Here is a 144,179-nt window from a genome sequence, read left to right on the forward strand (position 1 = left end):
GCTGAGTTATGTGGTCAGTTGAAATTAGGCACCCTCCCCCCCCCCCCCGAGATCCTCTATGTAATCTGGTTGCATTTATTTTGCAATTAACTTTACTGTTATGAAATATTGAGGGACATGTAGAATAGCTGTCAGGTCGTATCCCTTGTTTTGCATGGACCTCAGAAGTCCTGTGAGAAATAACTTGAGCCTTGCTTATAATTACAGTTAAAAGATGTACACATCTGATAACCTGCAGGTTCCCAAAGTAATCTGGAGTAGAGGGAGAACAGTAAAGGCTGAATGAAAAATATCGGTTTGAGTGAGAAGGAGTGGAGTGGAGCGGGCTTAGCTGTGCAGCAAGGTGTGGGTATTGAAGAGGACACTTGTTCCAGGGAGAGTGAGAAACTGGGCTCAACTATCCTCCGAACCAGTCACCAAGGGCTGGAAGAACAGTATCCCAGGAGAACAAATTACTGTGCTGTGACAGACTCTTTTTAAGAGCAAGACATCAGAAATAGGAGATTTCCTATAGTTAGTGTGAAAAGAACACCAGGGAACTGGCCCAGGATTAGCAGAAGAAAGGCGGAAACTCATGGGAAGAGAGGGTCAGCTATCCCAAAGCAACTGACTTTGGTTCCAGCAGAAGAGCCACAGCTGTCAACTGAGCAGGAAGGGGAGAGGAGCTAAGGGAGCCAGAGAACACCACTCTGGTGACCTGAGAGACAAGCCCACCACCACTTCAGCCCAGCTCCTATGCCCACAACCAGTCTTCCAGAGATTCCAACATTGAAAATGACCTATGCAGGATCATACTCCTAGGAATTCATGAAGCAAACCACCACAGCTTGCTAACCAACGTGAGGGAGCTCTGAGCATTGGGATGTATGGGGTACAAATATGAAAGATTTATTCATCAATTGGTCAAGCCTTTTTTATTGTTATGAAACTTATGGACATGGTCTCATCTGGCTGGAACCTATTCATCTATTACTTATAAAGTGTGTTCATCTATTATTTATAAAGAAAACCTTTTTATTTATCAAGTTAAAAACTTATTGGTTATTATAAATTCCATCTTTATATATGCCAATGTGTGATTGTTAAAAATGGGGTACAGATCCTTCCAGTTTTCTTTGCTTAGAGAAAATATACGTATAGAGACTAACAATTATATATATGTATATGTTATATACATATATATGTATGTATTATATATGTATATATTATATGTATATATGTATATAATATATATTATATTACATACACACACATAATACATACATGTGCATTTCACATGTTGATTAATAGTTTTAACTGCCTAGGGTTAGAAACATAAACCGGTTTTATTTTCCCATCATTACTGTGTATGTTGAATTGCCTTTTCCGAGTGGGGAGCAGATCCCTAATGATATCCTGGGCAGATACCACAGCGTTTCAAACACTTTGCTATTAAAAGACAAATTCAGTGCTTTCTAGTTTAAAACTCAAATCTCATATCTGATGTAAATTTTATCTCTGCTAGCCATGGCCCATGGTTCCAGGGACCTGCTGTGTGTTCGTTCTTTGGCTCAGGCACCAAGTCACTGACTTGGGTTGAAGCGAAGGCAAAGAAGTCTGGCTCATTTCTTCCTCTATCTTATTCAAGAACTTATTTCTCTGGTAGTGGGTGATGAAAGAGAGTATGAGAGAGGATGCTTCTTTATTGACTGCCCCCTGTGGTGGTCCTTTATGAGTTGCTTCTTGCTTGCCCTGGCTGCCCTCTATGAAGCAAGGGTTCAAACACGCCTTTTCACCTGGGCCTAAGAGTTAAGTTCTCTTCAGTCTCTTTTCTGGAGGGGAGTGCACTGGGAGGAGAGAGTGCCATGAGGCCACACTTCTGCATTGTTCCCTGACATGGAGTTTGTCCCTACATCTTTCTGTCTAGCTTTCTCAATGCTTTCAGCTCATGCCTTCTTGCCACTGGTGTCCCCTTCCCCTGTGATCAGCTCTCATCTGTCTGCCATCTGTCTCCAGTTCTGCTTTCCCCTGTTCACATAATTACACAGACAGATTGATGACTCAGCTGCTTAAGCTAAAAATCCCAAAAACTCCTTTGGGGAACAAAATGTCAGTCTCATAGTTTTCAAGGTATTCGTAAACAATTTATGCTTAAACAATTACCTTGACTCTCCCTCCTTTACCTGATTTCTGGAAGGGGTTAAGCCGTCCCCTTCCTTTTTCCATGGGAAACCAATGGAAAATAAGCAGAGGTCCCACCTAAGCCAACAGAATCTGACTCCAAAGACTTTTCCCTACTCTATCACTATCCCCAAGTCTTTTGTTTATAGGACTGTAAGAAGCACTGGGGTGATAAATGAGGTTGAAGGAAGGGGGTGGGTGATGTGCTGGGATAATGATTGGAGGCAAGAGGGCTAATCCACCCAACTGTGAGCTCTAATAAAGATGTTATCCCGCAAATGTTTGAGTTTCCTTGGAGAGTGTCCCTATAGAATAGGATACTTGATGTCCCTTTATCCATAGCTTATAGCCTTGGTTGCCAATTCTAAGCAACAGGAAAAGGCCACTCGACAATTTTTTGTATGAGAAATGAGAACATGCTATACATGTTTTTTACAGCTTAATTTATAAAAAGTCGTGGCTGCATATAATTTCAATTTTTTGCATACCACAATAATTTCAACGATTTCTCTATTTGTTGATTAATTGTTTCAAATTATTTTCACTTTTACAAACAATGCTAAGATAAGCATCTTTATTATTTATATACTCATGTTAGTAGTTGTGCAGAATAGATTCTCACAAGTAGGACTGTTGATCTTGTTAAAATTTTTTGGATAGCTACTATCAAATTACTCACCAAAATTTTAAGAAGTTCATAATCCCAGTACCAATTGCCTCATATCCTTGACAGTATTCAATGTTATCAAATTTTTTAAACTTTTGCTGAGGACTTCTGCTTCCAGGAAGCTGAAGCAGATATACTTTTCTCTATTCTGACTGCTAAGTACAGTTAAAAACTCTGGACATTTTATATAAAGAACATAAGATGAAGGAAAAACATGGAACAACCCCTACCCCCTACAGTGTCAGTGAAGACCATGTGAGGAAACTGGACTGCCATCCCCATGTGTTAGTAAGGGGGGCCCTTCTCCTCCCTGCTGGGGTGGTATTAGAGAAGGTCGAGTGGAAAGTCAAGACTTTTTTGGAAAAGGCAGAATTATGGAGACAGTGAAAGATCAGTGGTTGCCAGGAGTAGGTGTGGGAGGTGGAGTAATGCATAGACAGAGCACAGAAGATTTTTAGGGCCATGAAAATACTGTGCATGAGACTATAATAGTCAACACAGGTCATTATGCATTTGTCCTAACCCATATAATGTGCAACATCAAGAGTGAGCCCTATTGTAAACTATGGATGTTGAATAATAATGACGTGTTGGTATGGGTTCATCAATTATAACAAATGTACCACTTTGGTGTGGGGTGTTGATAATGGGGGAGGTTACACATGTGTGGGGAAAGAGGGTATGGGGAAATCTCTGTACTTTAGTCTCAATTTTGCTATGGACTTAAAATTGCTCTTAAAAAAATAAAAAATCTTTTTAAAAAAATGACAATAGATGCCAACACTGGGGTGACAAAGATGTCAGAATTATCCAACAAATATTTTAAAGCAGCTATGACTAAAAATGCTTCAATGAGCAGTTACAAACATGCTGAAACAAATGACAAAATACAAACATGAACAAAGAAATGGAAAGTCTTAGCCAAGAAGGAGGAGGAGGGGGAGGAGAAAAGGCAGAGGAGAAGGGGGAGAAAGAAGATATGAAGAACTAAATGAAAATTTTAGAACTGAAAAGCATAACAACCAAAAGAAAAAGCTCAATGGGTGAGCCCAATGGCAGAATGGAGCGCACAGACGAAAGAATCCGTGAGCTGAAAGATAGGACAATAGAAATTACTCAATCTGAACAAAAGAGAAAAAAATATGCTGAAAAAGTTTATTAGGTCTGCAGGGCCCTATTGGATTATTACAAAAAGAAAACCAAACCTGACGTTTGTATCATCAGAGTCCTGGAAAGAGAGGCGAAGAGGGCAGGGATGAAAAGGCACTCAAAGATGTAATGAAAACTTCCTAAATTAGGCAAAGACACAAACCTACAGGTTCAAGGTGAGTGAACCCCAAACAGAACAAACCCAAAGAAATCCAGGTTAAGACATAGCATAATTAAAATTCTGAAATCTTTAGACAGAAAAAAAAAAAAAGATATCTTGAAAGCAATCACAGAAAAATGATACCTCAGCTATGTGGGTAAAGCAATTAAAATGACAGTGATTTTCTCATCCAGAAACAAGGGGGATTGATAAGAAGTGAAATAATGTTTTTTAGGTGCTGAAAGTAAGAATTGTCAAGGCAGAATCTTATACCCATAAAAATTTTTTTTTAGGAATGGAAAATCAAGACAATCTCAGATGAAAGAAAGCTATGGCAGTTTGTCGTTAACAGACTAGCCTTTAAAAAAAATGGCTAAGGAAGTTCCTAAGTAGAAAGAAAATTATATAAAAAGAAACTCTGGAACATAAAGGAGGAAGAAAGAACAAGGTAAGGAAAAATATGGGAAAAACACAATAGACTTTCAGTCTCTTCCTGAGTTTTCTAAGTTGTGATTGACAAAGCAAAAATTACTATAACACTGTCAGATGTGGTTCTAAATGTATGTAGAGGAAATATTTATGACAGACTATTATATTACAAAGGGGAGAGGGTGAATGACATAAAGAGAGGTAAGATTTCTACACATCTTTTGAACCAATTAATGACACCAGTAGACTGTAATACATTATACACACACACACACACACACACACACACACACACACACAAGGCAATGCCTAGAGAAACCACTGATAAAAATATACAAAGAAATGCACTGAAAAACACTATAGATCACAAAATGGAATTCTAAAAACATTCAAATAACCCACAGTAATACAGGAGGAATAAAAAACGAAACAAAAACAGAGATGAATGAAAACAAAGTGGCAGACGTAAGCCCAACATATCAATAATTACATTGAATATTACTGATCTGAATATATAAATTAAAGACAGAGACTGCGAGAGTGGATTTAGAAACATGGCCAAACTATATGCTGTCTACATGAATTCTTTTCAAGTATAACAACATAAGGTAAACTGAAAGTAAAAGGATGGAAAAAGACGTATCACTCAAGCAATCCAAAAAAGGATGAATGACTATATCAATATCATAAAAAATAGATTTCAGAGCAAAGGAAATTAAAAAGACAGAGAGGGACATTAATATAATTATAAAATGGTCAGTCCACCAGGAAAATACAATAATGTTAAATGTGTGTGCACTAATCAACATAGGTGAAAAATATGTGAAGCAGAAACTAATGAACTGAAAGGAGAAAGAAACAAATCCACAATAATAGTTAAAGAATTCAGCACCCTTCATTCCACATTTGGTAGAACAACCAGACAGAAATTAAGTAAGGATATAGATCTTCAACAGGTTCTAGAGAAAGTGTTCCTTCTATTAAAATTTTCTAAAATCTTGGTTAACCTTGGAATTTATTTCTGCTTATTATAAATAAGCGATTTAACTTATTTTTTCCAAATGAATAGTGATTTGTCTCAAAATAATTTATTAACTAATTCACTCTTTGCCAATTAATTTGAAATGTCAACTTTATCATATACTCAATTCCCACATATACTTGGACCTGTTTTTGAACTGTCTACTCTCTTACTGGTGTGACCAAGGGAGGTGGTTTCTTTTTAGTAACATATCTCTATCCAACTTCTTATGTATAACAATGTATTCTTTTTGCTCCAGCTCAGCTGACTGTTAAATTTTTTTAACTTAAAGAACAACACAAAGTTGTAAATTTTGGTTATGATAATTAACAAATATAGAGAAGAACCAGAAGCATGTACGATCCCATCCCAACTGTCAAATACCCTAAAACTTGCCCGTGGTCACCCAGTGAAGCAGCAGAGAGCTGGTTGTGGGCCACTTCAGATTATCTGTGGTTAAGCTCCATTTACTCAACTGTGCTGGTTACATACTAACTATTATATAAAATAGAGTTCTATCATCTACTACTACTTTCATTTTAAGGGTGTTGTTGAGAACCTTAAAAAAGTATGCTTACCAATTTCACTAATATTCCAGAATACCAGGTATGGTTGTACCTGTCCTGTCATCTGGTTTGTTTCTCTTCTTAATACTATGACTGAGATAATATGTCTCCTCTACACAGATGCTTGAAAGATCATAGATAAATCATCAGTAGAAAAGTCACAGCAAATATTCAGGACCATGTAGCCAATTTGATACGCTGTCTCCACCAAAGGATTCATCTTAGTTTTTTTCACTCTCATTACCCCTTTGTCATAGTCTCTTCTTTCACTTATTTTTCATTTTTATCCTGCCTTGTATTATCCATATTTAGTAAGCGGAATAATGACCTCCCAAAAATGATCACCTTCTAGTCCCTAGAACCTGTGAATATGTCATGTTACAGGGTGCAACGATCTTTTTGACATGCCAATTTGGTTAGTTTCAAGTCCCTAGTGACTCAGTCATTAATCTAGATGTTGGTACGAAGGTCTTTTGTAGATGTGATGGAAGTCCATGATCAGGTAATTTGAAGTAAGAGAGATTGTCTGGATAATCTGGGTGGGCCTGAGTCAATCAGTTGCAAGCCCTTAAAATCAGAGTTGAGATTTTCCTGATGAATAAATTCCACCGGTGGACACCAAATTCAGTCTGTGCCCACGAGCACACTTATAGACCACAGCCTTTATCCACTGTTGGGATTCCACACAGCATTATGTCCAATCCAGGAGCTCACTTCACAGCAAATAAATGCTTCAATGGGCCCATATTCATGGAAATCACTGGTCTTACCATGTACCCCACTATCCTGAACCAGCTAGCTTCACAGAACGGTAGAACGGCCTTCCGAAGACAATTATAGTCCTAGCTAAGTGGCACTATCTTGCCAAGCTGGGACAATGTCCTCCAAGAGTTTCATATGCTCTAAGTCAGCATGAAACACATGCTGTGCCTCCCTTAGCCAGGGTTCTCGGGTCCAAGAATCAAAGCGTGAGATAGGAATGCTCCACTCCCTATTATCCCTAGTGGTTCACTATCAAAATTTTTGCTACTTGTCTATATGACCTTCCACTCTGCCGGTCTAGAACTCTTAGTCCCAAAGGGAGGAATGGTTCTACCAGGATATACAAAAATTATTCCACCGAACTGGAAGCTGAGACTGCCATCCCACCACTTTAAGGTCCCTGTGACTCTGAAAAAACAGGCAAAAAAAAAAAAAAAAAAAAGTGGTTACTGTATTTGCTGGAGTGATTTGACCTAATTAACAAAGAATTTGGGTTACCACTACACAATAGAAGTAAAGAAGAATACCCAGCAGATATTTTAGGGCATCTGTTAGTACAGTCAATTCTCCTTATTTCTGGTAGTTACATTCTACAAAGCCTGTAAATAGAGTTAGCAAATATCAAACCATTGCTCTTAGGGGGAAAATGTATATATTTTGTATATATACATGCATTTCTCACATAGATCTCAATTTTAAATCCTAAAACAACTCATCTTTGTAGATTCTATTTTCCTGGATGTTTAATTTTTTTGAAAGTGAAAATGAGGTTCAGAAGTGTGAAGTCACTTGCCTGAGTCTGCTCCACTAGCAGATGCCAGGTTTGGGATTCAAAGCCTGTCCCACTGGCCCTGGAGTTGGAGTTTCTTGCACGACACTGTACTATCCCCTACTCGCTCCATTCACTGGTCATCTCTGTACAGGACCTGAACCTGGAAGGCAGAGCATCATCTTGTTTGTAAGTTTACCTAGAAATAAGCCCAGAGACAATTCAAATTTTTCTTTGTGCATTTTGAGAATGACCATAAAAGCCTGAAAGTATTACTTTCAGATGAATTTGCAAATATTGACTCCTGGAAAAGTGAAGGTTGACCTATCTTGTATTAGTCAGGGTTCTTAAAAGAAATAGAATCAATAAGATAGATAGATAGATAGATAGATAGATAGATAGATAGATAGATAGATATTGTAAGGAATTGGCTTATATAATTACGGAGGTTAAGCTATCTCACAGTCTGTCATCTGCAAGCCACAGACCCAGGAAAGCCAGTGAGGTTCCAGTCTGAGTCCAAAGTCCTGAAAACCAGGACAGCCAATGATATAAGTTCCAGTCCAAGTCCAAAGGTCTGAGAACCAGGGGACCTAATGGTGTAAGTCTAAATTTGAGGCTAGGAGAAAATCTACATCTCAGTTCAAGCAGTCAGGCAGAGAGTAAAGTCTCTTTTCTTCTGCCCTTTTCCTCTAACCCACTGCCCTCAATGGATCAGATCATGCCCACCCACATCTGGGAGGATAATCTGTTTCACTCAGTCTACCAATTCAAATGCTAATCTCCGTCCTCACAAACACATCCAGAATAATGACTAACTAACAATCTGAGCACCCCATCATCCAGTCAAATTCAAAATTAAGCATCACACCCTGTAATACAGTAAATGGAAAGCTGCAACAATTGAATTCAGCCAGGATTACTAATGACCCAGACCCTTTAGGAATGAAAGTTTGGGTCACCCTGCCAGGTAAAGAACCAAAATCAATGAGCTGTGTGCTGAGGGTAGAGGGAATAGGGAGTGTGTAGTGGAAGAAGATAGCTACCAGTACCAACTAAGACATGTAACCAGCTGCAGAAATTAAGGCTGTAATAGTTCTGAGTATTTCTTCCTTGTTTTGTCATGAATATGTTTATATGCATTTTAACCAATTATTTTTGTTTTCTTCCCTCTCTTATCCCCTTATCATATAACGTAAGATGTAATAATGAAGTTAATTTTGTATCACATCATTTAAGTTACAGTATGTCTCAAAGAGAAGAGTGGATATCACCCAAGCACTTTGCATCCTCTTCTGGAGAAGGGTTAGTGTGCTTTGGTTGTATGCAGGATGTGTGATGTCAGGTTGAAGTGTGACTTTGTCGTTGCCTTTATTTGGAGTGTAAGTATCGTACACAGAGGTGTGTATGGATGCCAAATGGACAGAGTGAACAGTAATGGTCTAGTTGACATGTCAACTTGCCTAGGCTGTAGTCCCATTTATTAAACCAAAAGTCCGTAATCGATTACAGTTGACTTTAAATAAGAGTGATTGTCTTGCATAATTTCTATGGCCTCATTCAGTCATTTGAAAGGCCTTAAAAGCAGAGTTGAGGTTTCCTTGAAGAAAAGGAAATTCCACCAGTGGACAGCAATATCAGCCCATGCCCAAGATGTCCAGCTGCCCTCCCTGCTTTGTCTAGTCGGCCCCCACAACTGCATAAACCAATTCCTTGCAATAAATCTCCTGATATGTATTTCCTACTGGTTCTGCTTCTCTGGCTGGTATACAGGCCAAAAGAGAATTAAGTCCGCAGATAGAATTAAGCTTGCTGATCGGCTGTAGCTGACTTTAAGATAGGGGGATTATCCTGTATTATTTGGGTGAGCCCAGTGAAATCACGAGGGAGTTAAATGTAGAAAAGGGAGGCAAAAGGGTCAGGGGCAGAGTGGTCCAGCACGAGAAAGAACCAACTGCTGTTGCTGGTTTTGAAGATAGAGAGGGGCCCCAAGCCAAAATGCTGGCAGCTTTAGAAGCTGGCAAAAACAAGAATGGATTCTTCCCTAGAGCTGCCAGAAAAGATGCAGCCCTGCTGACATATTGATTTTAGCTCAGTGAAGCCAATTCCAAACTTCTGACCTCCTAGACTATAAGATGATAAGTTAGTGTTGTTTTAAGCCATCGAATATATGGTAATCTGTTACAGCAGCAATTGGAAACTAAAATACCAAATCTATAACTAAATATATATATAAATGTGTTTATATAAATGTTGATATAAAAATTATAGCATTGACTTAACTTATTCTTTTTTTAAGATTTTTTCATTTATTTTAGAGAGAGAGAGTAGGGAGAGGGGCAGAGGGAGAGGGAGAGAATCTCAAGCAGACTCCCTGCTGAGCATGGAGCCCAATGTGGGGCTTGATCTCATGACTTTGAGATCATGACCTGAGCTGGGATCAAGAGTTGGATGCTTAACCAACTGAGCCACCCAGGCGCCCTTTAATTTATCCTTCATGAAAGTCAGAAAAAAAAATTACCATTGGTATTAGTATTATGTGAGAGATTGTTTAAATCAAAGTTTCTACTGAGACAGTCCAATAAAATCAAAACAAGATTCATGATAGGGTCCTCTTATGAAGAATTTATAAAGAAAATTGTCTGGAAAATTGACTTCATAACCCTCGAAACTCTCAATCAAATCAAGAATTATAAAGGACAGGAGAGTGTGAAGAGAGTTAGCAAAAGATATAGTATGAGGTATGCAACTAAGTTGTGAGCCCAATCCCACCCCAAACCCACGAGGGAAAGGACGAGCCAACTATCTAATGGGGTGGGGAAGTTTCCCCAGGGCTACCCAGAAAGCTCAGTGTTTTCTTTCTGCTTGAGGGGGGTGCAGGAGGGCTGGCTTCTTCTTCGGCAAAGCCGGGAGTGGGATACTGTGCTAGGATCTATATACCCAGAGCTTGTCCCCCACCGGAGAGAGAGAACAGGCATGAGGGCACAATGGACCGAGTCTAAGCAGACCACCTGAAGGGGCAAAGGGACGCAAGCAGTAAGTTAAAATCCACACATAGAGCCTCAAGTGGCCTCCAAATGTGGAGATGCATCTCTCTGGAACAAGGGACAGTGCCCATAAGAGAAATGTTGGCTCTAAATGTCTGCCAGGTCCAGAACCCACGGAGTCAGATTATAATGATGCCTGTTCTTGTGAGATGTTTCCTTGCCCCTTATGAGTCTCTGGAACAACTCCTTCCTGTTTCAACTTTTCAGGGTGGGAAACTGGGAGGGTTGAGGGTAGAGGAAGAAAGAAAAAGGGAGGAGAAACTGAGGTGAGGCCAACTCTCTTCCCCTTTGCCACTTGCAGCCTCAGGTTGGCCTGCGCTGGGGATTTGAGGCTTAACACATAATATAGTCCAGAATTTCTCTTAACGTCTTGGGTTGGATATTCTAATTACTGGATTGAGCCTCCATGACACTTAGCACTGTCTCCTATGTAAGAATGAGCACAAAAGTGAGAAGACTTGCCAAATTTTCATTCAGGGGAATAAGAAGAAATTCCCCCACTGAGCACTGTTTAAAGAGGCAGTAGAAGAATGGATGAATAAGTAAATAAAGTGTTTGAGTTACATCAGCACACCAGTTATATTTATTATAGGGACTTTCCATTCCTCACAGCATATTCCAGCTAGGCTGGAAAATCAACACGAGCTCTGTCTTCCCATCATACCCTGCTCTGTGCCACATACAAACTGGACACCTAGAATCATCAAAATTTCCTCTCTTATATCCACCCATTCGGTCTCTAATGCAGTCATCCGTTACATAGTTTTTATACCTCAGTTCCTTCCTTTCCGGTTTCCCTGCTCTCCCTTGTTCCATCATTATGGGTCCAGATGGCCTCATATCTTGGTTACTATAAAAGTTTTCTCATAGGTGTCCTTGATTAGGCTTTAGGATCCTTTCCAATTCAACTTCCTCTACACTGAAGCCAAACCTATGTGAAAATATAGTATCTCTCCATGCTTCTTTGCCTGGCGTTCAAGGCCCTCCACAATCTGACACTACCTTCTTCTCAACTCTATTCCTACTTCTTCCCTATCCAATATGTTTGCTCCAGGTAAACAGGTATGCCTCTGCATCTTTTTCCTTATGCTTGAAATACTGCCATGACGGTGACTATATTTCAGTTTTGTGAAATCCTTTCCTCCCTTCAACATCCAACTCAAATGCCACCAACTCCACGAAGCCTTTCCCGATTGCCTCAGTTTGAAGGTTTAGCTGCAGTGTGAGTAACGTGGTTTCTAGAACAGTACACATCTGCCTAATTAAGTCAGCTAATAGCTGGAAGAGGCCTAACATTTGCAGGTTCCCATCAATATTGATTTGACCTTTTAATGAAATTTATACATCTTGAGCCACGGATGAATTGACAAAAGGGACATGATTGACATAAAGAAGCAAAAATCTCCGTTCTATATTCAGAACTTCACAGGAAGATGTGAGAGGCAGGGGAAGTTTTGTCACAAGATAGTTACTACTATGGTGGAATAGAGTTAATTGAGTTTTCACGGAGGTCGGATGAAGGACTCGCTTTTATAGTCTGTGTCCAATCAGAAACCATATAGTAATCTGAACAATGAAGGTTTAATTTAAAAAGTTAACTACAAAAAGTAAAAATAAGAAAAATAAAAAATTAACTACAGCAGAGGATTAACTAGAAAGAAGAACTGGGGCTCAGAAAGTATACCCTTGAAGGGAGTAAACTTGGAAAAGAGGTCCTCTTTCCAAGGCTAGGACTCAGGCCTTATTGGAGGAGTCCCCAGGACAGAGAAGATCCCTGGATTGCTCTGGGCCAGAGTTGGTCCATAGTTGACTGGAGCACAGAGTGGCAAGCAAAGAATTCCAGCTGGACGAGAGTGCAGGGAACACTCTTCTGGGGTGGAGGCAAACAGAGGCTGGCAAACTGGGAACCATGGCTGGGAGTCACTGGGAATGTGCCCTCTGGGTATTCCGCAAGGGAAAGCCATTCACAAGAGGTGCCACACCTCGGAAGTCATTGTAAAGCCACCAGAGGAGATACTGGGTACAGGTTCCCACAGGAACTGTTTATGTTGGCCACCAGACACTGCCAGCTGTCACAGTGCCATAGGAGCCTGGCCTACAAAAGGTGGCCCATCAAAGGACCCTGCTTGGAAGGAGCACTAGTAAGTGAATTTGAAAAAGGAGCCCCTTCCTCCTGCAATGTCCCTCTGGCGCCCTCTACTGACAAAGTGTAGCATTGCGCCAGCTGCAAAAGAGAAATGTGTATAAAATCCAGCTGCAAAACAGTGGGGTTGGGGCTGAGAGGCAATACATTGATAACTGGAACACTGCCCAAACCGTTCTTTTCCAGTTTTTATTTTCCTATTCATCAAACAAGATGGATTTGTAAATCAACTTCCCAAGTACTTAAGTCCCAGGATTTCTCTATTACCATCACCATCATCAAAGAATCCCAAGGGAACAACAGCAACAAATTATTGAGACTTGTTCTAGAATAGATGGTTACACACATTATCTCCTGATGTAGGATGCTATAATAGTCACTTTATTAAACAATAAACAGTATGTAGGTACATGGTATTATTCTTTCTATTTTAACATATGGGATACTGAAGTCCAAGAACGCATAGCTAGTAAGTGATGGATCTAAAAATATGAACCTGGGACATCTGATTAGAAAATCAGCACTATTTTCACAAACTCAGCATGAATTTCTCACCAAGAGACTAATTTTTTCTTTTTTGATGTGCCAAGAAATTCCAGGCGCCAGGCTGAAAACGCAGTGCCCTTTGAGAAACCCTGCTGGCCAGTTTCTTTTTGTCTGACACATCATTTCTTTAAATGCTTAAAAAATGCAATAGAAGTTATGGTTTTCTCCATGAAATTTGATAGTTTTGTTGTGAGCACACATAGAGTCTGGTTGTACCCACATCTCCACTCCTGGGCTATGCGAACAGCTCATGTTTACGGAGCACTAAGTGCTAGGCTTGGTGCTAAGTGTTGTGCATGCCTTTTCCTACCTAACCCTTGCTACAGTCCAGTGGGTAGGTATTACCCACCCCATTTTCCAGATGAGAACCTAAAGGCTGGAGAAGTTAAATATAACTTGACCAAAGAAAGTTATCACCTAAGTAGGGGAAGTAGGATTGGAACTCAAGTAGGATTTATTTCAAACATTCCTGATTTTTAAGTTTTAAAAATATAAAATGGAATTAATATATTTTTAGCTACATTCAATTAATAAAAAAAATTGCTGCCTTGAGATTATTAGGCTCCTTTAAGAATGTTAGGCTGTCTTACGGTGAACAGCCCATTCCTGGGACTTACTGATACGGCACTCCTTGTCCATTTTCATTGATTCCAGGTGAGACAGGGCAGACCCATGTGTCCTTGACCCAAGCAATTTGCAATCGTCTAGGATAAGGATAGTTGCTGATATGGTAAATATTTTTGGCAAACTGATGTTTCATGGCCTCGTTTCTTACCCTGTGTCTGCTTGTTGAAAGCATCACATCCACCGAGGGGACCTCTGTGCAGCTCAACTAATGAGTCTCCTTAGGCTTCCACTTCTATGTTTAGCCCAAAATAGATCTCGACGCACATTTCTGTGACACTCAAACTAGAGCAACGCTTATATAACTACTGAAAGCAAATTCATATAAATATTTCATATTTAAGTATTTGCTCTGCTTAGACTTCATTAAATTATCTTATTTATGTCACATGGCTATCATGCCAGAAGTATTTGTGAAAAAATTAGGGACAACAAGAATTTCAAGAATTTAATAACCTATAACACATGGTTTTATTTAATTCAGTTTTATAAAATAAACTTTTGCCTATCTAGACCTACTTTTAAGATACAAATGTATGTATTTCTTCCATAGATCTCTCAGTCTGTGACTATCGATCAGTCAATTATTTTATCTTCCCAGGACTTCAGGCAGCTCCTGGTCTAATGGCTGAGCCAGGACCTCTGGATGTTGCCTAAAGAGAATTTCACATTCTTGTAAATCTCATTCAGTGAATCACAATGACAAGTACAAAAGCTAGTATTACTGTTCTAGTTAATGAAAATTTACTACGCATAAATTTCCTCTGTTCTCACAATTCTCTGTATAAATCCCTTCTCTCTGTTCACACCACAGGGTGGCAGCCTTGTTTCTCATTTTCAGTTCTGTATTTTCACACTAGGGATCCTGACTGTTACTGAATGGGTATTGGGTTTCAAAAGAAATCAACTGATGAAAACCATGTTCTGGAGGAAATGAGTAGGACAAATAGTGTGGGCTTTCATCTCCTCATTTATAAAACCAAACTGATCTCCAAAGTCCCTTCTAGCTCTAATTAATGATTCCAAAGCTGACTTGAAACTACACTTGAATCTAAGATTGTGAGAAGGGGACAGTGGGACAGAGCCTTCAGGGGCAAGCTGAACAGATGGGGCAAGCACCAGATGGGGGAAGAGGTGAGGGAGGGCATGAGGTGAAGGTGTTCCCAGCATTTTCAAATGCAGAAGGTATGAAAGCAACCAGCTCAGCAAACCTCTCTGACAGTTTGAGCATCTACAGGACGAAAGGAATTAATGAAAATTCTGATGGAAGTTATAAATGAGCTAGAAAACACTAGTTATAAGTTATTTAATTTCCACACCCTAGAAAATATCCTAAAATCAATCTTTATGTATAAAACTACCATCTCAGAGGAAAGTTAGAAAAAAAAAATCATTGGTGATGGAAGTAACTCTAACTGTTGCCTCGAAGAGAAATACAAAATCACCCCAAGCCAATCAAGACATAGTTTCAGAGAGGATAATCATTACCTGATCAGTAATACTATTGTAACTCTTCTGAAGAAAAAACAAGTTAACAGAAAGATAGCAATCGGCATGCTGTCTATAAGGGGAAGACAGAAGAAGAATTTAAGACCTCCTCTGCAGCATTGTTCAGCAGAGAAAGTCTTGACCATATTGCACTATATATTCGGTCCATCTGAAGTATGTGCACTTTGAGGTAAGACATTTACTATCCTAGTCTGATAATGCTTGCCATTAAATGTATCCAAGTATTCTTCCTGGAACAAATGTCCTGATCACTGGCTATTTCTGTTACTTTCAGTATTCATTTGGAGACAATATAGCAAAATGCTTCAGAGCACAAGCTGTGGAATCAGACCATGAAACGTCCAATTGTCCGGCCACTTGATTAAGTCACTCAACCTGACCCTTTCCCTCATCTTCAAAGAGATACTAGCATACCTCAGAGGGTTGCGTGGGAGGGTCACTGAGACAATGAACGTACAGTGTCAAGCAGAGTTTCTGGCACATAGTAGATACCAACAAACGGCAGATATTGCAGGAACTGATCCTTTGCTAAGGGTTTTATTAGTTTGGGTGGGTTTTTTAATTGATTTTATTGGGGTTTCTAGACAACACCATCATGTCAACTAAAAGTCATTTTGCTCCGCCTTTATTACAATTATTTCTTTTTCTTATCTCATTTTATTGGCTAGAACTTCTAGAACAAAGAGGAGAAAATAATGGTGATAAGAGGCACCCTGGTCTTGTTCTACTTAGTTCTACTTTAATGAACATACTGCGAGTTCAGGCTTGACAAATAACGTAAACACGAAAGACGTTAAAATGTTCAAAGTTCAACTTTTCAGCCATCCTGTCTTCCTCCCAATAAGGTAAACACTATCCTGGATTTTTTGTTTATGGTACCCTTACTTATTTTTTTTTAATGTGTTTTTATTAGTTTTTTTTGAAAGCCTTGCTTCAAAAGAGCTTTTTAAGTTTTTTAATTTTGCTCATCTTTGAGCTGGTATCATACTCTATGTCGTTTTTGTTTGTAACACTCGATATTGAATTGATTAATCCCTGTGATCGCTTCTAGCTTTAGTTTATTCATCTGACTGCTATATAATATTCCCTTGTATAAACACACCATAATTTATCCAGTCTATTTTCAGGAGACTTTGGGGATTTTTTTTTTTTTTTACCACGTCAGCTATTAGCAATGTGACTTTGAATATTTTTGTGCACGTATCTCAGTGCAAGAGTTATCCTGATAACTACTCACAAGATGAGATTGAGCATCTTTCCCTATGTTTGACTCATAGTTTTATTCATATTATCATGTTTCTTCTGTGAAGTGCTCTTCATGTCTTTAGCCCTATTTTTTCAACTGGGTTATCTGACTTTTTCTTTTTCTTTTTTTTAAAGATTTTATTTATTTATTCGACAGAGATAGAGACAGCCAGCGAGAGAGGGAACACAAGCAGGGGGAGTGGGAGAGGAAGAAGCAGGCTCATAGCGGAGGAGCCTGATGTGGGGCTCGATCCCATAACGTCGGGATCACGCCCTGAGCCGAAGGCAGACGCTTAACTGCTGTGCCACCCAGGCGCCCCTATCTGACTTTTTCTTACTGATACACAGAAGTTCTCCTCTTCTTGTCCATGTTTTTACAAGGAGTGAGGACATTCATTTTAATGTTCTCAACTCAAGCTGCTTTATGATTGTTGTTTTTTGTATCTTGTTCAAGAAACATTCCCCAATCCCGAGGTCATAGGTTTGTCCTTCCATGTCTTCTTTTTAGAGTTTTGAAGCTTTGCCCTTCACGTTTGAGTCCTTAATCATGCTTGACTTGATCTGCCTGTATGGTGTGGAGGAGGGGTCCTAGTTTATAACCCACTTTCTTGACACTGATAATTGATGAGTCCGTTCTTCCCCACTGGAATTACGTGACCTCGGATATATATATCATGTTTCCCTACAGGAGTCTGACTTTGGCTCCTTATTCTGTTTCACAAGTCAATTGATCTAATCCTGCACCAATAGTTCATCATTTAATCATATAGCTTTATAATAAATTATGCTACGTGATAGGGCAAGTCTCACACTTTTCTCCCAAACTCATTCTTCAGGATTGTTTGTGAAGTTCCTCTAAAAATCTTCTGGGTATCTAGACTGGAATGCTCTTGAATCTATAGGCCAGTTTAGGGAGAAATGACTTCTTTTAGATGTTGGGTTTTCCTACTTGTAAAAAATGGTGTATCTCTGCATTTGTGCAAGTGCTCTTCAGTGTAATTGAAGAGCATAATTTTTACATAAATGTCTTGCATATCCTACTATAAGAATTCATAAAGCTTTGTTTTGTGGATTCTATAATTATTATGTGTTTTTATTACATTCTTGCAACTCTTCGTTGCTAGTTGAAGTGCCTATGGTTGACCCTCAGCTTTTGTTCCTACTCTTTTCTAGTGTCACTGCTGTGTTGTCACTGGCACTTCCAGAGGAGTCTGGAAAGCTGAAATCTAGATCTTGCAGAATCTCCTTGAAGCTAGTTTTATCTTTGTGAAGTAGTTCCCACCAATCATACGCATTTACAGGCAATTTGGGAGACAAAAGTAAGGCAGAAGTCATCCTTCTGTCACTTCATCAGGTTTTGGCTAGGAGGCAAGGTCACCGAGGTATGGAGTCTATCTGTAGCCGTGTTCTAGAACGCAGTCGCATTTTGCAGGCATTGAGTTGAGAGGCAGTTGGGAAGTGGCTTTCTGGTTTCAGACTCCTGAACTGCAGCAGTGGTGGTATGTTACTGAAGGCGGTCACCTGATTCTCTCAGCTCCTGTGGTCTTCTTTGGAGGGTCACTCTGTGCTGTTCTGAGATTCATATCTGGAAACTCAACTCTTCCAATGATTTCATATTCTTCTAATTTCGTCTATTCAATTCCTTTCTGTTTAAGTACTTAGAGTAGCTTCTAGTTCCTGGTTGTTAGCTGATTTATAGAAATGCAACTGATTTTTATATTTTTATTTTGTATTTGACAACTTTGCTAAACTCCATTCTTATTCTAAATTTCCTTTTTATATAACCATTTCATCTGCTAGAAATAACCATTCTGTTTTTTAAAATCCTTGTATCTTTGATTTGTTTTTCTTGCCGTACTCACCTGGCTAGTACTCCACTAGAGAGCTGGTTGAAATAAAAGAAAAGTTTAACAGCAATTGTCCTTGTCTGAGTCCCATTCTTAAAGAGAAAGTGTTTGGTGTTTCACCCTTAGGTAAGATATTTACAGTAAAGTTATTGTTATTATTTGTAGATACTTCTTATCAGTGTAAGGAAATTTCTTTTTATTCCTGACCTTATAAAAGTTATATTTTAAATCACAAATGCATATTGAAATTCATCAGATTTTTTTATCTATTGAAATAGTCATCTGATTTTCTAAATTAATCTATTCATTTAGTGGATTATATTTACTTACTTACATTTTTTTTTTTAAGTAGGCTCTATACCCAGGGTGGAGCCCAACATGGGACTTGAATTCACAACCTTGAGATCAGGACTTGACCTGAGATCAAGGTGCAGATGCTTGACCAACTAAGCCACCCAGGTGCCTCTATTTATTTATTTTCATATATGAAAGCAACCTTGCCTTCCTGGGATAAACTTACTTGGTCATGGTATGTTTCCCTTTTTACATTTTGGCTAGTAGGTTAAGCACTTTATTGAAGTTAAATTGACATATAATAAACTGCATATATCTTAAGTGTGCAATTTTATAAGTTTTGAGATATATATACACTCAAAAAACCATCACCACCATCAAGATAATGAACATTTTTGTCACCTCGAAGTTTCCTCATGCCCCTTTTTATCCTATCTTCCTCTCACCCCTCTTCTGAAACCTCAGGGAACCACTGATATGCTTTCTGTCACTATACAGTAGTTTGCATTTCTGGAATGTTCTGCGAATGGGATAATACAGTATGTACTCATTTTGCTGACATTTTTTTTTGTTTTTTACTCAGCATAATTATTTTGAGATTCATCAATGTTGTTATTGCTCTTAGCAATAGTTTGTTCCTTTTTACTTCTGAGCAGAAATTCTGGTATTCCTTGTGTCCCCATTCTATGAAGATACCACCATTTGTTTACCTGTTCACCTGTTACTGGATATTTGCACTGCCTCTTTTTTGGGCTCTTAAAAACAAAGGTGCCATGAACATTTGTGTGCAAGTCTTTGCATGAATTACCACTTTACATTTCCATCAGTAGCATATAAGAGATATATTTTCTTCGCTCCTCAACACTTGGTATGATCAGTTTTTTTTTTTAATTTAGTTATTTTAATAGCTGCGTAGTGATAGCTCATTGTGGTTTATTTGCATTGTTCTAATGACTAATGATGTTGAACATCTTTACATATGCTTATTTGCCACCTGTGTATTTTCTTTGATGAAGTGTCGAAGTCTTTTGCTCTGTGTTTTATTGACTTGTTTTGTTGTAATTGTCTTTTTATAATTTTTTAGAGTTTTTATTAAATATATGATTCGCAAGTATTTTCTCCAAGTCTGTGGCTTAGCTTTTCATTCTCTTCACATGTCTTTTGAAGAGTAGAAGTTTGTGGGACACCTGGGGGACTCACTTGGTTAAGACTCTGAGTTTTGATTTCAGCTCAGGTCGTGATCTCAGGGTCATGATCTCAGGGTTGTGAAATTCAGCCCCTTGTCCTGCTCCACTCTCAGTGGGTAGTCTGCTTGAGATTCTCTCTCCCCCTCCCTCTGCTCCTCCCTCACTCTCTAAAATAAATAAATAAATCTTAAAAAAAAAAAAACAGTAGAAATGTCTGTGTAATTTGACCTATGTATGTGTTGGGAATTGTACTTGAAATGTATTTATAGGGGGTCGCCTGGGTGGCTCGGTTGATTAAGCATCTGCCTTTGGTTCAGGTCATGATTTCGGAGTCCTGGGATCGAGCCCCACATCAGGCTCCCTACTCAGCAGATAGCCTGCTTCTCCCTCTTCCTCTGCTGCTCCCTGTGCTTGTGCGCTCTCTCTCTCTCTCTGTGTCAAATAAATAAATAAATAAATAAATAAATAAATAAATAAATAAATAAATAAAATCTTAAAGAAAGAAAGAAAACCTGTTTATAAGAATAATTTGAAACCTAATAGAAATCTACCTTCTTACAGAGAGGTCTGTGTTTCTGCTAGGCATCTAGGGAAATCAATCAGTCTGAAATCATCTTAATATAAGTTCAAAGTTTGAAGTTTCCTGGCCCACTGAGGTGATGGAAACAACCACAAGAGGACTTGTCTACTTCAGGCACATTCTTACCCTCAGGATATAAGTCTTTTGTGTCTCACTTTGGTTTTAGGAAGACCTCCTATTCAACTTCCCACTCATGCGATCACTGGGCTATTGCTGTGCCCTTCACTCAGCGAGGGCACCAAAATACAAGTCCCAGTTCTTAGGACCGTCCAATGCTCGCAGAGCAAGAGCATCTTCTAATGCTTGTTCACCTTTCTCAGTTCTTCCTTGTTCTTAATTTTGGCCTTCCTAATTCTCTTTTCAGTAGTTGCTTTTAAGAAAAACTTCTGGATTTTTCTCCCAGAATTTTTAGTAGTTTTCTGTAAGAGAACTGGTCGATTACCAGAATCCAGAAGCCCAATCCTTTCTTCCTGCGTCATTTTTGCTAGTATTATTTTTAGGAAATTGCTCATTTCTTCCAAATGTCCAAACTTATTGGCGTAAGGTTGTTTGTAGTGTCCTCTTTTTATCTTTTTGGTCTTTATCTGAGGTTAAGACTCTGTTTTTCATGTCTAATTGCTTTTATTTAAGCTTTATCTCTTGTTTTTCTTGGTCAGCCTCATACAATGGTTGTCTTCTTTATTATCCTTTAAAAAAAAATCAGTAGAATCCTCCGTATTTTGTGTTTTCTATTTCATTAATGTCTGTCTTTATCATGTGTTTTTTCTATTTTCTTGGACTTTCTTCTGCTTTTCTTTCTCTAACTTAAGTTGGATACTTAGCTCATGAATGTTCAGGCTTTCTTCTTTAAAGCAAATAAAAATCTTATTAATTATATTATTCTCTACTAATTTTTATCTGCTTTACCTATTAATAATTCAGAGATTTATCGGCATATCTACTTTGATATAAATTTGTCAGATTTTAAATTTATATCCACTAATTTTTATTTTTATTTTGCTGATATTAATATAGCTACTAGTTTTCTATGATTAGTATTTTTCTGGGATCTTCTTTTTAATTTAAATTCAATTAGCCAACACATAGCACATCATTAGTTTCAGATGTAGAGTTCAGTAATTCATCAGTTGTGTATAACACCCACTGCTCATCACATCACGTACCCTCCTTAATGCCCATCACCCAATTTCCCCATTCCTCTACCCTCTGGAATCTTTTTCATTTTTAATTTTCATAATTTTTACTCTTTAAATGTAAAAAATATTTGGAGATCTTATATTTTCTTTTTGTTTATTTTTTAAGCTACCGGAACAATCTGTTTTTGAACTCAACATATTTATACACAGACTATAGTTGAATTATTTTTAGTCTACTATTATATTTTTTGGCATTTTTTACATGTGAGTTTAATCTATTTACATGTGTTATGGTTAGTAGAAATTTATAACTTATTTCCACTATCTTTATGCTTTCTTTTTGTTCCACTTTTTCTTTTTTTCAAGATTTTATTTATTCATTTGAGAGAGAGAGAGTATGTGAGAGAGAGAGAGCACAAGCAGGGGGAGCTGCAGAGGGAGCCCAATGTCGGTCTCCATCCCGGACCCTGAGATCATGACTTGAGCCAAAGGCAGACCCTTAACATAGAGCCACCCAGGTGCCCCTGTTCCACTTTTTCTGTGTTTTTTTTTTTTTGTCTCTTAACGTTCTTTATACTTGTTTAATTGTCTATTTTTTTATTATTTAATTTTTGTTTTCTACGAGATGGGAATTTATACATTCTATTTTTTATTCTCTTTATAATAGTAGTAGTTTTTTAGTAATCTTATTTAACAACACAACAAGATCTAAAACTGATCATACTGTAACTTCTTTCAAACAATACAAATCTAAGGATACTTTTCCTGCATCACCCTGCTCCCCCAAGTTAATGAGAAGTGCATAGGATGAAATTTCCAGAGTAAAAATTAAGTAGATTACTTTCCCACCACTAGAGGGCGAGATATATTTTCGAAATAATTTTATATATTTCAAAATAATGCTGTTTATCTTAGTTGTGAATTGAATTATTGACTAAATGACCAAACCAACTTTTGTTTCAAGTAGGTGGCCTAAAAATAATACATCTCTAGCTTTTCAAGATTCAATTCCATTAACAGAAGAAATATAAACATAAAATTTAATTCATAGCAGCACAAAAAATGACTCAGAATATCAGAACAGCAGAGAGTTTCTGAATCATATTAAGTAGGTGTCACACAATAGTATTAAATCTGAGGTGGGGAGTGGGGTGGCAGGAGGGGGGGACAAAAGAAACTCCATTTTTTGTGTGTATGTTTGTGTTGTCTGAATTTCTACAAAGACAATGAATTCATGTGTCCTTCGTGTAGAAAAAAAGGTTGCATAGTCATTTATAAATAAAGTATATGGATAGAGATTTGATGATAAAACCTAACAGAGCTGAGGATCTTTGAAACTCATACATTTGACAAGTGTCATAAAAACTCCTCCAAAAGAGAACTAAAATTGGAGACAATGGAGCTTTTTAATCCATGTGGAATGTATTTTTGTTATGAAATAAAGATCTGACTGTATATATACTTTATCAGTGGATAGCCAACTGTCTCAATTCCATTATTGATTGATTACCTTTTCCCAAAAGAATTGAAATGCACTTTTATCATTTAATAATTTCCTTTAAATACATGGATCTCTGTTTTCTGTTCTTTTCCATTCATTTTCTGTCCATTCCTGCCCCAATTCTATCCTATATTAATTATTGTGGCTTTTTAATGTGTTTTTAGATCTGGCAGATTAATACATGTATATATACATACATTTTATGTATACATATATATTTTGCAAAGCTATCTATGTCACTCTCTTGCATGTTCTTTTTTAGATGAAATTTAGAATTTGATTAATTTTATTAAAAGTTATCATTAGCGGGGCACCTGGGTGGCTCAGATGTTTAAGTGTCTGCCTTCAGTTCGGATCATGATCTGGGATGGACCCCCAGGAGTCTGCTTCCCCCTCTCCCTCCGCCTCTCCCATTGCTCATGCTCTCTCTCTGTATCTCTCTGTCTCAAATGAATAAATAAAATCTTCAAAAAAATTATCCTTAGCTATTGATAGGGATAATATTACATTTACAGATACATTTGAGGAAGATCGACTTCTTTGAACCATTGAGCCTTTCCATCTTTTTTCTCCATCTACTGTCTCTGCTTCTCTTCCTATGTCAGCTTCGTTAACTGCTAGTGAACATTGCTCTCCTTACAGAAGAGGCTATGTCCTTCCGTTGCCCTCAGTTCACACCTTCCCAGTTTTACTACTAGAAAAGGAAATTGTTCTTTTTCTCAGCTGCACCTCCATAAATCCTGGAGTAGGACGCTCTTTGGCCTGGCTTGGTCACATACCCTTTTCCTCACCAATCACAGGAGCCAGGAAAGCGGGATAGTGAGTCCACTCAGGAGAGATAAGCTGCACAGTCTTTTGAGCAGAGACAGTATAATATAAAGAATTTTTAACTCTAACAGGAAATTGGAGTATTAAGGGGTTAGCTAGCATGAAACAAGGAAAACCGGAAAGAATATAGAAAGGGCACATTCAAGGAGCAGGCACTACTCCTGGGGCTGAGATGGAGTGCCAAGGAACAGCCTTGCGCCCTCCCCGCTGCACCCGCCCCAGCAGAGCTGAGCTCCAGACCTTGTTGGAGAAGGCATGGCCAGGACTCACTGAAATTTACTCTGATACTTCCCAGACAGAATTCACAGGGAATCCCCCCTCTAACTGCTGGGGATAGCAGGTCACAGGGAGATGTGTCACCGGAGGGGCTCTCCTACAAAACCTCACGGTAGGGAGCATGTTTGGGGGGTGAGCTGCACGGGTGGAAGCTACGTGTGTTGTAGGAGGCAGGCTCTGGAGAAGCTGCTTCCACCGTAGGAGCCACGTGCGCTGTGGGAGACGGCCTGACGGCTGAGCTTCCAGAAGCACCTGGAACAGAACAGTGCTGTATTTCTACCTAATAAGACACGGCTATCCTTTTTGGAAGTGAAATTCTCACCTTTTCCCCAAATAAGGGGAGACAGAGTCTTCAGACTCATTGTATCCATTGCTGGCTATATTAATCCTCAAATTCAGTCACCGTTCCACTGAATATTCTGTTACTTAAAGACCAATTGTAGGGCCGTCTGGGTGGCTCAGTTGATTAAGCGATTAAGCGGCTGCCTTTGGCTCAGGTCAGGATCCCAGGGTCCTGGGATGGAGCCCTGCATCCTGGGATTGGAGCCCCATGTTGGGCTCCCTTGCTTAGTGAGGAAACTGCTTCTCCCTCTGCCCCTCCCCCTGCTTATGCACACTCTCTCTTTCTCTCTCTGTATCAAATAAATAAATAAAAATCTTAAAAAAATAAATTAAAAAAAACCAATTGTAACGTTAACTTCTGTAGTCAGTTGCATTGTGGTCTCAGAAGATTATGTCTAAGTTCTAGTGTCCAGTACCTGTGAATGTGCCCTTGTTTGGAAATAAGGTCTTTGCAGAGTAATTAAATTAAGGGTCTTGAGATGAGGTCATCCTGGATTTATAGTGGGCCCTAAATCCAATGCCTGGTGTCCTTATAAGAGAGAGAAGAGGGAAATTTGAGACACAGACACGCACAGAGAAGACAATATGAAGATGGAAGCCAAGATTGGAGTGATGCATTCACAGGCCAAGGAATGCCAAGGGTTACCAGGATGCCACCAGAAACTAGGAGAAAGACATGGAACACATTCTCCCTTAGAGCCTCAAAAGAAACTAATACTGCCAACACCTTGATTTTGGAATTCTGGCTTCCAGAACGGTAAGAGAACAAATTTGTGTTGTTTTAAGCCATCAGATTTATGGTATTTTGTTACAGTAGACCTAGGAAACTAATACAACTTCCAACAACATGAATATAAAGTAAAAATAGGAAGGAGATAAAGAAAGAAAACGATTAGTAAATACAAATAAACATATAGGTATAATAAGCCAATAGAAAACATGCAAAGATACTGCAGTCCTCATTTCTGGAATTGTTCACAAGGTCATGATTAGTATCTACAGCTTTTATTTTCCTCTACCCATCTTGTATTTCCCCTGCCATCAGTTGGAGCCTCAGCTGGTTGGGATTATTTGCTTGGTGGAGTGGCCCAAACCTTCAATTCCAAAAGATCTGAGTCCTCAAACACCCTACCATTTATTTTTGGTTGCTATAAGTTTTCATTAACTTTAATATTAGACATAATATTAAGTACTAAGAGGATCCCGAGAGAATTTTCTGGGTTCTAGACTGTCTTTCTAGACATTTCCCAAACAGTGTCACTATTTAAATATATCATTTCAGGGGCGCCTGGGTGGCTCAGTTGGTGAGCATTCAACTCTTAATCTTGGCTCAGGTCTTGATCTCAGGGTCATGAGTTTGGGCTCTACGTTGGGCATGGAGCCTACACCAACAAAAAAAAAAAAAAAAAAGAAAAAAAAAGAAAAGCATATCATTTCACTAAATGTTTACAGCTTTGGGTAGGGATTTTACTTGTTGCTAAATTAGTTAAGTATAAGAGAGAGTTCAAAATTGCTCTAATTTGAGTGTGACTTTTCTGTATACTTTATTTATATAAATAAATGTCTTAATGGTTTCTTTATACACTTATATTATATTTCGCAGTAAATGTTTGGTAGAAGTAAAAAAAAAAATCACTCCAGTCAGTAAATTACCTCCTGTTTTTGTTTTTTTGTTGCAGGGGCATAAGGAACCCAAAATAGACAGGTGGTAGTCTCCTCCGATTTAGCGGAACCACTGACACATCTCATGAAAGAAGCATTCTCCCCTTGGGGACTCAATTCTCTACACCAGCAGCAGTCAAAGTTTCCAGAAAAGGGAGGAAATTTCTGAGTGGTTTAGTAGATGAAGTTGTGAGCAGAGCCACTCCTACTGCCACACCTTGATTCAGGTTTATTCTGGCTATGGAAGAGAGGGTACCATGTAATGGTCTCTAATTCAAAATACATCCTGTAAGACAGAATTTCATTTTTCCAGGGTGTTGCCTCCCAAGAAGGCTATAGCTGAGTCTTCAGTAAGTCATTTCACTGTTCAGTTAAGCCAGCTGCTTCCAAGTGATGGTGTACGTGGTAAGATCTGTGATTTCATAGACGTGGACCCATTGCTGCACTTCCTTTGCTGTGAAATGAGTTCCCTGATTGGATGCAATGTTGTGTGGGATGGATGTACTGCTGGCAGATAAACCATTTTGTGAGTTCACAGATAGTGGTGCTGGCAGAAACATTATAAGGAGGAAAGGCTAATCCATTTTCAGAATATGTGATTATTCCAATAAGGATGAATCTTTGCTGGCTCAGTGATGGAAGAGGTCCAGTATAATCAATTTGCCATCAGACAGCTGGTTCATACCCTAGGAAAGGGGCCATAGCAAGAACTCAATGTTGTTTTCTGCTCTTGGCAAATTAGGCACTTAACGGTAGTGTCAAGATGAGCCTTGGTTAAGGAGATGTCCAGATTGTTGAGCACATGCATAGCCTGCATCCTTACCACCATGGCCATTTTGTTCAAGGGCCCCGGGAGCAAGCCCTGAGTAGCTGGGTAAGAGGCTGGCTGACATCCACAGATAGCGCCATTTTGCCCACCTGATTTTTAGCAGTCTCCTCTGCGATGGATACCGTTAGTATGCATCGAAAAGAGACACAGCTATCTTCACAGTTTGTGCCCATTTAGAGAAATTCATCTAGATATCTCTTCCCCACACTTCCTTGTCACCAATCTTCCAATCTTATTCCTTCCAAGTCCCTGCACATCGAGAAAAACCATTAGCAATTGCACATTCTAGTCACCCCTCACTCTAGACATGGAGCGCAAGCAAAGACACAGTTCTGATTATGCTCCCTCGGAAGAGTTTCCTTTACCACTGACTGTCCTTCAGACCCCTGAGTGGGCAGAGGAGGTAGATTCTAGAGAAGACTTCCATGCTTCAGGAGCCTGTCATGGGGGTACACCGGAACCAGGAAGCAAAACCCTTTCCTACTTCGATGTCTCTCCAGTCTTTTCTACTGATAAAACTTAACATTCTGATCGCTAGCAAACAAGAATATTTAAAGGACCAAGATCCATCTTCACACAGCAGACATAAAGTGAAGTTGGAACTGGGAGCGATAACTCAATTTCCAGACAGCTGCCCCAGCTTAGCTCAGAAACCTGCCAATCATAATCACTATTGCAGCTCCCGTTTGGACGCACGTTGGACTGGAGGAAGGTAAAGAGTAAACACGGTTCCCCAAATAAGAGGTAAGAGGACTCTTCCCAAAGGAAGAGAGCTGTTCTGGGCTGACAAAATGATAAGTGTTCCCTACGTGTTATCCTTTGAGTGTAGCCAATCTTGATAAGGTCCCGATCTCGTTAAACGATAAATAATGCATTTTTAGCCAATGCACAAATATATAATAGAGGGGGTGGGGAACAGGATAACAAAAACTAATGAGAAAGGGCAAAAAGGAGACTCACTGTGCAATGGTTGAGCATATACCGTATCCTGTTGGACAAGAGTAAGGGTAAGAAGGGCTTCTCTTTTCCAGCAGAGAACTGAGATCTTTGGTCAGCCAATCAAAGTGTCAAGATTTCCTTTATTTATTATCCTCAAAGACCCGGCCTTAGTGGAGTAACCAGAAGGAACTTCCTGGTACTGCTCTGGCAACTGAATTCATCTTTCTGCTGATACGGAGACTGGGATGTTGTCTCTGACACATCACACCAGTAGAGGCCTTCTGCAAGGACAAAGGCTTTCTGGCAATCCCTTAAAATTTACTTGGCTGTCAGTCAGTGTCATTTGGGGGAAATCCATTAGGTTGTTATCAGAAATCTCATTGAGACAGTAAGCTTTGAATAGGGACTTTGCCCTTCTTGTTTCTATCTCTTGGAAACTGGCCTAACAACTCTGTCAATCACCCTGGATCTTAGTTCACTGTCTTTGCCACAGACTCTATTCGATGATAGGGAGAGAAACAGGCTGGGATTGTAAAGCCAGGTTACAGCTTGGGACTCTATCCCCTAAGTTGTGTACCATTCGACTGGCATAATGGGAAAATTACCTTTTTCAATTGGTAAGGGGGCACAGCGGAAGATATTTGGGAAGAGTCATGAGGAATGAGACATCCCTGACTCCATTGCCCTGCTGGGTCTCTGCATTGCTGGTTGGTGTATAAACCTTATGGGGGACAGAAAAATTAGTTGTTTCAATTGGCAGAGTAGATATTATCTGATCATAATCAGTATAGGATAGCTAAACCCCTGGAAGAAAGGACTCCTCCTAAGAGCTATGTAAGTACCACACCACCATTGCCTATCTCTTTCAGAATGGCCCTACTGAACCAGTTTGTCTCTCTCATGGCACTAAGGGAGCAGGAAGTAGCCAATATATTCAAATGATTTTTTTTAACCAAGTTCATAAACCTAGAAGCCTTAGTGGGCATAGCTATCTGTTGTGAAGGATCATAAAGCTTTTTGTTTGATTTTAGGTAGCAGCCCCACGCAGGCAAATGCTTTCATAAATGTAAAACTACATACTCAGGTTCCATATGAATGTCAAATTACTAGAAGTTTTGAAATGCTCCTCTCAGTTTCTATACCTATTCCATTGCTGATTTCACTGCAGCTTGCAGACTGGCTTCGGTCCATACACACATTTTCAGTAGCACTGATCTAACAGATAAATCTCACTATTTTCCCAGCCTAGGTGTCAGTTTCTTTGTTAATGGAGAGTCTTGGTTTGGGACATATACTGTATATTCTAACCTTACCTAGCACCTGGATAATGGGTAATATTATAATCTTACCTGGCACCTAAATAATGGAGCATATTCTAAGACCAATGAAGCCCACAGACTTTATCTTACTGTCTTACTTCTTTCATCATGAAGTGACTTCCTTGGTCAGAGGAACGGTGTATGGGCTAATGTGATAGTGTATAGACATTCAATAGGTCTATGGAGAATGGTGCTTGCAGCAAAACCAAATCCATTTCCAGAATGAGAAACTGTTGTAGTGAGACAAATCGTTGACTAATGTATGACAAAAGGGATTCCAAAGCAATTGACATGGTTTATACCAGGTATCTTGCTAGTCCCCTGAAAGAAATTTGCCTCATATAGACCTTAAAATTGGTCACTGTTGCAGGAAAAATTGACTTTTCAGCGGTGGCACTAGTCACTGGATTATGGCCTTTCCCTTGTCATTCCCTTGGTAAATCAGACCATGTTATGCTACAGCTTAAAACCCTTCACTTCCCCTAGCGCTTGGTAGAAAATCCAATCTCCCTTGTATGTCTACAAGGCACTGAAGGTTTCAGGCCTTAGTTTCTCTCCAATTTCATCTCATGTCACTCTTTCCCTTGATTTGATCAGGATACCCCATCCACCCTAATGCTCCAGCATAGCAAACTCTCAGCATCTTGTTCCCACTGCCCGTTAGCAGTTTATGAACATCCCTTCCACTCCCATCCCTTCCAGTTAAGAGCTGATGTTACCCGCTAAAAGTCGACTCCCCACTAACACACAGACATAACTTTCCAATAAAGCTTCTTGTTTATTTTCTTCACTTATGCCTAACACAAGCTATAATTATTTAATATTATTTGAATATGTTAGTACAGAAATTGAAACAAAATGGAAATTCCATAAATCTACAGGGCTTTTAAATGCCCAGATATTTTTTCAACAGAGTGGGAAGCAAAAGATCAAGAGGCATTCTTGGAGACCCTATAAATAATAAAATACCCTGATGGTTGCATACTCCCAAATCTCCTGAAGTCAGCCCTCCTCTTTTCTCCCAAAAGGACAGTGGCTTTATCATTTTTCATCCAGGAGTCACACCAATCAGAGGCCAGGTACCCATGATCCCGCCTTGTGGCCTTTTATTAAATCAGAGCTGCCCATTGGCCTCATCCAGGGTCAGAGACTTCTGACTGCAGCAGCTGAGCTCCGGAACGGAGGCCCGTGCTTGCCTGAGAGTAGGACTCTGGGGGCGTCTCAGGGTTCTGCACTGCCTGGCGCTGCCCAAGCCGTTACTCGAGTCTCGCTCCCGCCGGCAGCTTCTCTTAGGCCATCCCCGAGGGCTCATCGGGCCCCAGCGCGGCCGTTCAAACTGGCGAGTGTGCGCCTTCCGGGGTCCCCGGATCATTCCAGGGCTACCTGGGCGCAGAGCCGTGGAAGGGCCTCAGTCCCCAGGTGCCCGGCTTGCGAGTGAACGCCCTCCTACGCCCGTTGGCCTGACCCGCCACTCTGTACCGGCGCCCCAACCCTAGCCTGCAGCAGCCCTCTTCCCCCGTCCATCCTTCCCGGATCTGGCTACACCGCGTAAAAGCCTCTGAAGTGCTCGGGCTCTAAGGCGGAACCCGGACCACAAACCCAAGTTGAGTAAGGAACAGCGAAGGCAGAGGCGACAGAAGTGTGACCTAAGCTCCCTTGCCCTATTTTTCTATCTGTCCATCTATCTGTCTATCCATCCATCCATCCATCCATCCATCCATCCATCCGCTAATCATCTCCTGTCGCTGTATTTTAGGACTAGAATTAGAATTCCTTAATGAACGCTTTATCGCGATGTCGTAAATCAACGCGTTTAACTGAAAAAGCGAAATAGGACTTTTTCAGACAGAAAATGTCTTAGTTGTTGAGAACTAGTTTTGCTAATTATGTTAAATGGTGGACCTTTAAGTTGAATGAGCTAACGAGAAAGTTCTCCGGTTTTGCCAAAAAATTAAAGTCCTTTTATATTATACTGTATGCCAGGAACTACGTACTTATGTTTAAATATCCGCAACAATGTATAAAGGTCACGCAGTTTTTTCGAAATCTTTTTAGGCGGTCCTCAAGCAAAAAAAAAAGTCTAGCCCAATAGCAGTCCCTGCCCCCAATACCCGGACGTCGCCAAGCCCAGGAGCGGGAGGGGCCTGCCTTGGGGGACCAGGAAGGAGGAAGGGAAAGTGGGGAAAGGGGCGGGGGGGAAAGTGACGGGAGCAGTGAGAGCCGGAAATGACTGGCTAGCGAGGAACCCAGGGGCACCCTGTCCGGCGGCGCTCTAGCCCCCGCGCGCTGTCTCTATGCTCCCCCTGCGTCTGGTCTATTTATTGTCGCGGGGAAGAAGCGGCCGCCCAGTACCCGGAACAACAAAGCACGAAAGACAGAGCCCGAGCCTCGGGGGCTCCTAGCAACGGGCCGGGGCGGGAGTTCCATGGAGACTGGGGAGCGCGCTCGCCTCATCATCATCCTTGTCCTCCAGCTTATCCTTCGCGTCCGACGTAACCGGCAGCAGCGCTGCCGCCGCGTTCTCTGCCGCCGCCCCCTCTTCCCACGGTAACCCCGTAGGCGACCCTGGGCGGGGGCAGCGCGGGCGACTGGGCGGCCTGAGTGCCGGGGCTCGTGTGTGCGGGCCGGGCCGTGCTGCGGGTGGGAGGTGCGGGGGCGGACGACCCGAGGAGATGAACTAAGGTGGGGGAAATGGGTCCGGGGGCCGAGGGAGGGTCTACTTCTTAGGAGGACAGGGTGATATTTGGGGAGCTCATCGGGGATAACGGCGTGGGGGCGGGGCGTCCCTGCCTGCGAGCGTTATCGAGCAGGGTGTAGCATAAGAAAAGAGGTATTTTATTCTTCGTGTTAGACACCCCTGGGAAAGACAGGAGAAGGGTGATTCCCCATCTGTCTCTGTGAAGCTCTCACCCAGAGGGAGAAAGATCGTGCAAAGATGCTAGGGGTCCATTGCTTCCCAGAAAACTTCAGCGGCCTCTGCTGCGGCGGGAAGGCTCCCAAATAGCACCTTCGCCGGTTCCTGGTGCTGGCAATGCCAACAGCCCCGCTTTATTACTATTATTGTTATTAACCAAATTAGGTTTGATGAAGGGTCTGGAACTAAGGAAGATAGAATGAATTGTGGGTAGGGCTGAGCAAGGATGAGACTTGGGATAAGTGCTTAATGATAGCCAGTTAAGAGCCCTAAAAGTAAATTTAATTGCGAATGACGGTTTTTAAGGCTCCTTCTGCAGAGATGTGCATCTGCGGACTCTGTCAATGTGCTCATTGCAATAAGACTCACACTGCAGCCAGTCCACATCTGTGAGCTCTCTGGCTGCATCTGTCACCTGCAGTTCCAAAGCGACACTGGCAGTTAACCAGCGTGGGCTTGGGTATTTAGGGTTAAGAACAGTGCCTTAAAATTGGCTCAAGGAAAAAAAAAAGAAAGAAAAAGAAAAAAAGAAACAAGCTTGGTGTGATTTTTGTGTGAAGAACCAATTACTGAATCACTCAGAAAACTGAAAAAGAGAAATACAAGGAAAAGAGTGAGCTATTCGAGCATAATCTGCTGTCTCTTAAAGTTTGAGAAAATGGCAGTTCATTCAAATGGAGAAGGGACTGTTATCTCTGTTTTGAAAAATTATTCACAGTCTGATACATCCAGTTACATATTTATCAGCTTATATTACCTCCTTATGCTTTACATCACTATTTAATGGTTTTATGCCTTCCCAAATCATTCCAGGTCAGTAAATGAGGTTTCCCTGTGGCATACTGAAAAGGCTACATATACCTACTAGAGAATTTCATTTTTGTGTGCAGTGAGAATAAAGCTCTTCATATAAAATCGAGGGTTGAAGATGAAAATAAAACCGATAAGTCACAGAAGCAATTATGTCAACCACAGCCTCTGTTTGTCTCCCACTTTTTTCTGCTAAGCCTGGCTTGTCTTAAACAAAATGTGTCATCCTTATCCCCAGCCCCCTCTTTTCATACTCTCTGCCTTCAAAATCAGAAACTGTAATGATCTGCTATTAAGTGTTCTTGATTGGTTGACTGGTGCCAGAAGAGAGTTTTTAACTCAGGCATTTTCATGGAATTGAGATGAATTGAGGTGCAGTGTCTCTTGTTAAAGGAAGTTCACGGATGTGCAAATAGGTGGACAGTTTCCTTTAATGGGAAGTATAAACATTGGGAAACTTACAATTGCATTTTAGGACTCCTTAGAAGAAAAACACAGTATTGTATTGTCACCTTTAGGTTAACGAATCAAGGACTGTTGTTTAATCTTTTCATAAAGCTGTTCTTCTGTGAAGGATATCGTGGGGGATGACCACACTTGAGGCTGTTGGATGTTGAGTCCCAAGGTTTTCATAGTGCCTGTGAGACTTAGTGAATGTCCTCAGTCCGGGGTTGCCGTTGTGCTCACTTATCTAGATCTATTTCTGTTTACCTCTATCCCTTCCGTGTTGGAGTGGGGGTCAAGCCTAGCTTCCACTTTAGTAACAGTCCCAATTTCTGTGTTCCTTGCTCTCTACTACAACATTCCCAGTGTTTGGTGGTATTTTAGTTCCTTCCCTTATTTAATCATGCCTCAATCAAAATGATTTTTGTGCTGTTTGTATTATTTGTTTCTTACGGAGTTTTCAACCTATGTGGCTGGCCTATATATCTTTTTCATTAATGTTACTTTGTTGTATTTTCCTTCTGTATCCCTCCCCTTTAATTGGAGAATTGGAGTGGTCATGTCACATGTCTATGTTCATTGTATTTGTGCAATACAACAGGTTAAGAGCCTGAGGCTGAGACTCAGAAGACTGTATTGAAATAAGACATGTACAAAATATTGTAACTTTTCAGAATTAAAGGTGTTTTTGAAGTTCAAGTGGCAGTATTATAACTGTAGACATAGTCACCTTTTTAAAGGTAAGAGAGTATTGTGGATTTTACTGCGTGCTTTTAATTGAAGCTCAGATTTTCATGATGCTTATTCAGAAAAACTTTTCTTAACATCAGTCTTTTCTGATTATTCCGCATCTGAATATTTGACCGAAATTATATTTTGCCAAATTTGAGGGAACGATTTAAGCGATTTCCACAAACTTTTCTTTATGTGGAAAATTTTTGTCTCAAAATTTTTGTGGATATACGGTAGTTCCCTGTTTACCTGTGGTTTTGCTTCCCATGGTTTGAGTTACCCTCGGTCAACCATGGTCTGGAAGCAGATGATCCTCAGAATGTTAATAGTAGCTTAACACTAGGTCATAGTGCCTACATCATTCATCTCACTTCATCTCAACACACAGACATTTTATCATCTCACATTATCACAAAAAGAAGGGTGAGTGCCGTACATGAAGATATTTTGAGAGAGAGAGAGACCGCATTCATGTAACTTCTATTGCACTATATTGTTATAATTGTTCTATTTTATTATTGTTGTTAATCTCTTACTGTGCCTAATTTATAAAGTAAACTTTATCATAAGGACATATGTTTAGGGGGAAATGTAGTATATATAGGGTTTGGTATTATATAGTTTCAGGCATCCACTAGGGGTCTTGGAACATACCCCCACAGATGAAGGGGAACTACTATAGACATATATAGAATGTGCAGAATTTGCTCTGAAGTAGAACAAATACATGTGAAATATGCAACTGAATATTTTTAGATTGTTATTTCTTATGGATGTCACACATTTAAAATAAATATTGTATAATCTAGTTGAGTGGGTGTCAGTGTTGTTTTTAGGTGAAGGAGGGCTGTATAATCTGGTGATTGATTTCCTTCTGTTGCATCATCGACCACGTGATGAAATTATTATTGCTTTGAAAAATAAAATTTACATTTATTTTAGAAGAATTTATAGAATATTTCCACAGTGTCTCTAACTGAAAACCTGTAGTGCTTTGAAAATTTAACTGTGTTGTGACACTTGAATTAAAAAACAAGGATTTCCTGAAATTTATATTCATATTTGTTGCACCTTTTATATGCCTGATGCCACATCAGGTACGTACAGCTGAGTGAAGGGTGTTTCTCTTCAGGTGCTTTTTGTGCACTTGTAGATAGCAGAGACGTGATGTGCATGAATACCAAAACAGGACACACAAATGTGAATTTCAGACCCTATGTTACATACTGCCTGGTTCAGTTGGTGTACAGATTTCATCATGCCCGCTAAATTAGAAGTTTCTTGAGGATCAGGACCCTGAGTTGCCATCCTACTGTATAGTAATGTCATGCACGTGTGGGTGCATGTTTGAAGATTAACATGTTAATAAAAGGATAGGGAGTTATCTGGTAGATGAGGGAAATCTTTCAGGTATCTAATCTAATTAGTAACCTAATTCTTGATGCCTACAATTTCAACTTTTTTATGCTGGCTACGAGTTCTAAGCAGCAAAAATTTCTCTAACATGATTGGGGCCTTTTTTTTTTTTTGGACCAATTCAGATGATAAAAATATGGTTTACTGCCTTGAGTAGATGCAGTCTCTTCTCTTGTCCCTTGAATACCGCCTCGGGCAGTTTCAAAAAGGAGAAAGAGTATGTGCGTGTTTGAGGTCTTTCCAGGCCACGTATGCGAATTTGACTTTTGTATTGTGATATAGCTTTTTATTAAGTAGAGAGATAGAGTGTGTGTATTTGTGTAGTTGTGGAAAAACCAAGATTCCAGAAGTATGTCATTAATGAAAAAGGATCAGGTTGTATCAGAAATTATATTCATCTGGTTTTATCTTGCGACTGGTGATAAAATTCAAAGTTTGGTTTAAATGGCTTGTTTTGTATGGGAGACATGCTGCTAGGGATCCCATTAAATGTTAAAAAAATACACGTGAATTTTGGGACAGTTCAGATCGGCCTTCATGCAGGAATCAATAATGAAACTGTTTAAAATTTCACCAAAAAAATGCAGCACAAAAGTTTGGGTGGCACCTTTGACCACAGAGAATTCATTCATCAAGCAAGAGTACTGCAAAGCAGAGAGTATGTTGAGTTTTCTCAGGACATGTGTGGATGACTCTTAGTATTTTAAGTCAAAATTTTTTTATTAATTAAATAGTTCAAAGAATCAGGTGCTTACCGTCTTTTGCTGATAAATTACAGGTATTTTCATTGTGAGGCAGGACATTTTTGATCAAAATCAGTTATGCTTTCTTGGGATTAGGGTTGATACAGCGCCTGAGAGCATGGACTCTGGGTACAAGTTATCTGTGTTCAGCATAGTGGCTTTGCTGCTTCTTGATGATGTGGCCCTGAGCAAGTTATTTCACTGCCTTGATTCCCCCATTTCCTCAACCGCAGTATGGGGTTAATATTAGCACGAGGCTGTGGGGGTTTCTGTGAGAGCTGAGTGTAAAGCACCAGAACAATGCTCAGCACAGCGAGCTGAGAACCCTGAGCTGGTGCTCCCAGCCGCCGTACTAGGCAGCACATGAAAGGTGAACCAGCTGTATGCTTTGTTTCTTCCCTCTGGGGGCTTTCTATTAAAGCATCGAAATTCTTGATTTGTGGTCACTGACTGTGGGACTCATCTCTGCTGTTGGGTTTTGGGGGGAAGGAAGCACTTTTGTTTTAATTTTGAATGATCACACAGGCATCTGGTTATCACTTATGGCAGATGGACTGGGTAAAAAGAGACATCTCTGTTTCTTGGAAAAGGAAGGCCAACAAAGCCTGGTCTGGCAGCACGTAGCAGCTATTGAAATGCTATTACCCTGTGGACTTGACCGCTTGTTTTGCTGTACGGTGCTTCTGAATAAAAGGAGTAGACCCCGATGGTTTCATTTAGCAGAATTCGTCTTTAAAGTTAGAGGACACTATTTGTGCTTGTATAACCTGAAATGGTGGTAAACTTGAAACTCCTTGGTGTCTTTGTCAAGCCAGTTAACTTGAGTTTTCTGTGTCACTATAAATGTTCTACATAGTAGCTTTCTTGTAATTTTAGAAGTAGCTGAAACTGCTGCTCTGCTCCAGTAATTCAGGCGGCTCGAGAGTGACTGCCTAAGATTGGACAATTGTTTGTTTATGGTACGGCCAACACCATACTGAGGCTTACCTCATCAGGGGAATAACTTGATCATCGTGGCTTTGGTTAGGCTGTTATTGAAATGGTTAACTTTTTAAAGTTAAGTCCAAATGTTTTAGTTTAGTTATATGGACATTGGAAACTGCTGACAGAAAATAAATGTTTCTGCTTTTTCATGTAGACAATGAATTGCAAACTGTTCTTTCCCATTTTGGCTAATATCCAGCTCTTGGTTTTTAGTTGGCATCATATTTTTATAAAATGTATGTTACAGAAGTTTATATAAAACATGCTATTAAAATATGTAACGCTTTACATGTACAGAAGTGGAGTTGTATAACTCTTTCTACCATGTTGTGCCGTTTTTGTTTTTTTTAGTTGGTTTTTATACCATTTCCCCGTAAGAACACTGGTCAGTATGCTTGTATTTGGACATGTGGCTTTTGTTTTCCTGTTTAAAGAGAATGAAGTCTAGTTGATAGTGCTGATTTAGTCGAGTAATCACTACGTTGACCAGATGGATTGAGTATTGATAGAGTATCGTTAACATTATCCCCATAGCCATCGTAGATTCTGATCTGAAAAATACTGAGATAAGCAAAGAAATGGTCATGGCTATTTCACTGATATCTATATAGATATAGATATATTGATATATACATACACGCTTACATATATCCTTTAATTTTAGATATTCTAAGGACTGAAGTGGGAAATTTTTACAAAAACAGGTCTCTAAGGTGTCAGTATTGTCCAGAATAAAAGCCTGTTTTGAAATAAATGTTTGACTAACACATTGTTAATGTTTCCTTAGTGTTCTTTCCACCACACTTTCTCAGGAATAGGTGTTGCTGTCCTTGAGATATAAAGACAATAAAGCTAATGTGTAATCCAAAAGTACAAATACGAAGATGAATTTGGTTTTTGACTATGGTCAACATTTATGGAACCCATCATTGTTTGAACCTCAGCTAAGATTCATAGTAAACCTGAAGCTTTTGTGGAACAAGAACCACCCCATTCTTTTTAATTTTCCAAATACTTTTGTTGAGCAACAAAGCCTTTTTTTTTTTCTTACCAGCTTATGGCTACAGTGAGCTTCTTGGCTATCTCCAGTTATGGTATGCATGTGTAACCTACTGACGTTGTAATGAGCATCCTTTAATTGCTCGTGGGCTGACCGTATCCCAGGATCTCTGCTGGTGCCAGGTTAGGGTAGATGTGGAAGGCACAACCATGCTGAAGGTATAGTCACCAGTACATTAGACCTTCCTCAGCATGAACTTGGTATGCTGATGTCAAAGGTACACTAGATTTCTTAACCCAGTTCTCTACTCCTTTTTTGGTGGTGATGGGGGACCTAGAGGAAGGTATGTGACACAGGTCAACAGTTTAAAAGTCAACTGATGAAAAGCCACGCGAATAATACTTTTATCATCTTCTTTGCAGCATATTGCTAATGGAAATCTTTATGTCAGTGTAGCAGAGAAAAACCTTTGGGTGGCCAGTGATCTTGAAAATTCTGCTTTAGTGCATAGTACAGTACTATTTGGATAATTGTTTAATTTGTGTGTCCATTAAGAATGTGTGTCTTTTAATTTACTCTTTCTAGGCTTTTTGTTTGGGGCCTATTAAATTGGAAGAGTTTCAAAGGTCTAAAGCTACATTCTTAATTTGTCTTGTGTTATATCCTCACTATCACTTGTTAAAGAGACGAATGATGGCTTTATCATCATACCCATTCAATTGGATGATTGACGTGCTGAAAGTAACTGACATGTTAGCTAGTCTATAACCAGCTCTCAGGGAATGAACTTAGATTATGGATGAGTTAGGACCCTTGGGTTAAAATGGAGACTATAACTCTTAGGAGAAGGGGAAGGGAATATTTATACATCAAAAGTGCTTAGGATCTGTATGTATGTGTTTTAATTAAAACAATTCTTTCCTTACATCAGAAACATGTTTCTGTATTTGTAAAAGCTCCTGAAACACAATTACCTTTCAGGATCTGGGGGTCTAAACTAAAATCAATAATAACTTGTTAGGTGTATGAACACGAAGCAGAACATACCAGCAAGTTAAATAAGGAAATAATAGGAGGCTGCTAGAGAACTTGAGTGGTTTGGGGCTACTGAGATTATTTGTTATCGTGAAAAATGTCTGCCCTTCCTACTTATTCCCCAGCCCCACAATTCTCTCTTTTAATTGGTCTTATTCATTTCATTTATTATTCATTTAATTTAGCAACTATTTACTGAGTCGATGACCACCTGCCGGCTAGGCCAAATTCTAAGGACACACATTTGTATTAGACAGTTCTCTTCAAACAGTGTGGTAGACAGCCTAGCACACAGTGATGACAGAGACGGGACCTTTGCAGCGCCCTCTGCTTGGAGTCCCTCTCTCAGTGTTTCATGACTGGCCCCTTATCCTGCAAGATCTCATTTTAAGTATTTGTCATCTCTGAGGAAGTTAAGAGACCTGCCTGCATTATTCCCCCTAGCGTTTCTCTTGTGTCATCTTACTTCCTTTCTAACCTAGATCACATTCTCTCGTCGTTTTAATTGTGTGTCTGTTTGTTGTCAGATTCTACAGATGCTGTGGGGGGTGGCTTCCCTGACCATTTTGTTCTGAGCTGTATTCCCAGCGTCCAGCCACGGTCCCTGGTTCACATCAGCTGTATATTCGGTGAATCCACTTACAAGTACGAGTCTGTTGAAGCAGTGAGGAAAGGGCATCCTAGGCAAATACAAAATTAGGAAAAGTGCTGCTATTGCAGGAGAAATGGTAAAAAGTTGAGATTGTTAAGGTGTGTTGGAAGTGGAAGATTAGGTTACAAAAGGTAAATTGGAGACTTGGAGCTCACTGCATTCCAAGCCAAGCAAGCTAGATTCTATTTTGTCCTTGGAAGAGAGCCAAGAGACTTTTCTTTAAGCAGGGGTGTGGCACAATTAGGAAGATAATTCTGGTAGCTTATTTGGTAGATGGACTAGATTGTGGGGACTGCAGGCAGAGTTCCATTAGAAGGCTGTAGCCATAAGGACATGAGAAAGCCTCAAATAAAATGCTGATGCTTTGGAGGCAGAAAAAAGTTAGATGAAAAGTTACCTGGGTATAAGAGAAAAAAGAAGAGCTGAAGGATGATTCTGAAAAGTCTGACTCAGGTGTGTGAGTGTTGGAGGGTGGCTTCATCGACTGAAAGTAAGAATTAAGAGACCACAAGTATTTCCGAGGGGACTGATTAATTTTGGAAATGTTGGTTTAATTTAATGAGTATGCCAAACAGCCAGTTAGGAATATGGATTCGGATCTCTGATAGGTTTAGGATTGATGTAGGGACCATAAACTCTGTAGATAGCAACTGAAGCCTGGAAAGCTTAAAGAGAGAAAGGATTTATGGCAGTGGTTTATAAACTTCAGGGATCTTAAACTCGGGTTGAGAATATGGAAAAAAAAATGGCCTCCTCAGGTAAGCATCCATATTTGTGTGTATACAATTTCAAGGGGTTCCTCCCCTCTGGAACCTCTTGTTGAGCTCTTTCAGGGACTGTCATGGATTTCAATGAAGAACTTCCAATATAAGAAGCAGAAAGAAGTATTTGAGATGGCAGGAGAACATAGGAAAGGTGCCTCAGAAGCCACAAAATAGGGGGTGGTGAGGGAGAATTTTGAGAATCAGGAATGCCCAGTGTTTTATCTTCTGGAGAGGTCCAGTAGGAGGGAGTTTCAACTGTGACATCAGATTCAGCAGTGAGCAACTCATTCGTCAACATCTCATACCATTCAGGACAAGGCAGACTGTGAAGGTTTCATGCGTGAATCAAGTTAAGGAAACAATGCATGGTAAACAGAGTGCAGAAGTCTTGATGTTCTCTAATGATAAACAGTCCTGATATGAGAATAGAGCCCATTTTAAGGACCTGCTGAAAGGGAAATACCATTACTTTGATGACCTATTGGCGTTTCAGCCCAGTGGCTCTCAACTGGCTGCCCATTAGAAACAGCTTAGGAATGTTCTTAAAAATTAGGGCCCTACGAAGGTTAGTTAATCAACATCTCTGGGAGTTGAGGCTTTTCGTAGTTTTTATTTTGTTTGTTGTTATCTTTTTTCTTAATGGTTAAGAACTAGTGTTCCAGTCAGAAAACTTCGTTATCACTCTTGTTTTATGTTCTGTGTAAGAACCCTTTCTTTTACTTGTATGTTATCTAATTACTCAGCTTACTGTTGTGCTATTTTAAAATAGTTTTAGACTTTCTCATAGACCTCAGTTTCCAGTTTAAAAAATGTTATGGCTTTCTTCTACTCTTTAGCCCTGTTTTCCTTACCAAATGTTTTTGAGTGACACAGCCCCCAATCAATGAAAAACCTGACAGGTCTGAGAAAAATTAGGAATTCTTAATGGTGCTTACATGTGGAAAGAGTATTCATTCTCTGACCCTACTTGCTCTTATTTAAGTATGTTACTTTTTTACTAAATAGTAAAAACTATTTTTTACCTAGAAAAGTTTGAACTTTGTGTACTGTTTTCCCACTAGCCAACTTACTTCATCATTCTACCTTCCTTTTCTTAAAATGGCAGTCATGCGTGACATAGACCTTAAACAGGTTGTCTATACAAGAGCACACAGGTTATATGAAAGGTAAACCTGTAAAAACAGTTGAAAGGTAACTGTCAAAATATAAAGTTTCACATGTTGTGTTTTCACCTTGCCGTGTTTTCTCTTGATTAAATCTTGGCGAGCTGTCAGCATTCGAGTTTGAACCCTGTATTCGCACCCCTGAGTAAAAATCAGAATACAGAGGAGCTTGAACTTTATGCATGCCAACCCTGACACCAGCCAGAAGCTGAGAGAGGGGTTATTTGGTCTCTTAGCCACCTAGTGACTTAACATGTATACTTAAAAAGAAAATAATAATCTTCTTAAAAGTATGTGCTTTTATTAGCTTATTATCAAGTAACGGCTTAATTAGTCTAAGAAATTGTAGCTACTTAGGGGTAAGTTAGGACAAATATCAAGATTCTTTATAAAGTGATAAACTTACTAATTTTTGAAATGATAGCCCACAATATGGGAAAATATAGACATATAGACCTGTTGGAGAAAATTGATGCGTTACAAGTGAAATGAAATGTACGTAATAAATTTGCACTTAGAAATGAACATGATAAACAGTTGCGTTACCATTTAATTTGTAAATGTCACTCTTCTGTCTACCTGTGTTTGCCGGTACCTAGCTAAGTAGAAGTTAGCAAAATACACATTTTGTAATATGTAGAGTTGGTCAGATTGTTTTTTCCTCTCTCTTCCTATTCTCTTTCTCCCCTAAGCCCTCTCCCCCTGCCCCAAACCCCACACAATCAACACTTGGTTTAAAATGGTTTTGTTACTATTGGGGATTTTTTTTAATCACTGCTAAATTTATTTTTTAAAGTACTAATTTCATTTACTAGATACATCAAAATTATATTCCTTATTTTTTACCCCCTTGCTTTTAGACTTGAAGGAACACGACCTGTTTTTGTGTTCCAGAGCTTAAGGACCACAACAAATAATTGGAAATCCTTTCCATTTTTGAACATTTCTCTATTCATGGAAGATGAAGCAAGGAGATTATAATTGTAGCAATAAGAGTAGCTAAATATGAATGCTTACTGTGTTTTGCATGAAATATCAATTTTTGCAGCACTCTGTGATTGGTACTATTACCTGCCTTTTTTTATAGATCAGGACATTGAGGCACAGAGGCGTTAAATAACTTACCCAACGTCACACTGCTGCTAAATGGTAGAGTCTGAATTTAACCCAAGTGATCTACTGCAGAGTCTAAGCTCTTACAATTTAGTGTGTGTGTGTGTGTGTGTGTGTGTGTGTGTGTGCGTTTATACTGCTTTTTGATCTCAAGCTAACAGTTAAGCTCTTGCAGACATTTTATTGAATGCGTTTAGTATCTTGGGAACTATGCTAAGGCTTGGGTACAGAAATAAGTAAGATTTGATCGAGTTTCTGAGGAGTCTATTGTCTACCAGGGCAACATAAATAAATAGGAAATTTCACTATGGTGTGGGAAAATACTGTGATACTGGTTTGCATAGTAACGTGGTAATGGGACTCAAGAGTAGGGATACCCTGGCTCAGTCTTAGGGATCAGATATCTTAGTTCCTTTGATTTCTTATTTTACCCGTCATGGTTTTAATTACCTTCTATACTAGGGTTTTCAAATTTTCACCTCTAATCTAGACTGACTTGTCCTGAGTGATGGACTCTTATCTGATTGTCTGCTTTGGACCTCCCTTTGGGTGTCTCACAGGTTCCTTCAGTTCAGCATTTCTCCAGCAGAATCCTTACCCCTCCTTCTTGTCCCATCGCCTCTGCAACCTACTCTCCCTCCAGTGCTTCTGTCTCAGTAAATAGTGTCTTAGGCCACAAACCTGGAGTCATCCTCCATCTCTCCTTTCCTCTTCCCCATATCAGCCACAAAGCTCTGTTCCCTCATCTCCCAAAAATGTTGCTCTTCTGTCTACTACTTTCCATCTTCATCCACCCTGGTCTCCACTGCTGTCCTCTCTCACCAGGACTGCTCCACTAGACCCTGACTGAGTTTCCTGCCCATTCTTATCATCCAGTCCATTCTTCCATTACAGAAGTGCCAGTGATATATTTTTAAAAAGCAAATACTTCATGTCATTTCTTGCTTCTCTTTTAGTTCCCCATTACTCGTGGGATGAATGTGAAAATCCTTAATATAGCCTAGAAGGCATGATTTGGCCCCTCACTGCATTTGCAGCCTGGTCTTTGCCACTCTTTCCACTCTAGCCATGCCTACCCTTCTTTGAGTGTGAATGGTTCATACTCTCAACTCACTTCGCAGCTGAGAGCTGCTGAATTCCCTCTACCAGGTCTTGTTCTTGCTGGAGCCCTGTCCCCTAGCAGGAAGCCTAATGCTTAGATTTCCAATTTATTGTTATGGAATTGATTGAATGAAGGTGATGCTGAGCTATAGAACAAATAGGAGTGAGCCAGGTGAAGAATTTTAGCAGAAGGAATAATATAAGCAGGCAAAAGATTAATTTTCTTTAACATATAAGAGCTTGCATGAATCAGTAAGGAATCTCAGAAGGAAAATGAACAAAGGACCTGAGACCGTTAAATAGAGTAAATATGAGGAGTAATATTTTACAAGCTCACCCTCATTAGTATTTAAGTTCACCCTCAGCAGTTATTTCAATTTTGCTTTCTTTCATATCTCAGATTGCCAAAGATTTTGACAAAATACTTGGTTGAGTAAACACGACCGCATATACGTGTGATCTCAATCTTGTTTAATATGCAGATAAGTAGAAGGATTCAAAAGCCTAGAAACACGTGCCTATATGAGCATAGAGGAAAAACGCTTAGCAATTATCACTGTGGTAGGACTATGAATGACTTGTTTTTCTTTGAGTATTTTTTATGTAATCAGAAAATGACATGCTATCTTACTTAAAAATCATGTATTAAGACCATTTATTTGAAATAATAAGAAGTATATCAGGTGGATGCCTAGGTGGCTCAGTTGGTTAAATGTCCGACTCTTGATTATGGCTCAGGTCGTGATCTCATGGATCCTGAGATCGAGCCCTGCGTAAGGCTCGCTCAGTGGGGAGTCTGCTTGGATCCTCTCCCCCTGCCCCTCCCCCTGCTCGTGTGTGTACTCTCTCTCTCTCAAATAAATAAATCTTAAAAAAGAGAGAGAAATGTATCCAAAATAAATTTTGCTCTTAATAAGGAATTGATACAACTGATTTCTCATCTTTTTGAATTTGATTTTCCAAATTTCAAGTTGTATTCAGTAAAATGTGCTATTTCTGTTCTTATCCACAATAATACATTAATTAATGTTAATATTGACTAATATGGCATTACTTTAATTGAACATATTATTATGATTTGCGAGGTGCTCATTAGTTCCTCAAAACAAGCATGGTGTTGTGTGTATTTTACAAACAAGTGTAGGAACAGTTCAGAGCTAGCCCACTGTCACATAGCTTCCACAGGATCCAGGTTTTCTTACTTTATAGATAGGTTTTAGTGCATGATGAAATAGTGAAATTCTTAAGTAGGCTACTGTTTAAACATTAATATGAGATGGATATTGGATTATGCATTTTTTTAAAGATACATTTATATATTTTAGAGACTGAGAGCGAGCATGGGTGGGAGGGGGAGAGGGAGAGAGAATCTCAAGCAGACTTTGCACTAAGTGCAGAGCCCAACTTGGGGCTTGATCTCACAACCCGAGCTGAAACCAAGAGTTGGACGCTTCACCGACTGCACCACCCAGGGGCCCCAGATTATGTATTCATAAATCACAAAATATCTTCTTAACTGGAACTTTTTCACAAGAATGTAAACCATTGACTTATCTTTTACTAAGCACTCATTCAGAAAATCAGCATCATTTAAATTTTCCTCCACTACCTTTTAGGCACCATTACAAATATTTTTATTGATTGAAGCATAAAATTTTTTCCTTACTATTTTTTTAAATAGCAAGTATGCTGACAAGTCGCCAGTTGTTGTTAATTAATTTCCATAAAAAACAGTTTTTTTTAAGTTTTCTTAATATGGATTTAAAAAATTTTTAACAGTTAATTTCGATGCAAGTTATTTATATGAATGTTACCTGCTTACTACTCTTCAGAACTGGTATATTAGACAGAGTCATAGGTAGTAGGTGGAGGCAAAAGTAATGAAGATACTTTAACTTTCTGTTTAGCTTAATGTGGTAATGGTTTTGTATATCAAATACTGTTGCTTTATACTCAAGTATTTGTTAAATGTTTTATATAATATGGGTGACATAATATATAATCCTTTCCTTTGGAAAGTACAAGAGTTTTTGAGGCCAGGCCTACTATTAGTAAAATTTTCTTCCTGTCGCTAGAACACAAAAATGCCAACCCTAAGGATGAGCCCCTAAAGTCTAAGCTCTTGTGCCATGCACGAAAATGTCCCCATGATGGAATGGCACGCTGCCACACAAGTGAAAGGGTTGCAGTTGGGGTCGTGTGCCTATACCCTTGCCCCTGAGTGCTGCTAACAACTGTCTTCCTTTACTGCCCCTTTGAACACAAATGCATGTTGAAGGGAAAATGGTAAGTTGAGAATTGGGATGTTAATTTAACTAAACTAACATTATAGCTCTAGAATTAAAATCAAAATTTAGTATATAATTCCTAAGTGTGTCTATAGCATGTCTGCCTCTAAGATGTTAGAATCTGGGATTTTAGAATTAGGTGGGATCTTAGAAACCATCTAGTCTCCTCTTCCACTGAATGGAAGACTCATTCTGTATCATTCCTAACTGTTGGTTAATTCTCTAGCCCCGCCGCCTCTTTTTTTGACACTTTTCTTCTCTGGAGCCTACTGCTTTGCAGGTCCTTGTTTATTGGTATGGCTTCATGAGGTCTGCTTCCATGTGACTTTAACTGGTTCTGTCAGTTTCCTTTTTATTCAGATATTTGAGAACAACTGCTATCTTTTCTTTCCCGTGCTAAATATCCCAAGACTTTCCTCACACACTATTTTTATATTTCATACCATCCTACTTTCCTCTGGACATCTGGTTATCATTGCCCTCTTTAAATGATAAGTTAGGACATTCTAGATGTTTCAGTCACAAAAAAGGCCTTTGCTCCTGGGCACTTCTGTCTAACCTAGCTTTTGTTTGTTTTTTAAGTAATTACAATTTCATGTTGTCTTAGTATAGGACCTAGTGTGAAGTAAAGTCTTTTTCTTAAATACCCTTTAAAATTATTATGGAAATTTTCAAACAGAGTTGTAGAGAGAATAGTATAATGAGTACCCATATATCTGTCCCCTAGTTTTAACCATTGTTAAGAGATGAAATAGTAACATGACATTTTTTGGTCCTAAAATACAATTATATCTACTATCCATATCTGTATCTCAGAGTAGATTGTCCCAATTTGTTTGATTCCTGTGGCAAGATGCCAACATCGAGGGGGTCATCTGAAACCTTATCCAAATCTAATTGTTACTCAGTTCAGACAATGAAAAATGCTGGTATTTTCATGTAACTTATACACATGTCATGCCTCCCTGAATATTTTAGTGTGCATCTCTAAAAAACAAGCATACTTGTCTCCATCACCACTCTTATCATTCCACATAACAAAATGAACAGTAATTCCCCAATATCATCTATCACTCAGATCCATACTGATCGCCCTCAGATACTTCTTACAGCTCGTTCAAACCAGGGTTCAGTCAAGGACCATGACAAACAGATGTTTTGTTTATCTTAATAAAAATGTGGGCTTTAAAATTTGTCAACGTTACATTTTATTTTATTGATACTGCCTCATTGGGTTAGCCCAGGAATTGAGAAACTTTTTTTTTAAAGGACCCGACAGTAACTATTTTAGACTCGTGGGTCATTTGGTCTTTGTAATAACTGCTCAGCTGTGTCACAGAGCCATTAGCTAAATACTTGAGCATGGCATGTTCCAATAAAATTTTTTTTTTTTTTTTACACAAAATAGCCACTGGCCCATTGTCCATAGTTTGCTGACCCCTGCCTAACCTGTTGTGATCTCCATTTTTTCCATCTGTTAGTGTGACTGTTCTCAGGTTTTGCATCAGTTCATTAAATAATACTATTTGATAATAAAATTCAACTACCTGTGAATCCATCAAACAGTAATAGCTACCATTTAATGAACGCATGTTGTATGCTATGTACTGGACATAGATAACCGTATTTAATCCTTAAAAGCACCTGGTGAGGTGCAGTGATCCCACCAATTTCCAGAAGAGAAAGTTAAGAAGTAAGGTATCTCCTGTACTCTTAAACAGATGTGAAAGAACACCGTCTTTTTAGAAGGCGAAATGTTAGCTTGGTCACAGGCATGTGTTGAGAGACTATCAAGTAATCTGTTGGAATCTGGGCACAAAATGTCTATTTCCTAATGTGCTATTTTGAGAGCTTCTTAAAGAATAGGAGATTGCTTGGATGGCATGCCTCACTGGTAGAAAAGAGCAATTTCCAGGAGACCATGAGGGTTCATGTTGTTTGCAAATTGTTCTGTATTCAGTCTTCCCCTACTTCTGCTGTTTCTCAAATCATGGGTGGTAATTTTGTGGTTAAGGTGTGGAGGCCCCTCCCTCAGTATCCTCAGATGCAACTTGAATACTCTTTAAAGTAGCTAGATTCTACTTTTCTGTATTCTCGGGTTTATTTGGTTTTGTTCTTTTGGCTTTTTACTGGATTTTAGGGGTATTTTTGCCTTGTTTTGATGACAGTGTTTATTGTAGCCTTTCAGTTTAAATATCTTTCCTGCAATGGGAAATATGAAATGTAGTGCAGACATAACTGGTTTTGTTGCACTTCACAGATACCGTGTTTTGGCAAATGGAAGGTTTGTGACAATCCTGCACCAAACAAATCTATTGGCACCATCTTTCCAACACTTTGATAAGTCTCTCAGTATTTCACACTTATTCATTATTACTGTATTTGTTATGGTGATCAGTGATCTTGGATGTTACTCTGTAATTGTACCCACGAAATGTACCCATGTTAGATGGCAAGCTTAACCAAGAAAATTGTGTGTGTCTGACCGCTCCACCAACTGGTTGTTCCCCTCTCTCCTCATGCCCCCCTATTCCCCGAGACACAACAATATTGAAATTAGGCCAGTTCATAACCCTACAGTGACCTTTAAGTGTTAAGTGAAGGGAAGAATTACACAGCTCTTGCTTTAAATCAAAAGCCAGATATGATTACGCTTAGTGAGAAAGGCATGTCAAAAGCTGAGATAGGCCAAAAGTTAGGTCTCTTTTTCCAGGAAGCCAAATTGTGGATGCAAAGGGAAAAGTTCTTGAAGGAAATTAAGAGTACTACTCCAGTAAACACACGAATGTGTGCTTTCTTGCTGATATGGAGAAAATTTGAGTGGTCTGGATAGAAGATCAAAGCAGCCACCAGATTCCCTTCGGCCAAAGCCTAATTCAGAGCAAGGCCGTCACTCTCTTCAGTTCTGTGAAGGCTGGAGAGGTGAGGAAGCTGCAGAAGAAAGTTTGAAGCCAGCAGAGGTTGGTTCATGAGGTGTAAGGGAGGAAGGCGTCTGCGTAACAGAAAAGTGCAGGGTGAAGCAGCGAGTGCTGACGTGGAAGCTGCAGCAAGTTCTCCAGAAGGTCCGGCTCAGAGCATTCGTGAAGCTGGCTACACTACACAGCAGATTTTCAGTGTAGATGAAACCGCTTTAGATTGAAGAAGTTGCCATCTAAGGCGTTCACGGCTAGAGAGGAGAAGTCCCTGCCTGGCTTCAAAGAATAGGCTCTTTTGTTAGGGGCTAATGCAGCTGATGACTTTTGAGTTGAAGCCAGTGCTCATTTACCGTTCCGATTATCCTAGAGCCCTTAAGAATTATGCTAAAGTTACTCTGCCTGTGCTCTGTAAATGTAACAACAAAATTTGGATAACAGCACATCTGTTTATAACATGGTTTACTGAATATTTTAAGCCCATTGTTGAGGAATCAGAAAGATTCCTTTGAAGATATTACTGCTCACTGACAATGCACCTGGTCAGCCAAGAGCTCTGATGGAGATGGACAACGAAATTAATGTTATTTTCGTGCCTGCTAACACAGCAGCCATTCTGCAGTCCATGGATCAAGGAGTCATTTCAACTTTCAAGTCTTACTATTGAAGAAACACATTCCCATAAGATTATAACTGCCACAGATAGTGATTCCTCTGGTAGACCTGGGCAAAGTAAATTGAAGACCTTCTGGAAAGGATTCACCATTCTAGGTGCTGTTAAGAACATTTGTGATTCATGGGAAGAGATCAAAATATCCACATTAATGGGAGTTTGGAAGATGTTGATTGCAACCCTCATGGATTTCAACCCTCATGGATGACTTTAAGGGGCTCAAGACTTCAGTGGAGGAAGTGACTGCAGATGTGGTAGAAAAAGCAAGAGAACGAGAAGTGGAAGTGGAGCCTGAAGATGGGACTGAATTGCTGCAATCTCATGTTGAAACTTGAATGGATGAGGAACTGCTGCTTACAGATGAGCAAAAATGTTTTCTTGAGTTGCAGTCTATTCCTGGTGAAGATGCTGTGAAGGTTGTTGAAGTGACAACAAGGGATTTAGAATATGACATACACTTAGTTGATAAAGTAGGTGTAGTAGATTGAGAGGATTGACTTGGTTTTGAAAAAAGTTCCAACAGTGGCCCAATGCTATCAAACAGTATCACATGCTATAGAGAAACCGTTCTTAAAAGGAAGATCAATCCACCTGGCAAATTTTATTATTGTCTTATTTTAAGAAATTGCCACAGCCTCCAACCTTCCGCAGCCACCCCCCGATCAGTCAGCAGCCATCAACATCAAGGCAAGACCCTCCACCAGGAAGAAGATTGACTTGCTAAAAGCTCAAATGATGGTTAGCATTTTTTAGCAATAAAGTACCTTTTAAATAGGGTATATACATTGATTTTTTTTAGACATAATGCTATTGCACACTTAACAGACTACAGTGTGGTGCAAACACAACTTTTATATGCACTAAGAAACCAGAAGATTCATTTGACTTGCTTTATTGAGGTATTCACTTTATTATGGTGGTCTGGAACCAAACCCACAATTATCTGCAAGGTATATACCTGCAGTCTTTGATGCACTTTGTCTTAAGAGCCAGGAGGTGGCGGTGTTTTCCAAGTAATGCTTTAAGGTTGCAGGTTATGATGGTTACTGAAGTAATGTTTTTGAATACCGCGAGAAAGTCAGAGAACCTTAAACACAACTTGTTCTCATCCCTAAAATCATTGAGTGAGGAAGAAGCTGCTTCAGCTAATATGATGCGTTTTTTTCGAAGGCTATTTAAAAATTTTTATTGAGATGCAGTTGACATATAACATCATGTTTCAGGTATACAACTTAATGATTCAATATATGTATGAGATGCAAAATAATCACCACACCGTGTCATTAACGTGCATCACCACACATAGTTACAAATTTTTTTTCTCGTGTTGAGAACTTTTAAAATCTCTCTTACCAGCTTTCAAATATAGGCTACAGTAGTATTAACTCTAGTCACCAGGCTGTACATTATATCCCCAGGACTTACTTTATACCTGGAAGTTTGTACTTTTGACCACAATTATAATGCATTTAATAAAAAGCTAGAAATATGACATTTCCTGAAGTTAAGACAGGTGCAGTTTTGAACTTTGCTTTTTATTAGAAGAAAATGTTTGACAACTCATAGTAGGCATTTACTTGAGACACAGGACAAAACACCTGATTAAACCATGGGTGGTGAAAAAGTTGTTAATTATATTGAAATCAAAGTAGAATTAACTTATTTTTCTTATAGTAACTAATATATATGTTGTTTTACTACACTGTACAAAAAAATTGAAAATTATTTGTTAATACTCCTATATGAAAAAACTATTGGAATCTTAAAATTTGGGTTGAATTTTTATTTCTACCATGTTTGCTTTTTTACTTTTATTATTTGTGCTTTTATCTTATTATTTTCTTCCTTATATATTTGTGGGTGTTATTTACTTGATTTCTTGGATTAAATGCTTAAGTCATTTATGTTTCCATGCTTCTTATTTTCCAATAGGTATTTCTTTCTTGTTTTTAACCTTTCTTTAATTGAAGTATAGTTGACATATACAATATTATATTAGTTTGAGGTATATAACAGTGATTCCCCATTTATATGCATTACAAAGTGCTTATGATGATAAGTGTAGTTGCCATCTGTCACCATACAGAGTTACTGCAATATTATTGACTAATATTCCCTGCGCTGTACTTCTGACCCCCCTGAATTACTTATTTTATAACTGGAAGTTTGTACCTTTTAACCCCCTTGTATATCTCCCATCCCCACACCCACCTTCCCCTCTGACAACTACCAGTTTCTTCTCTGTATTTTTTAGTCTCTGCTTTTGTTGTTGCTGTTTATTTGTTTTGTTTTTTAGATTCCACATACAAGTGAAATTTCTGTTTAATTTCACATAGCATAATGCCTTCACGATCCATCCATGTTGTAGCAAATGGCAAGATTTCATTGTTTTTTATGGCTGAGAAGTATTCCATTGTATATATACATATTCCACATCTTTTTTATCCATTCACTCATTGATGGACACTAGGTTGTTTCCATATCTTGGCTGTTGTAAATAATACTGTGATGAACATAGGGGTGCTGTCTCTCTCTCCCTAAATAAATAAATAATAAATAAATAAATAATCATTAAAAAAAAATAAAGTTAGATCCAAAAATTCAATGCAAAGATTTGTACAAAGGAGCTTACCACCGGTTTTCTTCTAGTTTTATAGTTCCAGGTTTTCAATTTAAGTCTCTAATCCATTTTGAGTTAATTTTTGTGTATGGTATAAGACAGTGTAGTTTTATTCTTTTGAGTGTGGCTGTCCAGTTTTCCTAACACCACTTACTGAAGAGACTGTCTTTTCCCCATTGTATATATTCGCCTCCTTTTTCATAAATCAGTGGACTGTATATGCATGGGTTTTATTTCTGAGCTCTATTCTGTTTTATTGATCTCTGTGCTTGTTTTTATGCCAATACCATACTGTTTAGATTACTGTAGCTTTGTAATATAGTTTGAAATCAGAGTCCAGCTTTGTTCTTTCTCAAGATTGCTTTTATGGTTCTATACAAGTTTTAGAATTATTTGTTCTATTTCTGTGAAAAATACCATTGGAATTTTGATAGAGATTGCATCGAATCTGTAGATTGTTTTGTGGTGGTATGGATGTTTTAATGATATTCTTTTAATCCACGAGTATGGTGTATTCATTTATTTGTTTATTTTTCAGGTTCTTTCATTAGTGTCTTACAGTTTTCAGTGTATAGGTCTTTCACCTCCTTGTTTAAATTCATTCCTGGGTATTTTATTCTTTTTGATGCAGTTGTGAAGTGAGTTTTTAAAATTTATCTTTCTGATAGTTTGTTGCAAATGTATGGAAATAGAACAGATTTTATATATTGATTTTGTATCTTGCAACTTTACTGAATCCATTTATCAGTTACAGCTGTTTTGGTGGAATCTTTAGGGTTTTCTCTATTTAAAATCATGTCCACAAAAAGTGACAGTTTTTATTTTTCCTTTCCAATTTGGATGCATTTGCTTTTTCTTGCCTAATTGTTCTAGCTGGGATTTCCAATACTATGTTGAATACAAGTGGCGAAAGTAGGCATCCTTGATTCGCTCCTGATCTCAGAGGAAAAGCTTTGATCTTTTCACCATTCAGTATGATGTTAGCCGTGGGGTGAATCTTTGTTAATATCCAGCACTATTCCCTTATTTTACAAGATAGATAAATTCATTGCAAGTGGGGATTTTTTTTGATTATTTGTTTATAATACTTCAAAAATGTGGAGTCTTTCCTATAGGATGCCTCTTTCTTTTTTAAGTATTGACTTCATAATGTATCCTTGATTTAAAACCAGCAATAGTATTTTCTGAGCAATAGTATTTTCTGAGGCTGCTTGCCAGATTATATTCATGTAAAATATGAACATTGAGTAACTTAAGATGAACTATGCCTGTGACCTTATTTTTAGAATTTAAGTTGCTAAAGTACTGACACAATCACCTATTTTGTATTAATTTCAAGGCTTCTTTGGGTTCACCAAGATTTGCTTTACACATACTCTGTTGACTTATTTTTACCCTGTATGTTGCCCTTGGTTTCTTCCCTTAACTTGTTTTAACCTGTTTGATATAAAAAAATCTGTGTGAAACAGTAAATTTGGCATAGTTTCTCTTTTAAGTAGTGCTTTCTGTAGCCTGTCTCATGGGATGTGTATCCATTAGGATCAGGTTTGGCGGCATATACTAAAAATCTGACATATGTGGGCCTTGATAGGGAAATTTATTTTTCTCTCTCATTCGTCAAGTCTGGCATTAGGAAGTGCAGGGATAATAAGGAGTTTCACTGTATGGGGGATTCAGGCGTCTTCTGTCTTCCTGTTCCACTGTCCTTATCACATAGTCTCATGATCTCAAATGGCTGTTTGAGCTCCAACTCTTACATCCAAACTCCAGGCAATAAAAGTGAAGAAGGGTGGAAAGGGGTCTTTGCTGGCTTAGTTTGGTCACTCTAAGCAGTCTTTTCTTCCCAAAAGACACAAAACCATTTCATTTTACATTTCATTAACCATGACGGGGCCATGTGGCCTCTTGGCTATACCTGTTACCAGGGAGCCTTGAAGGTATGTAGAGTATTTTATTTCTCCCACGGTGTACCCAGCTAGATTCTGTTGGGTTCTGTTCATTGTGAAGGAAGGATGGAATGGGTGTTGAGGTAAACACTAAGAGCTTCTTTACCTCATAGTTATTGCACAGTTTTTATAGGAACGTAGGAAACCTGGAGAGGTCTAGATTGCTCAATATCCGGGTTGTAATATAATCATGGGAAATGATACTAAGGTATCTGTGCTCTGCCTGTTGATTTAAATGTATTTGATTTATATTAACTGTCATTTTTGTGTTACTGTTACCAGATATATTCACTAAGCACGTTTTATACCTTCTCTATAATCCCTACAACACTTTCTGGTAGGGCACTGTATTTCATGCCACAGATGAGAAGACTGAGGCCCGGATAGATTGCATAACTTGTCAGGTTCTCCTAACTGGTTAAGTGGTGAGTCAGATATTGATCTCTGTTTGAGATCAGTATTGATAACTGCCTCTGCCCTCTTTATTAATCTGTCTACTCATATATCTATCCACTGCTACCCCTCCTCCACTCCTTGTACATAAAAATTATTTGAGGTTGCTCAGACATACACAAAAACAACAGAACAAGAAGATAAGCAGATTGAAGGGAGTATAAATGTGAGAAAACCTGATGAAGGTAAGATACAAGTGGTACACAGAGCTGAATGCTCCCTCATCCCAGAGAGGTGCTGCAAGGCTTGGCCTGACTTACGTTCTATCAAATACTAAAAGGGAAAACAAGCTTGAATTTTCCTTACTGGGATTCTTGGCATCTTCATTGTTTTAATCATATAATATTTTGAATCCTTATAAAAATGCTAGTTTTTCATATTGCAACTTCAAAGAATCTTTAAAGGTCATTATAATGGTAATATTAGTGTTTTCTGGTTTTCTCTTCGTGGGTTAGGTGACCTGAATTACTGTTATTTGTTTTTTAAGAATTGGAAACCTAAGGACACCTGCGTGGCTCAGTCAGTTGAGCTTTGGACTCTTGGTTTTGGCTTGGGTCATGATCTCAGGGCTGTGAGATCGAGCCCCACATGGGCTCCGCAATGGGCACAGAGTCCGCTTGAGACTCTTTCCCTCTCTCTCTGCCCCTCTCATGTGCATGTGCGTGCTCTCTCTCTCTCTCTCTCTCTCAAATAAATAAAAGTAGAAGCCTAGTCAAAAAGAATTTTTTAGCTGGATACGGGTCATGTGCTTAGTAAAAACTAGGGCTCATTTTCGTTTGTTTATAGAAATGCTTGTATCATAGTTTTGAAAGGTATATTTTGGAAGACTGTGATCTTGGCAAAAATGGTGGTGTGCTTTTTGCCAGAGCTCCGTGAAGACAAAAGATTTTGTCTTACTTATTTTTTCTCTGGTGTCCTCAGTGTGTGGAATATATTTGATTAGTGAATAATGAATGAGCAACTAGTAAATGAGAAAAATCTGTTAACAAATATAATTAATATTTCTCCTTTAAACAAGTAAGCCAGTTACCTAAAATAGAGGAAAAATAGGTCTTTTTTTTTTTTTTTATAGCCCTGGCAAGTTGTATGAGGTAGGTTATAGTACCATTAATGATTGGACATTGGGACCACAAAGTCCAGCCCTTAAACTTGATGTATTTGGAGAACTGCCATAACTGTGATAGACCTGAAACAAAGTGGTTGTAAAGGCAAGGAGCAGGAGATGAGTCTGGTAGGCTTCTGGCATGTGAAAGTTCCTTATTAATTGTAAGGGATACAAGTTAGGCCCCGATTTTGAAAGATTTTATATGACATGTTTGTTATCTTTTTGAAAATGGTTAATGGGAAACAGAAGGGACATGATTTGGTTTGAGTAACATTTAAAAAATAAATAGTGTAACTCATTTCTTCTATTTTAATTTGCAGGACTATTTGTGAAAAATTAATTAACAGAATATTTAATTACTTTATTTTGTTTTATTTCTCAGGATGTGATCTTCGTGGTGGGAAGCTAAGTTTTTAAACTACCCCAATGGATGCAGACAGTGATGTTGCATTGGACATTCTAATTACAAATGTAGTCTGTGTTTTTAGAACAAGATGCCATTTGAACTTAAGGAAGATTGCTTTGGAGGGAGCAAATGTAATTTATAAGCGTGATGTTGGAGTAAGTATCTAAATTTTGGTATGTGTGCTGCATAGACTAATTGTATAGTGCTCTGAATCATATTCTAAAACATATTCTGTATACAGACAGTTTCTGAGCACCTTACCATGTGCCAGGTGTACTGAATACGATATTGAGCCTCATAGAAGTGGCCCCACCTCCCCGGAAGTGTCAGCTTTTGGATGTTCCCTGTCTCCAGGTCTTAGCAAAGAATTCACAGGCTACTAGAATTTTATTGTTCTCTCAGTTTCTTTTAAATGAAGACGGGGACATGTGTATGTGGTATATACTTATTCAGATATCATTTTTTCGGGGCTCCTGGGTGGCACAGTCAGTGAAGCGTCAGACTCTTGGTTTCGGCTCAGGTCCTGGGCTCAGGTTCTGATCTCAGGGTCGTGAGATGGAGCCCCGCGTAGGCTCTGCTCTCAACGCAGAGTCTGCTTAAGTTCCTCTCTTCTCTAGTCCTCCCCCCACTCTCTCGCTTTCACTCTCTCAAATAAATAAATCTTTAAAAATATCTATATATATAGTCTTTTTAGTTACATGAATGTTGTATGATATGAATGATGCCCTAATATGTGTTGTAATTTTTGTAGCATATTGTAATACCCCTCTTTATTTAGCCAAAGTAGTTGGTATTCTTTAGTAACGAATTGCTGAAAATAATGTGATTCCTATCCTGACCTGGACACTATAAATTTTAGTTTTTGTTAGACCTGTAACATTTAAAATAAAAGCATTAATAACTTGCTTTTAACCTTACTGAGATTAACATTACAAGTGACAGTGTGTGTTCACTGGCTTTTATAAACCGAATGATGTTGAAATGTATATCTTACGCATTTATTATGAAAATTATGAATGCGTATGAAGGCTCTAAGCTCTAAAAATTAGGTGCCAGTGTACCTCAGTAAATTATCATTAGCTGTTAGTACTAGAAACTAAGTTATGATGAATTAAATTCAAATAAAAATTGCAGTGACCCACAATTAAAGATCAGTAACGCCATTGTCACCTAAATAAAGGAGTAAATATGTCTGCTAAGGAGGTTAGAGAGTAAAATGCCTAATACTGCTTTGGAACTTGAGCATGCCGTGTGACAGGGAAGTCCTCTTTCATAGAAGGTTAATTGAAAAAGCTGAATTGATGGCTAAGGTGGTGGTGGAAGACAATTAAATGCAGAATAAACTCAGTTTAGTGTTTCGCAGCCACTTGCGTATGAAGTTTTGTAGTATCTTTTAGTTCAAGTTTTATTTGGCTCTTTGGTAAATTTTATCCTTCCAGACTTACTAGCTTTCTAGTTTGATAATATAACATATGACAGAGAAAGGGCGAAACTCAAAAAATAATAAAAGTTTTGAGGAGAAATGTCTGATTCATTTATATGTTACAGTATTCAGTAAACATTTATCTCTTATGCATAATGGGCATATAATATTTCCATAAATGAAAATTGCAATGAAAATTTAAATTCACATTGTTCTCTTGGACCTTAGTCCTTGACTGATTTATGCTTACTCTGTAGATAATTTCATTCAAACCCACAACCTTAAATGCCTTTCATATCTAAGGAATCTGAAATTACATCTCCAGCTCCAACGTTTGTCCTGCACTCAAGATTTGTATATTGAACTTGAATATGTAGTAGGCATCTCCAGCTGTAAGATACAATGTAATGATGAGTACGGTGAAGCAGTGTAAAGCAGGGTGGGAGGTGGGGAGCCGGGAGGGGATGGGCGCTTTGGTGGAGTGGTCAGGGAAGGCCTGTCTATCTGACATCTGGTGAGAGACTTGAATGAAAGTGAGACTATTGAGGGAAGAATATTCCAGATGAGAATAGTAACAATTACTGTAAAACTCCTGAGTTGTGAGTAAGTTTGGCATCTTTAGGGATCCTTGCAAATAGCAAATTCCAGTTATGTGACCCGGGTGGAATGAAAGCTGAAAAGTTTGCATGCTTGTAGGACATTGATTTCGAGTATGTAGTAAAAGGTTTATATAGACCTTGTATTTTTAATTAATTAAATTTCCTTTTGAATTAATATGTTCTTTGTGTTCAGTATGGTACTTGATTTCAGGTCGGATGATTTGGAGAACAGTTATTTATCTCAGTCTTGGGTAAGCGTCGAGTAGTAGTTACACTTTTACTAAAATGGCCACATGGAGCAGAACCATAAGGAAAATTAACAATATGTAACCACGGTTTTGTTTTATTTTGTTCTTTTGCAGAAAGTATTAATGAAGCTTAGAAAACCTAGAATTACAGCTACAATTTGGTCCTCAGGAAAAATTATTTGCACTGGAGCAACAAGGTAAATTTTACTTGGATTTTTTACTTTAATTTTTTGATTTTTCTGTCATAGAAAGGACATTTTTCTAGACTTACAATCATGTGTATGGTTTATCATTTTTGTCAGTATAAAATTTATTTCCTAACTGATAATCTTTTTCTTTCCTTAAAACCGTAGTGAAGAAGAAGCTAAATTTGGTGCCAGACGTTTAGCGCGCAGTCTGCAGAAACTAGGTTTTCAGGTAACATTTTCAAAAAATATCCAAAACATCCAAAAAACTGCAAATATTAAAGGATTTAATTTATAAAGTTAGACTTTTTAATTTAACAGACTAAAGAAATCACACAGAGAGGTGCCTGGGTGGCTCAGTCAATTAAACATCTGCCTTCGGCTCAAGTCATGATCTCAGGGTCCTGAGATCGAGGCCCTTATCAGGGCTCCCTGCTCTCCGGGAGTCCTACTTCTCCCTCTCCCTCTGCCACTCCCCCTCCTTGTGCATGCTCTCTCTCTCTGTCAAATAAACAAAATCTTTAAGGAAAAAAAAAAATCACACAGATAACTCTTCTCATGATTGGCCTTTTTCTTACTGTCCTTCAGTACAAAAATTTAGTAGCGAACTCTCATCCATGTGAGTACTTGTAAAGAATCCTGGCTTTTTCGCTAACCCCTTGTTCATTGAGAGACTTGTTGCCTTACAAGCGAACTGCCTTTTCAACTCTTTTAGGGTGTTCACTTCTCACCAAAAAAATCTCGTTTTTGATCATCTCAAGAGTGTATGTCTGGATGATGAGTAGGGAGTGTATTTGTTTTTATTTATAGATAGCTATCACATACATTATAAAGAAGAAAAAAGATACTAGAGTGGAACTTGCATACATCTGTGCATTTAACGGCTAAGAGTAAACAGCGTTCCTACATATTATGATTAGTGAGAACATACCATTATAACAGGGAATTGTGATTATTTAAAATATGCAGAATTTATGTAATCTGTGCTTTGGAAATAACTGTACATGCTCTTGTAAGTTGAAAAGAATTCACCTGAATAAATAATACCAACTATACACCTTGTATAAGAACTCAGAAAAGGGGCGCCTGGGTGGCACAGCGGTTAAGCGTCTGCCTTCGGCTCAGGGCGTGATCCCGGCGTTCTGGGATCGAGCCCCACATCAGGCTCCTCCGCTATGAGCCTGCTTCTTCCTCTCCCACTCCCCCTGCTTGTGTTCCCTCTCTCGCTGGCTGTCTCTATCTCTGTCAAATAAATAAATAAATAAATAAAATCTTTAAAAAAAAAAAAAAAAGAACTCAGAAAAGACTGCATTCTGTAAAATCAGATGTATTAAAAATGACATAAATCCAAAACAAAATGCACATTGTATAGAAAGGGACATTTGTAAGATTGGCTTGCTGTGTCAAATCCATGATGTAGTCCACAAAAAGTACACACTGGTTGGCGGGTTCTCACACGTAAAGTGACCGTTGCTGGCAGGTTAACTTTATCAGATACAATTTTATGGAGGCATAAATTTGAGTAAAACTAGTACATATTAAGGACTTGTTACGTCACTTGGAAATAATGAGTAAATGAAAGAAAAAGGTGAGCTGTGGTCCTCAAAGAGGTGGGTCCAGGTTGGATGGAATTTGAATGAGCAGTGGTGGAAAGTTGAGTTTTTTTCTGACTCTTCAGTCTTCCCTGAGGTGGGAGGTGCTAGAAAGGCATGGAAGTGCTGGTGGGTAGGGGAAGGGTTGGTGCTCGAGGAAAGTGGCAATATTGAGAGTCTTGACTCATGGTGATGTCACTTTGGACAGTTTTGTGACTTTCATCAACTGCCTTGTGTAAGTACTCAGCTGCAGAACAGTTAATCCAGAATTGTGATTTTACTGGGAACATATCAAAACATAATAATAAGATAGAACCATTCAGATTATTGGTAGGAGTGGCTGAAGTTACTTTTCAGTCTTGGAGCTTCTTGTCTTAGCATAACATTGGAAGTGTTGAGAAAAATCCCAGTTAAAAATAATTTTCTCACCCTACCCCCCAAAAGAAAACAAACATCTAACTACACTCATAGAAATATCATTTGATTCTACTGCATATAAGAAAATGTCTGACCTTTGGAGCTCAGTGTATACTCAGTGATTATTGACTTTTGAATGGCAACTTTTCCATTTTGACTCTGGAGAAGGAGAACTCTGCTTTTATTTTTTTATCACTCTTCTTTATCCTATCCTAGTAGATCAAATATCCCATTTAAAGTATTAAAAAAAATTAAACATATTCAAAAGACCAGGTGTTTTGATCATGCAAATATCTCAGGTTTCATTTAATTTTTAAGTTTTTGACCTTTTATTTCCCTTTAATTACAGTTGACCCTTGAACAACACAGGTTTGAACTGTGCAGATCCACATATATGCAGATTTTTTTCAGTAAATACAGAATAGTATTATAATTGTATTTTCTCTTTCTTATGATTTTCTTAATAACATTTTCTCTAGCTTTATTGTTAAGAATACAGTATATAATATAAGATACAAAATATGTATTAATTGACTCTTTTATGGGTAAGGCTTCCAGTCAACTGTAGGCTATGAGTAGTTGAGTTTTTGGGGAGTCAGAAGTAGTGCATGGACTCCTGACTGGCCAGGAGCACTAATCCCTGTATTGTTCGAGGGTCAACTGCATGGCATTAAGAAATCACTGATAACCTAAAATACTGTCTCAGTGTTTAAGATGTGCCTGTTCTTTCTTGGTTGCTCTAATTCTTAAGGATTGAAACAATTAGTTACAGTTGCCCGGATGAGCAGGTTTTGTTTTCTGAGGAGTAAATTTTTGTTTCAAAACAGTTCATTGAGTTCTTCTCTCCTACAGGTAATATTTACAGATTTTAAGGTCGTTAACGTTTTGGCAGTGTGTAACATGCCATTTGAAATCCGTTTGCCAGAATTCACAAAGAACAATAGACCTCATGCCAGGTAAGTCTTTGAAGAATCAAGACAGCTTACCAAATTTATAATTATTGTCAGCCTGTAAATATTTATATTAATTGTGATTTTTGGGGGGTTTTTTTTTGGTATAGTTATGAACCTGAACTTCATCCTGCTGTGTGCTATCGGATAAAATCTCTAAGAGCTACATTACAGATTTTTTCAACAGGAAGTATCACAGTAACAGGTATTTTATGATATTGAAACCAAGCTTACGGTCCGTTATGGTTCAAGCGAGGTGCCCATATCAAAATGGAAATAATGTCTCATTTGTCCCCTTCAGGCATTTCTATTCCTCAAGGGGAGCCAGTCTCCTCACTTTTAACACTGTAGTTTAGTTTTCCCTACTTTTATGTACTATTTTAAAATCTTACGTATGCTATTTTGGGTCTGTCTTCTTTCACTCATTATTATCTTAGTGTGCGATTCATCTGTATTAGTCCATGTAGTTATAGATCATTCATTCTTACTGCTGTGTAGTATCTATGATGTGAACATACTGTCCGTAAGCATTTAGATGGTTTCCAGTTTGGAGCTATTAAGAATATTCTAGTATATATTTTCATAGTATATTTTTTTTAATTTATGATGTCTTGCATTTAAAATATTCAAGAGAAACTCATTTTATAAACTTCACAGAGAAGAGGTTTGATATAAGCAAAATATTCAACTATCATTGGTACCTATATGTCATGTCTTACGTGTATTTCGTTCTATATCTTTTGTAAGTATTTGCAAGGGGTGGTTTCAAGCGACTAGGTGTGGAGAGCGTTAGTTAGCACACAGGATGGCTTAAAGGTACCGTCTTTATAATGGTATAGAAGCATCACTTGGAAGTCAGGCCCAACCTTCAGCTAAATTGAGTTCAGGAAATTTCTTTGGTGTTCTTGAATTTTTCTTTGTATTCCTTCAATTCTTAGAGGAAAATACACATTATTGACACCTCTAGACTCTGAACAAGGAAGCTTAGTTTTGACTCATCTTATGGGTTTTCACATCTTCCTTGGAGACTTTTAAAGCCTACTGCCAGCGTCATGCTTGTATCTGAAAATGGAGTGATGGGGAACAAATCCGTTTGTTCCCTTCTTTCAACTGTCTCTCTCTACATTTTGGAGCCCAGACTTCTGAGAGGCCCCAAAGTCTATTGATCAATAAGTCCCTGCTAAGTATAGAGTTTACGATGCATAGGTAAAATCTATATTTACTGAGTTATTAATTAAACTGTGTAATAACGAGCTGAAGATAATTGGGTTAATTAGTATACATTATATATTTACATCAGGAACATCCTATGAAATGTTAACGATTCAGTGAACAGATACTGAGTGGTTCCCATAGGCAAAGGGCGGGGGGAGGGGAATCAGGAAGGAGCAGACCCGGATAACACGTGGTCAGTACCTTCAGAGAGTTCACGGTGGGTACAGTATGTACGTTTTCAGCATCTTTCAAGAGACTTAAGTGTACTTTAGTGAACCCGTTTTTATTCAAAATAAGTTTTATGAAAATCTTTTCATTGTTTCTTTTTAGCTATTTAAATGGAAGAGTACATTTAAAAAAAGTTATTCCTAGCATTATATGGATTAATTGACGTATACTGGCACCCCCTTCCTACATGTGTGTTCCCCTGTTTACTGATTAAGCTGTGAGGATGAATGGCCAGCTTAATAATAAACATGTGGTGGGTAGCAAGCACTAGCAAATCTGGGGGGGTGGGGGGTTTAGACCACTTAATAACAACTCTGCAGTTTTCCAATACCTTGGAAGCAGCTTTGTTTTACGTTGCTGGGTTCCTCAGTACTCCTGTGAGCATCAGAAGTAGCCTAACTGAAAGCCAGGCTATAGTGACCAAACGGATAGTGACCAAAGTGTCTGGTCCCGTTTATCATTTCTTCCTTTAATCAGCACCTAACAGCGCCATTAGATGTGATTTTTATAGATACTGTCTTCACACTGCCCGAAAACAAGATGAATAATAGCATTTTGTGTTTCAGATTTCCTTGAATTGTTCAGAAACAAATTTTATTCTCTTGGTTTGTATTTTGACTGTATAGTTATGTAAAGTGTAGATCTTTTTTTTAAACAATTAATCCGCTAGTCTAAACTATGTGAATGTTTCCGGTTCCGGGAAGTGCACGTTCCTAGCGCCCTTCTCACGTCTTCCGCCGTTGTGTTTGTTACAGGGCCCAACGTAAAGGCCGTTGCGACTGCTGTGGAACAGATTTACCCATTTGTGTTTGAAAGCAGGAAAGAAATTTTATAATTCATCACGTAATTGGTTAGAATCCCTAACGGAGCACCTTTTAAAACCTGCTGCACATTGGACTCAAAACAAAAGGAAAACTGGACCAACGGTAATTGAGGAAATAGACTCTTTTATTCATTCACGGCTACAGTGTAAGCTCCAGGCCCTTTGGATTTTATTTCAAACCTTGCTGTAATATAAAAAGGAAGTTTACAAGACATGACATTGCTGCTTTTACAAAAGGACATTCTATTTATTTTCGCAGTAATTCTCATGTCCCCGTAAGCAGAGCTGTCACAGTGTGCACTACCTTAAATTGTTTCGTTATGTCATTATTTCTTCCCGGTTTGAGCTAACGTGTTTTATTTGTGAATAGTCTTTTACATTTTTGTATGCTGAATATGGGCACCAAAGAACCTGTAAAAGTTATCTTTTTCAATTGAATGTGCACAAATAAAAGTTTGGAAAAGATCTCTCTTCATATCCATTCTGTAACTTTTATTCCCCATTTTCTATTTTAACAAAAATTGTATTCATAATTCTTTTTTCTTTTTAATCTATGCAAGCTTAGACTTTTGCTAAAGTGTGTTGGCTTCTTTTTGAAGTGTATTTTGTAAATATATATATGCCACATGTGTATAGTATCTTTTACTGCTCTGTTACCAAATATCAAATAGGAATTTTTTTTCTTGCAGATTAGAAATAAAAGGATGTATATAAACTCTAGGGAGCAAACCGGAGTAGAACTTTATAGATTAAGCATAATGTTTTCTGTTGCTAATTTAATATGATAGAAAATGTTAAATATCTTTTAAAAGTTATAAAAGTGTAGTTTTAAAAAGCAAAGCCTCTTACCTACAAGATGGATATGAGAAAGAAGCTGTGATGGGTTGTACCTCAAATGTCCTTTTGTTATTCTGGTAAGACTCACCTCTAGTTGTAGGAAAGTAGTAATCTTAGGTTGGTGCTGAAGGCTATACTAAGAGTCTTGTCAGAAGTTGATACATTGTGCTGTTTTAACAAGAAGTGCCCACAAGCTGCCTCTGTGCCACAGTATAATTATAATATAGTTCAACTTGAACTTGAAAGCCATTTTGCAAGATACGTCTTTCCCCTTGCTGTGTCCTATTTAATGGAGCTGAAGTGCGACTAATCAGTATTTGGGATTGCTCCTCTTAAAGTTACAGTAAATACGCATTTGTGAAACAGTGGCCCCTGGCTTACCCAAGAGCCCTGGGGGTAGTATGCGATCAGGGTGCACCTGTGCTTGGGATCAGGAGTTTAGCAGAACCAACAGTAATTTCACTTAGAAATAAAGCTGAGTGGACAGTCCAATGAGCTTCTTAGTAGGGACTTAATAGAGACAATATTCCAACACAATCTTCCACTAAAACCTGAATTTTCAAAATGTTTTGAAAGTTTCATGAAAAATTTGCCACATCTTGTCCTCCATGTTCTAGTTTATTTTCCTTACCGTATTATAAGGTCTTCCAAACCTACCTTACAAACTGCACTGAACAACATACGTTATTTTTTATTTATTTTTATCTTCTTTTCTCTCGATGCCTTCCCCTACTGTGCCTCTCACTCTTAAGTCGGGGGGCAAAGGCTAGCTTTTATATTTTCTTTCTTGTGAAAGACTTAATTGTGATTTTCAAACTTCTCTTATTCTCTCTCTCTCTTTTTTATACATTAGGTTTATTTGCTTCATTGTAAGATCCAGTAGAATAGGGTAAACCTTATAAAGTATAGAGGATGATACAATTCAGTGAAGAAGTCACAGGTTCTGGGCGACTATTTTTAAAAATTGAGATTTTCCACTTAGCTTTAACTAACAGTAATAAGTGACCTGTTTTGTGATGTTCACAAAAAAGGAAATAAAGGGGGAAACGTGATTATATGGTCAAGGTGCAGATCCAGATGTTGTAATATTTTCAGTATTCAAGTGACTTGAAAAGTAGGTAGCTCAGTAGCTCATCAGAATGCTTTCTCAGAAAAGAGGAAGACAGACAATCTAGCCAGTTCAGGCTTCAGGGCTGCCGTGTGAGCATCACCTGGCGAAGTGTCGTGGCTAACCCACTAAACTTAACAAAGCTGGTAAGAATGAGCGTGTCTGATGTCTTCTGCTGGCTCTTCACAAGTGCTGTAAATTTTTTTATAAATAAAAACTGTGAATATATACATACAAATAAGTATTCCCCCTTTTTTATTTTTGAAAATCAAAAAGCTGTGGTTAGGGGTGTATTGGGTAAAAATTTGAAGACAGAATTATTTAGTTACAGACTCAGGATAATAAAAGAAAAATACAAGAGTGTTTAAGATGCTGAAGTTGAAATCACTAGTGATAAACCCCCTAAGTTTATGAACAGTTTCCTACCCATTTGTGATGAATGGCTGAAACAAGAAATTGCTAATGTATATATACAGTGTTTGAACTTCCAAGGAAACATGTAACAGTTTTGTTAAATATCTTATAATCTGTGATGCTTGACAAAGAAAAAAAATTCATATCGATTACCTGTCTTGATTTTTTAAAAGTCATCTCAGCATAGAATTCCACTGAGGAGTCGTAATAAATTTCTTAAATTGATCCACTACAGAACACACTTTTCCTTCTCCTTCCAAAATGGAAAACGAAACACATGCTCTAACTTGCATAGTTAATGTGCCGTGGTAGAAGTAAGAGCTCGAGTCTCCCTTCCTCGTAACGTTCCCTGCCAGTCTTCATGATGCGATGCATTTCAGAGTCAGGACTTTCGGTCATTCTCCTGAGTCTCTGCTAATACAGTTTCACTCTTACTTGCATGGATTTATAGTCTTTCCATTTCGTTATAGGGGAATTCCTAGATCATATACCCTTATATCAAACTGGGACAGTTTGTTAGGGGCCAATAGGAAAATTCCAGTCTAAATAACAAAGGGTTTTGGCCCTTAGGATTCTCTTTTCTTCAGGCTGGTCATAATGTTTTATTCTTTTTCAAGTTAGGTTGTTCATGCTTTAAGTGTTTGTGTGTCTCCCATGGCTTATAATAGTAATTTAATGGGTCACTACTTAAGTAGATCGAGATTCTTTATTGTAGATTTTCTGTCATCATATGCACATCGGTAAAATACCTCACCGAGTCTTAATATTCAACTGGAGAAAAACAGAAGAGAGCAATTCATTGTGGTGTGGGCAAAACCCAAATTTCCGGTACGGTTGGTGACCTCCGTTTCATCCTAGAGAACATGGTGAGGGAATCGTCCTGATGTCTGAATGTCACTCACTACATCCGCAGTCATCTGAAGGTCAGCAGCAGCTACAGCCCGTGTGCCGTAACCCGAGGTAGTGGTCGTCCTGAGGAGTGCAAAGAGTTGCAGGAGGCTATATGGATCGCTCTTCAGTCATCACGAAAGCCTTCCAAGGAGAGTGGTATCAGCTTGACTCAATAACTCACACCTACTTGATTAGAGATTTGGATCAATAACCTAATGGCCTGACTCCTTTTCTAAGGTTTTACTAACAGGTACTACTAAATAAAAATGGTCCCAGGATTTTGAAATTGTCCTTTCTAGTCGTATTTTTTTAAAATGGGTGGAACAGTGTTTATTTTTCTCAACTGTTGCAGAATTGTTTTTTAACGTTTTATACATAAAATTCATAAAAGGGTATTTTGCATTACACTGTAGTTCATAATTCATAAAATAAGCTGCATAATCTTTGTACTTATTGAACGATAATTAGGCATCATCACTGAAATCCCAGCCAGGATCCTCTCCTGCTAATCTAGGATGTAGGCGCAATTATTCACGTTGTGTCCTGGTTCTTTTTGACAGAAGGCCCAGTGCAAGTACCGTCGTAGTGGGCAAAAAACTGTACGCTCGTGTTCAGGCCACTTAGGTGTCTGAATCATAAAGCCGCAAGCGGCCTCCATACGTACATACCTTAAGGCAAAAGTTGATCGCATTGCTAGTTAGTAGTTTTTCAAAGGCTGCTCTGTGAAAAAGGTGCAAAGTATTGAACCAGCCAGTATTTGTTTCACCTGGTATCCTACGCAGAGGAAGAAAGGGATCACGGGATCTCGTACCTCATTGACCTTTCGAGAGGTGAAGGTTAAAGGTTGTCTTTATAATTTCAGGGTGTCTCTAAAACTAGCTCCACGACACTAAGAAAACATGGGAGTGGCCAATATTATGTTGGCACGAAGACACCTTTCTAATTGTTCTTTAACAACATTTGTAAGATTTGAGGCCATTAGTTCTCTGGAGAAAGGTGCCTTGGTTGTCCCCTACCACACAGCTTTTTACACTCCAAGAGCTGCTCTTGGGGTTTTCTTTTTTGAAGCTGTTTTGGCACTAATTCCTCTTGATGATGACTCATAAAACAAATGTTGTTTTTCACATAGTTCCTGAAAGAGAAAGAGGCACTAATGAAAATGTCACTCTTAGTTATAGTACTTGGGGAAAAAAAAAAAAGGTACAGGCTATTATTTTTTTTTAATCACCCTGGGGCTGTAATGTTTTAGCTAAGCCAAAAAGACATTTTTATTGCAAAGGCTTGATGTATCATGAAATTCAGTGTATCACCGAACTTTGGTCAATCTCGCGCAAAGGGTAAGGTGGGGAGGGTGACTTCCCAGAAAATCAAGGCATTCCTACGTACAGAGTCCAAAGATAGTATTACATAGAACTAATGGGGATCATGTCCCAGATCCTATTTTAGTTTTCTCCTCTTCTCAAACTCTACCAATATGCCTGTATTTGTGTCTGCATTGCCTACCCTCTGCATTACCCTCTTGCTCCTGCATTAATAAATTCTTTTCTATGGGATTACTGCCATCAGCATAAAAATATGCCCTAGTATTTTACATTTATTTAAAAACAAAGTAAGGCCACCTTTGAACCTCTTTCGAAGATCTTTTCCTGTCACTTGATCCGTTACTTAAGTAGATACAGACCTGCTTTCAAGGAGCTTACTTTTTAATAGAGGAGAGAAGCGTATAAGCGTAACATTTCAAGCAGTTAAAGTGCTAATGAGAAAAATAAACAGGAAAACAGGTGGGAGGTGACGATCATACTACTGGCATCACTCTAAAGAGGTGACATTTGATCAGAAACTGACAAGGAGGAAACCCTGTGAAGAACTGGAAGCATGTGTTTCCAGAAAGATCATGAACGACAGAGGCGAGCTTAGAGAAGTAAGTGGCAGCCATAAAAGTGTGCATTTTATTTGTAATGTAATTGGAGCCACAGGATTTTGAGCTGAGGAATGACATCTTTAAAAGATCAGTCTAACTGCTATATCGAGGATAGACTGGAGAGGGCAGGGGCTGGAAGAACAATGTAGAGGTTAGTCTAGTCCACGGAAAAGATGGTGGTTGGGACTGTGCATGGCACCGGTCGAAAAGGTCGGGTTCATGGTATGTTTTGTTAACAGATTTAACGAGACTTAGTACAGATGTAAGGAGTAGGGGTTATCGTGGGTGAATCCTAAGCGTCTGGCCTGAGGACCCCCTCCCCACAACCCCCAGGCAGAAGGTTTGCAGAGGAATGTATGTGCATTTGGGTGAGCGGGACTGAGAATCAAGAGTTCCGTCTAGGTCATGTTAAGCCAGAGATGCCTATTAGACATTTCGACCAAAGATGTGAAGTTAGCAGATTTGGAAATTTGAAAGGTCAAAGATCAGACCCTGGAGATTAAAATCCATTTGGGAGTCATCACTTTATGGCTGATAATGCCTTAGGGATAGATCTTACAGAGTGAATATAGATACGGATCTTAAGGATTGAGTCCTGGGCACATCTGTATTTAGCAGTGTAAACGAGAAGGAAGAAGCAAAGGAGACCAAGGAGTGACTAATGAGGTAGAAGGAAAGGCGGTGCAGTGTGCTATTCCAGGAGACAAGTGAAAGTGTTTCCTAATGGTCATCTCCAAATGAACTCATCTAAAACATCTCTCAATCCCTGAACCTCGTGCTCTTTCTGGCTGGCCTATCTGACCATCCATGCAGTTTCTCAAGCTAAAAATTTAAGTATCATCCTAACTACTTCATTGCCTTACTCTTCTTTTTCATTCATTCATTCATTCATTCATTCATTCATTCATTCATTTATGCATGTGTGCATGCATTGAGTAACTTTATGTGAGATCAATAAGCCAGTGAGGCTGATAGCAAAGTGATCTAAGAACTAAATCTTAGGGCACAAAAACTTCACAATACTGGGAAGATGAGATGGAAGCAGCAGAGGCTGCTGAGGGAGTGACTGACAGGAGACAACCAAGAGGTGGGTCCCCGAAGGCGGGGAAACAAGTATTTCAGGAAGGAGGGCATGCTCTCCTCAGGCCAATCCTGGGGATGGTCACCACACTAGCCATTACGATGAGGAATGAGACTGACCACTGGGGTTAGCCATGTAGAGGCCGCTGGGATGTTAGAGCAATTTCACCAGGGTGGTAGCCGTTAACGTCTCCCTGGAGCAGGTTCATGAGAGAATGGAGAAAGCGGAATTGATGACAATGAATATTCCAGAACTTTGCTGTAAATGGTAGCAGAGAAACAGCACAAGCTAAAGAGGAAAATGGAATCAAGACCTTTTTTTTCTTTCCCCCTTTTTTTTTTTTTAATGGGGAAAAAAGTCACACAAGGTTTCCATGCTGGTGAGAAGTTGAGATCCAGTAGAGAGCTGAAGTGTGCAAGACGCACGGCTGAGCAGAGAAAACTGTTGGAGAATGTCCTGGGAAAGAGGTGGGGGAGAGCGTGAAGCGGCTGGCCTCACACAGCAACGGTGGCACTAACAGAAAGAACCCAGAAGGGTGACGCTGTATGTAGGTACAAACACTAATGTGTGCGTTGGTGTGTAAGGCTATGGAAGTTCCCTTCTGATTGTGTCCATTTCCTCAGTACAGTCAGAGACAAGGACATCAGTGGAGTGAACAGGGCCGAGGAGGTGGGGACGTTCCCAGAGAGAGAAGGTGGTATGGAGCAGTTGTCTAGAAGACAAGCACTTAATAGGCCTGGGAAATATGTGATTGCCAGGCAGCACTGAAGGCCACTTGAAGTCAATGATCATGATTTTTTAAAAAATTTATATATTTGAGATAGGCAGAGAGAGAGAGCACACGTGCGCACAAGTGGGGGGGAGGGGCAGAGGGAGAGGGAAAAGCCGACTCCCCACTGAGTAGGAAACCGGAGATGCAGGGCTTGATCCAAGGACCCTGGGATTATGACCTGAACCAAAGGCAGATGCTTAATGGACTGAGCCACCCAGGCGCCCCCAAGGGTCATGATTTAAAGTGAGAAAAACTCAACAGGGCGCCTCTGTGCTCTCTCAGCCGTGTTCAGCTGGGCCACGGCAGAGGCTCACGTGGCCCCCTGCACAATGTCAGTCGGCTCCCCTCACGCCCTGCTGGAGTATTTTAGTAGCTTCCCATTGCACTTAGCATGAAATCCAAGGGGCACCTGGTGGCTCGGTCCGTTAAGATTAAGCTTCTGCCTTCAGCTCAGGTCATGATCCAGGCTTCCCTCTTCTCCCCCCTCCTTCTCCCTCTGCCCTCCCTCTGGCCCCCCTCCCCTCATTAGTGCTTGCTCTCTCTCTCTCTCTCTCCTTCTCAAATAAATACATAATTAAAAATCTTAGGGAAAAAAAAAGAAAAAAAACGAATGAAATCCAAACTTGCTGGCCTGCAGGGCTCTGCACTCTCATCTCTACGAACTTTGTAACAACCTCACAGATTCAGCCTCCTGGCCGGAACAGGTCAAGTGTGTTTCGGATTAGTTTTTGCGCTAGCCGTTCTCCCTGTTCCAGTTCTCCTTTGCCCTATCTTTGTTGGCTCCTTATTATCACCCAGATTTTATCCTAAGTGTTACCTCTCAGAATAACCTTCTCAGATCACCTGATCAAAAGTAGCCCCGTAATCACTCCCTAGCTTATCAGCATGTTTTAATTCTCGCAGCATTTCTGCTCGCTGAGTAATGTGGCTGTAGCACCTTGAACAGTGAGTGCCTGGCACATATTAGATGCTCAGTAAATACTTCTCGAACAAGTGAGTTTGGAAGAATGAAGGAAGGAGCAACCACATACATTAAATTGCTAGAAGCAAAAACTAACCTAAGTCTCAGAACTAAAATATTTCCAAAACATTCGCTCATTCATTTTCTCTCTGTTTCCACTTAAACTAAGGAAAAGCATAAAGTCACAGCTGAAACAGCAAATATGGCCAACATCCCATTTTGAGTTTGTGGCTGGCAGGGCAGAAGTTCAACATTAAATCCTTTCAAATTACATTATTGCTGAAATCTTTTTTGACCTCTCAGCTGACTCACTGTTTATTTTATAAGAAACAACCTTGGAAGAATATTTGTTTTCTTGTCCTTGCAGAAATGGAAACAAAAGAACCTAATGCCAAAAATGAGAAAGGAAAATGTTAAGCAGCATGTATCACCTTTGAAGTTAATTTCACATTAGAAATCGTGTCCTTGCCTCCTCCTTAGAAAGTCATTGGGATATACATGTCAGGACTCTCCTTCCCTGGTGACAAAATTGGACTCACTTTTTTCCTTAACTCCTCAATTTGTGAAGACTCCCTTAGCACGGTGTCCGAGCTCACTTCGGAGCCTGTGTCCCAGCGAGCTCCCTGGGCTTCCCGTTCCATGTACTTAGCTAGTTGGATAACTTCTCAATACCATTAGGGATTTTATCTTCCTTTTTATTTTTGTCTCTGACTTTTCCCTCCAGGGAACCTTGTTTAACATACATATTCCATAAATACTTAGCCAGCTGACACAATTCAGGCTGCTTACATTTCCATTTTAAAAACCTTTGCCAGGGCCTGAGTGGCTCAGTCAGTTAAGTGTCTGCCTTCACTCAGGTCCTGATCCCAGGGCCCTGGGATCGAATCCTGAAGCTCCAGGCTTCCTGCTCAGCAAGGAGTCTGCTTCTCCCACTCCCTCTGCCCCCTCCCCCCGCTCGTGTTTTTTCTCTCTATCTCTCTCAAATAAATAAATACAACCTTTTTTTTAAGATTTTATTTATTTATTCAACAGATACAGAGACAGTCAGCGAGAGAGGGAACACAAGCAGGGGGAGTGGGAGAGGAAGAAGCAGGCTCATAGCGGAGGAGCCTGATGTGGGGCTCCATCCCACAACACTGGGATCACGCCCTGAGCCGAAGGCAGACGCTTAACCGCTGTGCCACTCAGGCGCCCCTAAATAAATAAAATCTTAAAAAAAAAACAAAAAAAGCCTTTGTCCACCTGCTGCTTCAAGCTGAGACCAACCTCAGGCTCCGTAGTCCACAGAAATAGGAGTCAGCCAAGGTTTCCAAGAACGACTGTCTCCTCTCTCCCCGCAGTGCTGGGCTGCCCCACGACACACACCCCAGTAGGTGCTTTCGCTGCTGCTGGGAGTTTCACCTGCAGGATTGTTCTGCCCCCTCATCTTTTATAATTCTTTGCATCAGACCTAGTATCTAGACTTGCTCTTCAACACACAGCACCCGTGCGGTCCGTCTAGGGTTGCCAGTGTCTTGGCTTTTGGATTTCCCTTACTTTGCACTTTATAACTGGAGGTTTGGATTTAAATTGAATAATTACATGACTCAAAAGTTACAGAAATGTGATTCCTTCAAAAACATTTCATAATTCAGAGCTTTACCAATTTAGACAGATTTCTTCCCCACCCTGTTCCTGAATGAGTAAGTTTTGTTGCGTTTTAGAAAGCCAAATCATACGTTGCTAGGGATGTCTCCTTCTGGGGGTCTACCAGATAGAAATATTGGCTTTTCCTAAGTTTTGTCCTCAAATTTTTATTTGGTTTTCGATTGGATACCTATGAAAGATAGATCTAAAAGTTTCTTAATCTTAATTCCAGAACATTCATTCCACTTTCAAGGTAGACTTTTTAAAAAAGAATGCGGGGGCGCCTGGGTGGCACAGTCGTTAAGCGCGTCTGCCTTCGGCTCAGGGCGTGATCCCGGCGTTCTGGGATCGAGCCCCACATCAGGCTCCTCCGCTATGAGCCAGCTTCTTCCTCTCCCACTCCCCCTGCTTGTGTTCCCTCTCTCACTGGCTGTCTCTATCTCTTCAAATAAATAAAAAATAAAAAAAAATCTTAAAAATAAATAAATAAATAAGAATGCGATCAGGAGTGATAACAGAGTAGGCCCTTTGTTCGTTCAGCTCGTTCATAATTGCTTTCTCCCTGCCTCGACTTTGCAGTTAGTGTTGTTCACAAGAATTTTAGCAAACCTTTATTTTTAAAGGAATTTCACCCCCCCCCCAGCTAATAAACAGGTAGTTAAAAAGTGCATATGCACAAGGTGGACCTACCATAAGGCCAATGACCCTTCAGCCCCGGGACCCCTCACATCACAGCCTCTTCCAAGACTCACACACTCACTTCTAATTTTGCATTCATAATTTGGTGATTTTTTTTTTTTTATTAAACAAGGTCCTTAAAAGCTTAGTCTCCACAAACGTGGGTGTACCCCGGCTTACATACGCACTTATTATGCACTGACGCGTTGAGGACCAGCTTCCAACGTCCACTGGTCTTTTCTCTCCTCCAGTCGCATGTCCTATCGGCACCTCACAGACAATACGCACGAACTGAACTCAGTGTCGTCCCTGAGCCCCCACCAGACTCCTGCCTCCCAAGCCTGCTCTTCCTCCTCCTTGTCTTACTTTGGTGGATGTTCCCATTGTATATGGGGTTCGTTCTCTAGGCTCGAGAAAGATTCCAATTTTTTCTTTTTCCTCAACTGTCTTTTCCAATCCAGCTCCAGGTCGTTTCATTCCATCCCTGCACGCCATCCAGCCCATAGTTTTCTATCTGATTTCTTCAGCAGACTCCCATTGGTCTCCCTCATTCAGGAGCCCCCCTTCCATTCTCTGTATTTTGTCGGAGTCCTCCTTTAAACATTGGGTAACTTCCCCCCCTACCCCACCCTGCTGGGTTTTTTTTTTTTTTTAAAGATTTTATTTATTTATTTGACAGAGATAGAGACAGCCAGCGAGAGAGGGAACACAGGCAGGGGGAGTGGGAGAGGAAGAAGCAGGCTCATAGCAGAAGAGCCTGATGTGGGGCTCGATCCCAGATCGCCTGGATCACGCCCTGAGCGGAAGGCAGACGCTTAACCGCTGTGCCACCCAGGCGCCCCAACACCCTGCTATTTTAAACAGACCCCACTGCCTTCAGCATACAATCCAGACTCTTTACCAAGACAGATGCGACCCCCCAACTGCTCTCTGCCCTGCGCTCTGGACTCCTCTCTCGATCCCCAACCCGGAGCCTGTCCTCTTCACACCACACCAGGGAGTATACTGGCCTCTGTGTGTGATTCTCCTCTGACTCCCACACACTCCTCTTTGCCCAGATCCCTCCTTCAAGATTTTATAAATGACATCCTGCAATGTCTGTGATCTCCCTTTGTGCTTGCCAGCAATGGTAAATGTTTGCAGTGGTCCATTTTCTTGCCTGCCTCCTAAGGGAAAAGAAGCTAGGGACTCTTGGTCTCCTATATCCTCAGTTCTTTCCTAGTATGGGGTCTGGTGCCTAGTAGATGGTCAAGAAAGAGTTGAATAAATAATATCTGAAGTGGTAGGGAAGGGAATGGTGTGGAAAAGCCAGAATGTGTCACTTATCCGCCCACATACCTCTTCCTCATCCCGTTGCTGATTAGACCGTAGATCTTGTGGTCCACGGATCAAGACACGTTGTGCCTTACACTGTTACCCGTGATCTAATCCCCCACACAATGAATTCAGCACTGGCCTCGTTCACAAGTATCAAATGAACAGGGAATACTTTTTTAATCCTCTGCTAGGCATCAATATTGTGCTAGACACTGCATAGAGAGAGAGGTTCCATAGGAAGGATAATGGGCAGAGACCATTCCTGGAAACCAAAATGTTATAACTTAGTTAAGGAGGTGAAACACTAGAGTCTTAGCTAAGGCAGCAGCGAAGAAAATGGGACTAGAAAATACTAAAAATCCAGGAGAAAGGAATGCTCTCCAGGGCTACGTGTATGCAGGACTTCAAAGATGAGGATTTACATTGTCTTTGAAGGCATAAGGATGTGGGGCTAAGTCTTCAATGGTAACTAGAATCTAGAAATAGAAGGAAAGATAAAGAGATAAGTGCCAGTGTGGTAGGAGGGATTCCAGGAAAGAAAATAGTTTCATAGGCGCTTAAAGAGAATTTCAAGAAAGAGTAGGGGTGGTAGCTTAAATGTGGTTTAAAAAAAAGAAATTCTGTGTCCTTCATCCCATCAAGAGATTAAGTTAACTTCTACCTCCCTTGACGCTGGGTTGGCCTCGGGACTTGGAGGGTGTTAGAAAGTAATGGAGGTACTGCCGTGTGGCTTCTAGAACGTACGCTTCACAAGCCCTCATAGTCCTGCTTCCACTGCCTTGGAACATTGCCCTGAATCTGCCGTGTGAGGAAACCACGTTAGCCTGCTGGAGGCCGAGGCCCCGAGGAGGACAACAGAAATGCCCCACCGAGTCAGCACCCACTCTCATCCACACGGGTGCAGCTCTCTCACACCGTCCAATCCGCCTGCCCCTCCTGCCGATGTGGACCCATGAGGGTGTCCAGGTAGAAGGAGCAAGAGCACCACCCAGGCAAACCAAAGCATCCTGGGAAATGGGGAGTAGTATATTTTAAGCCACAACGTGTGGGGATGGTGTGTTACCCCTAACCAGACAACTGATGGGAAACACGGAGAGGGCAGAATGAGAAATGAAGAATGTCCCGTAGATTCGGAAGTCTTTAACGTCCGGGCATCTTAGTCCCACAATAGGCCTTGAATCTGAATCAAGTCTCCAGATGAATGAATGGAGTTACCAAGATCTGAGGCTCTTGAATCATGCATGAATCGGTCATTATAGTCTTCTTCCGTGCTCGCCAAGAAACCCAGTCAGTTGACTTCAACTAGCACAGAGCCAGGCAATGTGCTGGTCAGGCCAAGGGTCCGGCCAGCCTTCCTGACAATTATATTTCCTCGTAAATGAATAACTTCCATTTTCATTGTATTTTTAAAAAACAGGGCCTTATCTATATTAAAAATTAACCTTACAATTTGATATTTAACTCACAGCTTGAATTAAGAGAAAAGTCTTTCTGTCTGCTAAAGTGAAATATTTAAAAAATGCAAACCACTTCTAAAAATGCAAAATACAAACTGAAAGTTTTCCAGATCCTGCTATAAATAAATATGTCCATGTATAGTGACCATCCAATCACCTCTCAGGTTTATTCTTCCTTCAGATAAACGCTGAACTATCACTATGCCCACAGTTCCAGTAGCAATCAAACATTTCTTTCTAGCCCATTGAAAGTGTTTTTAGAAGAAATTCACTAACTATAAATAAGTAGCGCCCTCCCATTAAACCCCAAGAACAAGTATTCCTACACGTTCAAGTGTAATGATTTAATCCCAGGAAGAAGAACAAGTTCCCCTTCATTCCTGGCCCCTAGCATCACCTCCTTCCCCACAGTTTAGCACTTAGAGCTCTGAGTTCTGTTACCAAAGGAAAGAGGAGTTCTCTACAGCCCACGTCAAAATCAAGCTGTTTAAATAATCTCTCTTTGCAATGTATTTAACCAGCTTTCTAGATGCTCTCCCCAGGAGAAACTCTTAATCTTTCTGAAACTTATTTCTATTGTGTCATATCTGGAATAATTGCAGTCATTTAAACCCGAGGGTGTTCCTGACCGTCTTAGCCTTCACGGCTGCTTAGGGCTTAAAGACGACCTACACGTGTGAGAGAAGAAGGAGGCCCATGGTTCTGGCACATGGTGAGCATGACATTCCAAGACTTACCTGAAACCCCAAACAAAAAACCCCTCCTGGGTGGGGGACCTCGGGACATGAGAGAGGTTCTTTGACCATTCCTGAAGAGAGCTTTGAAAAGTGCACCTGTTAGAAAGCCCTGGATATTCTAATTCCTTAGCTTAGTCACCCAGTTTCATCACATGGCATAAAAACTGAAATGGTGTTTTGAGATACAGTTTCACGCCAAAGGGAATAGCCTGAAATCATTTCAGATGTTGGATCATTACTCGGTTGTATGGAAAACTGCATTTTTTGGACCAGAGCGTCGTTCAGAGAGCGTGCACGTAATACTTACGCGTTTGCCAGCTCCACTGATATCTGTTCCAAAGAGCATCCCTTTGTCTCGGGTATAAACACAACAACAAAAACCAGGCACGCAAGGCTCATGATTGTATATACACAGCACACCCACGGCAAGCCAATGAGATCTACAAAGGACAAAAGAAACTCATTAAAAATGTGCTTTGTGTTGCTTTGACCCCATTTTGTGGACGGCCGCTTCTCAGGGCATATATAAAAACGTGTGTATTTTCAAACATGCTGGTAGTATCCAGGGAAATGGCAACCACGAATTAAAAATATAGCCAACGTCTGTAAGTTTCCTTTTTACAAAGGACCCAAGTCGTTTGGCGACGATCACAATTTAATCCAATGCTATCTTCTTTGTGAGCAGGCTTTTCTTTTTCAAAATGGTAATATACACGCTCATTGCAAAAATAAATAAATAAATAAATAAAGGGACATCAAATGACACAAAAACATAGAAAGCAGAAGGTAAAATATCTCCTCTGGCTTTTCATCATCACAGGTCCCCTCTTGGGAGTCGTGGCTGTAGCCGTTTGATTTCTATTTGGTGGACATTTTTAAAGACATTGATACAGATGCACTTGGCTTGAAATGAGCTCACCCTTCTTTACCCTGATTCAAATAAATCATTTCATGTTGGCAATATTTCCTTTTAGTAGCTGGCAGCGTGTTTGTAATGCTTCCGCCTGGATTCAGAGGAAAAAGGGCTAAGGGTTGGAAGGAAAGGCATCCACTTGCTAAGAGTCATCAGCAGGAGCCACATCCTCAGGGGCTGCTGGATCTCGCCGGCCAGCCTAGGGTTTCCTCGGACCGCTTCTAGCCAGAGGCACAGTCCTTCTGCAGTTCCTGACCAAGGTCAAGCCACACGGAGTGGCGAGAGGTGGCCCCCCGTGCACGGGAGCTGGCCGTGCGCATTGTGCTGCCCAGGGCTCAGCGGCAGGAAGTCCAGCCCGGCGGGGAGCAGCGGCGAAGAACCTGGCTCTTTACAAACACAGGTCAGACTGACCGTAGCCAGAAACAGTGCCAACGGCCCTTAACAGCTGCACCCACAAATCCCCACTGGTCCGTCAGGAAAACTGACCGAGCAGTTATGTAGCGAGGCAGTGTGAGGGATGCAGCGTGGAAAGATCTAAGCGTATTAAGCACCTGTCCGTCAGTTGTGCTGAGGCGAGGAGATGCGGGAAGAAGGGACCACATGACAGCTCTTTGGGCAGTTTTAACTAAAGTCCCATCCCTCTGGGCTTTCCTTGCTGCGGGCACAGGCTTTTGCCCAAGCGATTGCTTGATAAAGTGCTTGTACAAATGGTCCTCCTTTCCTCTCTGGGACATAAAACCAGGATACAGAAATTGAAAAAACAGAACAAAACAAAAGGTCACCTCATCAAACCTGTCCTCTCTTTTGCTTGAGTACTTCCAGGAACAGGGAGCTCACCCCTTTGGAGATTCTCACAGCATGGTGGGCTGGCCCTGCCTCTTACAAAGGTCTTCCTCCCTGACTCTCAAGTCCAAGTCTCCCTTTCGGGAGCTTCAGCTCAGAGGTTCTGCTTTGCCCTCCGAGTCCACTCTCCATCCCTTCTTCATGACAGCACGACAGCCGACAGCCGTTCGGACACCTGCGTGCACCTCCCACCCCCACCCGCCCCCGCCGCCCAGCACCTTCTCGCCGCAGCCAAACACCCTGAACTCTCGCAACCATTCTGCACACACCACAGGTCACACGCCCATCCAGGTGCCCTCCCATGGTGGACACATGGCAACGCTCTGGAAATATCTAAACAATCCTCTTAAAATATTTTCCTCGGAGCTGAGTGCAATGCAGCTGTATCATGACCGCTGCCCAGCGAGTTGGTTTCCCCGGAGCGCTCTGCTTTTCTAGATGCTGGTGAAGTTGCACTGGAAAGCTGGTGTCCGAGGGCTTGCTGCCAAGCAGAACCTTCCGTCTTCTACTTGGAATACTGATTTTTGAGAATAAGTACAGGTTTCCCTGCTCTCGGCACGTTTGTGTTATGCCACTTTGCTTTTCTGAAAGACCTCCGTCAGTACCTGCTTTTGCTAACTGCGAGAAATCCGAAGAGATCTTCGGAAGTGGTAGCTGCTTCTCTGCTTCAGGCCATCTTGGCTGATGAAAGGTCTCCTAGAGACGCTGGAGCTTCAAATAGTGGGAGAAACCTGTGCCGAATTTCAAGCTTAGTCCAGTGAAATGTCCTCTACAGGTTCGTTCCAGGATTTTCAAGTGAATTTGCTTTCCCAATATTTGTTCTAAACGCAGGAGAACTCCTGAATGTTCCTTAGCTCATCCCATACCTTACCTATCATTCCCGGAGATTTTGGTCCTCTTTTTCCACCCCTGATCTTTCCTTCCTTCCTTCCTTCCTTCCTTCCTTCCTTCCTTCCTTCCTTCCTTCCTTCCTTCCTTCCTTCCTTCCTTCCTCGATTTTATTTGTTTATTTGACAGAGAGAGAGAAACAGCGAGAGAGGGAACACAAGCAGGGGGAGTGGGAGAGGGAGAAGCAGCCTTCCCACTGAGCAGGGAACCTGACATGGGGCTTGATCCTGGGACCCCGGGATCATGACCTGAGCCGAAGGCAAATGCTGAACAACTGAGTCACCCAGGCACCCCTCCATTCTTTCTTCTATTTCGTAATTAAAACAAATTTACCTAGAGTTGACACACATATTACGTTGGTTTCAGGTGTACAGCATAGTGATTCGTCAAGTTCATACATTATGCTGTGCTCACTCCAATTTTTTCTTCTATATTTCTCTTTCTCCGCATCAAAGAACAGATGAATGTGTGTGTGTGTGTGTGTGTGTGTGTGAAGGGGAAAGGCACAGGTCTATGCATGTAATCTGAGTAGGATAAGTATGGTTGATACTCATGACCAGTTCCTTCATTTCCTTTAATCTTGGTCTATTTCTAAAAATGTGGGACATAAACATTTGAAATTTTATGTAAAACCCAAACCATGCTTAATTAATAACTCCTAAAGTTAATTTCCAAAAATAGATGTACACACAAAAAAAGTGGTTGATAAGATTCAGAAGTGCTATAGATAATACACATTTTTGATTATATATACACTTGTCCAAATTTATATATCATATATATGATTTAATATTTATATCATATACCTATATGAAGGAAAGAGGAAAGAAAGGAAATAGCTCAGTTTTGGAGAATGCTGGGGAAGTACCTCATTATTTGGAAAACTAGAAAATAAAGAGAAAGTTTAAAGCATTTTTCTTGCCTTTTTTCTCTGATTCACACTTCAGGGCAGGCAAATAACTAAGTAGAAGAAACTTCTCCTTAGAGAAGTAGCTATGATCAAAATTTAGGAGGAATGATGGAATGAAAATAACGGATCTGGATGATGATCTTCGAGGAAGCCTACATGACAAAGTGAGAGACAGACAGACAGACAGGATGTGCCTCTATGGCAGGACGCATGCCATCACCTGTGAAGGAGTTTACAAACAAACAAATGAGAAAATGTAAATCTGCTCAAGCCCCTAGATCTAAACAGTTCACTGGAAACACTAAGGACAGAAGGTCATGTGATAGGACTATAATCAGCAAAACCCAGCGTGGGAAAACCTCTATGAAACAGATAACTCCCGTTTCTTCATTAAAAATATAAAGATGGGGACGAAGGAGCAACAAAGATGAAACCTACAAATTATAAGAGACATGTCAATCAACTGTAAGTTATGTTTTTGGATCATGATTCAAGCAAAATATAAAAAAATAATTATCAGACAATTGGAAGTATGGGAACAAAGACAGGATATTTGACACCAAAGGATTACTATTAATATTTTTAGGCTTGATCATGCTATTACAGGTAGAGTTTTTAAATGTCTTATCTTTTAGTGATCCATGTGGAAATTTTATAGACAAAATGACATCATGGTTGGGATGTGACTCAAAATAATTTGGGGAGAGAGCAGGTGGGGTTATAAATGAATTAAGAATGATAACTGTCAATAGCGTGGTCGGTCCACCAGGTACCTTCTTTTTACTTTTGGATGTTTTGAACACGTCCACAGTCAAATGATCTTTAGGTGAGTGTGCTTCCCTCACTCACACAAAAGGTGATAGAGAAAAACAACGAGTCCTTACCAGTCACAGTCAAAAATGTCAGAGATATAAGGAGATTGATGCCCCAGTTCATGCTGGATGTTAAAGCCATGGCTCGTCCTCTAATTCCACCAGGAAAAAGCTCGCTCAGCAGCAGCCAGGGCACTAGAAGAAAGGGAAGAGTGGGTGGGGGGCAGCACAATGATCAAAACTCCAGTGAAATGTGGGGCCAGCCCTCTGCCCTGTGCCCCAGGCCTGCGTGGTTTGTGGTGGGAGAGCGGGGCTGTGACCTTCCTCAGCAGGAGGGGAGAGGGCTGGGCTTCCTCCTCATCTTCCGCCAGGTGAGAAAGGATTCAGGAGAAACACTGGCAGAGCCTGACCGTAACCCTGGAAGGAGGACTATGCAAGCGAGAGGGGCGGTGGCTGGGTCAACTGCCAGCGAGCAACAAGAGAGGCAGCTTTGGACCTCTGCCAAGCACAAAGCCTCAGGGCCAGATCAGGGTTCTCCCTGCTAGAGTCCCGGACCTTCCCTTGGACAAGTCCAACATCACAGCTACTGAGTGGGTAGGAAATGGAGCCAAGAAGGCAGGGGGAAGGAGGCCCACTACTCTCCCTGCTCCCACTTGGTCTTCCTGACCAAAGGCAAGCTGAGTGGACAGCAGCTCTGAATTAAACAGAGCTCTGAAATTTGATTATTGTACTTGACGAAATGTTTGAATTTCTGAAAGAAGACTCTTGTTGGCACAAAAACTGATCAGAGCACTTTTTATTATCTGAGAGTGACAGGGAACATTACAGGACCTGCCTGATAGGATTAGAACTCACTTTTCTGCTTACAGCCCATCAAGCCCTGTGCGCCCTAATAAAATAGCTACGCGTTCTTACAAGGGGCAGAGCACTGTATGCACCTTACCTCCAATGATCCTGCCCAAATCTTCCAAGATAGGAACTTATTACTATCCCTCTTTATGGAGAAGAAACTTGGGCTTCAAGAGGTAACCATTTGCCAAGGTCACAGAGCTCAGAAGTGGCGGAGGGGACACTGAGTCCTGGCAGTCAGGCCGTGAAACTCATGCTTTTTAATCATGGTGCTCTCTTGGTGGTTGCTCAATAAATATTTGTTAATGAATAAGTAAATGCAGAGCATTAGCGTTTGATTCTGAAGAAAGAAGGACATAGGAGCTGCCCCAGCCCTGGCTCACTGCTGGCGAAGTCACCTTGCGCTGCAAAGCCAGCAGTTACCTAGAGACCAGCTGCAGGGTCCTAGCCCAGGGGAGGCACCACTCGGTCGGCCTATGTGGGCATGGAGCAGTCAGCCGTGCCTCTAATTTAACAACGCGCTTCCCATGACAAGATGAGGCTCTGGACAGAAAACATCTGCTCACAGTAAACTTGCTGTTTTAAAGTAAGAAAAATAAATTGAATTATAGCAGAGGGCCAGAGAAACATTTTTTTCTTGATTATCTTTTCCAAGTGAATTCATGTAGGGTTATTGTTAGGGCATGGAAGGTAATCGTAACACAAGGAACATGTTTATTATTGTTCTAATTCATAGGGAATTTAAAACTAAAATTCTGTATCCCTCCCCTCCATTTCCTACCCCCCCAAACTGTATGAGGTTCGTGTAGATAATATCCTTGGTAGGATCGCTTTGCTTTTAATGAGACCCGTGCCGTGCTCAGGCAACCTTGTCTTGAGTTTTGTGAGACTGGGGATCTGACTCTGAGTAGAATGACGGCTGTATCATTCTGGTGAAGCCTTTGTAATGACCTGTCCTTGGACAAATACAAGATAAAATTATGTAAATCCAATGTTTTCGAAGTTAAATAATCTATGCCACAGACCAATCCCTTGTGCCCTTTTCTGCCATGGGTCTTTGTCACAGTGGCATGGGGGTTCTCTCATCACCTTTCGCTCTAGCAGCCATGAGGAGGTAGGGGAAGGGTCACTCTTTCTTTGCTAGATGAGTTCACACAGGTTTTCTTAATCTACTTCTATCCCCACTTCATCACCTCTGAAGCCCCTTCCTCCCTTCCCCACCTTTCACCATGACCACCTCTTGGAATTATTTGGTGGGATTTTGGAAAATCATTGCTGGGGTCATCAGACGATGTTGGCATCAGAGGAGAATGCTCTGATCTTGCCATGGGCTATGAACTGAACGTGGAAAGAGAGACTTCCCTCTATCTCTGGTGAGACCTTGTCAGGCAAACCGTGTACCTGACGTTTCCAAAAATAATGTGTCATTGCAGAAAGCTTCTACTTCTTCTTGATCTAATAGAAAGAATTCAAGAACTGATGCTTTGGTTTATCTAATATTCACAAACTGGGTGTTGTAGCATTTGATAAGTGTTTTGACAAGGATGGTCCAACCTCCCGATAAGGAGTCCGTCAAGTAAAAAATAAGGAGAATGATTTTAACAATGATATCAGCACCCTACAGTCACAAATTTTCAAATCCAGAAAGTGAAATCAAGTTCTGAAAATGGTCCTTGCAGCAAGCTAAAACTGACTAAAAGGATCATTTTTCCATGGACGTCTTAGGAGCAAGATGATGCTAGAATCTGAGGGGCCTCCATGGTTCCCAGAAAGGGACTGGGAATGTCCAAGGCAAAAAAAATGGAGCAACTCTGTTTCAGTTCATAAGTCAAGAGCACAGAGATGTAAACCATCACATGGGGATTTCATATGCATAATTATAGTGACAAGTGGAAGTCTTGTGCAAATCACCGATGGTTTTTCTAACGAGATGGCCTCATTTCTCCCCCAGAGAGAGTCAACCTATGGCCACCCACCACAGTGAGGAAGTGGTGGCTCTCTCGGGCTGTCCTGGTTCTCTGCTGCCCCATGATAGACCCACAGGGGATGCTTGTGCAATTTGCTTGTGAGGAATCCATGGAGTATTCAGAGACCTAGTCAACTCTCCTCCAGTGAGTGCCACCACGACTGTGTAGCAGGCCCCAAAACCATCCCCTTTACTGTCATCTTTCCACCTTTCACCTCGGCGTTCCAGGACTAGCTCCGCAGTACATGCCTCCGTAAATGTCAGAGTCTGCTCCTGTCTTTAAGGCCTTCCCTGTGCTGCGAGGATAGAGGAAATTTTGGACTTGCCAGGACATAAGTTGCCCACAAGTATCAGCACTTGTACTTCACATGGTGTTAAATCACCAGGGCTGCCTGTCAGAACGTGCCTGAGCCAGATGAAATCCGCAGACAGTGTTTATGGCTGCACAGAGCGTCACGTAAAGACGTGAAGGACACATATGTTGAGGTGTCCCCATGTGCCGTGGAGGACATGGGCTTGCGTTAGTAGGGCAATCCATGGAGATGACGTCGCCCTCCCATGGGTAGGTAACCTGCCACATTTATCTCCACCCCCTCCCTCTAAGCCACCGAGGCTATCACTTAAGCCCTTGTCTTGCCTTGGCTTGAGCTCTTCCTCAACCTCCTGGCATGCTAGCTCCAGGTTTGAAAGATTCCCAGAGGTCTTAAACTCTTGCCAGAGAATTCCCAGCAACTCTGGAGGCAGAATTTTCAACAACTTGATTTGCCAAGGAGTCGCTGTTCCATACTTTGCAGAAGTGAAGCCAAATCCCATGGCTTTTATTACCTATGCAAACAACACAGGGCACACCTAGCTCTCTGTCTGCCAAGAAATCCTTTAAATGTGAATATGAAAGGGAAATAGGCCCATTTCCTTCCAACCAGATGTTTAAATCCTGGCTTCATTAGGTTCCCTAAGTGGCAAAGTTATGCTTTTAAAAAAAAAGACACTCCACCATGGGCCACTGTCTCCAACATCAGCAATGATGCAAAGCTGTCATTTGTTTCTATTTTTATCTCTCATATGCCCCTTTTTCTCAGTTTCTCTGAGTTTTGCTCGTGTCTGGCCTCTTCTAAAGTAAATATTTCATTCAAGAATATTATCTTGTGTTACTTAAATGAAGCAATGAAATAAAATCTCAATCTTTCCCAGTATTTCTGTCTTAATGATTTCTAGTCAACACTAACTGAAATTCTTTGAAAATATTTTAGGGAAAATTGAACTCAATGGAATAACCCTCAATTAAAAAAAAAATGCCAGGATTGCGAAGGGAACTTGTGAGCAGGTACCGGTTGGGAATAAGAAAAAGCTATTGGCTTTAAACTTTCTTCCCTGTGTAGCCTTTAAAATAATTTGAAAAACTAAGTACTTTCTTTCATTTATAAGTCAACATCAAACTTTCTTCTCACTGTAAATTTAAAGGTAATTTAATACAATTTCTATTGTATTATAAACTCTAACATATAAAAGAGAGCACCTCTCACTCTTTTAAATATTTCCAGTAGAATTGAAATTCATCATCATTATCCATTTGAAAAATATAGGAATAAGCTATTTAACATAAACTTTATATTGTTTTTCACCTTGTATTTTATCCTTTCGCAATGCATTTTTAAACTTAAAAATCTTTTGGTCACTCCATCATAAGTGCTCTGAAAGAAAATTACCATAAACTCAAACTTTAGGGTTTCTTATATTTTCCCTAAGAACTCTTAGGTATTTTTTTTCTCAGCTACTAATACAATAATTAATACAAATTGGATCAAAACCATAGAAATACATTACAAATCTTTAGAATTATCTATTAGATATGAAAAGTGAAATTTATTGAAAAAAATCTCTCAGACGGAATTTTTTCTTTATTATGTATGTGTGGGTGAATGTCACTTCTAGAATAACAGGATACATTTCTGCCCTTTATTTTATCTTTTTATAACTTTTTTTTTTAAGATTTTATTTATTTATTTGACAGAGAGAGAGAGACAGCCAGCGAGAGAGGGAACACAAGCAGAGGGAATGGGAGAGGAAGAAGCAGGCTCCCAGCGGAGCAGGGAGCCCAATGCGGGGCTTGATCCCAGGACCCCGGGATCATGCTCTGAGCCGAAGGCAGAGGCTTAACGACGGAGCCACCCAGGCGCCCCTACATTTCTACTCTTTAGATGAAAGTTACTGTTCTCAAGAATACTGAAAAAAGATGGGGAGTTGAAGAAATTTTATAATAAATATCTCTCAGTTCTTTGAATTAACAAAAAAAGTTATCTGTGATGGTATATCAGCTGATCACTTGGTTAGGTCATCCTTGAATTTTGCAGAAAGCAAATTGTTGGCAATATCTAGGCCTATGAAAGGATTATTATCTAGTCGTCAGAGTAATTTTTTCCATACCACACCTGCACCAATATTTTCAATTATCTTTTTGATTAGTGCTCCTGAGGTTTTTATAATTTGGGACATGTATCATCATCATAAGTTTTCTAATGGGTACTAGGTGTGCTTTCTTCCACTTAGAGCGGAAGGATAATTATCACTAGGGAGATGAGGAAGAAGAAATTTTAGGAAGCAGATTTTCCCTAAAAATCAAGAAATTGATTTTCCTTGACATATCCTTGAAGCAGTACTCTGCAAAATGAACCCCTAGGAGCATGACTATCCCAATTTTCAGACCACTGAACTAGGATTCAAAAAGAAAAAAAAAAAAAAAAAAGGAGTTCCAAGAAATTAACCTTTTCTTGTTTAAACTGTAACTGGAATGTCATGCTTCACATGTGATATGTTATGTTGTGCTTTTTTGATGATTGATGCTTTACTTTAATCAGAAAGGTATTACAGTTTTTAACGTTACAAATATTCCCTGGAAAAATTCTTAACATTGTGTTCTGGAAAACAACAAAGTAACAAAGGAATGCTTGTGTTTATTAAGATAGTCTTAAACCTTAGTCTGTTGCTTTAATGTCTTTACTGTCTGATATTCACAATTCTCAAGGGCACAGGACTGAGAGGAAAGTTCAACACTGTTGTTTTATGTGAACGGTTGCCCATGGTAACAGGATCGATGGTGTCATTTCACTGTGTGTTGAGTTGTACTCATGCTTCAAAAATGCAGTTTTTAGACTGGTTCTGTTAAGTACTGGTCAGCCGCATCATCTGACTCCAAAGAAGAAAATAAGGGTACATATGTCTTGAAGTTTTTCCTCCTTTGCTTGGATGTGAACTTAGTGTAAAACTATTCAGATACTAATTTTTATTTATTTCGCATTATTTTAATGGTTAACATCAGAGGACCAAATAACTCATCACTTTAACCAATCAAAGTGGCCTTTAACTTCATTAATTGGAAAAAAAGGAACAGTATGGATGGGAATACTAGTGATAACTAAAACCTAAGATTTAAAAGAAAAAATGTGAAAGATCTTAAACTTATGCACTTAACACTTAACTTATACTTAACACAAACCAGTGTGTGAATATGATTATTTAATGGCTACAGTTGATAGTGAAACTCTCATATTTGAAGCATAATAATTTATGCAGTATGCCTTTTCTCTAACGGTATGCAATTATCCCATATTCTAGAATGGCAGAACAAATAACTGTGATGATTCTGAATATTAAAGACCTAGAGTCTAGGAGAAAATATGAAGAATATCAAAGTCTTTTTTGAAACATTGGGTGTACTTCTGGTCTGTAAGCTTCTCTGTTCTAAACCCAGCATATCTTGGAGTAAAGCAGCTAAGTAAACTTCTAAATTAGAGCCTGCTGTTTCACGTCCCTGGAATTGTCAAAGTCTTTAGCTGTGCAAACATCACATGAACAATTTCTTTTTGAAGAGCTAGAGTCATTTGGGTATAAAATCTAAATTTAAATGTTACGGCAGATGAGTCTTAGGCTTCCTACGGATACCCATCCTCCAAAAAGCTGGCTAAACTCCATAAAACTAAACCAAACAAAAAGTTAGACTGTACAGTTTCTGAGCCTTAAAAAGTCCTAGTTTCTTATTTAAAGCAGAGAAGTTGCTTTTTCAGGATACTTGACTTGAGAGACAACTCTCCATGGATCTCTTGTAGTTCTGCGTGTCTGAGGAGCAAAAGCAACGGCTGTTCTTGTTCTCAGTTATCTTTCTAAGGATGTTTGTATAACAAACAGCCTTGGAAGACAGAGACAGTGTCTCCTCTGGAGCAAAGGCTTGTTTACTATCCAATAAATTAAAGATAATGTCTTCTTCACGAGGAAATCAGGTGGGCTTACTGTCTATTATAAAAGATTTGGGTTCCCTAGACTTTGGGCTCCTCTTCTCAAAATGACCCATTATGTGTGCAGATTTCATCTGGTTCTCATAGTGTTGCCCTGTGGGTACTGGGGCTTGAGGAAACGGGGCAATGCTGATATTCCAGCTGTTTCTATTGCTGGGGGTAATAAACTGTCCTTTCTCTGATCAAGAGCTCTTATGTTTTCCCAAATCCATAAAACTATGACAGGGTTACTTGTTAGCTTGCAAGTGGGCTAAAATGCAGTTCCTGAGAGTTTGATTACTTGTGGCTATGGTATGATTTTTCTACAAAGATCTTTTATTACTATTATTAACTAATGGACTGCCCATTTACATCTGAGGGATTTAATGGGATTGTTAAACTTGAGATAATCCATTGAAATATTTCTATAAACTCTAATATTAATTAAATAAGCAAAAACAAACCCCAAATGCCAGATTCAGATTTTCACATATTTCTCTTAGGAAAACTGTGAATCAATTGTCTCAAGTCTTTTTTGTAATGAGTCAAGTTGAAATACATCTAATTACTAAACCAAGGTATGAAAAATTACCCCATGATATTGCTAATCTCAATCTTTGTTTCCAAGGGAAGGGCTGGGTCTTGTTTTTGGAGAAAAAATAGAAATCTGGAAATGAATATTTTGTTTAACACTATAAATTTTTTTAAATGGCCTTAATTTTAGGAAATTTAAAACACAAAGCTTCTTAGGTCATCAGATATTGGAGATGGCCTTGTGTCTTCAACTGAGTTGCTTTATTCAGATACGATTTTTGATCAAATGTGTATGGGGTTCTCCACACCATACATTCATCTCTAATTCCCTGTATACTGACTCAGATATATACCAGAGGAGATCAGGATATATCAACCCCAGACTAGAGAGAGAGGGCTCCCCCTTTTCACAGAAGCTGAGAGATTGCCAGAAACACTTTTTTGACTCATCCAACAAATATTTATTGAGCCCCTGTTGTGAGCTAGGCCCAAGGTTAGGCTGGAGGAAACAGCAGTGAGAAAGACAGAGTTTGTGTGCACATAGGACATATAGTCTAAATTAGTTGCACTAACTTAGAAGAGTGGACATTTGGGTGTTTCTCAGGCTACATCACACCTTTCACCCTTCCCCAATGCCTCAGGACTTTCTGTAAAACCTGTCTGATTTCCTAGGAAGATCTCTTGACTGTAGGTAACCCAGAATTAAACTATATTGCAAAGCACAAACCTATTCTTCTTAGTCTTGACTCAACTGGAATGGTGTATGGGAGGGAGACGAGGAGGACCAGGGCATCATAGTTCAACTTAGGGCCGTGGAGTACTTCCCGTGTGTCCCGACATGGCTTAAGCAAAATGCCTGCTGAGGTCAGGGCTGGCATTATCAGAACTATTCATGTCATGTCTAGACCACAGTCCAACATTTATTAGCACTAATAACTAACTGTATAGAGTCCATACTGCATAGCAGGCACCAAAATAAGAATGTTTTATACAGATTGCCTCACTTGACCCCCCCATTACACTGTGAGGTAGACAGTGTTGCCCCATTTTCTAGATAAGGAAACTGAAAACTCAAAAGAGGAATTCACTTGCCCAAAGTTGTACACCCTGGAGCTGAGGTTCAAGGCCAGGCAGCCAGATGCCAAAGCCTGATTGGAATTCAAACACTCCGTGCCACAGCTTCAACAGGCTTTCTAACTGTGCTCTAAACCTTCCAGCTCATGTCCCCTCAAGGCCACTTGACTGGCCATCATCCCTGCTTAAAACACCCTGCTCCCAGGACTTCACTCTGCTTTCTTCATACAAGCCATGGCCCAATGTCACCACCCTGGAAGGACCTTCTGTGACCATTCGACCTCCTCCACACGTGCCCCTTCATTTATCTTTCCCGTTGTCTCTTTGTCACTCTTACCTCCACCTAGATTTGAGCACTTCTCTCCTCCTGACACTGTATTGTACGTGTATTCATGTTTTGCTTCTTGCCTGTTCCAACCACTGGCACCGTGAAAGCAAGTTGCGGACCTCGCTCACCAGTCCCCGCATAGCCACAGGGAACACTGACTGGTGCTGGGACCTCGTGGGTGAGCAATACACACACGTTGCATCACCGAGTGAGTGAATGAATCCCCACCACTTCCTCCCTCTCTCCTCTCCTCTTCGTCACCCCAAGTGGCTTTCTTGCTGGAACTCCTGCCTATTTGGTGGAAGAGCTTTGGGGGAGGTGATTTGGCGGCTCCTGTCACTCAGTCTGCAGTGTGAGGTTCTGCTTGAATGAGCGAATACAAAGGTGGTTAAAGGATAACCATGACAGTCTCATTACCGAAGTTAACATGTGACGTTGGACAAATTCCTTCCATCTGTTTTTGTGAAGAGATACTAGTCATGAGATGGAAGAGGAGGCTGATTAATTAATTCATGCACATAGGAACGTTTGGATTTTGAAAAGCCCTAATCATTGTGAAAACAATAGCCACAGACATTTTTCTACGTTACAGTGGCTATCTTAAGGAGGGCTGGGTTTCTATGCAAATATCACCTTGGATGAACTCATGAGAGAATAATCGCATGCCTTGGGTTTGGGCTCCCCTGTGCTTTACTTTCGAAGCATGAGGAGAAGAGAACTCTCCATGTGGCTCCATGTCCTCATAGTGTCAAGAATCTTGGGCTCTACCCTTAAGTTTGAACCATGATGGACAAATATTCGGCTATTAAAAGGAGCTAAGAGATGATAGGGGCACCGGTTAAGATTTTGAACATATTTTAAAGTGAAAATGAGGTATGGAAAGTCAAATATTTAATAAAGTTCTCTAATAAAAGCATGGAGTCTCTATCCTGATTTCATTCGATGGAGGAGTTTCTGTATTAGTTACTGGAAAATGGAAGGCACAGGCTCTTAACCTCTTCAGGCCATGGAACTTCAGCAAGCTGGTGAAGACTATGGATTCCTTTGAATAACATTTTAAATGCATAAAATAAAATATGTAAGATTACTTGGTGCCAACCAAATTCATGGCCCCTCCTGAATTTAGATTCTAGGGCAACCCTATTATTTTACAATTAGAAAACAGAGGACCAGAAAGTAAAATGATGTAGGGCATATGCTTTAACCTAAAAATAGAAACACTTTTTTTTGGCTGAAGAAACTATGTTGTGATCTAATACAATTAAGGAATGTTCGTTCTAAGCCAACCCGTATTTAAGAAGGTTTAATAAAAATGGTTTTAGTCCTGCTTTCAATTTTACCTTAGAAAAACAAGGACTTTTCCCTTTATACCACTGTTTATGCAAAGGATTTGCGTCTGTTACAAGCAATAAACGCTCTAAATGAAATACCTGGGCAATAATCACATCAGGTTAATAAGTTTTATAATGCATTCACGATCTGGTATGAAAACCTTGCATCTAATAAAAACCTTCTTTAAACTCCAACTGGCTTCTGCGGTTTATACCAACGCACTAGAATACAATTTTGGTGATTGAACTGGAATTCCTAGGATATATTTTCTTTACAAAAGAAAAACTACAACATAAATACAGACATAAACGACTGACTCTTGGCAAGAAAAACATGGACAATTACCAGATCCCTTCTAAAAACTCTAGGAGAATCAACAGCCCTAAACCACGGGTGTGAAATAATAACTGTTCTCTTCAGAAGGGAAGATTCAGGGTTCTGTCTCAGACGGCATGCCTCCCAGCCTCACATGTGAATACCCAGCTCTTTAGGCTTATTTATTTTACTCAACACGTGCTTATATGGCACTTCTTAGGGCCAGTCCTTAAGGACTTTATTACGAGCTGACTTACTCCTCACAATGCTAAGAGATAACTATTAATTGTATCCACATTTGTAAGTGATAAAAGATGAGGCACAGAGAAGTTCACTAATTTCCCTAAGGTTGCACAGCCGGCAAGTGGCAGAGTTGAGATTCGACTCTGGCCAGTGCCATATTTCAAAGTCCATGCCTTCCCTTTTCTAAAATATCAAACCCATACCTTGTTACCTACATATAACCCAGCTCAGTCCTTGGAACTGCAATTATAAATCGGAGAAACCATGAGATGAAGGGTCGTTTCTTTTGCCCATACCCAAACCTCCTTCAACCATGAGATTCTTCATCTCATTAGCAAAAAGAGCTCTGTTCTCCCCACAGCAGGAAAAAGCAGGGGTGTCCGAGACAAAGCCAGATCTACTTTTAGATACTCTGAGTTCGAAATTCCCAAATAACTCCTCACGACTTCACAAAGAAAAGCCCTATTTCTGAGCATGCCAAACTTCCCTACGTCTTATCTTATAGGCAAAACCAGAAAGAGATTTTTGGAACTATGACCAAGTGATGGATTGTTCTGCAAAAAGCCTCGGGCCAGTGACTAGCAGGGACAGAATTTCCAGCTTACGTGGCGCTTGGCCTGCCCTGGAGACAGCTTGACACATATAAAAAACATACTTTCAGATCTTTCTTATATTTGTATCTCATCTTTAAACGGCTTCTTCCCCAACCTCCCTCTTAGAAACACAAATGTATTCCTTCATAGTTTCCAAACAGACTTACGCAATGCTCACTCAGAGGGGGAGAAGGAAAAAAATATGAGCGGTCATTTCTTCCCTCAAAGAGCTTATTCTAATAACTATATTTGGTCAATAAACCAAAACAATAACACACAGAAGCAATACACGTCATCATTTAGGACTAATTCGTGTTATCACACCCACTGTGACTTCTGCTCCCACCGTAGGCGACAACATCCCAAACACTTGTATCAGCTCACGGGACACTCACTACACCTGTGAGATCGAACAAGCATTGTTATGCCCAATTCATAGATGAGAAACAGCTTCAGAGATGATTGATAAGTTAAAGATCACACGGCCAGTAGGCAGAATAGCTGGAATCGGAAGAACCCGGCCTTTCTGATTTTAAATTCAGGCTCTTTGTTGCCCAGACCTGAACTATGCTACACTAGAAATACTTCGTAGTTCATAGAAATAGAGACCTCGAAGAAACAGGGTGCATTCATACAGGAGATTAAGACTTTCACTAAGCTTTAAAGATAGGAGGGGTTCAGGCCGAGTAGAAGGGAAGGAAAAGGGCCTCCAGGGCCTGTGTCTCTGGAGCGGGCTGTGGAGCACGGGAGACAGAGCAGCGCAGGGAGGGCTACACGTGGGCAGGGGGCGTCCCTCACCTCTCAGCCCATGAGGCGTCTGTATGTACTTCTGCGTGAGTGGTGGACCCAGAGCACCAAGCCACTGACTACAAGGTAAATGGTGTCCCCCGAGTTGTGCAGGCACCCAGACAGAGCTGGGTAAGATGATGACGGGCCCTGAAAATCACAACATCTTTCCCTCAGAGAGGAGTCAGACAGTAGTAGAAAGAGGATGGAATGAGGCTCCAGAGGCCTGGGGTTCTAGTCCTAAATCTGTGTGACCTCCACCTCTTGGACTTCTTTCTCTTCTACAAAAGTAATATGGTGGGCTAGATCATTTCTCATCTTCACTTCATCTTGAAAGGTATTTGACTTCTCTGATTTCATAGAAAGTAGGAAGCCATGGAAGATTCGTGATCCATGCTGACATGAGCAACACGGTAATAAAGGTGCCCTCCTATGAAGGATGGGTAGGCGTGGGAAGAGTCTGCAGCCTAAGAGAACTACAGGAAAGGTCTTCCAGGAATCTAGACATGAGCTCATAAGGGGTGGACTGGGATGGCAGAAACAGGAAGGAAAAGATAAACACAGGAGCCATTTGTGAGGGGAAATGCAAGAGCGTTTGGTCATTGACTGGATTGAGAAAAGGCCCCAGAGCTCAGATTGAATGACAGCATGGGACGTTCCCCTGGCATAAGGGAGAAAAGAATTCAGCATTGGGCTTCTTGCATTGGGCTGATAGTGAAGCATAAAAGTGGAAAAATCCAGTACTCATTAGGAGAAAAGGAACTAGAAGCCATATGACACGATAGAACTAGAGATAAATGAGAGTCATCAGCTCAAGGGAGATCATGAACACCCCTGAGAAAATAAATGTGGAAGCTTTTCCAATGCATTAGCAGAAGAGTGGTTTTTGGTTTTATAGCTAAAGAAACAAAAGCCAAGAGACATTAATTTAATGACCTCATCTCTTTTCAGAAATAGATGGAATGGAAGCTAGTCATACAGTTTAACAATTAATGTTTTAATTAAAAGAAATAAATATCTATCACAGCATTTGATGAGAGCATTCAGGGCCCTTGACCTTCTGGAATTTTTTTTTTCATATTCATATCTATTCTTTCTGCGCCCAGAGTTTATTACCCTGGCGGTTCTGTACTGTGTCCATTTAGCAGAGCTGGGACTACGTTTTCCAGAGTTCCCTCCCCTGTGTAGTTTTCAGTAAGGGCTGGCCTGAAGATAAATTTGCAGGAGACTTGGAAGGCCAAAGTGACTCATCAGCCCTGTGCTGGGTCCTAGACATCACTGCAGTTTGTCACGTTGCTGTGACCTGCTGCCTCTCCTTGCTGGTCTGGAGAAGCAGCCAGTGCGCGGGTCCCCTCCTCAAGCCTCTCCTACTACTAGACCAGGCCCACAGTGAGGGCTCTATAGAGAAGGACACCTGTTTTTCTGAATGTGGCCAGTGTCATCAGTGTTGATCTGGTGAGAGACAGATGCGAGCTCCAATCGCTTTTCACAGATTCCAGTTTGCCCTGGCTTTGAGTCCAGCTTTTCTTCCCCGGCCCTGCTGACCTGCAGAGACTGCAGGCCACAGCCAGATGCGGAGACAACAGGCTTCCACAGGCTTCTTCACCAGCTTCTCTTTGTGGCCCCGAGGAGTGACTTTCTCCGTTTCCTCTCACCGCCGCCTTTGCTTTCTCAGTGTCTTCCACAACTGTGTGAAGTGCAACCCTTGTAAGAAATTCCTTGTCCCCTATCCCTCACTGTGGTTCCACTTCCCTGATAGAATTGCTCACACTGCCTTATTATCCAGGCCTTTCTATACCCAGCCTCCCTTTAATTGATAGTACTTTGTGCTTTTCACTTATTCTCAAGGGACCATTGGCTATCAGAAAAAGGTGATGAAATTTTAAAATGCATCTTAGTATTTTTAAAGAGTCATCATGATAGACTGAGGACCAATATGAAAGCACTGGCTACAGGGAGATTTGGGAATACTATCTATTGGCTTCTGACACCTGACCCTGGAAGCCTCCATAGCACCCAAAACTACCCAGTTGCTAAGTGAGAGAGAAACAAACTCCCACCTTATTTCAGCCACTGTTATTTTGGTCTCTGTTATGGCTGAGTTTGAATTCTAACCAAATACACATTAAACATTATCTTAATCACATTCAGTTATTCAAGTAAGAGCACATCAAGACTTATCATTATCCTCCCTCTGTTATCCTGTAGCTCAGCCTTATAAATGGACATGCTTGCTTACTGAGCAGAGCTTCAGAAAAAGAGAGACTGTCTCTCTATCTTGCATAAAATGCAGAGTGACCCATTTAATAGCTTTCTGTGATGGACAGTGATCTACTATTTCCATTCATTCTTACTTCTAATGTATCTTCATGGCAGACTAAATTGAAAGGAATTGACATTTATTTACAAGACCAACACTGGACTATCTTTTCTTGTCTTGGACTAGGCATTACCACTGAATTTCAGAAGACCAGAGGTATTTTCAATTATTTGAGAAAGTCACTTAGCCTGTCTGAAATATAGTGCCACCATTTATAAAATTTGGTGAATACTCTTTCTTCACAGGCTTGTCGTGAAGGTAAAATGAAATACTCCAAAGTATGTAAAGTCTTCCTATTACGTATTTGACATTATTGGTGTCAATGAATATTAGTAAAATCTAAAGCCCTAATTACATTTTGAAAGAATTAGTATAGAATACTCTTCAAAGAATCCTAAAAGGCAAGTAACAAACAGCCCCCAATAATTTCTTTCAAAATCAAACTAAGTTTCCTGAAATGGGGAATTCTTGCTCTAATACAATAACATATCAGATGATATGCTAGTGACTGCGAATGGGCTGCGCTTTTCGAAGTTACCCAAAAACTAAAGAGAGAAGGGTAGTATGAGCCGGGGAAAACTCTGACCATGAATAGGGGGGTTCTAGGAGTTTAAGATTAACGTCTCGGATATAATATGTGCCATGTCACAATCTCTGTTAACCTGAAAGTTTCTCTGACTTAAAACAAAGAAAGCATCCTTTTCTTTTTGCTAAGCTTTCCTTAGATTCTTAGTTGATTCTTGATATTTCAAAAGATTAGATCAAAAAAATTGATGTGAAAAATATTTTTAGCTTTATGTGACTCCATAGGAAAAAAAAAGATGTTGGCAAAAGAAATCAGTGAGGACAATATGTTTATCGTATGAACAAAACTGACTGTACTTATTAATATAGAAAAGTTCGCAAAGAAGGTTAAGTTGTTCCTTGGTACAAAATAACACTCGTATCTTGCTATTCTGGTGGACTTTAGAATCTCTAAAAATAAAAGTAGAAGATGCTTTCTCAAATGTCATTAGCTTTACATATAAGAGTAACCATGTAAGTATTTTCTGGACAATTCATATGTTGAAGTCCTAATTACCAATGTGATATTTGGAGGTAGGGCCTGTAGGAGGTAATTAAGTCATCAGGTAGAGCCCTCTGATGGGATTAGTGCCCTTATGAGAAGAGACATAATAAAGCCACCTAGCTCTCTCTCTCTCCATTCCTCCGCCATGTGAGGACACACTAAGAAAGTGGTGACCATCTGCAAACCAGGAGGGGGGTGCTCACCAACCACCAAATCTGCCAGCACCTTGATTTTGGACTTGCCAGCCTCTAGCCTGTGAGTAAGAAATCTTTGTTGTCTAAGACATCCGGCCTTTGGTGATATGTTATAGTAACCCACACTAAGACAAATGTCTCCCAGGTACACACCCAAGATGATTGAATCCTGAAATAATAGTAGAAACCTGTTTCTAGGAAACTGTTTATTAATAATATTTACCATTGTTAAGTCTTAACAAGGAGGGCCAGGGTTCAGAAACAAGTCAGAGAGATCAGAGGCTGATGGTATTGTAGTCCTTACTCTACCTGTCCATCCACAGTTTTTTATAAGCAAATCTGTCTACTCCTAGTGCCAGAGGAAAGGCCAGCTCTGGTCATCCACAGTTTGGACCATGTGGCCTAGAGGCGTCCCTGAACAACCACTTATGACTCTGCATAGCAAAGAGAAGTCAATCAGATTCCTTCTCTCATTCTGGAAGTTGAAAGAGTCAATACCCAGAGACTGATCTCACTTAGAAGTGGGAGTAGACTGCACGGTAAGGAAACAGAGCTGCAGTAGAGGCCATAACAGCCATCTGCAAAGCCAGTTATTCGTGAATTGAGATTAAGCAGGCCAAACCTGCTTGTTGCTGACCAGAAAGAAGCAGACACAGGAAATATAGCTCAGTTAATTCAGACATAATCTTCTTGAAGACAGGGACAGTGTCTGTCTTGTTCATTACTGTTTCCCCAACATCTAGCATAGCTCTTTGTTATTGAAAAAAATGGCCACTTGATGCATATCACCTGAATGAATAGCTAATGACTTAACAGTAGATCACCAAAGCAAGCCTAAAGTGACTTTTTTTTCTAGAAACACTGTTAGTTCCTGGCACCAGAAAACTAAATTTGTCCACGAGATTCCTTCTCCTTCAACATAACTCATGTCTTCTCATGTTCCAAGCTCCACTACGTCCTTTTATTTGAGCACATTTGTTTGGTCCTTGATCCTTGTAAACAACAACAAGACTTTGTGTGAGAGAGGAAGGAAGAAACGGAGACGGGGAGAGCAGTCTGAGAGAGAGAGAGAATGAGAGAGAGGTGTAAGAGTTGAGGCTGGGAGAGAGACTACACTTTACTTCCCTAAAGAGAGATTTAGACTGGGTGAGAAGCTGAAAGACATGGAACTGCAACAAACAACCTGTTCTAGAAACCTCTAGAAAGTTTGCTCAAGAGAAGTATTTAAGCTTCGTCCTTGGAGTAGACTAGCTATATAAAATAAGACAACTATATAAAATAAGCTATCTCCCTGTAAATTGTTTATATTGTATTGAATGGGAGTAACTTGACTCCCATTTTCCTGCTTAATGTGGAAAGTGCTCAGGGATGTAACTCGGATGATAAAATATATGGTACTTAAAGGAATAATCCACCCTCCTTCCCAACTCATCACTTCCTGTTCTTCATTATTACTGAATGCCTCCACTAGTGTGTCTTTAAGAAAATCTAAATGCTTGATTTTTTTTCTTCCATTTATGAAGAAGTCAAGAATGATATGGAAGAGAATGTTATCCCAGTAAACTGCTTTCATAAAACAATATGTTCTCTTGGGCAAAACATATCTTTCGAGGTCTGTTTATCCCCAATCAATCGCTGTTAAATTATCCTCATGTGACAGATAATGGAAAACTAATCCTTCTGTTGAATACCAGCCCTGCACATTTCAGAAAGGAAGTATGAGCTAAGCATACTTTCCACATTAGTAGAAACATCAGGTGGCCAGTATTATCCCATCTTACTTCTAGTAGTTTTATGTAAAAAGTACCACAGCCATAAGATGCTCTGATGGTCAAAAGCAGTATGTTAACATTCATAAGGGCAAAGGAAGGAATAAAAAATAAAATACTTACTTGGTCCTAGACCAATTGAAAAAGCAGCAACATAAACAAGCAAGCTGGCTAAGGAAAGCCATTTCAAGAAAGCTGGGACGTCTGCAGGGTCTGTGACTATCTGGTATTCAGCTTGGCTCAGTCCAGCATTTGGTAAGGTCGTCACCCCTCTCTTATCCATGTCATTTTTCGTGGGCATTAAGGAGTTTCTGGTGTTGGCAGTGATCCCCTTAAAGCGCTCTCTGAGAGTGTCATCACTGACTGACAGGTTTCCTGGCCCATAAAACACAGACTCATCCAATGACTGGTTGATGGGGCTATGGCTTCTGCAGATATTGGTGAAGTTCATGGGGATGTTGAGATTCACGATGCCCATGGTCACCAGTGAAGCTGCCATCACTGAGGAGCCAACACAGAGGAAGGTTTTGCTCCCAACGTGGTCCACAAGAAGAGTGGCAGGGATGGTGCTGATGACCTTGACAACTCCGACCCCCGTGGAGGCAAGGCTGGCTGCCTCATTGCTTTGGAAGCCAACAGACTTCAAAACAGTTGATGCATAGAATAATATGTTTGGCTGACCGGTGACTTGGACAAAAAATACCAGTGTCAGGCCTATCATTACCCGGGTCCTCATGTTGTCCTTTGATCGAAACAGATCCCCAAAACTGTACTGATATTCATCTTTCAGGGAAGATTTTATCCCAGTGAGCTCCTCCGTTGTGTCCGAGATGGCTCTCAACCTTCTGAGAACCTTGCTAGCAGCTTCCTCGTGTCCTTTCATCACCAGAAACCGGGGACTTGGAGGAAGAAAATACATTGCAATTGCTTGCAAAACTCCCAAGGGAATAACAAGACCAAACATGTATTTCCAGCCCTGGGAAACATTAGCAAACGCGTAATTTGAAATGTAGGCGAAAAGTATGCCAATGACAATCATCAGCTCATTCAGGGACACAAGAAGACCTCTTCTGTGTTGTGGAGCGATCTCTGCGATGTAAACACACGTGGCAATTGAAGAGAGCGAAATGGAAACCCCTATAGCAATGCGGCCTACGATGAGAACCGCGTAAGATAGACTGAGTATCAAGACTAGGCTTCCGAGTCCAAGGAGGCAGGATGACAAGATGATGGCAGACCTTCTTCCATACCTGTCAATCAGGACCCCTCCAGTGAGGGACGCCAGCAAGGCCCCGATGAGGAGGGAGCTCACAACCATTTCCTGCTCGTGGCAGGTTAGGGCTAATAAGGTTCTTATCTGAAGAAGGGCCCCAGAGATGAGCCCAAGTTCATAACCCACTAGGAGGCCGCTGACAGCAGCAGTGACAGATGACAGGAGAGTAAACATGCCGCAACCTACGGGCAGAGAGAAGAGACAGAGAGGTCAGTTCTGCACTGTTATATAAATAACTTTATGTCTGAATGGAGACTTAACCTTGTATAAGTAAGTTTTTCAGAGCCCTGACTATAAGCACACACATAAATATAGTAAAGTAATATATTAACAAAAATGATTAGATGTAAAAGGAAATATCCTGTTTCTTTCATTTTTGGGAGGAGAGGGTGGAGACATGGAGGAAGTCACTTCCTTTTATTTGTGATGCTGATGTTGTTTTTAGTTACTAGCAGACAGCTATGAGAGATAAGCAGATGACAGATGATGAAGACTGAACAAACAAGAACACTGTTTAGTTCCTGCTTTGGCGTTGGATCCGAAATTCAGACAGCCGGGTTCCTCGGGTCCCGCTGCAGGCTGTTCTCTAAGGGCAAACCTTTGAGGCAGAGTAGAGAGGGCAGAAGTCTCAAGAAGTGCTACAGGCTTCCCCTTGTGTAGCCTGGGCTGAAATGAAGCACAGCCTCCAGGAACCCTGCCCTCATATGTCCTTGGCCACATCCGGCCACAGTTGGCTCTTGCTGAAACCTATGAGGGTATTGGGTGTGTGTGTGTCTGTGTGTCAGTGTGCTCATGTGTGCCTTAACAAAGTTAAGGTTGTACCAGATGGAAGGAAGAAAGAAATGGAAGCAGGGGAGGGACATCCCACCAACATCCATTACTTGCTCCGAGGAAGGAGGCAGGGGAATGGAATGTGGGGGGAAGAAGAACAAAAGAGACTTCATATTGTTTTATTATTTTAATGTGAAAAACTGAGGAAAAATAGCAAAATGTTAACAGTCATTAATTTTCAGAAGTAGGTATGTGGACGTTTTTGTATATTTGTAACTTGTCAAAACAGAAAAGAAACAAAACAAAAACTAATCAAGGGAAGAGCATTGCAGGCACAGGAAACAATAGTTTGCAAGGTGTGACACAGGAAAGCATGTATTTGGAACTGCTGGACAGCCAGTACATCATATGTGGGACGCATCAGCTTGGAGAGCTGAATAGGATCCACTAAATTTGGATAGAGATAGAGGGGACACTTCAAACAGGGCCCTGCAAGTCAGTGACAACTTTTTATGGTTTTCCGAGTCTAAAGGGGTCAATGCACACTAAACGGTATGGGGGCACTGACACCAAGTTTCTTGCTGCTGGGTGCAGACTGGTTCTTCCAGGAGCAAGACTGATATCAGGGAGGAGTATGTTGCCTTAGAGTTAACAAGAGATATTTGTAGCTTAGACTTGCATGTTCAGAGTAGACCTGGAGACAAAGAGACAGATTCAAGGGAATTTGGAGGTAATAACGACTACACTTGTTCATGAATTGGAATTAGAAGGTGAAGAGGTGGGTCAGAACCCTAGATGGCTCCATGGTTTGAGCCATTGGTTGGGTGATTTCACAATGTTCAATACCCTGTTTACGGGCCTATATATTGTTCAGGGCAATATACTTACTGAAGGAGGCCTGAGAAGAGAACTGGTTATGACTGAGGGTAAAAGGAAGAGTAGAAATCAGAAGTTCTGTTTTATATTTACTGAAATGTTTTAGTTGTTTTATCTATAAGAACTTCGGTTAAAAATGTCAATTCAGACTAATATACAGATTTGAAGCTTAAAAGGTAAGTCAAGGCTGGAGATACGTTTTTGGGATTCAGCAGCATGTATCTAGGATTTAAAGTCATGGGAATGAATGAGATCACTTAGGGAGATCAACAGAGGAACAGGAGAAACAGGAATAGGACTGGGGCCTAGGGAATGCCAACATTTAAAAGAGGAGACAACAGCAAGGAGATGGAGAAGAAAAGAACTGAGATGTGTATAGAATGGACTAGAAATGTGTGTGGACACACATTCATCACAGGCTAAGCGAGGGCTATTTAACCCTACCATTGCAGGGGGTTAAAAAATGCTGTTCAGCTCTAGGAAAAGAAGCAGATCAAATAAAGTTGGTCTGAATCTCTTCCCATCAGAAATAGCCAAGGCATTTTCCATCTCCAGGATCCTGGGACATAGGTGACTTCAAAAAATAAATCTAAAAAGGATTAAATAGTTAGATGGAGGAACAAATAAAAATGCAATAATCCACAGTAATATAAAATTAATTCATGAGCACAGTGAACACAAACCATTAAATTGAAATTAAATCAGTAATTTATCTAGCTAATCAGAAAGCAAATATTTAGTACCAGTACATGGCAGACATTTTCCTAGGTACTGGAAGGCATATCTGTAGCAATGAAAGAAACCAGATGTAGTTACGTAGTTGTCCCCCAAGAAACTTAATATTCTGGTGATATCTCTATTATCTATCATTTATTATGCACTGCTGTAATTTTTAATTGCAAAATTACTTCAAAGTACTCTCTTATAGACTCATTCATGTCCTAAATTTCCACAGATTTTTCCCCATTGTGATCTTAAAATCCTCATATTTCTCTCTCTCTCTCTCTCTCTCTCTCTCTCTCACACACACACACACACACACACACACACACTCACCAAATGTGGTAGAGCAACATATTTCTCTACCCCAAGGAGAATCAGGTCAAATCCTCACATTTGGATAAGGATATTGTATTGCTTCGTATCACTACTTATCGTTTTATCTATGTTGGACATATTGATTAGCTTCTATGTGCTTTGGCAATTGGTCTCTGATACTCAGATTAAAGAAATGAGGGTCATTGGAGAATGAAACACTAATAAGGCCGACTGTGGGAGGCACCCCAGGAGGGGATTTTGAGTGACACAGGGCAGCATGAGGATACTGAGTCAAGGACATGGCGGAACAGACTCCGGAACTGCTTGAGTAGCACAAGATTGTCCTTGGCACCTTGCCCTTCTCCTTCCCCTTCCTTGTTTTCCCTCTTTATTAGGTGGGAAATAGGGCTGCCTTACCAAAAAAAAAAAAAAAAAAAGACCTCCTGAGGTACAAGAGTCCCTTCCTTTGATGCTCTATCACCCTACTTCAGACAGAGTCTGAGGTGGTGAGGTGAGGAGCAGTGGCTGTGAGGGGTGAGGCAAGTCACAAAGCCTGCTTCTTATATTGTGGGGGAAATGCTCCTGACGGGAGAGGGATCCAGTTTCTTTGTCCCTTTTCTGGACTTAGCTTTACATGCCTTGTTCTTTTAGTCAGGGTTCACGGGACACCGACAAATTGGGATGTGCGTAAAGGGTCTGGAAACCATCCCAGTTTGTCAATGTCCCTCTGGAGACCCAGCCGCTACCACTGCATATAATTCTTCAGAGATATAATAAAATTATTTCCATATGAATTACTAAAAATTCTTTTTATAAAATTACAAGTTCTTAAAAAATGTTATATATCACCTATCTATCTATCTATCTATCTATCTATCTATCTATCTATCTACCTATCTATCTATCTATCTATCTGTCATCTGTCTAGGGGGTGGCCTTGAAAAGCTTAAAAAGGTGCCCAAGATATTCTATGAGCCTATTCCTACATCAGGGGGCCTACCAACATGGGTTATATGCCACAGAATTAAGCTGAGGTCTGAACTGTCTGTATCTTATTTGAAGAGTTTATCTTCCCTGTGATATGCTTGACCAAAACACATTTCTCTCATCTCGGTGCTGCTACTTATCTGACGTTCCTGTACAGTCTTCATGATGCCCACTTGCCCACAGTAGCCTGTGGAAGGTCAGTCCCTAGGGCCCCGGGACTACAGCCCCGTGACACTGTAGGACTTCCACCACAGGACAATTTCCTGGTGCTATTTTAGCCTATAAAAACAATGAAGAGAGACATAAAAAGTGGGCTTTTTTTACTGTCTACGTTTTGGTTGATGATGATAAAAGCAAGGCATTATCCTACAGAAGCCAAAAGGGAGAAAGAACTTCTCCAAGAAATCTGGCCACGAACAGGAAGAACGAGCGCGTGGCTGGAAAGTGGGGTTTATGTTTGCCTAAACACAGATGGGAGAGTTTGGGCAGCTCGCTGGGTCCAGAAGAAGCAGCCAGAGCTAGAGGAGAGGGTAGGATGAGGAATTACAACGGGTGTTTTTCAAAGAACATCCAGCCCTAAAGTCAAACACTTCGCACTTCATTTTCTTGGTGAAATTTAGCATTTCCACCCGTTTTTGCTCATGGCCTTGCTTCACAGGGCCCCTTTCTTCACATTCATCTTCTCCAAGGGGCCACAGAGACTTCTCCGGCTTTTGCAGATGTCACGAAGCCACTTGCAACTGGTGCCCGCAGGCCCTTGGGTCATGCCTCCCTCTGTGTCTTGCTGCTTGGCTGCAAGCCCAGCAGTGAACCTTCTGGTGCAATGATGATTCTATAACAAGGTAAGAAAGTAAGACGGCTCATGGGAGATGCAGTCATGAGCAAGGGGCTTCACGTGAACGCCCTGAGACCCACATGGAGGACGCAGAAGGCAGGAGCCCCGCAGGCTGGGCGAGGCCACAATGGCTGCATTGTCGGCCACTCGTGGTGACTCACAGGAAGCCACGCTGTAACTGGCTGGCACACGAGACGCTCAATTTTCCATAATATTTGAGTTTCTGCCTGCTCTCTGCTTTCCTTCCTTCCCCATATGCCTGCTACAGCCTAAGCACATCACGGACACACAGTGAACACCTGCCGGCTCACTAAACCCTGCAGCACGCGGCAGAGCATGTGCACGCACGTTCTTGTGGCGGGCAGCCAGGGGATTAGACAGCGTGGGCCCATGAGAATGCTTCAGAAATTTCCCCCTCCTTCATGTTATGCTCAAGAAAAACTTGCAGTGGCCCCCAGATGGCCTTGCAGGTGTGGCTACCACCCTTCTTCACTCCTCCTCCCTGAGTATCTTTTATCCCAACTCATCTTTCAAGAGTCATTTCAAGCGCCACCTCCCCCAGGAAGGCCACCTTGCTCTGCCTTATTCTGCAGCCTCACCCTTAACCCCTCGGTGCTCCTCCTGCCCAAAGAATGTGTTTCTAGGGCACCTGTCATCTTTCAAGGTGCTCATTTATTTACCCATTTGTCTTCTCCTACTAAACTGAAAGTCCTTAAAGCCAAGAACTCTGCTTTCTTTCTATCTGTATTCTCATCTATGGTCGTTGGCACAAGGTCAATGCTCAATGAATGTTTGTTGAGTGATTGAATAAAAGAATGAATGATAGCACTCCAGAATACGGATCCCTGGTCCTCTCCTGCCCAAGGTTCTGTCAGTAGACTAAGATGAATATATCGTATTATGCAACAGTCAGCATATACAACCTCATATTTACATAAATGCTTAGCATTTGAGCAGCATAGTATTAGCGTTTCCATAAAGCTTCCAGCGCTATTATTAGCCTGGTCATTTAGCACCGCCGAAGAGACCATACATTGTTTCATTACCACGTGTACATTTATACTTTATGAAGCACCCGCCCCGTGTGCGAACTTGTTCTCTAGATGTTCAGACTGCAGCAGCCCCATTGGGGACTCAGGTTTCCAGGCTGCACAGCGGTCTCCAGGCACCAGGTCTTCAGCCCATTCCTACCCCTTGCTGTTTCTGGAAAATGCCACTCACTTTCCTGGACTTGAGCTCCTCTTCAGCTGTTCCCCCTCACGGCATGTCTCCCCGAACTTCAGAGCCTAGGGAAATCTGAGTCATCTCTGAAGATACAGTTTGAGACTCCCCTTCTCTACAAAACCTTTCCAGATGGCCTCTCTTCAGTTAGCATTGATTGCTTTTCTCTCCCTTGCCTTTCCTTCCGTGACTTCACAGCACCCTGGATTATATTTAGTTAAGCCTGTCACCTGCCTTAGATCGGGGGCACCTTGAGAGTAGGAGTGTCACCATCAAGGGACCCACACGGGGCCTGACACGAGCGCTCAGTACAGACTATCGGATGTTGCATGAAGGAGCGCCGGCGTAGCCAGAGAGCTCCCCCAGACCCATGGAGGGTTGACGTGTGCTGTTCCAACAGCTGCCAAAGGTCCCAGGTGCTGCCTCTTGGCCCTAGACCACGTGCGGGGCCCCCTTCCATGGTAAATCCTGGGCATTAGCCTTCATCTCAGCACTCTCCCCCTCCTCAGCCCCCTAACCCTCTTCAGAGTACAATGAAACTCAGCCTCCCGCTACACCTGCTATTGTTTGACTTTGCTTTCTTTTTCATTTGTCAAATCTTGGGTTTGATTCAGTAGTGGCTGTACAGACACACTTCCCTGAAACCAATCTTCTCCGACTTCTGTGGGCTGGGCAGGTACCCAGAGGGGACATGGTTTACATGGGCTTATTCGCCCTTCCCTGCCTCTTGCTCTGTTCATTCTCTTCGTCTGCTGATGACATGTAGAACTTTCCTTCTTTCCTTTCTTCCTTCCTTCCTTCCTTCCTTCCTTCCTTCCTTCCTTCCTTCCTTCCTTTCTTTCTTTCTTTCTTTCTTTCTTTCTTTCTTTCTTTCTTTCTTTCTTTCTTTCTTTCTTTCTTTCTTTCTTTCTTCTTTCCACTCATTTGTCTTTCGCTTCCCCCCCTTCCTTCCCTCCTTCGGTGTGGGACTTTCACGAGGATAAGTCTGGGCGCTTGCTTCTTCCAAATTCTGCTGCTCCTACCTGAGTCCTTCTATTGAGAAAAGACTTCTAGAATTTGGGGTTTCCCCCCTATTTGTTTAGTAGTCATTATTTATGTGTTCGTTGTATATATTCATCTCATTTCCTATCTCCGTCTTCTTGTCCTTTCTATGTGCACCTAGAAGAGTGTCTCCCATTTATCTTCCACGTCACAGATTTCAGATAATAATTTTGCACCTGCAGCTTTTGTGTCCTCACAGTTATTACAGTTTCACACAGTTCTGTCTACACCTCCGTCCTCGGTGCCGTCTTCACCTCGATTTATTTCCATTGTCAGACATGGTCCTAATCTCTTTTTTCAGAGTCCACTTTTACAAAAATTACAGAGAACAGAAACCAGATGCTTTCCCAAACTTACGCATGTTCCCTTAAAAAAGAAATCTTAAAATGCATCCCTTGCCTTTGTTTTTAAAATGGACTTGCCAATGGCCAGATTTGCAGTCTTCTCTTTACCCAGCCCCCAGATCAGTTATGATATTTTTGGCTGCAAGAAACCAAAACCTAAAAAACAAGGGTTTAAAACATTGTGGCATTTACTGTTTAATTAGCGAGAAGACCAAGTTGAGTTTGGTGTCTCCAAGGATTCACACTCTATCCATCCTTCTGTTCCCGCCTCCTCAGAGGGTTGGCTTTTGTCCCTGATTTGTCACCATATGTGCAAGGTGGCTGCCGCAGCTCCAGGCATAAAATTCTCTCACAACCAAATTCAAAGGCAGGTGACAATGGAAGAAGACGTGGGGCAAGGCCTTTTTCCTTTTATCAGGGAGGGAACTTTCCAGAAGCACCATGGAAGATGATGGGTTTCAGGATATGCTACCCCTAAAACATGGTACCTTAGCTTACTGACTATGTTAAGCTGAAAGAGTTTGAGAAAATGGCAGAAGCAGGAGGGTCCCTCTGACCTTCCCCCTGCCCTTCTCTTCTGAAGCAGGTAACAAACCCTCACATGAGAGGGGCCCTCTCTACACCCAGAGGAAGGGAGCAATCTTTTCTCTGAAGACACAGAGAGGCCACGAAGGATTCGAACAAACAGGCGTTGCAAAGCCTCCCCTAGTTTCCTACATTTACCTCGGACAGCTTGACCTGCCATATTGCTCCGTGGCTGTCCACTCTTCATCAAACCCAGCATACAAACGCTCAGGCTTAGCCATTTCTTACAGTCTCTGTTTCCTGGCGAAGGCTCCGTGTCACGTAGAACGTACATGAAACACATGTGGATGCTTTTCTCCTCTAATCTGTCTTTGCCAGTTTAATGTTCAGACCCAGCTAAAGACTCACCCTAATGTCTCCTTGGCCAGACCCAGTGGGTTTCATGGTCCATCTTGGCAAGAGAGACTGAGACATGAGTGTCTGAATATTTTAGTTCCACAGATAGGAAAGGCAGAAAATGAGAAGGGAGTTAGAGCAGCTGTTGGGTTTTCAGTGGCTGACACACCTCATTCTAGCCACCGGGTGCAGCTGGGAGCTCGTCTTAGCTGGGCCAGGAGGAGCAACTGACATGTGCAGCTGATGAGGGAGCAGACGGCCAGCAGAGGGCAATGCACAGGCTGACACCCGCACCCCCCCCACCAGGTGGGATCTGTGTGACGTTCCTCAGGAGCACCGGGCTGCCCTAAGACTAAGGGAAGGGAAAAAAAAAACAAAACCAAAAACAAATGGTTAACGAATAGAGATCACAGTCCAAAAAGACAGGAGCCTCTCCCAGTTTACGAACTGTCTTAGTGATTAACAAGAAAAATGCATTCTTATCAATAACCTAACTTCCAGAAGGAAACCCCCACTGTCTTCATGTCAATGCTTTACTAGAGAGAAAAACCACCTTAATCTGACAATGGCAAGGCCTCCAGTATCTTCTAGGTCCTTTTCAGCATAAAAAAGTTCTTTTGCAAACCTCCTTTTCCTTCCTTCTCCTAACTCCCAAGTATATAATAGGTCACCCCTCACAACCCTGGTGCGGCAGCTCTTTCTGCCCATGGGTCCTGCCCCCGTGCTTGAATAAAACCACCTTTTTGCACAAAGACTTCTCAAGAATTCTTTCTTGGCTGTCGGCTCTGGACCTCACCAACACTCAAAACGACACCACAGCTGCTGGCCAAATTTCTGATGTCTGGAAATTATTTTTCTGGTGTGACTCCACTGGACTGAGGAAGGAATTTTTTTGCTTCCATTTTTTGGACCCCTGACTAGGAATAAGAGATATGATTCCTGCATGATTTAAAGGAGCCTGTAGTTCTTTGCTTGTCAAAACCAGGACCTGCCAAACTACAGCTTCTGGAAGGCACCATTCCAGGGGCTCATCCGGCCTTTGTCCTTTCCTAACACTGATCTCCTGTTCTGGAATGCAATGAGCTGTCTTTCCTACCTGCCCAGAGTTGCTGACATCCTGAAAACTGTAGCCCCTGAGAGAGAAAGAGAAGTAATGGTAACAGGATGGTTGAGAAGATGGGACTGTGAAGCAAAACTTCAACCCTCTGCCAGTGCGGCTCCAGGGGTCTGTGGAGATGACTTCCTTTCAGCTGGCTCCTGAAAATTCTCTCAATTAGGGATACCCAGTGGGAGGATGTGCACAGCTAAAATTTTACTGCCTTTTATGCATTAGGCCCATGTTTGCATCTTATTTAGGGTTAAATGCTAACTCACTGATGAATATAGATGGCTTTCATGCTTTTGTCATGTTGCCTCTCTTTCCATGTTTTAACGGATATTTTCAATAGACAAGTAAGGGGCGGGGAGTGAATGTGCAGAACAAACCAGCAACCACGTCATCTAGAGACCTCTGAGGTTTCCTGGACGGGGCTCTCAGTGTGTGTGAGCTGTGGTGAGCTACGGACATTCGAGAATTAACAAAGTCTTTACAAAGGATCCTCATCCCATCAATGATTAGTGAACGTTGGAAAACAATAGTAATATACATCTCTGTACTTTAAGATTTCAAACGTATGCAGATATGATGAAAAAAATGTAAAAAAAAATTCAAAGTGCCAGTGATTGCACAGTAACTCTCTATCAGTCTGTATTTTCCAATATATAAATATAAAACTGCGAGGGGTGCCTGGGTGGCTCAGTTGTTAAGCATCTGCCTTCGGCTCAGGGTGTGATCCCAGAGTCCTGGGATCGAGCCCCGCATCGGGGTCCCTGCTGAGAGCCGCTTCTTCCTCTCGCACTCCCCCTGCTTGTGTTCCCTCTCTCACTGTCTCTCTCTGTCAAATAAATAAATAAAATCTTTAAAATAAATAAATAAATAGATAAATAACAAACTGCAAAGAGTATGATGTGAGGATTTAAAGTTATTGCAGGACGGGCGCCTGGGTAGCGCAGTTGTTAAGTGTCTGCCTTCGGCTCAGGGCGTGATCCCGACATTCCGGGGTCAAGTCCCACATCGGGCTCCTCTGCTGGGAGCCTGCTTCTTCCTCTCCCACTCCCCCTGCTTGTGTTCCCTCTCTCGCTGGCTGTCTCTCTGTCAAATAAATAAATAAAATCTTTAAAAAAAAAATTTAAAAAAATAAAGTTGTTGCAGGAGTTGTTAAAGGAGTCTACATATCTGAAAATGACTGTGAATCATCCGTAGTGCATTTAAAATTTTTAAATTAAGGAAATACACTGGGAAGAAACAAATAATATTGTAAAGCCTGTGGATGTAAAACTCTTAGGAAGGGCACTTTATTTACTAAACGTAAATACCTGGATGGTCTCCTGGGTGTTAAGGGAGAGGTGCATGGGGCAAGTTGGTAACATAAAAGACTATGGGAAAGAGAGAGAAGAAGAAAAGCCAAGATGTTTCATATAATATAAAGGACAAATTTTGATGTGTGTGTGTGAGAGAAAGACAGACAGACAGAGAGAGCAAGAGAAAGAAAGTTCAAGAAAGAATGGCAAAGAATGCCCAGAAAGAGGAGAAATGCAAGAAAATACCCAGACTTGTTGTCAGGTTGTGGGGGAGGGGTGGGGCTGGGAAGCCACATAAGGAAACAAGAGGGCCACAGGCCACAGGGTTTTACAGAAGTTGGTTTACAAGAAATTCCTTATGGTGGATTTGAGAGGAGACTTTTAAGAATGGGCCCATAGAATATCTAATTGCCCTATAGCTCTCTTCAAATCATAGTAATGATCCACAAAGAGCTCATATGAGTGGGATTTGAGAATGGGAAGGAAAAAAGGCTGTGATCCACATATGGGTTGGAGCAAGGATAAAAGAAAAGACAAGTTGCATGAGGTGAAAGTTAACAATCTGTGGAGACAGGAAGTTCGCCCAAAAAGTGATCGGAAGAACAAGACTCCTAAGGGATACAGTGTGTGTTTGAGGATTGGCAGAGAGGGGCAGAGAGCAAGGAGGCATGTGGATTTAACCTTATAGGGGCTAGAGCTCTGTTTATTGAAATATTAAAAGAATAGTGGCCCCAGGAACTCGCAGGTTTCAACATGCTGGAGAGGCTCTCTAGGGCCCCTAGTTCTGTCCCCACTGTGATCGCTTGCAGAGACTGGCTTGGTTTCTCTAAACTGATACGGTCTCTTCCTAAGAATTCTCCCTCTCATGGTACTTAGCACAAAGGTTTCCTGATATGGTCCCTGCTTACATCTTGAGATTCCTTTGTCATCCTCTGGCCCCTGGATGAACTCTTTGCTCTCGTCATACAGAAATATCTGTAGGTCCCCGAATGTACCATTCTCTCTTCTCAAAACTGGCACACAAGCTATTTTCTCAGCTTATAATGCTCTCTGTAAACGCATTGACCTCAGTTACACATTCTTGATTCAGCTTCGCTCTACTATCTCCCAGAATCCATTAAAAGCTGGCAGAGCTCCCCCCCCCACCCCAGTCCTTAGCAGAGCATCATCGTTCATCTGGCTACCTTCCTCATCGTGGGTTCCCCCATCTCTTGTCCTTCTCCACCAGCTGGTAATAAGCATCTGCATCGTGTGCATGTCTCTTATTCACCACTGGACGCAGGATCTAGCATCATGTCTGAGTCTTAGTAGACTTAACATTGGTTAAACAATCATCTTCTAATTACTTAGATTCATATCTTTCTGATGAGCTGGTAAAATCTATAGCCATGGGTAATGTCTTATGTGTCTTTTTTCACTCTGAAGTATCCAGCTCAATAAGTATTGCTGAAGCAGAATGTTCTTTAGTTCAGCTGGACAAACACTTAATTCATTTACCCATTTAACAATGAAGCATGTATATGTGCCGCCACTGTGCTGGGCACAGATGGTGACAGGTCCGTCTGCATAAACAGTGCGAGCAGCACGGTGGTTACCGTGAGCCCTTCGCGGAGAGATTTCCCAGCTTACATCTGGATTTGAAGGCTCAAGACGGTGGTTACTTGTCCCACATGCATGTGATCCCTGATGGAAATACAGAGGAAAGGCAGAGTTCCTACTACTTATGAATTGCCCAGTATTTCCCAAGCCCACAGTACTTGTGGCCAGCTCAGAACTCTGATAGGTACCAGAATATATATTTTATCCAGAAACTTATAACCTGATAGCCAAAGATGTGTTGCATGGAAAATTAGGGAACTAACTAAAATAAAAAACAATAAAGTTCTGAAATGAGTGTAACAGGGACCCCAAATCCCAGATCAGATCCCAGAACAGAGCAGGAAGTAGAGAGAGCAAAACCCTCAGGTGGGCAAAACCCCGGGTTGGATCTTAGGGTACCGAGATTCTGCCACACATTACCCATGCTTCCTGAAGCACGTCCCTTTGCTTCTCTCTGGGAGGGGCCTGGGCTGAATGGTGAAGGTACAGTCAGGAACCAAGGTGCCTGACGAGTTACCAGCTGGCTTGTGACATGTCCCTTAACCTTTCTGTTCCCCAGTGTCCTCATTCCTAAGATATAGATAATAACATTACCTACTTCATAAAGTTGTTATGAGAATCCATGAGCTAGAAAACTGCGTTCGGCATGGTAATGTTTGCTGTTTTTCTCTTAGCCTCAGTTTGCTTATCTGCGAACCGGGGATAATATTACCTCGTTGGCTTGTTGTAAAGATAAGAAGGGATGATAATAAAAGAAGTACTTGACCCACAATCATTATTCAACAAGGATTTGTTTAGTCTGAATCCGTGGGGTAAAATCGCCATAACAAGCAAGTAAAACTTTGAAACAGTCTCCCTTACTGATAGCGCAGGAAGTAAAATGATACCTTGTTTCCAGCATAACAATTATGCCTTTTCATAAATTCTCGAATTCCTTTGTTTTTGGCAGTACCTACATAATTGGGCTTACATCATGAAAAATTCTTCCTGTGATTTTGCCTGGGGCTTTCAACAATTTTGTTTCCCAATGGACTCGAAACATTTCATTAGCTTGGGAATGCTCTCTCACCTTACAAATTGACCTTAATCACAACTTTTCTCTCTATTCGTAAAAGTCTTGCACATCTGAGGCTGATATGCCATTGCGGGCTGGTTTCTAAATGAGCATTGCACATTGCTACCAACTCCAACTGCCACAAAGTGGAAAAGCAGCTGCATTTCAGGAGTACATTTTGGAGAAAATAATATGAATGTAACCAACAGCCCCCAGAGCCTCACTCTGCCAGGCTGACCTGAGTCATGAGTGTTCCTGAGAAACAATTACTTCCAAGGGAAACACCATGAAACAGCTTAAAGGTGAATTACACTTGATTTACTCAAGGAAAAAAAAATACTCTTATAAGTAAAACAAAGGACTGCATTTTTCTCCCTGATATTTTGGCAAAATGGTATAAAGTGAGTAATTGTTCAAAAAAGAAGGAAAGCTACTAAAAATAAAATAACATGATCATTTATTTTAGTCTTATTATTACTTCTACCTAAATTATTTAGAAAAGTTAGTTTATCACCGAGGCATAGCCATTTAGCAAGTTCATAAATGACTGGGTTGTTACATAGGAAATAAAATGATACCAATGAGCCAAAACAAACCAAAATTAAATTTAAAAGGACCCTATGAATTTATGTTTCACTACAAAGATTATATATTTGACTCAAAGTTTCAGCTGGGAAATATCTGGGGCGATTTCAAGTCTTTTGCCTTTAACGGAGATTGGGTACTTTCTGAGGGAAGATGGATGAAAAATTATCCTTATTTGGTATTTGGTCAAAAAGCCCCTTGGGAAGAAGCCCATTCCAACCTGCCCCCTTACTCACCACCATAACTCAATGTCTTTTTACATGGCTTTCATCCCCTCTTTTATTCAATAACTCATCTTCTTGCGGAAGACTGTGCATGAAGAAAAAACTGAACCAGGGAGCCCCAACTCTGCTCCATTTAAGATCGTATACAACCCATGCTTGCTCACCCAATCTGAGTAAATAGCTGTTTCAATGCTTAGAGGCACAAGCTAATTGCGCACTAATGGAACGCCACTGGGAGCTCTCAGAACATTTCACACCCTTAGGCTAAGTATTGCTTAAGTTCCTACTACTGAGAAAATGCTACCTACAAAACCATATTCAAGAACTAACCATTCTTGAATGAAAAATAGAATCCCATACATCTACGGCAATTAAAAATAGCATTTTAAAGTGGGCTGAATCACCTTTGATTTACACATGTAAATTGGAGTTTCCTTAGGCAGCTCCAGGATGGATTCACTATATTTTGAGATTTTTTTTTTTCCAGGTAATAGAAGATCCAGCCCACTAAAACGTACCCCGTTAAAAATTCACAAACAGTGCTCCTTAAGGGCTACCACTAGGCTTGTTCCTGGGATCTCAGAGGCCTCCGCTCCTGCTAGCAGTCGGGGTGCTAGACAGAAGGGTGATGTTAAAAATATTTAATGACTGGGAATGGGGCATTGACCTATTCGAACAGACATGAGCTGGAAAACCAGCTCAGGCACCCTGGTGCCTGCTAACTAACCTCGGTCCTCCCCAGGTCAACCACATTGCATAAAGGCTTTGGTGGTGTCTGCCAGGCCTGGCCACCTGCAGATGCCCACTGATGCATGTCTGCAGCTGCGATGGCCGCCCGGAGTGAGTCTGTGGCAAGTGGCAACCTCTCTGCCCTCTCCAGGTCACAGTGATCCCCAAGAGAAACAAGAGCCCTGACTGCATGAGCCAGACAACACCCAGAGTTTGTGGCGAAACAGGTGACACCATGTTTGCTTAGTGCCTTCTCTCTTTCTAGGTCTTGGAGATGCCACTTGCAGGAACTTCACAGTCACAAAAAGCCTCAAGTTTAGACTTTTGATGGGATTTCCAAGTGATGTTACATGCACAAGTATAGAGATAAGCTTCCTGAAGTGAAAAGAGAGATGGCTATCTTTAAACCTGGTCTTATTCCCAGACAAAAAGAGTCTATAACCCCTCACAGATTCACATGTCTGTAAATCCCGTCACTCCCTTGGCAATAGCAAGCTGCATACAATAACTTTTTGTTGTTATCAGCCATTAATTTATTAAATACGTGTGTTTTTAAAACACAATAATTTTTGTTACAGGTTTTGTCACTCTTTGATATATGGAAAGCCTGGAGAAATGGTAATGGCTAAGGCCCTGGGTCTTCCCAAAATGACTGGTTTGTTGTTAGAACTGTCCCTCTCACAAGCAAGGCTCTGTTATGAGGTCAAGCTGGTTGGCCTGACTTACACTTCCCTGGGGATAAGCTTGCTTCTAAAAGTCTCCTCAGCTGTCTGACAAGTAAACTTCCTATGGGGCTGCCCAAAGAAGCCTGAGAAAGCTAAGCCTGACTGAATTCAAGGGGGCCTGGTTTAGGCTAACCCTGGGAATCCAAGACTCAGTAAGAGCATAGTAAAAATGCCCTGACCTCAAAACCATGGCCTGCATAAGCAGAGAAGTGATGGACTTGTGGTTTGCTAATGTGGCCCCACTCAGGAGTCTGCTCCGGGATACAAGGGGTGGGAAGGGAGCAGGGAGCCACTGGCCTCAGGTTTTTCTTTACTCTACCTTCCCTCTTTTCTTTAGAGGTGCCATGATGACTTCTCTTACATATCAATCGCCTGTGGATACTCAGCTGATTAGCACAGTGTGCATTTCTTGAGGCTCAGGCTGTGGCATCTTGGATTGAGAAGTGTCTTAGTGGGGATGAAGCCCAGCCCTTTCAACCGGGTCAGTGCGTCCCGTTCTAGGGACCTGGGTTCTAGTGCATTTGGCAGCTGGACGTGCTGGGCTGAGAACCTGCATTCATACAATGAATATTGTTCTTGGTTTTGAAACTTTGGGCAGGTGCTGGTGGGATAGAGGGGGCCTTAAGGAAACCCTTCCTCTAACCAAGCATTTGAAACATGTAATTAGAAGAGCCTGGGAGACCCATCTGAGCTGGAGGAGGAGGCATCCGGCCTCCCGGGCCAGAGACACCACGGTCAGTTTTGCACCAGCACTGAACGAACTCGGGCCAACCACACGTCTTCTCTCCCTCGTGTGAGATGTTCTAGCAGTGCCTTTTCTAATATCACCTGTACTGTGGTCGGCTCTAGGCACCAGGATTGAGCTCAACCCTGACTATGAGGTCAATTATACATGTCTATGAACACTAAAGCATTTATGGAAAATACATGCACTTTGAGTCATAACCTCTTGAAAATGAATTTAAGTTCATTAGCTTCTAGTCGCTGGAACAAAGCATTCTCTCCCGCTGAAGAAGGGGTTGGCAGAGCAGGATCTGGGGGTGCAATCATGGAGTTTAGGAATTTTTGTTTTGATTTGTTTTTCAGTATCTCAAATGATTTAATTATCTCTCCCTGGGTTGTGTGACTTGTTCCTCTTTGTGCTTTAATTTTCCCATCTAGGAATATAGAAAAGTGTGTATCTTCAAATGTAGGACTAGAATGATAGTTATCGAGCATATTTAAATACTCTGAATTTCCTGGGTGAAACTATGAAAGTTTAAAATACAAAGAAGTCAAAAGAAGTATTTGACAAGCATTATTTCATTAAGCTTCAGCATCTTTACAAAACAGACTAAAGTATAAGCCCAAACCACACAGCGAGCCTACACTATGCATTCGGTAGATTAGATAGATAGATAGATAGATAGATAGATAGATAGATAGATGATAGATAGATACATAGATATAGATAGATAGATGATATAGATAGATAGATAGATATAGATATATAGATATATAGATATAATCACTTTTGAGTACCAAGAGATGTCTCAGACAATTTAGGAAAATTTACACAAGTAATACTAACATGTCTGTATTCATCTAAATGGAAACTATAGCACAAATCAAAGTTTTATTCATTTAAGATTTGGGGGAACCATTTTGGCTTCCTTTTCTGTATAATAAAGGTTCATTTAGAATTAAATTTAAAAAATAACTTAGAGTATTTATCCATTTATCATTTCTTTAGAACAGAAACAGTTGCACGTTACATTGCATTTTGTGCGTATATTCCATCTTTCCAAACACAAATCCTTGTGACCTTACTTCAGGGTAATTACGCTCTTGCACAATTTAACCTATTACGAGTACACCGTGCTTTCAAAGCTGTATCAAAATTAAATAGTCCATTTTTAATTGTTGCTGTAGAGGCCCCCTCAGGACAAAGTTTCTTTTCTTCTTTGTGACATTATCACCAACTATTTAGTGAACCCTTTTGTTGATTTGGCCACCTCAGTGGCTCTGGAGCTCAGTCTTTCAGGAACTCAGAGAGAACATTGCGATTCTTTCCCTGGGCCCTCAAATACAAGCTTCCCTGGGCTGTCCTGAGACTAACGAGCCAGGGAGCACACGTGGAGGAAGGGGCAGCCCTGTGTAAGAGAGGGGCTCGGCCATCCTGAAGGATGACCCCAGACAGTCACTCTTGACCAGAAGTGGGAAAGCAGGAGAAAAGCTGAGCAGGGAGCAGGGTAGGGAAGTCCGACAGCTTCTCATTGCCCAGGAGCCAATCCATGCCTCCGACAGAGGGGTCGTGGATTCAAGTCCAAAATCAGACAAACCCAGGAATCAAACATAACTTTATAGAGCCATCGCAAGGGGAAAGGTACAGGTCTTTTCAATCATTTAGTATTCTGGATTATTCATGAAATTCCGATCTATGACCTGGGAATCTATGGCATGGTGAAGGCGAGCAGAGCTGAGGAAAGCCTTAGAGAGAGAATTATTTGTGTTTGATTTAATTTCCTATTATGATTAGTTTCTATTCCTTTGGGAAGCAACTGAAAGAGTCAGAAAGGATAGCCAAAAGCTCGTAGCGTGTTTGTGGGATTGGTACATGTGGAAGTAAAGAACAACATTCGGTAGAGCAAAGATCACTGACATGAATTACAATTTTTTCAGATTTCACCTCCGAAAGGAAAAAGTATTAAAGGAACCTCAGTTTGAAAGACCAGTTGGAAAGAGAGCAGGAGCAAATCAAACAGAGGTTTTGGCTTCAATTCATTACAAATTCATTACAAACGGAGGCTGGGAACTTAAAAAAGAAAGTTGTGTTCATTGATTACATAACTAATACTTTTCTGAAGCCTACTGAAAATACTGATTTAAAACACGGTGGTTCTAAATGTTACAGATTGCCCATTTGTGCCAATAAATGAGAAAGTGTGTGTGTGTGTGTGTGTGTGTGTGTGTGTGTTTACACATGGGACTCTCTTGCCAGTCACTCGTCCCAAAATGAAAGAGTTCTACATTCTGCCAACACAGTCGACGGACCATCCTGCCAGTCGTGGGACTTGGATCTGCACATTACAGCTCCGTGTCATTCCTGCTCCCACCGGATCCTGTCCCCTTCTCTTCACGCACCTCGCCCGCTCACGTGTACACACACACACACACACACACACACACACACACACACACGCGGGAGAGCCGAGGGCAGCACGCGGCTCCCGCCGGCCCGTGCCTCACTTTACCTCTGGCCCAGGGAGGATGCCGGCTGCCGCTGGCTGTGCCGCTGCCCTCCGTCTCGGCCGCTCTCCCCTTCGGGCTCAGCAGAGCGGGGCCCTCGGTGTTTTCAACAGGTACCATGGTCGCGTAGAAGTTACAGGCGCTCCCGCGGCACCCAGCCGCCCCCGCTGCCCGCTCTGACAGCAGTGGTCACTTTCCCCATGGTCGCCTGCTAAAGAAGGGTGGGAAAAAAAAAAAACCGGTGTGATTTGTAACCAACTTTGTTTCTATTTCCGAAGGCTTTGCCCTTTTCGGTGACACAGGCTGTCGCTATTCCAGGCAGCCTATCACAGGCAGGGGGAGGGCCGGGCTCCGAGGATTGTTTTCGCCTTCAGATGCCGGGCTGGAAGCAAGGGGTTAAAAGGCTTGGGGACGGAGCTCAGACTCAGTGTTTGGCCATTAGCTGGGGGTGCGGGGGTGGGGCGGGGGGCTCTTCTATGCCTGCACCTTTGAAAAGAGGCAGAGAAGAGAAACAGGCAGCTTGAAAGGGAAGGAGAGTGACGGGCCCAGAATGCTCACAGATGGTATCAGTTACTCTTGCAGAGAGGGGAACAATTTATGCAAAGACATACCCGCAGGAAAAGTGTGTCAGTTTTTCAGCACGGCTGTTATTCCAAGAGTCGTGACACTTACTGTTTCAACAAAGCATAAAACATCTTTACTGTGTCAGCCTGATTTTGCTCTAGGTGAATGCGGTCTGTCCTCTTTCTCTGCAAGGCCTGGCAGACACATCCAGGCCGAGACCAAGCATGCACGGACCCAGACTGCTGAGATTCTTTGGACTTTTTACACCCTGGGATTAGAGCAAAGTAATCCAGTTTATCTACGCATAGTTGTCTTTAAGAGACGAACCAACCCTGCATATTCTGTCAGGTTCTGTGATGATAACCTGGTTTGGGAGGAGGGTAATTCCATTCAGAGAGACCAGACTAATGACCCATTGTGTGGGTGTTAGTGGCCATAGATAGCCGAGACAAAAAAACAGGGAGTGAGAAGAAGGATTTTCCCCCCCTGATTTGTGAATATATTTATACAAATGGTCTTTCAGAGTTGTGATATTTTACTTCCAGTTATATAGTTAGCAAATCATGTTTAGTGAAAAATTTTAAGAGAGGAAATTGGGACCATTTTAGAAAACCATGAGGAGTGAAAACTAAAATTTATGGAGCACTTATTATGTGCCAGAAATTGTGCTAAGGGCATTAACTCAGGTGATTTTTTGAAGATGATTCTTTTGAGAAAAAGAAAAAAAAAATAACCCACTTGTGAACAGGTCGCCATGTTACAGAAGAGACAATGGAAGCTGAATAACTTGCCTAAAGTGTCATAGCTCGATAGTGGAGGGGCTGAGCCTGAGAAGCTAGGCAGTCCAATGCCCTCGCTCTCCTACATCCTAATTTCCCAGCTTTGTCCTGTTTGGATTTTCTTGGCTTCCTTCCCTTTCGGCCCTTCTTGATTTTAAGAGGATGCCATGAAATATGTCCTTTCATCCTAGTCTCTTGCCTGGACAGAGAGGCAGATTGATCCCAGAGACAGAAGCTGAACCACTCAGGACTCACTTATGACTTCTTGGCTGGATCAGAACACAGCTCTAAATGAACTTCTCATCTGTACATTTCCTTTGCTCATCACTAGATATTTCCCTAGTTTTCTTCTCCGTCCAGGAAATCGGGGGCCAAATGGAAAGCAACCTGTAGTAATTCCACTAGTATAGATTGAATACTAGTTGCACCTGTTGTATGTCTGCTGCTAGTGCTGGAAGAGGGAAGTTCTCCGAAAGTAGCCCAGTCCCCTCTTGCTTCAGAGGTGAGTGGTTGGGAATTGCCCAGATCAGCTCGTCCCGCTGAAGAATGTGTAGCGCAGTGATGCTTTAGTGTTTACTTGTTCCCAGAATGTGTTACGATGGTAGGAACAGCAGTTCTATCTGTGACACACACACACCTCTCATCAGCCCTCAGTTCTCCATGTGCTCTTCGCTGCTACCTTTTCTGCTCAGAGCTAGTGACCTGAACCGGGCGGGGGGGGGGGGGCGGGGGGCGGCATGTTTTTGCAGTAGGTCAATCTTATAATTGCTTCATTTAATGATCCCAGACCCTGTGTCTCCTCCAGCAACTTGTTGGCACCATCCAAGTGTCGGGGTGTTTGCTGTAGTCTTGGATGGGACAGAAGACCAACTTAATTCTAGAATTCCTCAGTCTGGCTAAAGGCCATTCTCACTGTGCTTTCTGTAGCCTAACATACTGGAACTCCGAAGGCATAAACCAACAAGAAATCAAAAGGGATGAGCAAACAACATGACTGACTGCATTGCCTCCTGGTATAACTAATTCTGTTCTTCAGTCCATTGTCCGCTTGGCATGAGCCATGGCTCTCCCGGTCCGTTCTGTGCTCACCTTCCTCTCCTAACACCAAGCAAAGTTTAATGGGGAAATTCTTTTCACCCAGGCGACAGCGGAATAGTTTTCTACCTAAATTTCCTGATGTAACCTGTACTTCTCCTTAAATAGTATTTCGCACATTTCTAATTTATATTTAGTGGATTTATTTGTGTGGATTGATCAAATTTGGCTTTTCTGTTAGATAGTAAGCTCTATAAGAGCGTGAAGAATGTTTGGTTCACTATGGTATTCCAAGTGCCGGCACAGAGTGAATATGCAGTGAACACCTGCTGGCTAACAGACGGACTCCTGTAAACCCCACCAACTTCAGCCCTGCTCGAATGCAAACTCCGAGAGGCCGGGCACCTGTGTCTGTGCGCGCCTCCGTCCATCTCTGCGGCCCCAGCTCCTGGCACAACACCGGCATGCTGTAGACCCTGGATAAGTATTCCTTTCTTTCTTTCTTTTTTTTTTTTAAAGATTTTATTTATTTATTTGGCAGAGAGAGAAAGAGAAAGAGCACACAATCGGGGGGAGCAGTAGAGGGAGAGGGAGAAGCAGGTTCTCCGATGAGCAGGGAGCCCGATGCGGGGCTTGATCCCAGGATGTTGGGATCATGACCTGAGCTGAAGGCAACCGCTTCACCAACGGAGCCACCCAGGCGCCCCTGGATAAGTGCTTCTGAAATAAGTGTGTGCTCACAAATGGACCTTTTAGTGACCCGAAGAACTATTTAGTTTTTAAATATGAAACCCCTTTGGATGATGGCCTGTAACACTCTGTCCTTCCTCACTCCCTTCCATTCATCTCTTTGGAGCAAATACCACCACAAGCTGTCCCTCCTCCATGGAGTCTGAGCCACCGCCATCCATAAAAGCCGTCCCTCTGCTCAAGAAATATATCCTCCACAGACAGCACATGGCTCATTCCCCATAACCCCAATCAGTGTGCTACACACCATTTTAGACCACCTGCTCGTAGGCAATGCTACGGAATCCAGAAAGAAGTATCTTTTACTTTTATAAACCGGCAAGACAGGTAAGAGGGGGCCAGAGAGAAGGCAAGCAGCATTGCCAGGCACGTGAACGTCTACCATACAACAGGCCTCTCTTTGTGAAATTTTTTTACTTCACAACTGTGGGAGGTACTACCACTCCCATTTGGCAGAAATTGAATTTGGGAAGTTCACGAGCATGCCCAAGATCAAAAAAGGCTCTCCAGAGTTTTGTCATGAACATTTTCAATAAGACATGAAAACGGAGAGTCTGTAATCAACACGTTACAACATGCTTGCTCGTTTACCTGTCTATACCTCAATCCCTCTATCCAGCCATCCACCCATCTTAGTCTTTATGAATTTCAAAGTAAGTTGAAATACTTTGGTACGTGTATCATTAACTAGTGTTTAATATGTGTTCAAGTTCTTTTGTTTTCTTTGCGACACTTTATATACAAGGAAGTGCACAATCCTAAGGGTCCTGTGACATGATTTCAGAAAAGCACATACCACCCCTGTGAAGTCGCAGAACACGCCCATCACTCCCGAAAGTTCTTTCATATCTCTTCTGAGTCAATTCCCACCTCAACCTCTGGAAGCAACCAATGTTCTGATTTTTTTCACCTGCGTTAACTTCACCTGTTCTAGGTCTTCACGCCATGGAATCATAAAGTATGTAGTGTTGTGTAAGGACTTCTTTCCCTGGGCGCAGTTTTGAGATTCACTCATGTGTTTTTGTGTATTGGAAGTTCACTCTGTTATTGCTGAAGCATATTCCACGGGTGAATATACCATAATGTATTTATCCATTTTCCTACTGAGGTACACTGGGGCCGTTCCCAGTCCGGGCTGTTAGACATAAAGCTGTTAGGAGCATTCTTGTACAGGTCTCTTTTGTGGAACAGAAAATTTCAAAGCACAGCGGTCCAAGTCCATTTGATTCCAAAACCCACATGTTTTCCACTACACCCCGTGGCTTCTCTGCAGTGGGTCTGACTGCACTATGTTTATGCAGAATGTACCTCCAGAGTTTTTAATCCTAAGATGGTTCATTACAGTGTAAACACAAATGGGGAAATACGATCTTTAGACAAAAACTACCCAGATAGAAATTCAGCTCTTCATTAGCCATAGTCCGACCAAATATTCATGTTGGTATGATTTTTTGAAGGATAGTTATTATTTTGCCTGTTTATACTATCTAAATAACTTCTTTCTCTAAAAGTTTTCAATATAACTTTGTTTCCTGTATGTAGAACATTATCAATCATACCGTATGGATTAAAGTTCCTATATTACAAAAGAAGCATGGTTGAATTTATTATGTTTGCTTCACATAACACTATAGAATAAATCATTAAAAGAAAGGCAATTTGCAATAAAAATGTGATTCCATTATTGTAAATGGGAGAATCAGAGTAGAAATTTGCATGCTGATTACCATTACAATAATTTTTAAAAACATGTGCATATTGGTGGAGACTTGGAAATTGGAAAAATCGAAAATCACTAATAATGCTGGAAAGGTGATCTTAGGCCATGTTAAGAAATTTAGACCAATCCTAATCATGCGTAAATCATGTGTAAAAAGTATTTTCAGGAAAAATGTTTTCTTAATGTTGTTATGATATTGTATATCCGATGAGTGTAAACCTGAAGAAAAATTCTTCGAATTCAGGGCTACCATACACTATTGTGCAATTTATACATTTCACAAGTATGGGTGGACCATTCCCATTCACAGATAGCACAGGTTGGTTTGTTTAATTGTAAAATAAATTTTCCAGAAAATGATACTAAAAATGTCATGAGGCAGGGGCAGCTTTTTCTAATTTGCACAACGATGCATTTGAGCAACTAAGAGGACTGCACCCCTTATAATCTTCTTTAAATGACACTATCTTATTAATTCGTTTGGCCTACATCTGCTGTTGTTCTGCTTAGCTATATAAATGAGCCCCTTCTTCATTCGACAAGCAGTTTTTCCAGATAAATTATTTCTAATTTTTAAATCTTCCTCAGTACTCTTACATGGTCTTTGGATGGAGGCATCCATCAAATTTTTTCAATGACTCAGCCTTTCCTTTAGGTTATCCTTCCTTTCATACCATGATGTCAGAAAAAGTTGCTCAACCTTGTGTGACAACAGCCCTTTATTGGCTTGGAAGCTCTGGTCTCCCTGCATCACATGCTCCTTATTTGCTGGTCGATGAGGAGGGCACTGAAGAGAAAATCAACTGCACAGAAGCTGGGAAGGTCCCTTTTCTGGCTTCCTTTACATATAGGGACAGATCACATTCCCCGGATTCTCCTTCAAAAGCTGGTGGCAAGAAGTAATCAGTGTCTCAGGCCCCATGCAGGCAATGATGGTGGTGGTCATTGTGGCTGCCAGGGCCAGTGTTTAAGGTCACTAGATAGTATGCTGTGAGATATGTGCCCAGGGGCAGCCGAACCAGCTCCGAGCAGGACTTCAGGAATTATTCCTGACTGCAGAGTCCCATGTTGGAGTCGGTTCCTGGATTCATCTAGGGGAGTCCTTCTTCATGTGCGCGGAGGCAGACTGACAACAAAGCTAACAAAATTTAGGCTTCAGCGCCTCTCACTCCCATTGGCTCTTCCGGCGATGCATTCGTATTTTTGTAAAATTTGCAAAAGTAAAATATGTAACTTCAGTGAATTAAGACCACTAACTCTTGGGGCGCCTGGGTGGCACAGCGGTTAAGCGTCTGCCTTCGGCTCAGGGCATGATCCCGGCATTACGGGATCGAGCCCCACATCAGGCTCTTCTGCTATGAGCCTGCTTCTTCCTCTCCCACTCCCCCTGCTTGTGTTCCCTCTCTCGCTGGCTGTCTCTATCTCTGTCGAATAAATAAATAAAATATTTAAAAAAAAAAAAAAAAGACCACTAACTCTTTGCACCATGACACTGACATCCTCTTTGTCACATTTTCTTCATGTCAGGTGACATAGAGGCCCTGGGATATTTGGGGTCCAGCTTAGGGGCAGTTAATTTGGAAAAACCCTTGGTTTGGGTTTCATTTAGATGACTCACAGGCACTTTGGTGTCTAGTTAAGCTCTTGCTAGGTCTCCTTGTAAAAGGACTTCCAGAAATTCTCCTGCTGCCCACTGTGCCAACTCATGTGACACATGTTCCACATTGTCACTCATGGGGCACAGTGAGGAAGGGGACAGAGCTAAGGTTGTCTCTCAGTGTGAGCCTGTCCTATGGGCTCTCCCAGAACCAGGAATGTGCAGGCTGCGGAGGACGACCACACCAGAGGACGGGCTGGATTCTTTCCATGCTCTCTGCAGAAAATAAGGTCACCAAAAACGTGTATGAAGAGGAGATGGGGAAAAAGTATTATGAGATCAATCAGGCAATTCCGGGATGCTGTGATGTTTGTAACACTCGGCAGCTTTTTAGTATTTGTAATTTAGTTAAATAAATATTCACTTTCGTACTTAATTTTGTATTCTTATTTTTTATAAGTAGGAGCCCCCCAATTTTGAAAACCCTCAGGCCCCACAAAATGTGGATCTGACTCCCTGAATTTGAGAAATAGCATTCTCTCCAGATGAGCACACTTAATAACCATCTCTCAGATCCCTTCCCTTCTCCCCTTCTCTGCTGCTGCTCTCTGAATCCAGGCCCCCTGCCTGTCTGCCCCTTGGCCTGAACCTCTAACAGGTTCCCCTGACTGTGTTCTTGCTCCCCGAGGCCATTTCCATACGGCACCAAGAAGATGTCTTTTCTGACATCTAGACCCTTAAATGGATTCCAGTTATTTTAAATCTTTCATCAGCTTCCAGTGTTCTGAGGATTGGTCTAAGTTTCTTAATGAGACTTACGATACGCTGCATGGTCTTGCTCGAGTGGAGCTGACATCTCCAGACCCATCTCCTGCCCCTCCTGGACTTGAACTCTGCAAGGTCCTCCCATCTCGGACTCTACAGTGGGCCAGGCAATCAGCGCCTCCTAGATTTGATTCCCCTTGTCTTGTCTCACTCCTCACGGTGGTGGTTCCAATCCTACCTCAGCACCAAAGAAATAAACCAGGAATAGACTTGTCTTGCCCAGGGAGGTGGTGGGGTGGGTCAGGATCCCCTCTTTCACATCTTCTCTCTCTGAATTAAGTTAGGGACTGGTCGTATTAGTCAGAGTTCAGTGCTGGAATTTTAAGTAGGAAGAAATTAAACACAGGGAAATGAGTGCTTATAAAATTATTCGAAGGCCTGAAAGATCACATTCCAAGCTAGCAGAAGTGACTCCCAGAATAACGCAGGGCTAACTTAGCTGAGCTCCTATATCCAAGGCCACCAAGCACCTGCGTTGCTTCAATCTAGGGGTCAGACCATAACTACCCCCATCACTGCCTTCTTCAGGAAGTTATTGATGCTGGCACGCTGCCTCAGGAAACTCTCACATCTGCCTGATCCCGTAGGCTAGCAGAAACTCCCCGAAAGGCAGAGAAAATAGCCTCCCCATCGTACCTACCTTCATGCAGATACATGTAACTGACATCTAGAGCCCGATTGCAAGGAAGTCTGGGCACTGAGACTCTCATCTCTAAAATGAGATAATAATAGCTCCATCTCCTAGGTTTCCTATAAGAATGAAATGAATTAATATACAGAAGGTATCCAGAACAATATCTGACCACAGTGATCCTTAATGAGTCATGGCTGTTATTACTCTCTGCATCCAAGGGACTCCATAGAAATATACGGCAATAATAGAAAAAAATACTAGTTCAAGAGCAGGATAACATAAACTCTAATGTTGGATTTTTTTTTTTTTAATCCACATGACTCTGACCAGTTCATATCTTCCCTCTAGGCTCAGTTTCCTTATCTCGATAGGGAGAGGTGTGTTTGCTTTGCCCAAAGCTGCTTTTGCCAAGCTCCCTTCTTTTGGCAATATCTTTGTAATTTTCTTTTGGGAAAATTACACGCTATTTTGGTGGAACTGCCAACTAATGCACCCCACCCTTTAGCCAAGGGGGAGACTTGTAAGTGCCTGCCATGACAGTGAGATGTTCTGTCTTTGGAGTGCCAGTTTTCAGAGGTGACACAGGGACTATACCTGGATGGAACAGTCTACTCATTCCCAGTGGCAGAACTCAGAAAAGACCATTCACTAATTCCTATTACCCATTTCTCTAGAACTTTCCTGGTTCTTCCCAAGACTTCGTTCTCCCTATTGCCCCCCTTCGTTCTATAAACCACTCCAAAACCAAGCCACAGATTCATTTTTGACTGATGTTGGCCAGAGTCCAAAATTCCTAACATGAACTCTCTAACAGGATTTTAGTGAAGATAAAATCGGATGAAGTATTTGAAAGCACTTTTAAAACTGTTAAGGTGCTATATTAAATGTAATTTATTCACCAACGCAACAGCAGTGGTAACTGGGGAAGAGAAGCTATTTGTTTATCCATCCAAATCATGCACTCCGTTTCTAAATAAGGACAGAAACAGCATATGACAGTAGACTGGCTAGGGATACAGTGGTGATAAACCAGAAAAGTCTATGAATCCCCAGCCTTTACAATAGCGTGACCTGACTCAACAGTTCACAGAGCCGCATACCCAACTGGAAGCCCCTGGTGAGATCTTTAAATTTCAGATAAAAATCTGGGGGCTGGCCTGACTTCCCAGGAGAGAAGTGAGAAGGGAGAGCGCCACGTATGAAGGATTGAAGGTGTATCTATATTGTTTAAGCTCCATCTTTAGATAATTTACTCTATGAAATAACAAGGGCAGCATTGTAATCCTTCCCTCCCTGCTGTCAGAGAAAGGTTCTCTCACCTTTAAAGCTGAGAGAATCAACCTGGCCATCAGGACAGAACGGATGTGCTAGGACAGCACTTCCTACTTCATTTTCTAGGGAGTGTTGGCGTCCCTTGAGAGGTTAGTAGGTATTCTGAGGAATTAAAAAATGAGTGTGTGTGTGTGTGTGGGGGGGTCTTTCATTATCTGGAAAGTTTGAGAAATTGTCCCCAGGGTATGCTGTTCTTAGAACACCAACACTAAGAAATGTTTCCGTACAGACACTAAACATTCTTAACGTAGATTTCTTCCAACTTCTTTAATTTTAGATCTTTAATTTCTACACACACACACACACACACACACACACACACACACACACACACACATTCAATTACCTTTTAGAAGGACACAGCTTGGAAAATCTGCATTGAGATATCTGTGGGTGTGGGTGGTCTTCCCTTAGAGAGGCCTCGAACCTGAAATTTGCTCTTCTCTGCTGCCCCCTACTGATAGGTAGGGGAAGATCAGGTTTCCCGCCGCAAGGGGCCCAGGGGATTGCAACAAGTTGCCTCCAGTGTCTACTGGGAAGAGAGCTCCTCACCAATGGTGGGAGTTGGTCTTGTCAGCTGCTCTGTGTGGTTTTTGTGGCTCTACTAAGCTGTTTGTTCATGCTGCATCTATGCCTACCCAGGTGTCCTTGGGCCCTGGAGGGAAAGGAATATGGGCAATAATTCAAAAATTCATTCATCCATCCATACAAATATTATTGTGTGCTTACTAATACAGCAGTGATAAGCTAGACCAAGTGATGGGGATAGAACCATGAACAACACACTCTTGTGGAAGAACCAGAGACTTTTCCAGACTGTGTGACTGCATTCATTGCATCTGGACCTGGCCTTCCTTTTGAGTCCAATATCCTTCCTTTCTCTGTGTGAATCTCAAAGACTGCACCCGTTGATTACGACTTCTTTCTTATCACATAAAACAGCCATCTTTTCAGTTTTCCAGATGCCAGCTACTATTCAGTAAGGACACTTTGCTGGTTAGTCAGAAATGGCCTCCTTAGGTTCATATAATTTTTGCTGTCTCCAGAACTCTTATTTTATTCTGGTTTGTACTGGTATTTGAGGCAGGATCTGGGTCACAGAGTCTACTTGAAGCTACCCTGGGTGTGAAAACGTATTCACTTTGGGAATAAATACGAATGGAAGTCTTAAGATATATGTGTCATCATCTTGAGCATGGCTCACAACAAATGGAACGTCTAAAAATTTCTCTCTGTAAGGAATATTCATGAGGCAGTTTCTAGCCCCTCCATCTCTTTCCTGACTACCTCCATCCTCACAGAAGCTTCTAAGCCATAGTGAAGAACCTACTGGCAAATTCTAGAGTCTTGACCCCCTGCAGAGCACCACAGAGTAACCCAGATAGGCTGAGACACTGTTGCTTCAATCATCATTATTGTATGGTATTTGTGTCATTCATTGGAAGAAAACAGTTCTATTTTATTGCTCTATGAAATTTTGCCAGAGCTTATATCTGCCCTCTGAAAGTAGAAGAACTAAGACCCATGTATTTTGATGGGCAGGACAGCAGTGGCACCGCCCACCCCAGCCCCTGTCCCCAGCACCAAATTCACCAGCAAACAGAGTCTGGGTTCTCTCCAGAACCTCAACTGCATCACAACTCAACTTAAATTTCTCCACAACCCACATAACCTACTCGAGAGTCTTTAATGGATCCCCTACTTCCTAAGCAGACATTTGAGAATGAAAGAAAAGAAAACCCAGGTTTGAAGACCTGTATGTCTAAGAAATATAATAAAATTGAATTAGCAGATATGTTCATTCAAAGAGGGAGCATCATTCAGAAGATGAGCCATGTCCAGATGCTTTTATTGATTTATTTCTAGAAGACTAGGAGATTGGCACTTTTCTAAAGGGTTCCACCCACTGCCTAACCTTTCTTGGGCTCAGGAGAGATCTTCCCCGATGCACGATCATTACTGAATAAGTGAACTGATCCGTGGCCATTTCTACGCTTCAGCTTTATAATGACATCACCAAGAACCACAACATGTGAGAACTGACAGTGACCTCAGAGACTGTCGAGTTCAGCGTGCCCTTCTGACAAGTAGAGAAACTGAGGCCTTAAATGCTCAAGTAATGAACCATGTTGTGACCGACTCAGCAGCTTTAGTTTATAAGCGAAGCCGTTAATTATTAAATGCTAGAATTCTTAACTTCATGTCATCTTTGATCTTTAAAATCATCAAAAACATTAGTTAACTCCATGTCACTTCGGGTGCTGAGCCTGATGGGCGGGCGCTGTGCTCAGGGCCCTGCAGCTGCAACTCTCCCTTTGTGTCACCCCTGGCAAAGGACCGACGGGGAGAAAGGCTTACCCAAGGCCAAGGGGCAGGTGAGGAACAGGACAAAGATTCCCATCAAGCCCTAGTAAATATAACTTTCCTTGTCCTTATTCTCTCAGGTGTTTGTTTTCTATTTCCTTCTCTGTCTTCCAAAACATTAGACAGCATGGAGGACAATCAGAAATCTCAAGAGGTGCACCCTGGGGGTTGGGGTGCAGTTGGTTAGGTGTCCAACTCTTGGTTGGGGCTCAGGTCATGCTCTCAGGGTCATGGCATCTAGCCCTGCACTCTGAGGGGAGTCTGCTTGAGATTTTCGGCCTCTCCCTCTGCCCCTCCCCCTGCTTGTGGCCAAATTTGAGGTGGCTAGGAAATTAGATGACGAATGAAGTTTCTGATGAGCCTTCTGAGAGACATTTCGCTTGACTCCTCAGGCCGATATGCCTTATACACTTCCCTGCCTTAGCTGACATAGGGTAGGAACCACATGGAATGCTTCCTGGGTTATTCTGGGTAACGACTATATTCAGTTGTTACACAATGATGTCCTGAAGAGTAACTAACGTGAGAAACAGGAAGCTGCCTTTGCTCCTTCACTCAGTTGTTTCAGCTGCTGGCCCTCAAACAGCTTTGCTTAAGGACGCCGTAAAAGAACTTGAAAAACTCCTGAGAAATTCTGTAGCTCTTCATACATTTTTCAGCTGACATCTAAACGTTTTACCATGAATTTAAATAGTTGCAAAGTCTATTTTCCAGGATACTGCATAATATATATATACTCTTTGGATATATTCATTAAAAGCAAGGAACTATATAGATTCAATCTGAGGATGACATCTGTCCCATATCATGATAAGCCTCAGTGTCAAACCGAACAGTCAAATAATACTTCTTTTCCGCCAGGAAATATTTAAACTCATTTTTTGAGTTCAAATAACCACATTAGTGTGCATCTTTCTGTGATGGTCTTCTCATGTCTGAACTCTTGTTTGAAAATAGATTGATGATAGATGGAAAGATAAAAAGAATATCTGCCACGAGTTGGAACTTGAGACCTGAAGTGTGCACGAGGAGCAGGAAGGCCCAACACCCACCTCATTATGAAGAAATTGTTAAAAAGCAACTAGAGCTCTCAAGTCATGACAAGACATGGAGGAACCCTAAACGCATATCACTAACTGAAAGAAGCCATAAAAACAGGCTTCATTCGGTATGATTTCAACTATATGACACTCTGGAAAAGGCAATATGGTAGAGATCAGTGGTTGCCTGGGGTTGAGGGGAGGGAGGGATGAACAGGTTGAGCAAAGAGGAATTTTAAAGCAGTGAAACTGCTCTGTATGATAATATAATGATGGACACACGTCTTTATATATTTGTCAAAATCTATGGAATATGTAACAGCAAGACTGAACACTAATGTAAATGACGGACTTTGGGTGTAATGATGAGTCAATGTAGGTTTATCAATCATAACAAATGTACCATTCTGGTGGGGGATGTTGATAGGAGGGTCAGGGGAAATAGAGGAAATCTTCATACCTCTGCTCAATTGTGCTGTGAGCCTAAACTTACTCTAAAAAATAAAGCCTTAAGAAAAAAAAAAAAGCAACTGAACTAGATTTGACCAAGCTCTGTCTGAACTGATCTGTGCGTGTCTGGCAGGTGCTGTGGTATCAGATTAAATCACTCTGGCCTGGAGAACTGTGCTAACGTTGGTCAGCTGCATCTGGATACTGTGGTCTTGCCAGGGTCAAAGAAGAAGGCTAAGCCTTCTGAACTGGGGATGCAATTCCAGGAAGAAGTGGAAATTTCCACAGTCACCCCTGTGAAGGGGGCAGATCTAGAAACCAAAAATGACAACTTTGAGTCCTGGGATGAGGTTGGGAGGGGAGAGAGGGAAATGTTCTTTCTTTGGGGCTTTAAGAAGGCAGGGCTCAGGAGTAAGGCAAGATTATACCCCTGCTGGAGGCCCAGCAGGGAAAGAGCTGGCCCCAAACCTGGAGACAGGCAGGTGTGCAGCAGCCAAGTTAATATCAGGCTAGCCCTGAGCCTCTGAGCTGGTGTTCTTTGTGTCCACACGGTCCACAGATTTGGCAAAAGGTAGTGGCCAGTCTCAGCTACTTTGGAGAAGTTGGGGCAATGGTCTGAGCACTTGCTTAGGACAAAGGCAGAGAAAGGGGAGCAGTCTTTTCTCCTTCCTTGTAAATTCTGATCACTGACCAGCTAGCTGAATCCCTGGGAGGCCTGATAGGCTGTGGCTCTTCACTCCCCCTTCTCCCGCATCTCACGTTCTCTACATCTCCACTTGGAATCTAGGATGGAACTCCAGACTAAAGGAAAACAGTTCCCCCCAAAACATGTATATAATTGAATAGGCTCTGTGCCTGAGGAGGGAAGGGGTATCTCCATCTCTCTCGGTGAGTAATATACATAGACTTGTGAGATCTCTTTTGAGTAGCTGAAGCCATTTTTTTGGTGCTTATTTCCAGGTTTCAATGCTCATGAGTGAATGACGACACCAGATATGTGGGATTCAGATATAACTGGAGATAGAAAAATACACATTTAAAGATTCATCCAAGAACATATTTTCCCCCCATCAACTTTCAAATCTTGTATGAATTCTAAGAACGCCCCAGCATATCCCAACTTGGCCATGCCACCTGAGTCACAGGCTAAGCTGTTGGGATTCGGGTTGGGGAAGCCCATGATGGAAATCAACCAGAAAATAAGTGGCTGTAGCTACCAGTCTGCCAGAAGTGGGGATAGTTAAGTAAATGGTCTCACAGTGACAGGTGTCCAAGGTCCGAAATGATATCACCTATGAAATATCTCAGCTGTATTAGTTTTCTAGGATTGCTGTAACAGAGTACCATAAACCGAGGGGTTTAAACAATGAAAATTTATTGTTTCACAGTTCAAGAGGCTAGAAGTCCAAGGTGAAGGCATCCGTACGGCCATGATCTCTTTGAAATACTAGGGAAGGCTCTGTTCAGAACTTTCTGCCAGCTTCTGATAGTTCCGTGGCTTGTGGCATCATCATTCGAATCCTCACCTGGTATTCTCCCTGTGTGTCTGTTTCCTTATAAAGAAAGAAGATCAGTCATACTGTATTAGGAACCTACCCTATTCCAGTACGACCTGTTCTTAACTAATTACATCTGTGAAGACTCTATTTCCAATAGTCACATTCTGAAGTCCTGGGGGTTAGGATTTCAGTATATTAATTTGGTGGGGGGCACAACAGGAACTCTTCTCAGAGCAACCTTTCTTCAGACATTGCATTAAAATGTCTAAGAACTTTAGAAGAGAATTTAGAATCCACTGAAAACCAGAGGACACTGCAGGTCAGTTTCCTAAACACCCACCTGAAGGCTGTTGAAAAGGCTGGGGTCTATATTTGTACTGAGATTAGAGTTTCTGGGGCAGAAGAAGATGGCCCAGGAGATTTAGACACCTGTAGCTGGGAATTTGTTCATTTAAAACAGAGTATGTGCAAAACTGAGTGCCTCACCTTGCTGCGTCCTCACCCTCACTAGACATTGTATACCCCCTCTCCCACCCCAACTGCTCTCCTACCCACTGAAATGGGTGAAGGAAAGGGGGGAGGTAAGGAATGAGGAAGCTATTGCTCACTTACCTGAGTGCAAGAGCAAGGCATGCGTAGGTTGACCTCAGTGGCCCATATCTTGCCTGCTGTGATAGATGGAAATTTACCACAGCAACAAAAAGCCCTGACTTCCCTGGGCAGGCTTTGGGGAACTTGGTGTGGGCACCCTTTTAGAGAGCTGGGTCCTGAGGCACCCTAGACAGAGTACCCTCTGGTCTGGTAGCCCCTTCAAATGGCTCTTACTTGGTCCTTGATGGAGCCTGGGACCCAAGCAAAGCCACTGAAACATGGAATAGGCCCCCCGTGGCTCCAGGGGAGACAAGGAGCCCTTCTTAGTCCCATGGTGGGAAGATTCAAAGCAAGCCACCGAGGGTTTAGGGAAGCCCAATGGGCTTATGTTTGCTTATCTTATGGTGGACTGTACCCAGGAATGACCGTACAGCTAGCTAGAGGAAACTAGGGTGTGTTTATGGTAATTGTGGAGAATCTGGGAGGGAGCAAGGAGTGGAGACACTACAAACAATAAAAAATTAGGCTTAGCTGGCTTCTTTAGTTTTCCCTTTTATTCCACACTGTAGAATTCCTAAAATGGCGAAAAGAATAGTGAGGAAGAAGAGGGCACAACCCCTAGTTAGGAGACGGGATCTGGTTTTGTTAAAAATTGACTCTCTTCCTCTCTAGCTGCCTTTAGGCTAAACACTGCTTCCCAAACTGAGATTTTACTAGGGGCTTCAGAGCCTAAGGAAATTCTATGCCTCAGGCACATAATGACCTGGGGTGTTGCCTCTTGGTCCACTTGCTGGGGACCCAGATGCCCCTGCTAGTAGTCCAGAGAACATGGGGAAGATCCCTCACCAACTGATAATCTGCTTCAGGTTGGGGAGCTAACATCCTGGGAAACCTAGATCTGGTCCTCTTGGAGGGACCACAGAGACTCCAAGATTGTGCAGGGAGATGGGAGGTAGAGAAGAAAGTTGTAAGATCATTCTTTGAAAATATCAGTTTGTGTTTTGGTCTTGCTCCTAGGGAGTGTTTATTCCCCCATCCCAGAAGATTGCCAGGCCTTTGTGTTCCAAGCCAGACCCAGTGCTTTTGTGCTGCACTGCAGGAAGTGGCGGTTGCCAGGCACCCAGAAGACACCCCCTCCTCCTGGCTTTTGTTTTGCCTAGGCCTCAGCTGCTGGAGGGGAATTACGCTGCCTAAGAGGGAGATCAAGAGAAGTGAGTGCTCAAGGTTGAAAAGATCCAAGCAACTATAGGGGAGGAAAATTTTTCCAGAGCTCCCCTCCAGAACTGGGAAGAAAACGGGGGCTTTTGTGATTTCCACACCGAGAGAAGCAACACTCCCCTGTCCCAACATATCCACACTATCTTGAGCATTTTGGAGCAGGGCTGTCAGAAGCTCAGAGGAATCGATTCTAGGTTCACCAAGAGGCTGCTCCTCCCCTGCCTACCCAGTCCTTGTGGAAATTAGGCCCCAAGCTGTCCCTGTCACACACAGGGACTGATGAACAGAGTGCAGAATGGCTTTCAGTTCTTACTGGCTCCTTCACTCAGACAAACCTCAGTCCCAGTCTCTGTTCCCAATTCATTATAGTCATTTTTAAGTCTTCGATCGGATTTTTCCACATGCCTCCAATTCTCGCTATAGCACCTTCTAACTTCTAAAACTAAACTTATTTTTACATTCTCAATATTTATAGCATTTATGTTTGTAGTGTTTTCAGCTCCAATTAATTTATTCAGACTTTGCCTATAGATTGTTCTCAAAAACTGGTGTTCGTCATACCACATTTATAACAGGATACTTATACATACATTATTCGCTATAGAACTAATTGAAGTAATGTGGTGGGATACAAACAGAAATGTGCTCCTGTGTCACTAACAGCTGTAATACTAAAAGAAAAAAATATGTCCAAATGTTAAAATCAAATAATTTATTTTCTTATACTCTACCAATTATTTAAAATTACGCCACATTTTTTATTGCTTCATATTTGAACCTCGATTTTTCTTATGGATATTTTTCTTTTAGTTTCCTATTGCTTTCATATTTTCCTAAAAGAAGCATACACATGTTTTTCACTAAGGTCGTCTAGCTTCTTAAAGATATTTGTGGAAGCGAATTCACTGACCTCCTTTGACTACTTGTTTTAATATGAACAGGTTGCTTTTCAGCTCTGACGTGTCATCTTCATCACGGGTTGGTCTCCTCTCTCTTGACCACGTACTTTATATTTCTTGGATTCAGTTTAGATTTTCCTGACGTAAATCCTCATTTTCCCCCCAGAGTAAATAGTAGAAAACCTTTTGAGCTATGCATGTCTGCGAATACCTTTGTCTTGGCTCCATGTTGGAGTAAAGGTGTGAGTTGGTATATAATTCTAGGTTAAAATAACTCTTCCTGAGAACTCTGAAGGCATCAAGCTGCCCATCTAATTTTCATTCCTTTTAGTGAAACTGGTATTCTCCCTCTCTCAAAATCTCTTAAACTCTTTTATTTATTCCTGGATTTTTGGAATTTCATATCTTGGTGTAAGCCTTTTTTTCTCTGAACCTATTAATCCCTCTCAGCAGTTTTCAATCAGAATTGTTAATTTTTTTTTATATTTTAGGAATTCTTGTATTGCATAATTTATTTTTGCCTCCCCTTTATTTTCTGTATTTTTTTAATTTCTAGAACTCTCCTTAACCACATTTTGGGTTGATTTCTCATGTATTAGTTATCTATTACTGTATAACACAGTGCCACAAGCAAAGCAGCTTAAAACACATTTACTATCTCATGGTTTCCATGGGTCAGGAATCTAGGCACAGTCCAGCTGAGTTCTTTGCTCGGGGTCTCAAAAGACTGCAATCAAGGTGTCAACTGGGTTGCAGTCTCATCTGCAGGCTTGATTGGGGAAGAATTTGCTTCCAAGCTTGGCAGAATTCATGTCCTTCCAGCTATAGGACTGAGGGCTGCAGCTTATTGGGGGTTTTTGGCCAGAGACTGCCTTCAGCTTCAAGGCCACCCTCAGATACTTGCCACATAGGCCTCCCAACATGGCTATTCCCTTCTTCAAATCCATTTGGAGAGACAGAATCCCTACCATTAGTCTTTTAGCAAGAAAAGACCTTGTATAAGGTAATGTAGCCACAAAAGTGACATCCATCATCTTTGCATAGTCAAGTCACTAAAAGAAAGTCATAGCTCCATTCCACACTCAAGGGGAGGGGACTATACCAGAGTGTAAATACCAGGAGGTGGAGATCATGGAGGAGTCATCCTACCATTTGCCTACTGCATCCCATGTCTCTTGATCACCCTTCACCTGCCTTTTCTCCCCCCTGCAGTTTTCATTTGTTAATACTTTTCATCTTTAATCTATGCTCTGGAAGATTTCCTCTTCTTTATTTGCCTGTTCTTCCTGCGAATACATCCCATGAAGTAGGGAAAAAAAATTACAATAGTGTGATGTCCTGGATGTCTAGTGAAGGATATGATTAAAAGAAGGTAGTGATCAACAATGTTAAAGCTGTGTTTTATTTGCTAATGAGTCAAGAAAAATGAGAACTGATAACTTCCCTATTGGATTTAGCAACATGGCGTCATTGTGAGCTTGTCAAGAACAGTTTTGGTGGAATGATAAAGGTAGAAGCAATTCGGAGTGGGTTCAAAACTAGAGCAGGAACTAGACAACTCTATGGAGTTTTGGTTTTTTTTCTTTTAAGTTTGTGCCCAATTTTATTGAGAAATAATTGATATCCTGGAGGAGTTTTTCTTTTTCTTTCTTTCTTTCTTTCTTTCTTTCTTTCTTTCTTTCTTTCTTTCTTTTAAGATTTATTTATTTATTTTAGGGTGAGAGAGAGAGCAAGGGGGGGGGCAGAAGCAGAGAGAGAATCCTGAAGCAGATTCCCTGCAGAGCACAGAATCATGACCTGAGCCAAAATCAAGAGTAAAGCTCTCAACTGACTGAGCCACCCAGGTGCCCCTGGAGGACTTTTTTTATTAAGAGAAACTGAGGAAATGGGGCAGGAGTTGGACAAGGATGCAGGATTGAGAGAGATTATTTAACATATGAGAAGTTATTGCGTGCTTATATGCTCATGGCAGTGATCTAGAAGTACAGAGAAAAAATATAAAGGGATACAGGAGAGAAAGGGAACAATAGCTAGAGCGATAGCTTTTAATAGATAAAAGACAACAGGATCTGATGCACAAGTGGAAATGTTGGCCCTAAACAGCAGTGTAGACAGTTTATAGTAAAAGGCAGGATGAGAGTTGGGAAGGGGAAGGTTACTAGGAATATGACCTTCTCCTACTGAGGAGACATGGCAGGTAGATGATTGACCTCGATCATACCTCCTTATAAATACGTTAATGATGTTTACTGTTAGATGGACACACACACACACACACATGCACAGAAAGAGAGCTGCCAGGTGTCAAAGTGGTCAATCAAGACAACCTAGAATTAGTTCTATAACAACCAACACTAGTACTTCAACATGAAGCATAATGAAAGCATTTTTAGACATGGGTGTCTCTGAAGTTTTCCTGCCATTTACCCTTTTGAGAAAAGGACATTGAAGCTATACTTCAGCCAAACTTACAATGCATCCAAGAAAGAAACAAATATCAGATCAAGATTGCTTATTGTAAAGAAGCCTGGAACTTAAGGGAGTTATGCAGCCTGACAGGCTGGGGAGCAGACAGTACAAGTACCACAAACATTGTTCAGAAATCAGTTGTTGATCTGAAAACAAAATGCATTCTAATGAAGGAGAAAGAGACATCTAATGAGTCTGACAGATTTGGGCTCCTCCTCCTGAAGGAAATGCCAATTGTGTGCCTAGTTCTTGCCCGTAGTCTTTACATTATCGGTGAAGTTCGGTGCTGGGTGAGCTCTATTATTCAAGTGAGTTTGCTTTGACAGCTCAACCCTTCTACTCTGAAGGCAGGTAGGTGGGCAGATGTTATTGTGGGAGTGTGGTGGGCACAATATCTTTTCTATTTTTTTTTTCTTTTGGGTTTCTTGGTTAAACTTCGATTTCTCCAGAATTAGTCATTCTGTTTATTCCTCTTGGTCCTTCTCTTGATGACTAATTTGGGGAAATTGTTCTTGGTTACTTGGCAACAAGCTAGTTGAGAATGATGGCTCACGCCTCTCAGAGGCAGAGTCTGAAATTTCCTTTGTAATCAAGGGCCTTCATAAGGAGGACTGGTACCCAAATTCAACTTTTCACCATAGTGGGCACCTTCAAAATCTCCAGATGTGAACAACTGGCATTTCCCAGGAGGTTCCTAAATAATTTATGCCTAAGCTCAGACTTCTTCATCTCCCAGACCAGAATGTTTATTTTTCTCATCCAAGACGACTGTCATACTCACTTTATACAAAGCAAGAACAATGGGAATCCGGTCTTCCTGCTGGAGACCAGCCCCACATGTGTTCAGCTGCTCCCAGATTAAGCATGCCTCCCTAGAGGGTGCCAGAGATCACGGTCCTTTCAACTTGCACCATGAATAGCCTCTGGTGTTTCCCTAGATCGCTGTGGCAGTGGTCTGGTGATCCTTGACTGTCCTTTCCTATTTTTGAATGAAGGGCCAGACTGATTAATGGAGGAAATTGGCATGGTTTCCAAAGCTCCTGCATTTGTCTCTTCTCCCGACGAGAATCTTCCTGAAACCAGCATGCTGTCAGGGGGAGGCGTGTGTGTGTGTGTGTGTGTGTGTGTGTGTGTGTGTCTGTGTCTGTGCATGTATACACATGACTGAATGACAGAGTTTACTTTTGGGTGGAAGCCCTACACGGAGCCCATGAGCTCATTTCGTCAACAAAAAGCCCCAGGCTTTACTTTGACTCGCTGGCATCCACTCTTGGAGCCTACACCCTGTGTAACAGATCACTCCCTTTCTTTAGCTACCACATCTCTGTGGCTTTTTTCCCCTTGGGCTAAAGACAGCAGCCAATTACTTGTTAAGTGTGAGGTGAGGGATGATAGATGGGAAGACAGCCACTAGTGCTACTGTTCTGGAGAAAGCCTTCCAGTAAATGAAGGCCTCCCACGCCTTGGAACCTACCTATGCTAAGCTTAGCACTTCCTTGGAGCTTGCAAATGGAAGCAGCTGCCACCTTTGCTGCTGCCTTCTCCTGGGGGCGCTTGGAAAGTACTCCCCAGTCTTCTTTCCATTTTCCAGATATCAGTTAAAACCATCACTCCACTCATCGCCTGTTGTGGTTGTTTTCCCCTCTGCATTTCTTATATGTAACACATATATTCATCCAAACTTTTGATCCAGAAACCCAACCCCTTTATTTTAAAGAATATGGGTATGAACTAACAGGCTACTATGAACCCTGCCTTTTGTGTTTGTGTAGGATGTTACAATAGACAGCTTGGCCCTCAATTTTGGCTACAGCTTCAAAAGGTTGAGTAGAGGATAATAGGTAGCAAATGTCCCCCCGTTCTCAAGTGAGGCAGTGCACGTCCTGCGCAGGGCCGGCAGCGCCGGTGACCAGAAGCTGCTTCCATGACCCTCCCCGGGTACATCTGCCGCAGGCCATGAGACGTGGTGGCTGAAGAAGGAGCTTCTTTGAAAAAATGCTGGCAAGCTGAGGCTCTTTTCCTTTCCCAACCCTAAATATTGGAGAAGGGAGAGAGCTGCCTCTTCTTTACTGAAGCTGGTGACAAGGGTTTCAGAGACACACTTGGAAAGCTTGATGGGTGTTCCTGAATTTAGGAATCAATTTGAGCCATTCCTATGGAACCAAAGCTAAAAGGCTAAGCTGAAGCCGTTTGTGAAGATGGGAAGGGAAAATGGGCTGTGTTGGGCAGGTGGTAATGCTTGGGCATACCATGACCCAAGAGGACAGTGGGGACTGATCCTGGATGCATCTGGAAGGAGCCCTACTCAGAAGAGCCACGGCGTGAGGTAATCCCATCAGTATCAGGTCAAGGGAACATACTGGCTCTGTGCTAAGGGTGGGGGTTGTCACAACAGATCAGTTAGGGACTGCAACAGCCATGTAAGGGGACTGCGTGATGTGAGGTCTCATAAGGGGCCTCTGAAGACCCCCACAGGAGAACTAAAACAACAAGGTCAACTTGGAACGTGGAATGTCCATAACCCATCCTGAGTTAGAGCCCCAGATCCATTGGTAGAAAGGAGAAAGAAGCTCAAGGAAATAGAAAGGAAATTGACCGTGTCCCTCTTTCTCATTGCAGGTTTCCAGCCCAGAGGCAGCCTGGGCTTGCTAAGAAAGACTTTACTCAATAAAGTCTGGAATTTTTACAACACATGGAGGTAGATATATCGATGATTGAAATAAAGCTGTTACAATGACTGAAGTAACTGGAGGTCTTTTTTATTTTCTGAGAGTTATTATAAGATTCTTAAGGCCTGCCTCAGATTTTATCCAACAGGCAGAGAAGAAATATCTCTATAGGGAAGGTTGGTAAGGGCAATGAAGAGAAAGAATCAAATAGTTTTTTCTGCTTGCATCTCATGGAAATTACATTTCCATTCTGCTCACTCAGATCCAACTTTCAAATGTACCTTTTAAAGAAAAATGAAATTGGAGGGGTGCCTAGGTGGCTCAGTAGGTTAAGCGTCTGCCTTCAGCTCAGCTCATGATACCACGGCCGTGGGATAGAGCACCGCATCTGGCTCCCTGCTCAGTGGCACAGTAGACACAGACTTATATGGAAGCCTTTTCATGTCTCATTCTGCTCATTTGCATTTCTTATCTGCATAGTCATAAAATTAAAATATACTAGGGGAGAACCACTAACCCTAAATGTGGAATTTCCTAGCAGGGATATAGGGAGGACACAATGGAATCCAGGGTGGAGTGGGGCCCAGGCCAAAGAAAGGTTGAATTGGATCAGCCCAAAGAGTGTTTCCCCACTTCATGACTTTGCTGAAAGCCAGAGCTCCTTACTGGGACACAAGTTTTGTGACAGCTATTATGCAAACAAGCCCAGCTTTCTGTGATTAGAGAATGGTGGAAATTGGCACAGTGATGTATTTTTTCTTTCACATATTAAAAAAAAAAGTCTTAAAAAAGCTAAAGCTATTTTCTCGCACACCACTTTTGGATTTGGCAAAAGTGGTGAACGAGGACAAAATGGGAAAATTTTAAAAGCTTGTGGCATTTACCCCTCATCACAGATAAGAATTAAAAGTGAGAATAATAATAAGCATTAGCATTTCAGTCTTCAGATCTTTTTCCTTGGAGATTCTGAAGTGAACAAGGTACAAGGACTACGATGTTTTTACGAAGGTTTTAATGGTGACAAATTTTTTCTGTTATTAGTCCATTACATCAAATAACACTCACTCCTCAGAAATATATCTTGGCCATCCGGCTATTTACAGATTACATTAAATTGGAAACCCGTTGGATTAACATATTTGGATTTATTTCTTTGTAAAATTACTTGAACTTTTTTTTTTTTTTTGGTATGGAGAGAACAGAGAACTACAGTTAACCTTTTATTTACTTATTTATTTATTTTTTTTTTTTTAGTGTTCAAACTTTCTCTCTTTGAAACTAATTTACTTCAAGTTAAGGATTTTTTCCCCCAAGCAATATGGTAACTTTGTGCAAAAAGACAATCAACTTTTACACTGTTCGTATAACTGCCCTACAACTTGAGGGAAGGCCCTATCTTTTCCCTTCCCATCCCACCCTCCAAATGTCTCAAAAACAGCTACGCTTTCAAAAATAAGTTTCAATCATTAATAGTAGTTATGAATGTGACCTACAGTACATGTGAGAAATGTATCGTTTATTCTAAATTACATACCCAGTCGTATTTTGGGGGTGGCATTAAGGATCTGAAGACTCTCATGGAGCCCTCAAACAGAG

At 41.1% G+C, this 144,179-nt stretch overlaps 2 protein-coding genes across 4 annotated transcripts; one reads left to right on the forward strand and one right to left on the reverse strand.

Annotated features, from left to right (window-relative positions):
- The first annotated feature begins 31,791 nt into the window (after window positions 1–31,791).
- Window positions 31,792–64,956, forward strand: TBPL1 (TATA-box binding protein like 1). The gene is made up of 7 exons (XM_045805507.2): window positions 31,792–32,084; window positions 56,788–56,966; window positions 59,196–59,278; window positions 59,435–59,498; window positions 62,128–62,231; window positions 62,336–62,430; window positions 64,424–64,956. Exons 2-7 carry the CDS (start codon window positions 56,832–56,834, stop codon window positions 64,501–64,503), a joined length of 561 nt encoding a protein of 186 aa, XP_045661463.1. The 5' UTR covers window positions 31,792–32,084; window positions 56,788–56,831; the 3' UTR covers window positions 64,504–64,956.
- SLC2A12 (solute carrier family 2 member 12) lies at window positions 64,595–120,465 on the reverse strand. 3 transcript variants are annotated; one of them, XM_045805505.2, is made up of 5 exons: window positions 120,154–120,463; window positions 100,421–101,752; window positions 82,730–82,852; window positions 78,599–78,731; window positions 64,595–68,873 (listed from the first exon to the last, which is right to left on the reverse strand). In XM_045805505.2, exons 1-5 carry the CDS (start codon window positions 120,266–120,268, stop codon window positions 68,720–68,722), a joined length of 1,857 nt encoding a protein of 618 aa, XP_045661461.2. In that variant the 5' UTR covers window positions 120,269–120,463; the 3' UTR covers window positions 64,595–68,719. The 3 variants fall into 3 exon arrangements, with proteins under 3 accessions (XP_045661461.2, XP_045661462.2, XP_087721628.1); XM_045805506.2 differs by lacking the exon at window positions 82,730–82,852; XM_087865502.1 differs by lacking the exons at window positions 64,595–68,873; window positions 78,599–78,731; window positions 82,730–82,852 and adding an exon at window positions 98,720–99,584 and having other exon boundaries at window positions 120,154–120,465.
- Window positions 120,466–144,179: the final 23,714 nt, after the last annotated feature.

The sequence above is a fragment of the Ursus americanus genome, chromosome 11 (genome assembly GCF_024610735.1).
Source record: "Ursus americanus isolate L20-20 chromosome 11, mUrsAme1.1.p, whole genome shotgun sequence".
NCBI classification, from domain to species: domain Eukaryota; kingdom Metazoa; phylum Chordata; class Mammalia; order Carnivora; family Ursidae; genus Ursus; species Ursus americanus.

What these genes read in the sequence shown, in the direction of transcription:
- TBPL1 (XM_045805507.2), top strand. Translation starts at nt 56,832, where the DNA reads ATGGATGCAGACAGTGATGTTGCATTGGACATTCTAATTACAAATGTA. An exon ending in TTTATAAGCGTGATGTTGGA is followed by an intron (nt 56,967 to 59,195) that starts GTAAGTATCTAA and finishes GTTCTTTTGCAG; the next exon opens with AAAGTATTAATGAAGCTTAG. An exon ending in TGCAGAAACTAGGTTTTCAG is followed by an intron (nt 59,499 to 62,127) that starts GTAACATTTTCA and finishes TCTCTCCTACAG; the next exon opens with GTAATATTTACAGATTTTAA.
- SLC2A12 (XM_045805505.2), bottom strand. Translation starts at nt 120,268, where the DNA reads ATGGTACCTGTTGAAAACACCGAGGGCCCCGCTCTGCTGAGCCCGAAG. An exon ending in TTCAATTGGTCTAGGACCAA is followed by an intron (nt 82,853 to 100,420) that starts GTAAGTATTTTA and finishes CCTTTCTTCTAG; the next exon opens with TGCCCTGGCTGCTGCTGAGC. An exon ending in TCAGTGGAGCTGGCAAACGC is followed by an intron (nt 68,874 to 78,598) that starts GTAAGTATTACG and finishes TTTCTCTTTCAG; the next exon opens with GAACTATGTGAAAAACAACA.